The following is a 144,179-nucleotide window of genomic DNA, read 5'->3' as shown; positions in this document are numbered from 1 at the left end:
TTTAGTAAAAGTTAGAATATTTATTTCCCTATATTAACAATGCTAAGGTCATGTAGATTAATCTAAAAATCAAATGAAACACATACAGAAACAATACTGGCTGTCCTAAGCAGCAGAAGAAACGTAATCTAATCAAAGCTTGAGCTACAACACCTTCTAAGATTATAGTACACATTAATAACAAAGTCAGCTGCGTCAAAGTGATTACATACATTCAAATTCAGCAGAGAAATTCATCGAGCTTAATTCCCTATTAGCATCATGTCATTAGTGAGGATCCTTAACTAGCATCAGATTAGCATCAGCACGTTGGGCTTCATGCAAAACAATTTAGTAACACCAATTTGGAAAAACATCTAACTATGGCTCTCTCAAAACAGTGCAGTTGGTACCTAGAAAGGAAAAACAAATAAGCATAATAATCAACAGTCTAATTCATAATACCTATCCTCAGTGTGGATCAGCAAGCAGAGTCAGTCTTTGTCCTCAGGACATCAGTCGATCAGCAAGGCATCAGGATTCAGCATAAAGTTTAGAAAATGCAAAGGTGGTCATTCCGACCCTGGTGGTAAAAACCGCCAGGGCCGGGGACCACGGAAGCACCGCCAACAGGCTGGCGGTGCTTCCAGGGCCATACCGCCGCGGTCAGAAAAGGGGATCCGGCGGTTTCCCGCCGGATTTCCCCTGGCCCGGAGAATCAGCGCCGCCATGGGGATTCCGACCCCCTTTCCGCAATCCTGTTCCTGGTGGTAAAACCCGCCAGGAACAGGATGGCGGGAACGGGTGTCGTGGGGCCCCCTAACAGGGCCCCACAAAGATTTTCACTGTCTGCTTTGCAGACAGTGAAAATCGCGACGGGTGCTACTGCACCCGTCGCACCCCTGCAACTCCGCCGGCTCCATTCGGAGCCGGCTTCATTGTTGCAGGGGCTTGTCCGCTGGGCCGGCGGGCGATCTGGCGGTCGCCCGCCGGCCCAGCGGGAAAGTCAAAATGACCCCCGCGGTCTTATGACCGCGGTGTGGTCTTTTGGTGGTTTCCGACCGGCAGGCAGCGCCCGCCGCCCGCCGAAGTCGGAATCAGGGCCAAAGTCATAAGCAGTAAAGTTAAGCATGTCTCTTGTCGGGACGCACAAAAAAATATTGACCTTTCGGTCTGCAAGAAAATGGGCAATGACGATCACTTCTCTGCAGTGTCATTAAATCAAAACTAGTAAACTATTTCCCAAATCCCCATTGGTCAATTAATCGCATGCTCACACTTTGTCCAATAAAACTAAAACTCCAAATCTATGAATTCTACTATTACTGAGTTCACATGTCGTTAATTGTTGTCCTGCAATGTCCTCATCATCTGACTTGTCAGGTAACAATATTGTTGCAGCTTCTACTCCAGTCAGTATCTCCATTGTTGTCCTCCTGAGATAAGTCAGTCTCACACGCATCACACACAAAATGTTACATTAGCAAGAACAGCATCTTCTAGCAGTAGGTTCTCATGAGAAACGTCCAGTTACCAGCACATTTAAACAATGCAAATGGAAAATCACAGTTTAAATCTCTAGGACAACCATTTATTAAGCGTCAAGAAATACAGCTTTGACATGAGGCCTGGCAAGGTGCATACCAATGACCGGGGCTGGGGACTGGAGCATGAGCGGGAGAGCACTGACCTGTTACTTCACACGGCTGCCATCTTGACCCCAGATGACTTTAAAGAAAAAGCTTTCATGGCCTTTAAAGTCATCTGCGATAATTACTTTTCAAATACACAATGTTTGCCCACCGGCGGGGGAGCAGCAGGACAATCCAATCTGAGCTCCTCTGAGCAGCATATCAGAACCATCATTGATGTCACCAACGTAGAGAGAATAGAAGGTGGAGCAATAGCTGGGGGAGTTGAGGAACATGGCAAGTATCTTACATAGACTTCTTATACATATCTGAATGCTTCCTATACATACCTCCCTCATTTATCTCACCCTGCTACTATGATCTCCCTAACCCCTTCCCCAGACTCTTCCCTCCTCCATCCTCCCTTTACTCATCTCAAGCCTAAATCGCATTACCATGAACTCCCAATTACCACTTCTGGATTCTTCCCTCCTGCACCCCTCCATTACTCCAGTCAATCTAACTAACAAACTCTCATAGCTGCGGCCAAATTAACTCATAATAATACTAAAACTGTACTCACATTTCCCTATACTAATCCACCACTACTTTTTTGGGGGTTCTGGAGTAGCATGCTACTCGCCGGAAAGCACTTTGATGCCTCGTCAGGAGTAGAAACGCTATATAAATACTGTTACAATACAATACCGTTGTTCAACATGTGCCTAGACTAAAGAGAAAATAAAGTGATATATGTTTACTGATCTTAAGCAAGTGTAACATAAATCAGCATATTTCATGTATGTAAATTTGACAACCTTAGATAGGAAATTAGTTGTTATTCCACATGTATAAACATCTTGGAAAATGATACTGATTTCTGAAATCTATATAGCCTATTCCCAAAACAGGAAAACCTATTATGTTAGAAGTTCCATAACTTAAAATAAGGATGTAAAAGAAGGTAACTGTAAACATTTTTCAATAAAATGACCCAAAATTATTAAAACAATATGCAAAGGTACATGCACGATATATGTTCTTGGATGTTCCCCTCTATGTTATGTATACCTCTTTTAAATAATTCTTAATGTTATTACTCATAGACGACTCATGTACTTACAGGTGGTGACACACCGCAAGAGGACACGGACCACCTCTTGATGAAAAAATAAAGGGCAGAGCATCCATACAGACTCCTGATACCTGTTTGCCTAAAGATAGCTTCAGTTGACACCACTGCCATTGCAAAAACCGCTTCGTCTATGTCCCAAGTAGTCTGTCCTGAAAGTAAAACGCCTAGCACTGTTACTACGGCCCTTACATCACCGCTTGCCTCAAGTCCCCTTCCACAATCAATCACACCGGTACTCATGCAAGAAGGGTATGTAGAGGAAGCACAGATGCCTGACATAAGGCCTGTGTTTCCTCCCGGAAGACCTCCTGCATTGCAGACTCTTAACCACCGACCACAGTACTGCGTACAACAGAGGATAGAAGAAGTACCACTGTGACCCAAACTCTGGAAGTAAGGCCCCATAGAGTCAACAGAGGCCATAGTGGGCGTGTGCAAATATTTATTCTGATCTCAGTCCTACCATAAGTCTTGACATCAGGATGTGCTGTCATATGCCTGTAGCAAAACGCAGTGCATGATGGACTTGGTGGAACAAGGAGGTGAAAAACAGCCATGACCCATGCTACAAGAGAATTTGATAGGTAGCAGATGGTCATATGGCAATATTAAATTCACTAGAGTCGCATGCTTGTGGTCTCCAACAGGAACAATTGTGTCATCTGCTTATCTTTCAGCCAGCAGTCATCAGTAGCGGCAGCCATTCTCAACCCCTTCACCTTTTTACCATCACAAACTTCCTAACAAGTGTGCGCCATAAGGCCTCGAAGGAGGGCTGATCGTACAGTGCGGATCCATGATTCAGCACTTACCCCAGCCAAAAAGAACACACACTTGAGCCCTCCTTACTCCACACACATCCTTGACCCCTTAAATCTTTTCAAACATTGTACGTATGCAGTGCAGTCTAGCACAAAGAGGTTGAACATTTTAGAGAAATAGAATCATTTCTCTAACTTAACACCAGTCTCAAGAATGTGATATTTTTTGGTCTACAAATGTTAGTAGGTAGGGCTTGCCATCAAAACCCCTGGATGGATGCATTAAAATGCCCATGTAACACCCATGGTATCCCACCTTGATGCAAAGTAACGCAAAATAGCACGTTGTCTCACTCTGCGTTACTGTACGGCTACTTTCCACAACAAAACAGGTTTTATGCTGGATAGTAAATTCCAATGTTCCACTTTGCACCAGTTTGTTTTACTTTTCTGATTGAAACCAGGTTCAAAGTGTTAGTACATCTACTCTGAAGCATCTACAATCTGCATTCCACACCAGGAGTGGCGTCACTGTGGCACATGCTCTCCAATAGAATATACCCCAGGTGCAAATGAATATAGAGCAGGCACTGAGGCCCTTGGGGGTCTCTCATTTGCATGAAAGCACCCTCGTGCCAATGAGGAAACAACCATCAGTGACTTGGGCTGTTTTAGCCCTTTCATAGTCTCAACCTGCAGTGGATGTCAAGCAAACTTTATCAGAGGCCCCATATCTAACTCGCTACTAGTTAAACTCATCCATTTGGCTGTCGGGTTGGCCTCTCACTCCTGGTTATTAGAGTTAAACCTTACCACCCAGATGAGGCACTCATATGGCCTTACACATCTTCAGGCAGGAGACAAGGGTGCAGGAGGACCACCCAGCCACAAGAGGCGCTGTCCGGCAACCCCCAGCAGAGTTCTCCTTCACTACATTGGATGATACGTTTTGGACTGCTGTTGAAATTATTCCTTTAGTTTAGACGGTTTATAGTATCCCTTTTACATTTACTTAGAGTTGTCATCGTTGCCTTGATGTCACTTCCTGGTTTGTCACTGATGTCCAAGCTTGTGTGACATCACTTCCTGGGACACCATCACATGCTAATTAGACTTCACTCCTACGAATTCGGAAACTTGACTATTCTGATTTTATAGCATTAGATCCTCTTTGTATCTACTTGCAGAACAAATTCCAGCAGGCTCAGAGTCCCCTTGTTCAGCATTTCTGTTCCACTTCCGGAATTATGCGAATCTTTTCACATAACCTTAGTGTTACTGATGCTGTTATTGACTTGCGCGGACAAGGGCAAAAGCAAACTCTTTGATAGAAAAACCTTCCATACACACAGCTAGCCAAGAGCTCATCTAAACTGGCCTTGTTTCCTGCCTCTATTTCCGAGAGGAATAATATTTAATTTTGACAACTTCAAAGGCAGTGATCTGAAAGAAAGGATATAAGAAGTGTTTAAAATGAAAATAATGTCCACGGTCACAAGGCATTACTAAGAGGAAGAAGCCTGGGCTTTAATTGTTTTCCCTGACAGTGGGGGTTGGGCAGGGAAAGCCTCAGGAATGTAATTTAGCTGATGTGAGGGGGTTTATGTGCCAAATGTATTTGTTTTTATAAATTGCATGCTTCCTGCTGCAGTATGACAAAATGCTCTCTGGATGCCACTGTTAGAGAGAACCAAGGCCCATATTTATACTATTTTAGCGCCGCATTTGCACTGCTTTTTGACGCAAAAGCGGTGCAAACTTACAAAATACAATAGGGCCATATTTATACTTTTTGACGAAAAACTGCGCCTGCGCAGTTTTGCGTCAAAAATAATACCGCCGGTTAACGCCATCTTGGTGCGCCGTGCGGGCGTAAAATTTATACTTTGACGCATGGCGGCGCAAACCACAGGTGTGAGTCATTTTTTTTTACGCACACCGCAGCGTCAAGTCGTAAAGCAAAACGACGTTAACGCGGCGGAAATTACTGTGGGTTGATTTACGACCCCGCAAACCGGATATGCAGCGTTTTTTGACGCAATAGCGTCAAAAATCCCAGCGAACACAGCCATTTCAGCAGAGGAGAGCCAAAATGGATCCCAGATGCCACTCCAGACCCCAGGAAGATGACAACAGACCAGGAACCAGCCAGGAGGACCCACACAAGAACCAGAACACTTTTAAGAAGAAAAGAAAGTGTAGCTTTAGTGCAGAGGAACAGGAAATTCTGGTTAAAGAGGTGATGGAACACCAGCACCAACTGTTTGTCACCTCAAAATTGCCAATTAGTAGGAAAGAGGCTATATGGCAACAAATTGTCAACAAGATCAACAGTGTGGCAGAAGTACGCAGAACAGTCATCGAGTGCAAGAAACGCTGGCATGACTGCAAGCGCAGGACCAAGGAAAAGATGGCCAGGAACAGGAAGGCAGCACTGCAGACTGGAGGTGGGAGTCAAGCACACCAGGAGGCCCTGGACCACATGGAGGAGATGGTCGCAGCCGTCATCCCTGAGGAGATCGTCACAGGGATTCAAGGACAGGACAGCGCAGACTACCAGGATACAACGCACATGCAGGGTAACTCACATGGGGAATTAAAATGCACTAATGTTAACTGCAAGCGGGGGGGATACTGACCACAAAATGCATGGAAGTCATCATATACATGGAGTGGCACGGGTAAAGGGGTATGGCATGGGGGCATGGCCTGCACAGACATAAGCTGGGGCACACCATAACACTACACCAACAACAGTCCCATGGGGGCATGCTGCCATGCCAACGATGGAAGCCACGCCAGGAGGGAAGGGCACACTGTCAAACTGACATCCCGGCACACGTCAGCCACCATACCCCCTACATTAACTAGGGCCCTATTAACAACCTCTGGCCATACCGACAACTGGAATGTAACTGCGACAACAGTTGCCACTACCACCTCCGCTCTGTGTGCAGCTCAAGTAGCCAATGGCAGTAACTTCCCCATGGATCATACACACCTAAATTGGAGGGTTGAGGATGACAACTCCAGTAATCCCCTGAAACAAGACAAAGGCCCCAGTACTGTCAAATGTCAATGCCCATAGTTGTCGCAAACATCAGCCAATGTCATCAACAATAGGAGCTACACAGCACTAAGGACATACCCATGCTGCATATGTCAGGGTCCATCCTGTGCCTGGGTCACAATGTAACATCCCAAATGTCATACTGCTCAGAAAACAGCATTGAGGGGGAGGACACATGTAACTGGTCACTGAAATACACCTGCACAGTCAGAGGAGGAAATAGGACACTGATACGATTATCAGGGCAATCCAATGGACCACACATTCCCAACATCAGCTGTACACATTACCAATGCCAACATCCATATCGTGCCATAACAATGCTATGCATAGGATACGCTACATGTCAACTACATTTAAGTAGATGTGAAAGATCAGAGACTGGGGCAGGTCCAGATTGTCAAGTGTGCTGCCAGTGCCATCAGAGCACCCACAGCCAGAGAAAGGCCTCACCATAAGAATGGATGTAGACGGAGGCTAGAGTAGGACAAGAAGGTGGCAATCCACTATTTGGCCTAAAACAGTACTAGAGGAGATGGTGCTGAGAAGTCCAATAACTTAATACTATACATGTGACATGCAGGTGGGCCATAGGCCTGGGAGAATGCCCATCTGAAAGACTCGAGCAATGAACACGAAACAAGATCACAATGTGAATTCATCACAAGGCAGGCATGTCACATCACTAATGCCACAACACACACACACTAATTGTACCCCGTTTCATTGCAGAGGAAGATGGATCTCCTGGGAATATGCCTGTCCCAGAATACCCTGATGACATGGATGACGTGCTGACAAACATTCCCCAGGACACCATCCAAGAGGTCCTTGGAACCCTCCAGACCCCACCTTCAGTCACAAGGAGGAGCACAGAAAAAGCAGCCATCACAGAGGACCCACCCACCACCCCAATTGTAAGACCTGCCAGCTCCAATATTGCTGAGGACTCAGACGACACAGGCATCAGCTTTGAGCGAACTGTAGTTGGGGTACAGCGTGAGCTGGCCAATGAAGTGCGGGTAGGGATGCAAACTATGGCAGCCAGCCTTGAGGGGGTGCGTTTGTGCATGATGTCATCTGCAGATCAGGCAGCAGCTATGCAAGGGCTAACATCTATCTTGCAGGAACAGCAAAAAAGCCTGAAGGAACTCAGCACAGCTGTAATACAGTTGACACAACACCTACAACAGCAATCCTGTCAACGCGTGCACGAATGCAACATTGAACCCCTCAGGGCCGACCTGGCTGCCTACCATCCTGATGTGGCTGCTATTCTTAAGAATCAGCAGATCCTCCTTGCTGCAGTACTGCCCTTAAGACCTTCACAGGTAGCAGAGACCGGGATGTCTGACTCCACGTCTTCTAACACTGAGGTGTGTGCTGCCCCTTCACAACCACCACCAACAAGGACAGAGGAGGCAACACACACATCAGAAGAAGAAGACATGGAACAGATCACATTCACACGGAAAAGTACCCGGAAGCACTAGTCCCTGCCACATGGCCAACTATTACCAAGGTCCTGCGTTTTGTAACATGCCAGTCTTACAACAACTCTACTCAATGACTGTTCTGCTAACCACTGTATATCTTGTCAGCCTGCCCAGTGATTGTCTCTCTCCTACTCATTGGCAAATCCTGTCCCTCTGCACTGTCTGAAACATCACCCCAGCATGTCAAAAGCATTTCCTTAACCCCAGTTGTGTAGGATCACAATGTAAGATGTCACTATAATGGACTCACAATCATGGACAATGTACATATAGCACTACAGCACTTTTCAATAAATAGCACTTACACAACAAATCTGTCTCTGGGTAATGTGACATATCAACTGTGCAGTAGATAACTGAAATGTGCCTACTGTCAAATAACGTAGCTTGTCAATACAACTGTCCTGATATTATGTAGTCAGATAAATCTGCACAGTGGCCAGGATTGCATCATACTCTGCCCTTCCTGAGGGTAATATCTGATGAAGTGAGAAACCATACACCATCATGCTGTGCTGGACAGAATAATGCTTCCTCAAGGGATATCTAAGTCATCAAATAGTGGCAGCAACATTTTGTCACCATGCAATACTAACACATATAACAGTGCACACAAATCTAAGCAAACACTAAAAAAACTGCATGAATGAAGGTGTCTGAGTTTACATCCAAATAGGTAATCATGCTGAACAGTGTCACAAATGATCTATGTGAGTCATGAAGACAAGACTACAAGAGTGCTTACGACAACTCATTTTATAAGGGTGTCCTTGAACATCACACTGCAGTCAGACCTAAAACTGTTCCCCCAATACCAAGTCTGGAAGCACTGTTTGTGACGTAGAAAACATACTTATTGACAAAAACACGTTGGGATCCATATTAACTGTGATTGGTGGTTGCAACGAAGGGTGGAATCTTTGCAAGGTAGCTCTGGGGTAGCTGCCAATCTTACAGCTCAGTTGGGATTTGTTCGTAGCATAGGACACAAATGTAATAGAACAAACTTCATGTACACTAATGCCAAGGCCATGATCAACAAGCATTTAACACATACTGTAAAGGGTTAAATATATATTTATTAAATGGTAATCACAGAAGAGGAAACTGAGGGAAAAGTCTTACCTACCCTAATCTACCCTGACTACTCATTACCCACAACTGTCCCTAACTAACCTAAGCTAAACTTACTTATCACATGTAACGAAACGTTCTAAACATCAACCCCCTTATGAGACGGGACACATGGAGGACAACACATACTAACCTAAACACATACTATACTATCCTAAACAAATATATATATTTTTTTATTTTTTTATTTTATTATTATTATTTTTTTCTTTCTTTATTTTTTATTAAACACACAAGAACCCCAACATAGCCCCCACCCACCCACCCACACACTTAATAAGTAAAAATAGAAAGAATCAGGACCCCCCACCCACTAACACTAACTAAACTAACAGACTATACTAACCTAACACTAAGCCCCCTAAGCCCACTAAGTATGAGAACAAGGAAAGAGGAGGGAGGGGAGGGAATCATGTCCATTGTCATCAAAGTCTAGAGGTTGGTCGTCCGGAGGGTCCGCTTAATGGACTTCACACGCCTGTTAATATGGCGAACATCCCGGCTCAGATTACTGATCTTCCTCAAGACACGGTCCATCTTACGTTCCATTTCGTGGAATGCTGCAGGGTCAACTGTTGGAGCTCAGGCAGTCTGGGTACCGGCGGAGGAGGTTTGTGGGTGTGTGGAGCCAAGGCCAGTGGGCTGTCCTGAAGCTGTTGCAATGCTGGGGCCTGGAACTACAGCATACGTAGGGTCAACAGTCCCAGCTGTGGGTGGGGCCACCTGGGTAGAACTGGTGGTTGTGCTGGTGGTGGCTGTGGTGGGCAAACCAAGGCCACCCTGTGGGAAAGCCCTCCATGCCCCGGAGGCCCGTTCACGGTGGTATCAACGGGCCATCCTCCTGAGCCCCGACTCTACCAGCAGGATATGCTGATATCTCATGGCCCGCCACTGGAACTCACGAACCTGGATGGGAGTCATGTTTGCAGCTGTGAAGACAAAGGCAAATAATGTACATTAGGAACTGCATTGTGTGAAATGGCACAAGAAGTCAATCAGACAATACATCTACTGTACTTGTAACAGCTCATATCACCATACAGATCATTGAATGTCCCTGAGGAAGTACATGGCAGGCCAGCCTACAAAGGTCAAATCACACATAGCACATCCAAAACCTACGAGATGGGTAACAACTGGCATTGACTTGCCCTCTGAGTTCTGCCAGTTATCAGCTAACAATCATGCTGCGTATCCTCCGCCAATACCTGGGCTACAAATGTCAGTGTACGGAATGTAAAACTAAAGCCACATGGTCTGCAAGTTGTAACTGGACTTGCTAGTATAGTACCCATGTGCCATACCTGAGTGTGTATACTAGGTTCCGACCAAACAGTCACTTATTCACATGTATGTGTAACATACTGGTAGCATCAGTCCTAGGTACCCTATTCACAAACCCATGCCTGTGTTTGAGGGGGGGGGGGTGGAGAAACAACTAACAATTCCAAACAACATGGACACCGAGGAGTGTATAGAAAACTCCACACGTGTTTGGCTCTACACACACAGGTAAGGTCTTTCAACAATTAGGAGTCTGCAAACCCTTGACCAATCATAGTGCCACACATGTCAGGACATGCAGAGCTTTGTACACAACATATACTTCCAGTAAGGCATGACTTACACCAGACACAGAGTTGCAAGTCACCCATGATCATGATTAGCATGCACACCTAGGCCATTGCACTCAAGTTCCACATACCTGTAGCACTACATGTGGAAGTACATGCTGCTAGGAAGTTCTACCTACAGTTTAATAAGTACTTTGGTGAATAGGGAAGCAGAAGTCTGTTGGAAAGCGATTTGTAGTACCAATCTGGGAGAATGTGGGTCTGACAGGCAGACTAAGGCCCTCATGCTGACCCTGGCGGTCCTAAACCGCCAGGGTCACGGGCAACGGAAGCACCGCCAACAGGCTGGCGGTGCTTCAGTGCCCATTCTGACCGCGGCGGTAAAGCTGCGGTCAGAAAAGGGGATCCAGCGGTTTCCCGCCGGTTTCCCGCCGGATTTCCCCTGGGCCAGAGAATCCTCCATGGCGGCGCTGCTTGCAGCGCCGCCATGGGGATTCTGACCCCCTTCCCGCCATCCTGTTCCTGGCGGTAAAACCCGCCAGGAACAGGATGGCGGGAAGGGGTGTCATGGGGCCCCTGGGGGCCCCTGCACTGCCCATGCCAGTGGTATGGGCAGTGCAGGGGCCCCCTAACAGGGCCCCACAAAGATTTTCACTGTCTGCTATGCAGACAGTGAAAATCGCGACAGGTGCTACTGCACCCGTCGCACCCCTGCAACTCCGCCGGCTCCATTCGGAGCCGGCTTCCTCGTTGCAGGGGCTTTCCCGCTGGGCCGGCGGGCGATCTTCTGGCAATCGCCCACCGGCCCAGCGGGAAAGTCAAAATGACCCCCGCTGTCTATTGACCGCGGTGCGGTCTTTCGGCGGTTTCCGCCCGGCGGGCGGCGCCCGCCGCCCGCCGGGCTCAGAATGAGCCCCTAAATCTGAGCTGACTTCCAGTGCGACTCTTGTTGATACAAGTGTCATCCACATGACTCACCCCAGTACTCACTGTGGGGCCTACAGGAATGACCTACAATCCCTAGATAATACAATAGGATAAGCATTGGCCAACTCAAAACTTTTGAGAAACTGAAATCCCACTCATGGAACAAGACAAATGATTGGCCAGCGCATCACACCTTGCTATGTGTTCAACACACAGGAGTCCATCACACATCACCAGCAAACGCAACACATAACAGACATATCAACACTTACTGGAGTGGTCGGGGTCCTCAAATGTAGCCACCTCTCCCACAGTGTAGGGTGCTGGTCCACCTGTAAGGCATGGAAGGAAGAAATGTGCTCAAAATCTGTGCATTGACCAACAATTTCAAAGACATATACAATGTGTAAGCTGAAAAACGAAATGACAGCCATTCAGGCATGATGATACTGCATCTGATATATCACAACCAGCATGTACATAGCATGGGTCTCCTGTGACAGTTACACACATATCTGCACACATGCATTGGCCCTAACTATCATGTGGTGGCAAACATGCCCCGTCATTAGTGATCAGAAATAATAATGGAGTGTAATCGTCTCATCATGTGCATCCAAGAGAGACATGCAAAGCCTGGTTACTTGAGGACTGCATTACCAGTCAAAAAGCCCATGTGGCCATGACACATTTCTTACACATAGGTACAATGTACAGAGGGGCAGGGACTTTTGTAAGCCCTCCTGTTGTTACAGTTTCTTCATTTGATGTGGCCCTGCAATGGTGATTTGCACCAACCATGGAGATGTGAAGCCATGTGCATACCTTTGGACTGCCATCCCTAATTGGAATGTGGCACAACTAACTCCAAATACCAGTCTAAGATGTTAGCTGAGGGCACCTTTCACCTTTTCACGATGTTTCAAATCCTGATCTGACATGTATCCAAAAAGATGAAGGACCACAATAATCTCTAACATTCATAGAACTTCCGTGAACGCTTTCCTTCCAAACTCACCAGACTCACATGAGACATATGTCTGGGCCACTTTGATATCATCAATTGACGTGAAGCCAGCACTCATTTTCTGCATCATGTAGTGTTTCTAAAGTCAATCTAGCTATTGCGTCAACAAAGTTAGTCAATATTTTAGTACATCTTTACTTCTCTGGTAAATGTGGCCTATATAGACATGATTGGCTCCTATTTTGTTTGGTTGTCTGACACAAAGGCAGCACCAATTTACTTAACGGAAAAGTATCCTGTACATTTGCAGAGCACGTGCTTCCTGACAGCTAGCAATTGTGATCCTTCACATAGTGCATCAAGTACCCTGTATGTTTCCACAGCATTACACACAGTCAGCAAGTTAGCTGGCAGATATTGTACAAATCATCTGATGTCACTACAGAGCATTTAATCGTGCACATTTACATGATTAGTACTCATCAACAGGGCCAACAATCACGATTCCCAGGTGGTCCAAGAGATCCTGCTCCCTGGTGATGAGGTCAGCCCACCGGTGCTTCAGCTGGGGTCACTCCTCTGGCTGGCATACACGCGCTGCAGGTGATGCAGCACCTTTCCCCACCGGATTCTGCGCGCCTCAGTGTGATACCCCTGTATCACCCTGCCTCGATCATCAGTGGTAGGAAATGGCACACAAGCCATATAAAGCCCTCCAACTCCTCTTCACCCAGTTACTCCGCTAGCAACGTCAACATTTCAGTGCATAAACTGGTTTTGGGCCTTTTTGTTCTGTTTTTATGTTATGTTACATTTGGGACTCATCAGAGATAGGCTGATGGCACCCAGTATGGTGTTGATGGTGTATGTTCACATGTGAGACATCATACTGCAGCGGACCATGACCCGCTACTTCCTTAACAGGATTTTGACGGTTGGCTGACGCACTAGATGGCCATATGTGTGGCCTACATATATGTATTGCACAATTTGGGCATGTTTGACATCAGGAGAGGATAGCAATGTGACGCACATATGGACAATACCTCAATGCCTATGGCTCAATGTGTGTGCAGTGGCAACTAATGTAGTTGTTGACCGAATGTGTGTGCATCACATGATGCATTATTGAACATATGCTTGTATGAATGTGAAGTCAATGTGTCCAAACCTTAGATGCAAGTCATTGTGGAAATGAGAGAGGACATGTGTTAGTCATACATGTAGCAACATCCGTTATGTGCACTTCCAAGATTCTGGGTAACATAGACACCACAAATGACAAAGCATGCACCAGATAGATGGCAGATGCTTGTTCATGTCAATGGTCCACAATTTCACCATCCTATGTCCTAGATTTTTGGTAACAGCTTCCTAGGCACTTGTTGCTGAATCCCACAGTCAGACACATGCATTGAGGAAGTGGGTACCATGTAGTTGGCCCAGAAAGCCAAAGGTGAACCACAAATGTATGATGACGCCACAGTTGAGGTCATATAACTGAGCCACAACTCTCCAGTGGCTGTGGTGGACCAGCAGACGAGGCAGCACGTGTCCACATATTTCCAGTGATCAATTGCACAGAGGTGTCTTGTTCATGTGTGTGGTCCAATGTTGATCCTGTATATTTTTAGGGGTGTAATTTGTCACAGTTAGGTCCAGGTCTCATCATGAGTCAGTGGCAGCTATTCCTGTATCTACTGAGTATCCTTTGTTGATCAATGTGAGTAAAGTATATGAGGACATGAGAACCTACATGGGGATGGTCCCACCCTGTCACTGAAGACGTGTAATGAGACTTTCAACAGGGCAACCTTGGTGTGCTGAGTGAGATAATGTCTCAGGTGTCATGTTCCGGCAGGTGTCATTACAACATTTGTACACAGGTTAGCCTCTGCAATTCCCACTGCATCTGCGAACATCATAGCCTCTGTGCTGATTATTCTCGCAGCTATTCACCACACACGGCCCATCAAAATGTTGTGAGCAATGTAATTCTGTGTGTGAACTGTCAGGGTCCTGACATGTGTGGATTTTTCATGGACATTATCAGAGGTTGCTGGTTCTGCTGAAGGCCCCGTACCCAATCCCTGCATATGGCCCTGGGACACTGTCACACTTTGTCGTTCATGCATAAATGAGACCCAGACAAGGGATGGGCCATGAATTTTGGTATTCACAGAAGATTTAAATCATATGGTACAATTAAAAGGCAGATGATGCTATACAATGTATTTGGGTATGCATTGATGAAGCCGATGCCCAAATACCCTCTGAGGAATGAGAGGTTTGCTAGCTCAAGTGTGGTACATACGTAGCCATAGGGAAACTTTAGGGTGACAGATGCCAGTCAGGCTGACAGGATGCAGGGTGAATCAGGATCCAGCAATTTCACAAGTTACATTATCAATGGTCTGACTAAGACTGTTTGGAGGACGGACTAGACAGTTGACATGTAAAAGTGTGTATGTCCTGTGTTTTTGAAGGTGACAAATGAACCCAAGGGCTGTGTTACACGGCTTAATTAGTAGCAATGCTTAACAGTGTATTTGACAAAATGGCAACTCCTATGCTGTTCCAGGCATCAGCAGGGGCAGTGCTTGTTGAAATGGGTGGTGTGCATGGAGGTGATCACAGGTGTGGGCTGCATCAGTTTCTCACAAGTCCTGTAGGTGAGACTTGCATTCTAATGGCCAACAGACATTTTCACACGGGAAGCAATCTACAGGTGCTAACAGGGCTTGGAAACTAGAAGCCAGTGTATTAATTGACCTGACGTCCATGCAGTCAGATGTTCTATGACAATGGTATACCATAAGAAAGGGTGTAGCACACTGGATTGCTATTGACAAGGTGTGTGTGTAGAGGAGGGAATATTGGGGTACACATCTTACTATTCCAGGGATCTCTTCAGACAGGTGGGTTGTGACCAGGTGCATGGGTGTGTCAGGAGTTAGGAAATGGGCTGACATGTACATGGGATGTCATGTGCGCAATGCTGCTCATATGTGTGGCACTTGTGCTGTCTATGTTCTGCTTATATGGAACTCTAGTCACAGATAGTCCTTGCAAAGATTGGATGCAGTTGGACTTACTACTGTCAAGGGTCTGGTCATACATTCCTGTTACTGATGCAAAAGCACATCAACTGCCTCATTTATGAGGCTTGTTTTCCCCTTATTGAGTGATGGTGTCTTACTTGTGTGCCATATTCTACGATGTATGTCATTTACAGTGTGTGTGTATGTGACCGTTGTATCATACGCATCAGATTTGCTCTGGGATTTTCAGTGTCCTAATCGGTATATCAGCAATGCTCCCTGAGGCAACACTCTTAATCTGATAGTTAGAGATAAAGGTGTGCAAAAATGAATCGCCAAACCATGATATGGTGATTATTATTGGTGTTTATTTAAATTAGTTCATAAAGTGGTGATGGTGATTATATTTAAAAGAAATTGTTCACAATATGTTGCCGCCTATGTAAACCAGCGGCCGTGTTTTGTTGTTGTAGGCATGCTCTGCTGCAGTACTCGGGTTGCCAATAGGTGTCATTATCCATGGCTGGATGCCATACCCCTGATCAGCTGCAAGAGAAAATGAATGGATCATGTTGATGTAGCTAGCCCCATTGAAATCACCTTGCATGGCAGTAGTTGTCTTGTGTTGTCTGTGACTCTTTTGTGTTATTATGTCGCATCTTAGGCTTATAGGATGTACCATCTACATTGTGTTGTTTCCTTGACTGAACAAGTGTTTGGCTGCTAACCAGTTGTCAGCAGTATGTTTTGGGATTTTCAGTACAGTGTGCCCTCCCTAGCATTGTGACCTGTGATACAGGTGTCCCTGTGTCTTTACTGGGGGTGAGATGATAGTTCCATATACAGGTTAAAATTGACTGTGTTGTTAACACGTTCATATCAATGTACCCTGGACATCCCATACCTTTAGACTTATGTAATGGATTAATGTAAACATAATTGAGACGCTTACAATTTGCAAAGTGACATTTAGGCAACCCACTCCAAACGTTGTGATCATTGACGTCTTAACATTAGGTTGTACAGTAATTTCAGATGTGTGACAGGTTCAATGGTGACCTAAGAAACATGGCTAGCGGTGTCATAACCTCAGTGTGTTCCTGTCGACATGTTGCTGTGGTGGTGTATGTGTTGTGTGTCCTAGAGGGTTGCTGTGCAGTGTGTATATAAGTAGGTTTTTGTACTTACCAACAAGTAGTCCATTCCATTCCATGAAGTCTTTATTCGATATTTCATCATAAAAGACATGCTACACGTCATAATACTTATAAAATTATCAGTGCTAACGATTTAAACAATAAATACAATATTTCATAAAAGCTACTAAGAACGTATTAAATCTATCTAATGCTTCATTTGTTAAATATTTTAACATATTAAAAAAAGAAGTACATTACTTTAAAAACTTAGTTCTAAAGTTCAGGATAATTTACTTATCTAAAACATGTAGCTGTTTTAGTAGTTCAGAGCGAATTATCCATGCCCACCCCAGGAATTTGGCCACCCCTATTGCTATAGTAGGTGAAAGATCAGTTTTAAGGATCCTACAAGCAGTCTCGGCCGATTGTGTGCCCAGACTTTTGCATAGGGGTACCAACCACTTCTTCCTTGGGGCAGCATATAATGGACAAACAAAGAACAAGTGGCTCACATTTTCCCGCATTTCAGTACACAATGGGCATTTATCTGGGCCTCCAATGCCCCAGGTTGAGGTTAAACACCTTAATGGTATTGAGCCCACTCTAACTTGGTGATATAATTTGCGGTCCATAGGTTTTGTAATAACATCCCAATACTTTTCAATTGCAGAGACATCTTTCACGTGTACAAATGTTGTTGTAAGAGAACTACCTATAAGGGATGAGTGTCTTGTGCCTACCACCCATTCCCAATATAGTTGTTTCAACTCTTTTTTTGAAGGAAAAGTAGCTGAGTCTGGGTTGTGCCAAAGGGCACCTAGACCCATGGCACAAAGGGTGGTTCTAACACCCTTAAACCAACCAATCTTATCGGATCCTAGGGTGTCCCTTACCTCGAGGCATGCTTTCGCATATAATAACAGCTCTGGGGTAGACCACATCCTCCGCCAGAAGGCCAAGGGCCGGAATCTGGCCTGATCTTCCACCGGTTGGAGCCCAAGGTCATAAAGGAGCGGAATGCGTGGGGATGACCTCGGAAGACCAACCGCCCCTCTTGTAAATCTACTTTGGGCCAGCATCAGTCGGTCCAGGTTGCTATAACCCCAAAGCTCTGCCCCATACAAGACTGAGGGAAGAATTTTTGACCCATAGATTTCCATAAGTGGGGACATCGGGCGGGTAAATGATCTTTTATATTCCTTAAGAAGGGCACCGCCTAATTGAACATGTTTAAGTGCTTGGATATCAATCTGGGGTTTCCAACTAAAATTATCACTGAAATGCACACCCAAATATGTAAATTCATTAGTTTGCTCAAGAATAGCACCACCCATTTTAACCCTTGCCACAGTTTGTGTTCGACCTCTTAGTACCATGAATTTTGTTTTAAAAACATTTACTTCTAGCTCGTGCTCGTCACAAAATAACTCAAATCTGAGTAGGGCCTGCTGGAGCCCTTGATTTGTCTTTGATAATAACAAGGTATCATCCGCGAACATGAGCAATGGTACTTTCATTCCCGCTATCTGGGGAGCATCCGTGGGATGTGTTGCAAAATATTTGGAAACCCCGTTAATAAACAGGGAAAACAAAGTGGGAGCCAGGACACATCCTTGTCTAACACCTTTCAAAACATGGAACCTGTCCGTAACCTCGCCAGGCTTACCCCAGCGGACTTGGGCATAAGTGTATGCATGAAGATTCATTAAGAGTCGCACTAGAGCCCTGGGCATTCCCTGTTCCAGTATGCAATCCCATAATTTAGTCCTAGGGACCAAGTCGAATGCAGATCTTAGATCCACAAAAGCTGCATACAACTTGCCCTTACCCAAAAAGACTGTTTTCCAATATAAAAGGGCAAAACGAAAGGCTTGATCAAGGGTGCTTACATGAGGTCTAAAACCCGCCTGCAACGGAGTCAAAATATCTGAGTCTGTTATCCATTCCTGTATCCTCCCTAAAATGAGGCGTGCTATGATTTTTTGGATCGCATCAATAAGGCTGATAGGCCGGTAATTTGAGGGTACTGAGCGATCGCCTTTCTTGTATATAGGAAGGATTTCTGCCCCATACCATGAGTCAGGAATTTTAGCGCCTGCTGCAACTGCATTCACCAGGTGGAGTATATAAGGTACCCACAGGTCCTGGTCTTCCAAAAAAATGTCAGCTGGAATACCATCTGGGCCAGGGGCCCTCCCTTTGGGAATGTTTTGCAGGCAATTGATAACTTCAGTAACTGAGAATATTAGCGGCTCGACGGGCTCAAGACAGTAGGGTATAGTCACTTCTACTGTATGACACTTAAACTGGTCCTCAACATTTTTTACCCACTGATGATTAGAGACAGATGCTGGACTATAGTGGGCGTCCTGCGAGATACCCCATTTTATAAGGTACCAAAACTGTTGCATATTGCGTTTACCACAGGCTTCTGACAGCATAAGCCAGCGTTCCTCGTCCCACTTTTGTTTTGCTTTGTGTTTTGCCTCATTATAGAGTTTTCTACAAGATCTAATCTGGCTATGATTTTTGTTTTTAATAGCCTCAAAGAGAACTCTTTTTGTCTTGCTACACTCTTTATCAAACCAGGTAGTGAATGAGTATTTCTTGGTCCTAGGTTGTTTAGGGATAAATTTGATGAACAACTTTTTAAGTTCCTGAAACAAGTCAGAATGGGTACGTATAAGTTCGCTGTTAATCTCGTCCTGTGAGCCACAATTGTTTAAAAGCTCCACAGAACTAGACACTAATGATCTTATCGCCCTGCGGGCCCCAACGTCCACAGCTATTTTAGGCCAGCGTACCCTGCGCGTATCATTGCTCACAATGACCTCTTTTTCTGTTGAATTAGGACCACTGCCCTCAGACCTCTGAAAGCTGGAATCCCTTAAGGTCAAAACCAGCGGGTCATGATCACTCTCTGGGCGTTCCGTAACTAGCATATCAACAACTGCAAACCACTGCCTCACATCGACCAAAATATAGTCGATACGACTACTGTGTCTGCCGTTGTTGAACGTATGCCTGCTCTTCCTATCTGACTTGACCCTTCCATTAACAGCTCTTAGACCCATATCCAGGCATAGCCCCTTGATATAGGTGGCTGAGCTCGACCACTTAGCAATCGGAGGTATCTTGAGTTGGGGAATACCCCAAGATAGATCCTCATCCTCGGTGAGCGGGCCGTCCTCAATATCCAAAGGCTCAAAACAAGTATTAAAATCCCCCATCACAATCTTGTGGCCATCGGTCGTTATTCCTGATAGTATGTCATCCAACAGGAGGAGGGTCGGAGAAACCCTTCCTCCCTGGAGGCCCCTGACATAAATATTAACCAACAGGATGTTTGTACCTTGGTTAGACTTTATCTTTAAGGCAATTATGTCTGGACTATCAATTGTCACTTCTTCAACTCTTACACCCGCACTTTGGCGGACCCAAATTGTAAGACCTCCAACAGGACGCCCTTTCTGGCCTCTAATTGCTGGCTTGCTAAAGTTCAGATACCCCACCCGAAATATCGGTGTGATAGCCCATGTTTCCTGGAATGCAATTATGTCGCCCTGATCTATGAAGTCCCTCCAGTCAGGAATACACTGGCTGGACTCCAGACCGGCTATATTCCAGGATATATACCTTGATAACATATCAACAGGCTCAGCTAAAGCAGAGGGTGAGTCCGTACTAAAATTGGGTAATGCAGACAATGTACCAACAGGGGTAGTGTCAGGATTATTACTTTGATCTGTGGCAATAGCCTTCCAACTTATATCTTCTATGTGGGGGGATTTCAATAAAGTTAAATTAACTATTTCTTCTCTACCGATGAGTCAATCATTCTCATCTAGGCAGGATAACGGCCCATATCTCCCGGCAGTAATCAAGGGTTCAATGCTTTCTGGTGCGAACCAACCCCTAGGAGGGTTAATGACATTTTTGTTAATCTGGGAAGGCACGTTCACCTCGGGATACACCGTAGGATAAAAATCTGGTAGTTCCCACGTGACTATTGGTCCATCTGCAAGTTGCGGGCACCAGCCTCTCAAAAATGGGACCACATTAGTACTCCTGAAATTAACTATTACCAGATCACCTGGGATATCTTTAATCATGTGGCCAAGCCAACCCACCCTTCTCACATTTAAGATTTTACCATCAATGGTAGGGGGGAGGGGTCTATTCTTAGTAAGCCAGAAGGCTACTTTGTTTTTTAGGTCATTGTAACCTTCTTTTTTACCTGAACTAAATTCTGGGACTCCTGACAATATACATACAAATGGAGCGGCCTCCGGTGGGAGATCAATCCTAACATTATAATTATTGTTGTGCTCTCTTGCTTCCTTATGGACTCGAGTTGGTTGAGGCCTACCCTCTAGGGACCCTCGAATCACTTCGGGTTCCCTAGGTATAGTGGGCTCCGCCTCCAAACTTGTTTCGTTACATGGGGCTTTATGTCTTAAACTGCTGCCCGCGAGTATTGCCTGCTCAACACAATTTCCAGATGGTAAATCTAGAGGTACCGTTAGTACATCTGCTGATGTCGATGTTGCTTGTACCCTCAGACTATGAACCTCTTGGGTAAGTACTTCAATTTTCAGCAATAATGTGCTAAAAATTTCAGCCATTTTTGTCGCTAACTTATCCTCTACTGTTGCCAGTATATTTTCTATATACTGCCTGTTATGACAGCAACCCACTGGCTTATCAGATCCCCCGTCTAATCCTTTTGTTTTAATAGTATGGGTTTTTGCTTCGAGGGGCTTTCGAGAATTGCTGACCTTCCCCACTCCTCTTTTGCCCAACGACTTTCTACAAGCCCTAACTGCTCTTGCTGGTTGGGGGGGAGTCACTGCCATAACCACGGGGCTAAATGGGCTCACGTCAATTATACCCGTTGAGTCTAAGGGATTAGAATGTATCTGTGCCTCAGTTAGTATCATATCCTTATCAGTGTTGGCGCCCAGATCCTCAAAAGTAGACACAATATGTGGGGAGGAACTAGGGTGTGTCTGAACGGGGGAACCTCCTTTCCCTAGGGAGACTCTGCGATCGCTATTAATCTTTTTAACCACCTTAACCAGGTAGTTATCAAGCATAGTAGCCCCTAGGTTTTTGGCGGAGTTATTACAGTTAGCCATCATAGGTTGGTTGCAGTGAGTACCACTAGCTATAATTCAGCAATACAAAACCGCGTAATCAAGGTGTAATACAGCTAATTTACAGTTTAGGCAGAGTCCCGTGCCCAGTCCAGTCTCTTCAGGCTCCCTCTCCCTCAAAGGGCCACAAAGGGCCCGCCCTTTGCCCGGACTTAGCCCGGCCCTGCCCGCACGCGTCCCGCGGTGCGGTGTACCTTGTTGCAATTTAAGGGCCCGGGGGGCGTAACAGCACTTTCACGCCACTTGGTGCACAGGAAACCCAGAGGATTCTGGGTATTGTAGTCCTCCCAGCGTAATTTAGCAGGCAGCCTACAACGGCGGCGGCCGCGAAGTTGTGGTGGTCCGAGCCGGCAGCCCTGTGTCCATGTAGCAAGGTAAGCAAAAAAATGACCAGAGTTGCGAGTCCTTCTCAGGCAGGGGCTCACGCTCTAAGAAGATGGGCAAGGTAAGTGATTCCAGCTGCTTCCGTCAATGCATTCGGTGGAGCAAGACCAGCAAGAAATGAGACAATTCAGTCAAACTGCTGCACCATCTGTATCACTGAAGAGAAAATATTCATGTGATTTGGTGGATTCCGAAAAGAGAGGCAGAGTTTAGCTTTAAGCTACGAACCATCAGCAGACAGTTAACTGAACAGCAGAAGCAGCCGATTCAAACAACAGAGTTTGTCCAGTACCAAAAGTGCAGCCTGATGTTGCTGACAATTGGCAACGTGCTGCAGTTTGTTGTTGCTGGTTGCGATGGTATGGTTGCGTCTTGTGACTGTCTTCCAGGCAGGCAGGAAGACAGCAGAGCCAGCAGAGCCAGCAGAGCCAGCAGAGCCAGCAGAGCCAGTGAACAAGAGCTCCACCTCCTAGGCCAACAGCCTCTACCCCAATACGAACTCCATTCCAATCACGGGTGGCTCCGTGTATTTCTTAATCCTGGATCCTGGAAGCTGGTTCCACGAACTGAAGTACGAGCCGTATCGGTGCAGAAGACCCGCTCTCACCGAGGTGCGCGTCCCTCTCGATTATATGGCGGCTGAGGTGCTCCTTGGTAGCTCGTCGGGACGGGCTCCCTTGTGGAGAAGCCTGTCTGGAAGATTTCCACTCGGATGGGGCACCCCTGTTTCTGATCCGCTAGACCCTTTGCACCCCCTTACTTGTCATCCGTGCAGCCGGACCTCTCGTCCAGCGGCACCCTAACGTCTGCCGCTCGCTGCCTTCCTCCTCTCGTTGCCGGCGGCGGTTGGCGGGGAACGCTCTCGGAATTCCCTCCTCCCCGTGCAGGAGTTTGAACGTTCCCCGTGCGCAGCCCTGGCGAAAACAAAGTCCGCGCTCAAACTCCCTCCTCCGGACAGAACTTCCACTCCCTCCTCCGGACAGAACTTCCGCTCCCTTGGACAGAACTTCGGTAATCCTCAGAACTTCCTCCGTAATCCCAAGTAGTCCATTACCATACCGTCCATACTGGAAGTGTTGATTGATGGTGCTGTGACGGAAGATAAATGAGTCATGGACACTCCCAGGATATTTGGCCACGATGTTGGTGATCAATCCTTGGTGATAGACAATGGCCTGCACATTGATGGAATGTGTGTGCTTCCTGTTGCGGTAGAGGTGTTCAGTTGCAGCAGGTGGCACAAGGCGTACATGTGTGCAGTCGATTGCACCAAGGACGTGTGGGAAGCCACTAATGGGGTAGACCCCCTGTTTTGTTTCCTGCTGCTTCTGCAGTGTGTTAGGGAAGCAGATGTGACGGGGTGTGAGTCCAATGATGGCATCCCATACTTTGGGCAAAAAGGTAGAGAATGACGGCTGTGGTATTCCGGCAACCAGGGCACCAAGAGCCACTTGCCAGCATGTGTAGTACGGCAAGCAGCTTGGTTTCTGTTGGGATGGTGGGGGGTGTCAGCAAGGTGGGTGCCAACTGTGGCTCAATGTTGCGCAGCAGCTGCTGAGTGGCCTGCCAGTTCAACATGTACCTCTGGATGATGTCATGTTCCCTGAGGCCATGAAGGGTTGTTCTGGGGCGGAATATCCTCTCCTGCCTTCTGCGCTGCCTTTGGGGTCTCTGCTGGTGTTGTGGTCGCTGCTTTTGTTGTTGCTGGGCTCTGCGTCTGCGTGCACGCTGGATGAGAAGCACCTCCATGTCTCCCTTTTGCTGCTCTGCTGCTCTGCTGTTGCTTATGTGTGTTCTGATTAAATACAGGTGTGTTTGCCCCATTTTAACGCCTGCCCTGACCCAGGTGTTAAATTTTGACGCAAATTGGGCTGTGCGCCATTTTCCAGCTCCGCCTCCCGGCCGTGCGTCATTTTTGCCCAAAAGCATAAATACGCTGCACGGGCGTTTACATCTTTTTTTGGACGGGAACGCCTACCTTGCATATAATTAACGCAAGGCGGGTTGGCGCATACAAAAAATGATGCACACAGCGGAATTTTGTCATCCGCGGGCTCGGGCATCAAAGTTTAAATATGGGGCAAAGTTTGCGCTGAATGTGCGTCAAAATTTTTGACCCACATTCGGCGCAGATGGAGTATAAATATGCCCCATAGTATTTGGTAAGTTTGCGCCGCTTTTGCGTGAAAAAATAAATGACGCAAATGCGCGCTAAAAAAGTATAAATATGGGCCCAAGTACGTCTCTTTACACAAGAGAGATGTTAAATGGGCCATTCAGTCTAGAGAAAGGAACTGTTCTCTTTACATAGCCCTGCATCTCTAACAATCACTACCAATCACCAACAATTAGCATTCTTACTTTGTTTGGTGACGTCAGCTTTAATGGGTGTGTCCTTCATTATATTTCACTTTTTAAAAATGTTTACCGCTTTACATTCTTTTCCACTTTCTCTTCATTTTATGACTTTACAAGTTTGTGACCCATGCCCCAAGTACAACCCACTCTTAGGCCAGTAACACACTTAATCACAATGTACATCTTTCCATTGGTCTACTTACCGGCAGTTACTTACATTTATGTATTTCTCAGCCCATTAAAAAAAAAAATTATCTGTAGAGATATAGCCACGTTAGAGCACTTTTCTATACAAAAAAATGTGCATAAATCAATACTCCTCTAGCTCCTCTGGAAAACCCTGCGTGTGCCAGGGTGGTAAATGCCCCCCTACCCAGGAATCTGCCCTGCGTCCCAGTAGGGGCATTTCCTGGAGGAAAAACTATGTCAGGTTGCAGTCTTTTAAGATATTGTGCCACCATCCCTTTTATCTTATTACCTAGGCCATTGACATTCCAGGTCAACAGCGTGAGTGGGGGGTCCTCCGTTGGGTCATGTGGTGCCATTGTGTATTAATCAGTTTGTGTGGTCCCCTATGTCTTTGTGTGCCTGTCTCAGAGTATGGCCATGACCGTTTACTTTTAACAATGTTCAAACAAGCTACATGAAAAAAGAACCCCCCCCCCATAACCAAACATAACTTTCAATTCAGAGTTTGCATGGAGAGAGTATGAGAGGTCTGTAGCTCCCAACCCAACTTTCACCCTCAACTATCCAATCCTAAGAGTAACAACAGTCAACTTGCAACCATTAAAGATAGAGAGAGAAGAAAGAGAAAGGAGAAGAGAAAGAGCATGAGTGTAGGAAAGAACAGAGAATGAAGAGGAAGAGAAAGGCAAAAGTTCTAACACTGTATTTGAAGGTGCTAGAGGCCTTTCCAGAGCTAGGCAGCGGGGATCTGAACATCCCCTTTAAGGCCAGGTATGAGTCAGCATCCAGGGTCAGTCGTCTGACCCGGCTCTGTCTACCGTGCCATCTGCCACTGAATAGGCGGCACCCAGGCAAGTTTGTTCCATGCTTGTGATATCCTTAATCAGTGGGTGTGTATCCTCTGATTCTGAGGACAGGTCCCCATCATTGAGGTCAGGGGTCTGCTCACTCCTCAGCTGGGTGGGTTGTTGTCGTTTGTCCGTTAGGTGTGTGTCCCACTCGGGATCCAAGGGTAGTCTGGGTCCCCTCTCTCTCCCCCTTTCGCTTTACGGGGTCCACTGCGGGAGAGTTCTGTCATCTCATCCGCATCTCGTGCAGTGAGGTTGGGGTGTCTTGGCTCTTGCATCTCCCTGCGAGGGGGGCCACTCCACTCAGCTGGTCTCCCCCCAGCGGTCTCGGAGGTGGACACTCCCGCAGCCATTCCCTTCCTCTTCTGGGATTTGAAAAAAGAAGGCCTTGCCCTCAAATGGTACCTTCAGCTTTGCTGGGAGCAACAAAATGTAGTCTAGACGGAGTGCTCTTAATTCAGTTTTAACTGAGTCAAAATTACGGCACTGTTTCTGCACCTTGCGCGAGTAGTCTAGAAAGACCATGATTTTGAAGTTCAAGGAGCGTGCTATGAAAGGCCGCGGGGGGAAGGCATCCGGAGGAGGCTTAGTGTTCGTGCTCTCTGGGCATGTTCAATGATAATACAGGAGGAGAATTGATCCATCAGATGCGGTGCTGAGTACCCCCGGCCAGGCTTTGAAGCAGTCAGGCTTTACTCTGCAGTCATCTCCATGCCCACATATCAGGCCTACCTCCGTTTGGACCTATGGAGGTCCAGCACCAACCATCTAATGCGTGGCAGCCAGTTGCGTCTCCCCACCACCTGGAGCTCTCACCGTCCAATCGCTTCCGCACTATAGGGGTATCGGAAGCTGTGGGCTGTCATGTTGCTCCCTCACCTCTAGCTGTATGCCGGTCCACCATAGCCGCCAAGGGTTGTCCACGGCGCGACCTGTATCTCGGGTCCCCGATGCCGCTGTAGGGTTATGAAATGCCATGTTCTCTGCACTCGGGTCCTCAAAGCTCTTTTTCCGTACTTCGCTAGACCGGTGACTGCCGATGCAGCAGGATTTTGCAGGATTACAAGGGAATTATTGCGGAGCTCGTTCAAAGAGAGCCCGTTATGTTGGTTCCCACCCAAACTATGGCTGCGTTTCTTAAACTTAAGAGAAGGTCTTGCTGCTGGTTCTGCATTTATCTGTCAATGTGTTTTTGGTAGATATGATTAGATCACATAGTAATAATCTACTCTTGTTGCGACCAGGGGCCTGGCCTGCTCTACTTGATAGTTTGTCTGAGCATTGGCAGTGTTCGGCAAACCTGTTAATTGGTACAAGTTGCTTCCTCTAACTACTAAATTTACATAATCAATCAAGAAAATGTTTATGTATGGGGGCTTCTCCCACACATGTGCCATTCAAATGGAATTATTGCATCTTTTGTGCCCTAATAGCTTCAATCATGGATCTTGTTTTCACAAATATAGACATTTTAGGACCGGGTGTTTCATTTAAATTTACAGGTTACACCTCTAAATCTACTCAAATCAATTTTAAGTGATGGTCATATCTATCTATCTATCTATCTATCTATCTATCTATCTATCTATCTATCTATCTATCTATCTATCTATCTATCTATCTCTATCTATATACATATATGTTCTCACATGTAGTTCTTTCACCAACCTGCATCGCTGCGGCATAGAACACAAATCCAGGGCAGACAGCAGTATTCCACTGTAGTGTCTTTTTTTGCAAGTCAATAATTCATTAACCAAAAGGTTAACCCAGCCGACGCTTTAAATAAATATCAATCAATCAATCAATAATTTGTTAAGCGTGCTACTCACCCGGTAGGGTCTTAAGGCGCTGGGGGTGGTGGGGTGGGAGGGTGCTACTGCTCAAAGAGCCATGTTTTGAGGTGCTTTCTGAAGGCTAGGAGGTCCTGGGTCTTGCGTAGGTTGGTGGAGAGGGAGTTCCAGGTTTTGGCGGTGAGGTGGGAGAAGGATCTGCCGCTGGAGGTGGTGCGTTGGATGCAGGGGACTGTTGCGGGGGCGAGGTCAGCGGAGCGGAGCTGGTGGGTCGGATGTGGAAGTTAAGTCGTTCGTTGAGGTAGGCCGGTCCGGTGTTGTGGAGGGCTTTGTGAGCGTGGATTAGGTTTTTTAAGACGATTCTTTTGTTGATGGGCAGCCAGTGTAGGGATCTGAGGTGGGCGGACATGTGCTCGTGGCAAGGGAGGTTGAGGATGAGACGTGCGGTGGCGTTCTGGATGCGCTGGAGTTTTCTCTGAAGCTTGGTTGTGGTCCCCGCGTAGAGGGCATTACCGTAGTCCAGTCTGCTGCTGACGAGGGCATGGGTGACCATTCTTCTGATTTCTATTGGAATCCACTTGAAGGTCTTGCGTAGCATACGGAGGGTGTTGAAGCAAGAGGATGAAATGTCGTTGACTTGCTGAGTCATGGAAAGAGACGAGTCTACACGTAGAAATACACTGAAAAAAACAAAGGTTACATGGACGTTATAGTTAGGCTCTGAATTTACTCATACAAAACCGCAGAAATTCAGCAGTTATAGTTATATGAGCTAACTATAACTTGCACTCATGTAATGCACTGCTTATGACCTCACATATTACATCACTCATGACATGGTCACTGGATTTCGAAGTTTTTTTTAAATTGTATTTCCTATACCTAATGTCCCTGTAGCCTTTGTTTTTTTCAGTGGATTTCTATGGTTGTTTTAACGTAATTTTGATTACTATACGTTAATCCAACCACGCCACGCATGGCCTTTGACCGTGTGGGGCGGCAGCTGGCCTAGCCAGGCCCTGAAGCCAACCCCCTCTAAGCACTCAACCTTGCACTGTGCACTGCCTTCTCCCGTGCACAGTAGGGATTGGCCACAAGGGCTGGCCTGCAGCCAGTGCCTGTGGCCAGCCCCCCTAACCACCCAACCTGATGTGCACGGCCCTTTGCACATGCACGGCGGAAGTTAGCCGTGGCCTCTGTGGGTGTGAAAATAGGTGTGAAAGGCTGTATCTGGGGTAAGAGGAGCTGTTAGTGTCTAGGTGTAAGAGTGCATACATTAGTGTTTTAGTGGTTGCGTCAGTATGTGTGCGGGTCTGTCAGTGGGTGATTCACGGTGTCAGTGCGTGTGTGACGGTCTGAGTGGGTGTGTGAGTGAGTGCGTAACTGTCTGAGTGGGTCTGTGTGTGTGCATTAGGGTCTGACTGGGGCTGTGAGCTAGTGCGTGAGTGTCTGCGTGGGTCTGTGAGTGGGTGCGTAAGTGTCTGAGTGGGTGTGTCAGTGGGAGAATTGACTGAAAGAGAGAGAAAGAAAGAAAGTGAGAGGGAGAGAGATAGATTTTTTAAGGTTTTATGTCTGATATACTTAGAATGAGTTATTTGTCTCCATTTTAAAATAAAAAAATGTATTCGTTTTTTTCGAAAATATAATAATTCTTTTAATTAAAAAAAAATATTGAAACGAGGCCAGCTGGACTCGAGCCCCCACAGCTCAGTGTGAAGGTCTGTGACCTTCATACTTAGCTATTAGATATTTTTAAATCGTTTTTTCTGGCCCTTTATGGGTGTTCATATTATATTTGGAAAATGAAAAAAAAAAAAATCAAAAGCCCTTTAAGGTCTATCTAGCACCACGGGGGAAGCCTTAAGGGCTTCCCCGCGGTCCCTATATATATATATGTATATATATATATATTTTTTTTTTAACAAAACACCCTTTACGGGCTATGTAGGACCGCAAAGGAGCCCTCAAGGGCTCACCCTGCGTCCCTATTTAAAAAAAATTAATATTTTTATTAAAAAGCCCTTTGGGCTACTTGGCACTGAGGCTTCCCCCACACTGCCAATGCTTCAGCAAGCACAGAGCTGCTTTGACAGCAGCTCCCTGCTTGCTGAAGTATTTAATCTCTGTCCTCTGCACTCCTGCATCTCCTCTTTATTGTATTTTTATTAAAATATGATGCACATAATATATAATTGACATATTCGAACTTTTCTGGTGATGTGCTTAAAATCACAGATTTTCTAATAAGTAGGAGAATAATGGTAATTTGGCAGAGGGACGTCTGTATGGAGAAACCATGAAAGAAATTTGCCAAGGTTACTGGATTCCGCATACAGTTAATGATTGATAAATATGTACACATTTATACAGTTCCTAAACAAAGTGAATGCTATCAACCCAGGCGCCATCTGAACAGTGTTGCTTCAAACTATCCGAACTATTATGTGTATAGCCTATTATTGTTCGAGAACATTTCTCTCCATTCTGCATATTACCTAGAGATAATTCTGAGTAGGTGCTCTCTCTTTCTCTCTCTATATATATACATATATATATATATATATATATATATATATATGTATATTAACTACTGGCGGTCGCTACTAGGTAGTTATAGTTAGGACCTAGTTTCCATATGAAAAGTGATTTTTGACTTGCCTGTATCTTTGGCACCTTTTGAGGAATGTTAAAGAAATTTTCCAAAGAAAGTGTCACGATGATTCTTGTTGTGCATGGAAGACTCGGGGTGATCTGTCAAGCGGGGGCCGAGAAAAAGGGGGCTGAAAAAAGGTTGCGTTTGCCATGAAAATTTCCATAGGATTTTATAGACACAACTACAGGCCGAACCACTGGATGGAATTACACCAAATGTGGCAGAAAGCTTGCTGTCACTATGCAGACCATGAGTTTGGTTATTTGAAGTAAATCGGTTCAGTAGATTTTGAGAAATTTGGGGAAATTCAAATTTGTATATCTCTGGCCATGAAGTATTTGTGAATAAAGACAAGCTTGAGCAGGAAAATGCACAGCTCTGATTGTCTACCAACACTTCAAACCAGGATGTGTTGTCAGCCATCTTGGTACTCTGCTTGAGGCAAGTTCCAGAAAAAGTAAAAATAAAATAAAAGGGGCCAGGGTAGAGACACCCTGACCCCTTGTACTGGTGGGGGGGGGGGTCCTAAAGGGAACCCCCAGAGCAAAAAAACATTTTTTGAATTTATTTTTTTGTTGCAAGTTCGTGAGATTCGTAAATTTGCGGCAATAAAATGAAAAACATTTAGGGGGTCATTCCAAGCTTGGTGGGCGGCGGGAGCCGCCCGCCAAGCGGGAACCGCCAGAAGACCGTACCGCGGTCAAAAGACCGCGGCGGTCATTCTGGGTTTCCCACTGGGCTGGCGGGCGACCGCCAAAAGGCCACCCGCCAGCCCAGCGGGAAACACCCTTCCACGAGGATGCCGGCTCCGAATGGAGCCGGCGGAGTGGAAGAGGTGCGACGGGTGCAGTAGCACCCGTCGCGAATTTCAGTGTCTGCTAAGCAGACACTGAAATTCAAAGTGGGGCCCTCTTACGGGGGCCCCTGCAGTGCCCATGCCATTGGCATGGGCACTGCAGGGGCCCCCAGGGGCCCCACGACACCCCATACCGCCATCCTGTTCCTGGCGGCCGAAACCGCCAGGAACAGGATGGCGGTATGGGGTCGGAATCCCCATGGCGGCGCAGCTGGATTCCCCTGGGCAGCGGAAAGTCGGCGGTACACCGCCGACTTTCCGTTTCTGGCCGCGGCAGTACCGCCGCGGTCAGAATGCCCAAAGGAGCACCGCCAGCCTGTTGGTGGTGCTCCGCGGACCACGGCCCTGGCGGTTTTTACCGCCAGGGTCAGAATCAGGCCCTTAGTGTGGAACAGCTCCGGTGGACCACCACCTCCCCAGAGCTTTTCTTTTTTTTATATGTGGGGGGCCCACGGCCTCCTCACTGCCATGGGACCTGCCACCTCCCAAAGACTTACAATTTAATAAATACGGGGGGTGTGGCCTCCCCGCACCCCAGGGACCACTATCCCAGGGGGCAAAGCATTAAAAAAAAGAAAGGGGGTCTCTATGGGACTGCGTGTCCCAGGGACTACCACCTCCCTGGGGATATGTCCTGTTGAAAAAACCAAGGACAAGGAGCCTCTGATGGCTCTGGGGACCACCAAGGCCTAGGGCCGGCTCCTGCTATGTCCCCTGGGGTGCCCACCCCCGGGACATAGCTGTTTACTGTGGCTTGGTTGCAGCGCTGTAACCAAGCCACAGCATAGACTACGGGTTTTCAGAACGGACCTTTAAAGCAGGTACCACGGTCAAAATCCAAAGTTTCATCTCTTCATCCTACTTATTAGAAAATCTGTGATTTTAAGCACATCACCAGAAAAGTTCGAATATGTCAATTATATATTATGTGCATCATATTTTAATAAAAATACAATAAAGAGGAGATGCAGGAGTGCAGAGGACAGAGATTAAATATACTTCAGCAAGCAGGGAGCTGCTGTCAAAGCAGCTCTGTGCTTGCTGAAGCATTGGCAGTGTGGGGGAAGCCTCAGTGCCAAGTAGCCCAAAGGGCTTTTTAATAAAAATATTTTTTTTTTTAAATAGGGACGCAGGGTGAGCAAATAAAAATAATAAAAATACAATAAAATGTGAAACCATTACCAAACAACTATTAAGCCGTTGTAGGTGCAAATCACCGCCTTCCGTCAACTACCTAAACATTTTGTATGATAAAGTAAAAAAGAACCTGAGCAGAGTTTGAAAGCTAAAATAAATCTCTATATCACCTTCATCCATGACAGTCACACATGGACAGGATCTACCTGTAATGCCAATTCATCATCATAAAACATTCGGGATGTCCATCGTGTGTCAGGAATTTTCACCACCATTGTGTGAGAGAAAGCGAAAATGATGACAAGAAGAGTAACAGGAAATCAAGAACAGGTTCTGTTGTGCCACGATTTCACAATTAATTGCCACAATTATGTCAATGCTCCCTCAGTATGTCAGTGGTAAGTCACTAAGATGTCAGGATTAACCAGTTTGTTGTCAAGAATGGCCACAATACATATACAAAAATGAGCAAGTGTTGTGTCCAGAATAGCCAGGATGTTGCTAACCTAGCCAAAAATAAAAACAATGACCCATTATTATTCGAGATATAGCTAGAGGAAGACCAATTTGTTTTTGGGTGCTGCAGTACGCCACCGAGAATGCCCACATAATCTTATGGATGGACCACTATTAGTAGGGCTAACCTGAATGCTTACAAGAATGCCCGCAGTATGTCAAGGATCAGTAACAATTGCAAGGAATAGACACAATGTGGTCAAAAGTATCTACAACATTTTATACTTAGCATGGGCATCCAGGATCGTATCAACACAACCACTATATGTGAAGTATGTGCATCTAATTTTCCTTACGATATTCTGAAATTCACAAAAAATACCCACTTTATGATAAGGATCGGTCACTATTATGCCACCAAGATTGCCCGCAGTAATTCTTTCTTGGAAGACCTAGACCATGATTGAGATCTTGGTGGACGAGTTATTCTGTCAGAAGGGTGAAAGATATCCTGTCCGCCGAAATATAAATCCCATAGGATATCATGTGATTTATAATTGGACGAACGTGATATCCGTCACCGTTGTGACAGAATAACTCGACCACCAAGATCTCAATGAGGCCCATAGTCATAATTTCAGCAATAAAGCAAAACGTGTCAGCGGTGGGCTTTTTATTTCGCTTGGAATAGATAGAATGTGACCATGAAGGCCACCTATTTGTCAAGGATCTGATTATGTTATGTTAGGGTCAGCAAGACAGTCGCCCACTTTATGTCAAGAATGGGCTCTTATTGTGTAAGAATATCACCAAGAATACCCACTAAATGTCAAGGATGAGAATCTACTATGCCAAGAAAAGCTAAAATGTCCCCGAGAACTACCACAGTGTCTCAAGGATGGGCCATGTGTATTGCAGTGAAAGACTGAATGTCACCATGATTGCCCGGAATGTTTCATATTTTTTAGACAGAATATCATCAAAAAAGCTGACTGTGAGTCAACCATGTGTCTGTTGCTTTCTCTGAATTAACCGTAGTATCACCATGAATGCCCCCGCTAGCTGAAAGATGGATTTCTGTTATATCAGGGTTATCGAACGTCACCATGGGCATGGCAACCATGCCAACCATGGGCATGTCAGGGAGTGCCAAAATGTCCACAATATGTCAAGGTAGAATGTTCCCAATATTATCAGGCCTGAGCAGTCTTTAATTACATGTGCAAAATTTGCAAAATGTGTGAATTGTGCAAAATTTGCAAAATTCACAGAATTTCACATTTTACTCTTTTGCATTATATCTTGCTCGAAGTTGACTGTTTCAAGATTAAAAATTTTCACCGAAAGACATTTGCTTCTCAAACAATTCCCCTGCTGGTAGCCTGTATAACATGTTTACCCAAAGTACGTCCTCATGTATATTTCAACTTTCTTCAAGTTACCTGCAAACTACAATTTGCAACATTCATGCAGTTTTTTTGCATAATGTTCACAAAATTACACACAAAAATGTACATGGGTTTGCACACTTTAAATTACAACTGCAGAGATAGCCAGAAAGGCCCCAAGAAGGCCAACTGCATATTAGGAATTGGCTGCTTACATGCTAGGGATAGGCAGAATATCTCTACGAATGACGAATGTGTGCCAAGAATGGAAATATATCATATCAATAATAGGCAGAAGGTTGATGTGAATGCTCAGTATATATCCACAATGGACTTCTGCTGTGTCAGGAATAGCAGAATAGGCCTAGGTAAGACAAGCTTCACCTGTGATCTTCAACTCCAGCCCCCCACAAGCATGTGCACGCATTCACATTGATTCACATGCTAATACACTTTCACACAGACACAACAAACATGCACACATGTACGCATACATGCTCGCACATACTATTTAACAATCTTCTAACTCCCAATTTACCTGCAGGCAACCCCTGGTCCTCTGGTCCTTCTCCTGCTATGCCCTGAGAAACGATAACGGCAAAAAGCAAGGTAATAGAAGAAATGCTTGAATTAATCTCAGCCACTGCTAATCTTTCCGGGTCACATTCCAGGTCATCATTTTTTGCCCAATATGACACTCTTGATAGAGATTAGCTGCATTATATTGTATCCGATTAGCAGTACGCAAATCAGTCATGGTCCTGCTCCTGTAGCAACAGTCATGCAAAAACTCCCAGACCAGGTTCCCTCAAGATGGCAACACGAGCAGTCACAGACTGGTTTCAGCTTCAGCTCATCAGTGAGGTATAGCTTGAGTACTGTTACTGATGGCCTAATCCAAAAACTTGGGTGGTGTGGTGAGCACAAAACAATGAGTTAAACCCAGATCTGTGACTGGGGGAAATGTTTGCATTTTTCAGCATTCCGCCCATATCTGTTCATTTTGCTTTTGTCGCCCTAAGTGAGAGCGGTATGCCCAGGCATGGGTCCCATGCTCACTGTGCCACTGGAATCAAGCTAGCCTGGATGATGAGGGGTGATACCCCAAACCTGGTCTCAGAATGCATATTTCCAGTCCAGGGAGGACCAAGGCTGGAAGTTCAGGCTGGACTGTTCCCATGGGAAGCAGGGTCAAGACAGATTTGCATATGGCTGGTTCCAAACTGGGATGGCGTGGTGAGTAAAAAAACAATAGATTAAACCCAGATCTTTGACTGGGGTGAATGTTTGCATTGTTCAGTGTTCCATCCATCATCTGTTGTTTTTGCTAACCCACATCAGGGCATACACATTGTTTGTAGGACATATGCTTAAAAAACAACATGGTGATGAAGTGAAAGTTTGAATTAATCTCAGTGACTGGCACTCACTTGGGGCTGTATTTCAGACTGATATTTTTCACCAACCATCCCACTCTAGACAGAGACCAGCCATAGGCAAATCCATCTTGTTTCTGTTTCGTAAGGAACAGTCCAGGACAAATCCCCAAGCTACATCCCATTCACAAGCAACCCCAGACCAGTTTCAGTATACATAAGCTTCATCAGAGAGGCACTGCTTTGGTCTTGTGCACAGTGAGCACAACACCAATATCTGGGCACACCTTTTACACTTGGGTATCTATGGCAACAAACAATGGGGTGAACGAAAGTGTTCTTGAATTAATCTCCGCCAGTGGCAAGATCTCGCTCCACATTTTACTCCACCCAGTCTGAGGTTGCTTATGTACACATCTGTAGGGCGAGGGCATCTGGTCTGTCAATTCCAGCTGGACAGATTTATTTGGTGCAATGATTTGGCTATGGCTAGTATCGGTCAGGAGTGGCACAGTGGGAACAAAACGTCTTGACTGTGATCAGTCTTTTCTGCAAGTAGTTCAAGCATTCTATCCATCACCTTTTTGTTTTCCTCACTGAGCTACAGCAAGAATAGTTCAGCAGCAAGAACAAGCAGAGACTGCCAAGAAAGACAGTTCCTGCTTGTTCTACTCTGGTCCCAGAACCCTTTGCCAATCAGAAGAGGAGGGATTCATTAGAGTATGCCTTTGCCCAAGTAAGGGTTGTTGCTTACACCACTCTTTGCTCAGGCAAATCTGCACACTTTTTATTGGAAAACGCCCTGCGTACAGTAGGGCTGCAGCTCATCTGCCCTTCATGGCTGAACTGGCCATTTGGTAACTGACATTTCCATGGTGGGCTCCAGGCTAGGGGGCTGGTTTCAGAGCAGGATGGGCTACCATGATCCAACAATGCCCAAACAGCCCATCCTGATCCTGAACTCCCATAGTGTTTGCTGGTTTAATTTTTTTTTTTTTAACCATAAATGACTTTGGTTTCTAGTCTAGCCATGTCGCCTGCCTACATGCAGGGGATTGGGAACTATTAGCTAAGCCAACAGCCCAAATCCAGGCTTGTGGGTTAGTTAATGATTCACTTAAAGGTGACAGGTAAGCGGCTGGGCTTTGCCCACAGCAACCTAAGTGGCTAGCTGGGACTCAACCTGATACAGTGTGTTGAATGGAGTTTCTCTTGGAGAGTGTTGGAATGTGCATTTCCATACACTGTAGACAAATCAGTGCTAGCTTGCTAAAGCAGCGAGAGTGTGCACAGACTGTAAATTTTCCTGGACCAGATATATTTGCAGTGTGTGAGTACAGGTGACAATATTCTATGCTTTATGTTTACTCTGTGCAAACATTGCAAGCTACAATGCACCACTTCTTTGCAGATTCACATAGCTAACCAGTTTCCACCCTCATTTAACTCACATTAGCATTAGAAGTGCACTACGGTTTATTCTAAATATGCTTGCTGGTGTCAGAAAATGGTATAGTCAGCAATGTCGACCCAACCAAACATGCTCTGTCAGTAGGACAACATCTCTGGGGTCTTGAGTTTTACTTTAATAAATCAGTGAATGTTGGGTCTAGTAGTTTTGTTTCTTGCCATTTACCCAATGTAATTAACTGAATATTTAATTATGCCTGGGAAAAGGAAAATGCATGATTGTAAACAATACTGACAAAGCTGGCAACTGTCATACTAAAGTAACAATCAACAAGGTACTCAGCACGTCCTTTGCATCATTTATTCTGTTGCCACTAGAGAGAAGATCCACCTGAATCATTGGTGCACACACTACTTTAATTCAGTAACAGGTGAAATTGACAACAGCAACATTAAAATACTGCAGGTCGCTGTGAAATAGCAATCATTGTGGAATTTGTTGACGCCATACTTTTAGTAAAATGGGAAAAGTAAAATTAAAAGTCCCATCAGTGCTTAAGTTGTATCTGTGTTTTCCAGTACTTATTTGATATGTATTGCCACATATTTATGAGAAACTACCACATGGTGGTGCAGTGTGTCTATGTTTAAGCAACCTTCATTAGTGAAGCATTAAAGATATTTATTATATGCCAAAAAAAGACTAAGGGGGTCATTCCGACCCCGGCGGGCGGCAGGCGCCGCCCTCCGGGCGGAGACCGCCAGAAGACCGCACCGCGGTCAAATGACCGCGGCGGTCATTCTGACTTTCCCGCTGGGCCGGCGGGCGACCGCCAAAAGGCCGCCCGCCGGCCCAGCGGGAAAGACCCAGCAACGATGAAGCCGGCTCCGAATGAAGCCGGCGGAGTTGCTGGGGTGCGACGGGTGCAGTGGCACCCGTCGCGATTTTCAGTGTCTGCCAAGCAGACACTGAAAATCTTGCTGGGCCCTGTTAGGGGGCCCCTGAACTGCCCATGCCAGTGGCATGGGCAGTGCAGGGGCCCCCACGGGCCCCACGACACCCGTTCCCGCCAGCCTCTTCCTGGCGGTGTAAACCGCCAGGAACAGGATGGCGGGAAGGGGGTCGGAATCCCCATGGCGGCGCTGCTTGCAGCGCCGCCATGGAGGATTCCTTTGGCCAGGGGAAAACCGGCGGGAAACCGCCGGTTTCCCTTTTCTGACCGCGGCTTTACCGCCGCGGTCAGAATTGGCCAGGAAGCACCGCCAGCCTGTTGGCGGTGCTTCCGTGGTCGTTGGCCCTGGCGGTCAATGATTGACCGCCAGGGGTCAGAATGACCCCCTAAAACTTGAATTTAAACTTGCAGTTTAAAGTGGTGTGGGTTATGCCAATTGCAGTGGACTTGTTACTAATACCTTGAGCCCTGGCTCTTAATTTTTTACAAATTAAACACTGAGTCCCAAAATAACAGCAAGTTAACAACTACTCGCTTTCAACCATGACATTGCCTGATTAAAGACTGCCTCACCCTTCCAAATCTGTAATCCCAGGGCCTATCTAAGGCTAAACCCAACCAAGAGATACTCTTCCTGAATGCTAATGTCAGCCAGCAGCACCAAGTCCAGGAATGGCTCTCTTAACACACCCAGTGGGACCTTATAGCACGCTCCTGGTAAGCAGGGTTACAGTAATTATGCGATTCTGCAGCCGCAGAGTTTTCTGAACAATTATGAATTTGCCACATTTGTCACATAATCCATCATATGAGGTATAATCTGCAGATTTTAGTCAAAACATGATTCTAGCCCAAACTAGTAAAAAGTTACTAAAACTGTGGCAACCAGTGTCCCTGTGCAGTGGAAAGCCCTTCACAGAGGTTCACTGTTCATCTCCCAAATACTTATTGTGGAACGCAGAGTTAAACTGGTACTAAGAAAGTGACATATTTTCCCAGACAGTGATACCTTGTGTAAAAAAACAAAAACAAAATAATTAAGTAATGCTATCACAAAATGTTGCTCCTTATGCCACATAATTTGCCTTTTCTTGTCACATAATTTAGTCAATCCTTCGGCATAATTTGGTGCTCTCCTGCCCATATAATGCGAGTGGTCCTGCTCATCAACAACAAATTACCCAGTTTGTATGGGTGTCACCCAGATCGATAGTACCAAAAATACAATGTGAGTTCGCCATATTAAAATGATGTTGCCAGTCATATATATGGAAAACACACCCTTGCCCAAGTAACGAGAAGTTCAAACCAAAAGTACAGGAATGTTCTCTAAAATCCCTTTTTTCAGTTTATGCGGCTACGACGTCGGAGGGGCCCTGTGGTCTATTTGCTAGGAAAAACCCTCTCTGGAAAAAAGTAAACAAACACAACTCTAAAGGTTGTCTCTATAAAAGTGTGAAAGCGAGCATTCAGGCCTCGGACACATACGATGCAGAAAAAGCTGCTTCCCATAACCTGAACGCACACAGACAGTTTTGAAGCACAGAAAAAAACTATTCGTGACTCCCTGCCAAGAATTTCACCTCGTGAATTCCTGCATGAGGTATATTCCGTGGGAAAGGCAGCCCAGATCTGCTGTGTGCACAATGTGTCATTTGACACTATGGGACTGAAAGATATGTTATACAGACAAAATTATCTCCATAAATTTTGCTGCACACTGGCAACCTTTTTTCATTTACCGATGAACTGTTTTGTTGGACACATTTCAGGTCCACAGATCTACGTTTTTTTATGTACGTTGGTTTCCAGCATCAGCTTAAGGGGTGCTCCTTTAAGGCCACTGTATTAAACATCCACTTGCCACTACCACAAGGGGGCATCATATTGCAAAAAAATGGCCTAAAAAAATCATTGTTACTAGGGAAATAGGTGCACCCGAGCCACAAATAGTGATTTATGCTGGCCCTGAAAATCACAGTTGAGTTCATGGTTGACCATGAAAAAAGATAACTGAGATTAGATATGAGAAGATGGAAATTGACACCCTACCTCATCAAAATGGACAAGAATAATAAAGAAAAAACATTATCAGCAAAACAATTCACATAAGTAAATTAGGAGTGTGCAAAGTTGCAAAGGTCGATACTTTGCAATGTTGAGAACTAATATAGCTTTGTGGAAGTGCCCCCCCAGGCTATCGGTGGCTCACTGGCTCAGTTACAGGAACAGTGACATCATCTTGCAGAAGGTGAGAACAAGTGGGCAGCTTTTGATTGATAGCAGCAAAGTCTTGATCTTTCCCGCCTAAACCATCACTGTTCAAAACAAACAGAACTTATTTCTAGCTATGAAGTCAAGATCTCAAATATATGCTGCTGTACCCAGACAAGTGGAAGATTATTGATCAGGACACAACTAGATATTTCACTAAAGCTAAAGATGTCTGGCTGTGATTGGAAAAAACGGATGGCCAGCAACCGGAAGGTGATCCCTGCAGAACAGTCTTCAGAACCACAGACGAGGCACTTGGGGGCACACTCCCAATGAATCAGAGGTGTCAAGAAGGAACTGCCATGAAATTAAAGGGTGACAGCTCACGCAGCTGTCAAATTCAACCTCGAAAAGAGATCAGATCATGGGAGGTTCTGCGCCCTACTCTGTGTACAACCCCAGCGTGTTTGTCCATTAGTAATCTGTTTCCTGTTTGTTCACACAAGGGTTGCTCTGCTTTTACTTTCCTGTGCCTGTCCATAGCTGTCCTTCCCGTGTATGCCTTTAGCTGCTCCTCTGCCCCAGTACACTACCTCTTTGGGATATTCTGTGACCTTAAGGGGTGCCCCAACCAGAGTCCTGATCAGACCCACCCGAAACCGTGAAAGTTTGTTGTGTCTGTGAGAAAGATCGTTGGTTTGGGGTCATGTCTAATTTCACCTAACCGCATAATATGACTCACCTGAAGGGGGGATGGGCATCTTTTAGCAAATTTTAGATCATGAGAGTGTGTCTGTCCTAGATGTGGGTAGTGTGCCAGACATGACCGCACGATGGAGAAACAACTAAACCTCCACCCCATCACCTCACTGAGCTATATGCACATGGTGAGAGTGAGTACAATACCTCACTACAAAGTTATAAAGTGGAGCACGAGGGGGATAGTAGACTCTGGCAAACACAATAAGATTCACTTCTACCTAAAGGGAAGTGGAACTCGTAGCGTTCTTATAAGAAACGTACTAGGACAAGATGGATGATCAAAGCTTGAAAAGAAGATGGGGAGGGGGCAGCTGTATTGCATCTCATTCTCTATCTTTTCCAGGGGTGTGGCTCTAGGGTAAATTAGGGGTCATATTTATGGCAACATCTGAACATATTGATTGGATGTGGTGATGTGGTGGTGGAAGGGACATTAGAAGAGGAGCAGGCTGTTCTGATTTGCTCAATGCACCAAACTCTTTACAAATAGACTTCTGCACTCATTGTCAACAAACATGACTCCTTTACAGCAAACTTAGATGCTGTGGGGAAGCATCTGTAACTGCACTAGGGGTGGGCTTGGGCCAATTACACCCCCTGGTTTACTGGAAACCCCATGCAGAAATTAGACAAAGACTTTAAAGTAAAAACTCATAAAGGGCTGTTAGATTTCTGAAGTGAGAAACACTAGGCAGAGCATGAGTACTCATTCTACTCACCTATGTATAGCTTGCATGCCCGAAAAACTTGTACTCCATGTAGGATCCATAACACTGAATACTCATGCAAGACCTTTTCAGATCACAACCCACTGCTCATAATGATGGAATAGGGGTAGAACCTGGTCCTACATCTCCCCTTGGTGACATCTATCTGCTTCCCTCCATGTCTGCCTTGAGACCTACTATTAGGGATGCAATAGTTGATTACTTCAGCAATATTAAGGGCCTAATCAGGGATTTTGATGTGGTGCGGGAAGCCTTTAAAGTAGTCGTAAGGGGAATCACTTATGGGGAAAACTGCTTAACAAGGAGACAAACAGGCTGATGGATAAACTCTGTGAATGTGAATTACTTGATTGTAAAGCTAAATACACCAACCTCACAGAGAGCAAGAGGAAGCTGAATTGTAGGAACAGCTATCAAAACATATGACAAAAGGGACAAAGCTGGAAGTTTATTGATGTGGCTTGCTATACTAATTGTCCAGAGGTCTCCCATACTGTCCATGTACCATGAAGGTTCAATAATGCATTCACAGAAAGAAATGAACTGTATTACTGTGTCACCCTATACAAAACAAACTTTAGGGTGACACCTGAAGAGAGCAGAACCTTCTTGCATGAGGTCACAGGGCATACGCTTACTATGCCATAAAAAGAGGACTTGGAGATCGCATTATTGGCCACTAAGATTAGGGCTGCCACGATTGACCTGGCAAAGGGAAAAATGTCTGGATCGAACATCCTACTCAAGGGCTTCTGGAGTTGTATAAATTAGTACGCCAATCAGGATGCTTTCTGCCTTCCTCTCGAGAAGTAATACTTGTGCCCCTATCCTTACATAAGGAGCACCCGCTCAAAAAGGGACTTCTAAGCATCCTGAACTCAGACTGTAAAATATGGAGTACACTTTTAGAAAATTGACTAGAACTACTCCTGCCAACCCTAATACACACATATGTGAGTGGGTTTGTGACAGGATGCAACATGTCACCAAACCTGTGAAGGCTTTTTAATGTGGTCACAGGAATCCCTGGCAGAAATGCGTCAGCCACTTTGGCCTCTTATCTTGAGGAGTGAGGGTTCAAAACTCTGAGTTGGGAATACATTTTGAAGTACTCAACAGCATAGTTTTCATCACCGAGATATTGAAATGGATTCATCAGTTATAGTCAGCACCACAGAGTGTGCACAGGCTGGGTGATATCTAACCAGTAGATCACCTGGATGGAGTCACTGGCCGCAAGCATCAGGAGGATAGGGCCTAGGAGGGGGGTAGGACTAAGTGACATCAAGCACATCATATCCCTTTATGCATATAGCATATTATTCCATATACGAAGTTTACCTGTGGATCTGGAACTACTTAGGGTATAAATGAAGAGTCTGACCAGAACTCAGGGCTGACACTAACCAGGGAAGTCACACTTGTCCTGCTGACAACTGGTATCTTCTTGAATCCAAAATGGCAAACAACAGTATTTGAATATTTAGAAGTTCATATTTACCACAGTGATGAGGACACAGTCTCCGGCAACATAAACAAGACCATGGCAGCACTGGTAGCCTGATCACCTTTTGGAATCAGGTATTGCTGCAGGAAGGATTGTCCAAGATGAGTATTGTAGTAATTTAGAGGAAATCTGCCTTGTATGAATTGTCAACCCTGATTTTTCACCTATTTCTTGACACCATTGCTGCTGGTATTAGGACTCTGTGCCCTGTGACACTGCTATTCAGTGCTACAGTGTATGTGTTCCTGGCACTAATATGTTTTGGTAAAATTGGTTTCACCCAATTGGTCTATTTACTTTTCATGTAAGGTCATGGTAGATGGTGCAGAAATTGAAGTAGTGGTGTGAAAGTTAAATATCACATGTGATTGCAGCATTTATTTGCAAGACCCAGAATCAAGAAAGGGATGGCGTAAAACCTTGGATTCAAACAACCCTTGTCTAGTTGACTAATTTACACTCCATGCAGTCTGGGGTGATAGATAGAGACCAAACGGACACAATCTGGGAGACAGTATTGATTCACGATAGAGGAATGCTTGCTTTAAATACACTTAGTACAACTACACACACCAAACATATATAACAGCTAACAAATTGTACAGAATATTCCCACACTTATGGGATGATTGCAACAAATGTAAGGCTACCGAAACAGAGTTTTTTCACATGGTATGGTATAGTGGGAAGAACCTTTGGAAGGGAGTGACGGCAACAATAACATCACTAATAGGCAGGGGTGGGATCCATGCACTAGGAATATGCCTGTTGAGTCTAGTTCTAGTTCTTAGACCTAGGAAGAAGAAAGACAAGAACACATTCATTGACCTGCCATATAGGCTTGTCAAGCGATATATTGCAATGGTCTTGAGTCTCTGTTATCGAAATTCTCAAATGTAGCAACACAAATGTTACTCCAGCTGCATTAAGTGTGAGTTTTACAAAAGGGCAATCAAGCTGATCTCTTTGCATCCTGGAAAAATCCCCTTTACGGCGGCTCAGAGATACTAGCTGCCCCACAGCAGCTCTGCCATTACTCACCTTTTTCCTTCTGTGTAAGCTGGTGGACTGCTGCATTCCCAGCTGTAAGAAATTGGGTTACTGGTTGAGGGCGGTGAAACCCTTCTCAAGCATCAACCACAATTCTTATCAGAGTAAAGTCACAAACAGCCCTAAATTAACCTGTGCTCAGCCCTTGGACAGCTTGGCACAGAGCAGTCAGACTTAATTCAGAGACAGAGTGTAAAGTATTTGTGCAACACTTCAAACAATAACACAGTGAAAACACACCACAAAAGAAGAACACAACAGAGTCAGAAATATAATTTCTAATGAGTAAAAGAAGACCAAAATGGCAAAAATCCAATCAGTTGAAACAGACATTCAGTTTTCAAGATTTGCATTGCGAGGATCCGTGATGAAGATTTGTCAAGATGTGGCAAGGCTGCGGTGCGAGGTCTTGTCACGTCATTGTCAAAGATTCCATCAATGAGGGCTTTCAACGCAAAGTCCGGAGTCAGGAATGCATCGCACAGTCGGGTCAATGTGTCAGTCTGATGAGCTGAGAGGCTGTGATGCGGAGTCTGTCATCGAGACTCCTGTCAATGAGAGAATTGGGGGTCTGAGTGAAGATGCGCAGTACAGTGGCGGTTCCAAACGTGATGCGGTCTACAGAGGTCATGCAGGTCTTTGTGACAGGTTTAATACATACAGCAGCAGAGACGCGTTGGTTCTGCTCGGGGTTACAATACACAGCAGAGGAGATGTATCGGTTCTGCTGGCTCCACAGAGGATGGCAAAGCATCTAATGCCCACTTACAAGCGTACAGGCCTGGAATGGCACCACTTGCTTGGATAGACTCACAGAGGGCAGAGTCCAGGTGCAGGAGCAAGGCTGTTGGAAGCCTGTTTTGTCCCTTAGGCTTCGGATCAGGAGGCCAGTCCACTTGCCCTTGGAGTCACTCTGAGTCCTGGGGTCAAGGGATTAGGTCCAGTTCTTCTCACCCAGCAGAAGAGCAGCAGGCAGCAGCTCAGCACAGCAAAGCAGCAGCACAGCAAGGCAGTAGTCCAGCAGTGTGGCAGTTCTTCGGCAGCACAGCAGTCCTTCTTCCTGAAGAGTATCCACAGGCCTAGAAGTGTTCTGAAGTGATGGTATCTGAGGTCCAGTATTTATACCCAGTTGTGCCATTGAAGTGGGGGAGAAGCTTCTAGAGGGTTTCCTTTGAAGTCCCCAGGCATCCTGCCTCCCTAACTTCAGAGGGTATGCAGCCCTTTCTGTGGAGGCAGGACACAGCCTATTCAGGTGCAAATGAGGCTGTGCCTAGCTCCTTCCTCCCATCCTGCCAGTGATGCCCTATCTGGACACACCAAATCTCCCTAATGTGTGCAGCTGTCTAAGAGGAATACACAAAACCCAACTGTCGGCTACACCTATACATGTGACCATAAACAGGTTACAAGCATTAAGGGCCATATGTACGAACACTTTTTCCCATAGACACTGAATGGGTAAAAACCTTTGCTACGTCTGGCCCTAAATGGCTTAGGGAAGAAAATGCTAACTTTCTAAAAGTGGCATTCTCTGAATTGTAATCTAAAATCTGACTTCACCATAATTTAGGATTTTAGATTAGGATTCTAGAAACACCAAACATGAACAGGTTAGGTATTCCCATTTGGAAATTACAGTTATAAAATGTAATAATGTAACCCCAATGCTATCCTATGGGAGACGTAGACTTTGCAGTAGTGAAAAACAACTTTAGGAGTTTTTCACTTCCAGGACACGTAGAACTTAAAAGTGCATGTCATTCGTTTTAAACGCACTGCAGCCTGCCTTCTGAGTAGGGTCCTAAAAGTAAACTAAATATGCCAATTGGGGATGAGCCATTGCAACCATGTTTAGAATACAGACCACAAGCACTTTAGCACTTGTTAGTGGCGGTAAAGGAAGCAGAGTCCTAAGGCAAGCAAAAATAAGATCAGCAAAAATGGAGAAGGAAGGGAAAAGACCACCCTAAGACCGACAGGTCTAACACCAGCCCAGGGAAAGTTCTGCTCCATAGGCCAGGACGTGCTGTGAGCAGGAAAAAGAGAGCACTGCCTCGTTTTTCCACTGCCACAACAGGTTTGAAAGAGCAGGGAAAACTGTGAACCAATCCCTTGTATCCTGAAACTGCTCTGTTCTCTGGTGGATCATTTGGCTACAGGGGAAAAAAGTTAAGCTTCACCTTGGTGCAGTCAGGAAGGTTTGGCAGCTTTGCCAAGGATAGAGTTTCTATAATACACTCTTGAATGTCTATGCTAGGCTGTAACACAATGAACAGCATCCAGCATCTAGGCCTCACGTTAATGGCCCTCTGCCCCTCCAATGCCCCCACAAGGGTGGGAGTTTTTAGGTGCTTCTTCACCTTGCCTAATGGTGAGGCCATATGTGTGCCCTCCCCCCCCCACACCCAGGCTTGTGGTGTATATTTTGAATGCCCACCACCTTCACCAAGGTGTGGCTGATCCCTGTCCCTGTTTCTGTCTAAAGGCAAGAAGTGTCATAACTATTACTATTGTTATTATTAGTTTCCCCCTTGCCCTGCCCAAGGACGAGGGGTATTAAATAGCCCCCTGCCATGATATTCACAGACCCTCGTGAACAGGGTTGGCACCAAAATAGGGTGGAAGGATGTAGGCGTTTCTCATGCATGGGGGGAAGAAGCATGTGGCCACACTGGCAGCAGTAGCTATAGGTTGGTCACTAGTGCCAAACTCTGGGTAAAACATACAGAAGCAAGAGATGCCAAGAGGAGAGCGAGGACTCAGGCAAACCAAGATTACTAAGCTGAGATAGGAACCAATGAACTTGCTGGAATACAATCCATTAATATACCTAGAATAAGACACATTGGTATGTCTGAGACAAAATTGCTGTGGTATAGCTGGCACTGGCACCCAGTGACTTAGTACAAATAGGGCCACTTTTACATGGTTCCACTAGGAGCCCATTTAACTAGCATGGATAGGAATCCACAATGATCCCTGTGGACTTGTAAAGCACTGATATACAGCGCTAAAAGAAGTCTCTTAGCGCAGTTTATCTTGCTTAATCAGAACAACAGAATATGCAGTCGACCGCTATATCGCAGTCAAAAAGAAAGTATTTTTACTCAAATTTTCTTCATCTCTGAGTAGTTTTTTGCATTTCTGAATTGACTTTCACGTATCATTGGCTAGATTCTATTCATCTCCCTCTGCACTGATCCTCCCTGCAACCTAGAACAGACAGCTCAACCTTAAATGCTTAAGGGGGCTTTAGAGACAAGACCCTATTTGCTTATAGATACTCAATTTTCTGTTGATTCCTTTGGGTACTCAGGTCCATATTTATCGGAAAATGCCGAGCGCAACGCTGCGCCAAAATTAGAAGCACCGCGCTCTGTCATTTTCACAACGCAGGGATGCGCCGTATTTAAGTGAATACGGTGCACCCTTGTATTGTCCCCTGCGCTGGCGCTAAATTTATCTGCCAGCGCCAACGCAGGCATCCTTGTACCATTGTGCAAGGATGTCTGCTTTGAGGGGTGTGATTGTTTATGTGCAGGAAGGTGTTCATTCCCGCACATAAACAATCACAAATGGTGCTTTGGCACTTCTGTGTGTGCTGCAGGATGCAGCACACACAGAAGTGCCAATGTGTCATTTTCAAATGATTGTTTATGTGCAGGAAGGACACCTTCCCGCACATAAACAACAATTTCTGGCATTTTGCTCTTTCTATGCGTGCTGCAGAATGCATAGAAAAAGCAAAAAACGCATTCCTCCTCGTTGTGCCTTGCTAACGCCACCCAGATTTTGGCGCTGCCTCAGGTTTACAAAATCTTGTAAATCTGAGGCAGCGTCAAAATGCAATGGGTGTTGCTGTGGGACCCATCGTAAAGTGACGCTTCAGTCGCGCTAGGGGCTCATAAATATGCCCCTCAGTTTCTTGATGAATCAGATGTGTCTGACTGACCTGTCTGTTTTTTAGAATCTGCAAGTGCCTCCGAAGTTTACTGTACGTCATTCTGGACAGCATAAAAAATGGAACTTTCCTCCCATAAAGCAGAAGAAATCTAAAATCAACAGGCAATCTCGCTAGAATAACACTGAGTTCGTCATCCTTTTATTTTCACAGGCTTTCTTCCAAGTGTCTATCTTTTGGAGGTGAGAAAATATATTTTCAAGGATGTTTTGTCTTTATCCTTGTGAGATGTTTTTTTGACAGCTGGTGAAAGTACGAAAGAACCTTCTCTTAGCCTCAGGAATCGAGTCAAAATGTCCTGAAAGAGATGCAAGGAATCCCAGGAATGGAGGCAATGAGATATACTCTTAAAGTGACTCCATTTATTTTTCTTTCATTTTAAGTTTCAGATTGGGTCTATTATGTTGATAAGACGGCTTCCTGAATCATAGAAAGTAAAATCGTTTTTTATCAGTTTTCAAGGGTTTTATCATTGTGAATTTGGGGTGACATCCAACGTAATTAAGGATGTTTCTTCTTTCAAGACTGCTAAATTCCATAACAAAATCCATTGGGAATTCCAGCTGATCAGTTGCCAATGGTTTCTGCTGGACCCCGTTGCTTGCCTATAGAGGCTTGAACATCTGATGCGATTGCAGTTGTATCTTGACACTGGCTATTGCTATGCTATAGTGTCGAAAGGTTGCAGTTGAAACTTCCTTTGAATCATTATAATTTTCCGTGCTTTTCTTTTGCACTAAAGATATAGCCCAGTTTCCAAAAATTGTAAATGCCGCCTTGGGCAGCTCTTTCGCTATGACGAAGGAGCGTCGTCCCCCTGGCCAAGAGCCAGGAGATGAAAAATAAAACAATAGTTGCACTGGCGTTTTATTTTTTATTTTTAATCTGCTGGCTCAGCCAGCAATACAGGGAGGGGTGGGGCAGGGCAACAGGAGGTGGGAGGGGGGAGGAGAGGAGAGTGCACCTAAGTGCGGATGTGTGTTTAGCCAGACTTCTCCGGCAGGCAAAACAAACATGCGCACTTAGGTTTCTCCAGCCTGGCTGGAGAAACTGCACTGACCCCTGCGCGGTGTCTGAGCGCAGACCAATCCTGACGCCGCTTTCATGCTATGTTTAGCATGAAAGCAGCGCCAGGATTTCTGGTGAGCCTGTGCTGATGTCCCAGCGAATGCTGGGAAACCACATGGAGGGAAGAGGAGCGAGGCGGCAGGAGACGGAGATGGCGATAAGGTACGTTTATTTATTTTGTTTTATTCGCCCACCCCTCCCCCGTATCCATCCCCTCGCCCCCACCACTCCCCTTGAGATTTGTGGCGGCTGCCACTGTATGCCGCCACTAAGTCCTTTGGAATCACTTACTTCTTACTACCTTGAAATTTCACCAGGCAACCCTTTCCCGATACAATGGGTGTCCACTTTCCACAAAAGTATTGTTTCTCCATGAAGGACCCATTAGTGAATGATGTCAGAAAAGGAGTAGAACCCAAGAGTTACTCACCACGTTCTGGAATCCTCATTTGTGGTGATTGTTGGCGATGCAGGGTTGGATAAGCAGGGCTGGAGTTGTTCATTTTACTGTGTGGCCTCTCATGTCTTGTACAACCTTCCATTATACCGCCATTTCCAGCATCAACTCTCCTTATATAGTTCTCAACAGACGCGATCCTTCCATCTTCATTGCCTCTCACAGCATGGCAGCTTGAATAGTCTACTGGTCAAGGGCATAGGGGTTTGACATAACTCACTAGTCATTGGTTAAAAGTCTGGCTCAGCCCTTAGACATAGTGCATGATTTATGTTAAACCACTGCATGCTTCATGCCCAGGTTGGCCAACAGCCAAGTGATACCATCTAAAAGGGAAGGAACGAAGGGATGGAGTGCAACCAGAGTAGGTACCAGTGGTTCAGATCAATTCAACCATTTCCATCCATCTCTCTTTTTGATGCTTAAGATGCACTCTGTCATGACACATTTGGTGTCAGTTCCTTTGTGTCCTGCATCTGTGCGACTGTGTGGTACACTGTCTGGGGAGGGGAACCAAGAGATACATGAAGATACGGTGCAAGGGTCCATGGCATGAGATGTAAATGAATGCAGTCCTGAGGGCCATGAACTGAAGGGAGCTTAGAGGGATGATTGCAGATCAGATAATATAAATGGAACAGAGAGGAGAGCTACAGCGCAACATGGAACATGGCTATGAAAACAGGTAGCGAGGTTGCAAAATGACTGTAGGACATCAAAGAACACAAAAGAACTGGTGGTTCATTTTCCGCTCAGTACAGTCTTTCCAGCATGTTGGACTCCCTGGTGTCTGCCATAGCAAATAAGAGCTGGAAGTGGGACTCTTTTATGGAACACCAAGCGTCTTCTATTACGAGATGGATCATGCAGCCTTTTAGCTGCCTGTGGATCCAGATGCAAGATGGTGACTCTAAGAAGGGAGTGCTTCCGGTTGTGCAGAGAGAAACAGTAAAATAGCACTCAAATTAGACTTTGCAGGTTGTGCAGATTCCCTTTCCCCCTGTCAGTTCACACCACTACCACCACTCATTCTGCCATATCTCTTGTTTTTATCTCTTTTTCCACTTAGATTTGCTGCGTTTTCTCCGTCTTGTGCTGATCAGTGTCCTTCTATGTGTCCCGAGCGATGGCTTTGCTCATTGTCAAAGCCGTCCTATAAATGCCTGTTCTCCTAGTGTTGATAAGGTTGTACTTACTATGGTTATGTTCTGTCTTGAATGACTGTCCATGGTGGTATTGATAGTCATTCTCTCTCAAAGCTGACCGAGGCTGTTCGAGTGTTCCCCATCATATCACTTTTGGTCCATCAAGGGCTCAATGACTCATTGAGGTAATGGCATAGGGCAGGGTTCTGCAAAGTCGATCCTAGACAGCCGGGTCCATGCCAGATTTCTAGCATAACATCTTATTTCTAAATGTGGATATGCTAAAAATCTGGCATGGACCCGGCTCTCCAGGACCGACTTTGCAGAACCCTGGCATAGGGAGGCATGGGATCTTCATCTCTATCCAAACTGACGTCCTCCATCACTAGGCATGTGATGGGCAGTCAAATACATCACAAGGGAGACATTTGACACAATGTGCCACTTCTACTCTGTAGTGTTGATGCAGTAGATATCACATGTATAGGAGAATATGGGGAACAGCCTTTTCACCATGATCGGTTCCTCTTGCCTTATGTATTTAATACCATGTGACTGTAATAACCATTAAGCCTGAAGGCAGTCAACCAACATAAATAAATAAGAAGCTGAGAAACAGCCCACCTATCAGGATCTGTCAGTCTTATGTCATGTGTTTGACATTACATGATCTAGTCACTCTTCTTATGTAAAAGACTGAGGTCCTCATCCTCAGCAGTGTGCCCAGACCTCTTGCTTTATTGCACCTGTAAGATGCCATCATGTTCCTAAACCTCCTTTAAATCCACACAGATCCCACTGGCACATACTAGTACCCCACCTGCATGATGAATAAAAGCACTGCAGCCTCCAATAACCTTATAGAAGTCCCAACATCACCACTCACAACTAGTGAGCTGAGCAGCCAAGACCTTGCACCTAGGGTTTAATATTTATGCATCCACCTGGTGGTCTGTGATTCAGCCCATGATCAGAGTTTTGAATTCTGTCTGGTTCACTCATCCTTTCATCCTCCTGAGGATGGTAAAATGCATACCACTGATTTTTGGGACAATAAAATACTACTTATATTAGTGCCAGAGTACTTGAGATGTCGTGGCCAAAGCCAGGAGCAGTTCCAGTGGCAGCTCTGGTCTCCGTAGTTCTGCCCTGGCTTTATCTTGGCATGGGAATAGATATTATAGACCTCATTATGACTTTGGCGTTCTGAAACCTAGACCGCCGAAGTCCCGCCAGCCACTAGACCACCATATTATGACTGCTGGCAGCTCTCCGGCAGAATTTGGCGGAGAGCCACCAGCAGTCATACTGGCGGTCGGTGGTGCAGTGGCAGCTGCTCCGCTTGCACCGCCACATCATCACAACACCACCACGCCTATTACGAGTTGGTAGTAGGCGTGGCGGTGTTGTGGCAACAGGGCAGTGCCAGCAGAACAGGCCCCAAGGATCCCATCCCCTCCCGGACATCCACCGTGTAAAGGTAAAGTGCCTGTCCGATAGGAGAGGGGGGTGATGAGTGGTGTGTGCGTGCATTGGGGTGTGCGTATGTGTGATTGGAGGGGAGTGGGGTTTGTGTGTGTAAAATGTGTGTGATTGTGAGTGTGTGAGTGCATGAATGGATGCAGGGATGGTGGGGTGTGTGCGAGTGTATGTGTGTATATGAGTGCATGAATGCATGATTGCATGTGTGTTTGTGTGTGTGTTGTGCGTGCATGTTTGGATGGGGTGAGGGTGGGAGGTGTGCCTAGGGGCTGAGGCGGGACTGTGGCTGTGTGGGGAGAGAGTTGGGGAGAGTCACATACTGGCAAGAGGAATGTAGATTCCTGTTTCCAGTATCCTTTCCGCCAGGGATTTCCTGACGGTGTCCACCTTCGCCCTGGCTGTCCAACCGCCCTGGCCGTATAGGCGGTGAACTGGCTGCCTTGCAGCCTGTTCACCGCGTGGTCATAATCTGGCAGTCCAGCACCGCCACACAGTTGGAAGTTTTACCGCCACCGCCAGCGTGGCAGAGCTGGACGGCCAATGTTGTAATGAGGGCCTATATCTCTTCTCTTGGAAGGTTGTTCCCTAAGAGCAAGATGGGGGTGCCCTGGGTGAGTGAGGAGAAATCTACCCACTTTCGCAGGAGCAGGGCCTTCCTGCTCGCACCTGCTGCAGTCTGTGCAGTGCATAGTGGAGAAGAGCTAAGAGTGACCACAACCAGAAACAGGAACAATTGAAACCTGAATATATTGAGCACACTTTAGCTTACCCTTTCCTGAAACTCTTAGGCATCTTCTGTCTCTTTTCTTAACTTGACATCTATCTACCTTGATGATAGATATTTCAGCATATCTTCATCATATTGCAACCTGCCCAACTTGGACCCTAACCCCCATCAGGAACTTGTTCCTATGTCACAAGATACCCTGCCCTAAGATGAATCCTGAGACACTAGACGTATTCTTGTCCATGCCCCGTGTTCAGTGTTTAATTTGAGCCGGTGGTTGCCGGTGGGGGGCTCCAGCTCTTATGTTTGAGGGCTGGCACTTATTTTTCTGCATTAGGCAATTACTGCAAGCAAAAGGCACATATTAGAAAGACAGAGCAAAGAAAGATGAAAAAGCGTCACAAGAGGAGAATGCAGAAAGCTGCCAGAGTGAGCTGAAAGGGCAGAGAGTGGCTGTACATGGATTAGATAGGCCCGAAATGGCTTTAGGATTACACTGCCTCAGTATTGTGTGCTTGCACATTTAAATGAAGCAACCGCGTGTTGCAGAGGAGAGCTATGGACGCCGGCAGATTTTTATTTACAACAGTGTCCATGTTCCCTAATTATGTATCCCCTGATGCCTAGTATTTTATAATAGCTCCCGATTTGCAAGCAATACCTATTTTTCCTAATGTATCTAGTTTATTTTAGACCATGACTATTTCTGGTTAGGCTGAATCTTGGAAGACATTTTGAGAGTGGTTTACTCTTTAAACCACACCCAAAACAGCTGAAAGCCACTTGGTTTTAGTTACCCAGAGGAGGAAAAAGGCTGTGTCAAGCACTTACCTGGTGTGCAACCATTCCCTTGCCCAAATCCCTTTTTAGCAACCTCATGTTTCTCTCATCCCAGCATACTGTGGGGCATATTTATCAATCTTTCATGAAGCAAGCCAACCTTGCTGCACTGTGCTGTGCTGCAGCATTTTCATCCTTCGCAGGATTCAATGCTCGAGGTCAGGTGATCTTTAGGCCCTGCATAGGATGTGGTAGAACCATTAACACAATTTCAATACAAACCAATTAGGTTATATAGTATGATCAATGTACAAGGAAAACTCCATCAGGAATAACAGTAAGGGTTTATTACAAAGTTTGGCTCAAAGTCATATAAGCAATTTGTGAGGCAAAATTAAAAAGATACAGGATCACCAAGGGCTGGCCAAGGCAACGAAATAGGTTCAGACGAACTAACAGAACTAAACATTCCACAAGGACAATTCAAAACATCAACATTATCAGAGATACAGAAAATTAACGTTGCTCAGCTTTAATAACCATCAAGCCAATTTCAAATCTGCAGAGTAGCTGGGCTCTGGGAAACCCTATGGTTACTCAATTTAGGGAAAAATGAGTGTAAGGCAAAACACATGCGGGCAAAAAACAAAAATAAAATAAGGGCAAAAAGAACTTGGAAAAATATAATCTTGCGTCACAAGCTACTTACTAAGGTGGGCAAAAGATTGGTAAAAAGGGAAAACATCATTATGTCAGAAACTCAGTCAAGAGTCATCTGCAAACGTCAGGAAGAAAATCTCTAAGTTTCAGCAAGGCATTTCAAAGGGGCAAAAACAGAGAGGAAAATACTTCCCCAAGGGGCTCAGCATGTGGGGTTCTTCATCTGAAACGGTTCTGATCAAAGGAAAAATCTGATTCTGAAGTCTGCCGTGGTCAGAACAAGGGGATGTTCTCCTCCAAGTCCAACAAGAGGTCAATGACATATCAAAGTTCATATGACAATCTGATTCATTCTGGGCAATAGTTAATTTAACATTAAAGGAGCATCATCCAATAGAAATCAATCACACAACTCCAAGTTGTAACATACTTGTTTATTCCCAGGTCTGTCATAACAAAAACATCCATCATTGTAGCTTCACATGAGATTGAAACAAATGTCTAAATTGCTAGTCCACAGTCCAAGATGTTCCTCGCTCAAGGTCAACATTGTACAACTCTCTATGTTAAAGCAATAGAGGTCCATTACCAAAACTAGTTTTCCCGTGGGAACAAGATCGGAAAGAGAGTTCATATTATGAAAATGACTTGGTATTTTCTGCACAATGATGAAAAACAGGGCCTATCAGGCCTAACTTAAGCTAATGCAAGTGAATTAATATAGCACATTAATACATCAAAGAAATCACATTTTAATATGTAAACTGTTAATTCTTCATGAATAATTCTTTATTAGCGTTCAAATCACAATAACTTTAAATGAAATAACTCTGTTAATACATTTCAATCAATATAACATGGAACTAACTGCATTTCTCTATTTTTGCACACACGTTTAAACCATTAATCATTAGAGATTCAATATTGTATCAATACATTCTATTAGCCTAGAGTCAAAATTTAATCATAATATCAGTTTAATCCTTCAAAGATTTAATTAAACTTTGATACCACCAGGGTTTCTAACATTAGTCCAAATGAACACACATTTGAAATGACTTCCCAGTGCATCATTCTACAATCATTAGTACTTTGGTTAGCATATTGCATAAACTGTCACATATAGATGTCTTCTGTGGCATGAGAACAGCACTAAAGTTTCTGCTACATCAGTCCCCCCTTTGATGGCGAACGAAGCCATCACAGAATACTCCAATTCTCACTTTCAATGAGACAACTCAAAATTTCAGAGACTTATTCAGGTAAGGACTTCTGAAGTCCTCTCATTGCTCAATGTTACTGTAGTAAATACTCCTTCTAGTCTCCATTTCAATCTCCTCCTTTCTCTGTTTATTCTTGGCTGTCCTTCAACTTCTTGAATACTTTGTAAAGACCAACTGCAACTAGGGTGCTGGAAATTGCCCTTTTTGCAGGGTTATCCCCAAATTTTTGCTTTCTTCCTCCTATATTTTCTGATTTGTTTTTGCTGGTTTATTGTGTCGGCGCACTTTACCCCTGCAGATCAGTACTAAAGTGCAAATGCTCACTGTGTAAATTGTATTGGTGATTGGTGTTTCCATGGTTGGCATATCTGATTTACTTGTAAGTCCATAATAAAGTGCACTATGTGTGCCCAGGGCCTCTAAATCAAATGCTACAAGTGAGCCTGCAGCAATGATGTACCACCCCGTGAGTAGCCTGTGAACATGTCTCAGAACTGCCACTGAAGTTTCTGTGTGTGCAGTTTTAAACTGCCTATTCAACCTGGCATAGGACCACTGCCTGCTCTGAAAAAACATTTTTTTCGGCATTCACAAAGGGGAAGGGGTCCCATGGGGACCTCTTCCCTTTTGCGAAGGAGTTACCACCCACTTCAAGTGGGTGGTAACTGCGAGTTGGTTTGCGACCGCATTCGCGGTCACAAAGCAACTCAGCATGGCGATGCAGTCGCAAATAGGAAGGGAACACCCCTTCCTATTTGCGAGTCGCTTCCCCAAATTGCGAGTCGGTACCAACTCGCAATTTAGGGATAGGCATCCCGTTAGGCTGTTTGCATGTCTCAAACTGCGTTTTTCACAGTTTGCGACATGCAAACAGCTACCTACATCTGGCCCTTAATTTCTAAATTCTGAATCTTGGTGACCCAGGCCATAGTCAACTCAGGCCGCACTGGACCCAGGTGCAAAAGGAGGAGGGGGTGTGAGACCAGATAAGGCCAGGGCAAGAAGCTGCAGTAAGTCTAGACAAAACCAGGGTAAGAAACCTGGCCATGTGCAAGCTGGTGTTGTTGAAGAAAAGTCCATTAGCCCATTTATTTAAAAATCCAACTCCTTACCAGCAACCAGCAGAGTGCTAAGTCAAAATGAGGTCTGGGAGGTCGAGAAATTGTCCACAGCAGAGCAGCAAGTGGAAGAAGCCCAACTTCAGTGCATTACCTCTGGTGGATGTTCACACTCCAGGCATTCCAGAGGCCTTAGCTGGGCAGCCAAAAATCACTGCGTAATTTCAATTGTTAAAGGATGCAGGGTCCGCTATTTGTTCTGCAATCTCTCAATCGCTGGCCTGCCTGTTCCACTCACACTAACTGTAATCATCATACCAAAGGGCAAACTTCCAGGCCAGCCTCCATGCATAGACGCCAGCACACTACAACCTCTCATGCTTGACGTAACAGCGAAGAAGGCCAGCTATCCCCTGTACAGCTAGTAAACTAAACTGAGCAGCCCAGAAGGGATAGCGAAGCAAAATCTTCAAAGGATGGCAAGCCAGATAAATGAAATAACTGATGACAACGCGTCAGCAGCAACTGCAACGGGAACTGATCTAACTTATGACATTGCCAATGGTACTGTCGATGAGCCCTATAATGGTGGCACTTAATTTGAAACATCCATCTCAAGTCCCCACCAAACATCGGAAGGTCCGTCATGTTTGGAGGTGCTAGTGAGTCCTGCACGGGCCTTAGTAAATTCCACAAGCACCTCAATCCTGCAGAGATCTGGAGCTGGTCTATATAGCAAACTAAACAAATTCAATAAGACTACCCCGCAGATAAGTTTCAGAACTGCCCATTGCCAGATAAGCTGCAGACTGATGAAGATGCAGAAGCTGCGGCAGTTGGAAAAGGACAATGAAAATTACAGTACAATAATTCCTCTAACTGCAGCAAGCATGAGCAGAGCTGACCTACAAAACACTCCTAGGCGCCCCTCTCCCAGCATCATCAACACATCCCCAGATCAGTCTGAAAGTGGCCCATGGCCAGCAAAGCTGAAAACCATCCAGTTGATGACCAATGCCCTAATATATCATTCTGTAAAAATAGATGTTCAAATTAAGGTGGTGAACACTGCAGCAGCCCACGTGGATGGAATTGACCGGAGAATTGCAGAATTAAATAATCGAATTAAAAGAATTTAAGAGGACACTATGGAACTCATCCCAAGATGCACCTGTTCACCAGTCCTGGAAAAACTAAGCTCTCTACCCAATGTACTGGGGGGGATGCTTGAGGACTTGAAAGCCAATAATACACCGCTTGCAAAAAAGGAACCTAATCAGGGAGAAGAAAATGGAGCTCCTTATGTCAAGCCCACGGGTAGCGAGCAAAGAGACATTATCTTGGGTATATATGATGCAAAAAATAACCAAATCAGGGAGAAGGAAACGGTGCTCCGCACGACAAGCCCATGGGAATTGAGCAAGGTGGTATTACCTCGGGTGGCTTTGATCAACCTTCCACTACCAGTCAGTCTATCCTGGAGAGATGCTTCCCCTCCAGTAAGGAAAACCCCAGTAGGCTCGCGGCTGATACCCAAAATACAACTTACACAAGGGTCGTCTGCAAATGGTCAACTGCCAAAAAAGGGGAATGACAGCTTTACTGCCATAACAGGGAATAAAATTAAATCTAAAAGGAGTCAAAAATGGAAATTACGTAATAAAAACTATCCAAAAACAATGTGGTTGCAGTCACATGCCTCCTTTGACCAGCTTGGTTCAGGAGCACGCAATCCCTGCAGGGTGCCACACTTCATAGAAACGCCAGCACAGCCCTTGGATCAGTCCGCGGACCATGCTCTGACAATTCACTCAACCAACCTCCCGGAAGCTGGCTCACCTATAAACGAGAGTTGCCTTCCAGACCCAAACTGCAATCAAGGGAGGAAAGTGGCTACCGTAAGCCAGAATCAAGGCGCTTCCATCACAGTTTCTAGGGAGCAGGGAATCTCCGAGCCCATCGTCGGCAGCCAATGCTGAAAGCACCACTGCATCCCGAGCGACACCAGATAACTTCATTCTGGGAGTGCCACAATTATCTGGTCCTCAGCCAAAGGAGCCCTATTAGTTTTGTAGCACAGACAATCTGCTAGGGAGCCCGCCTCTAGACAGAGTAACATCGACCTCCATAAGACAGACTTCGCTCTCACCCTTCTCAGAGAGGTAACGGCAAGCAGTCCAACCAAGCCTGTCAAAGGGCCTCCTGATGACAACATTAAACAGCACAACCCTAACATACTTGATGGCATCATCTATAACAGGCAGGTCGACAGCACTGCTATGAACAACTTAAAAAATGGTCTGGCACAAGAAACCATGTTTCCCCGAAATACTGCTCGCTTGGGAATGAAGACATCCTAAACCATGGGAAAATACTTAGATTGCTAAGGTACATCCCTGCCTAACTGAAGTTATTCAGCCGAGATCGAGTCAGTGGAATTCATCGACCCAGCATCTGGGCACGGCAGCAAATCAACCAGAGTCACCTGGAGATCTTCTAAAATAGTGCATGCAGTTCTTAATGAAAGTAATCAATTTAAGGCCTGGGGATCATCTTAGAGGCCTACCCGGGCCCAGGCTACCCTTACCCCCTGAAGTCATACAAGGGCACTCAGGTTGAGAAACCACAGCCACCATCTAAACCCTACTTAGGGGCTCTAGAGGGGTTTCTCCAACTGATCCACCTAATGCCTAAGTCAGAATCCATTTTCAGCTTCTACAATCCAGCAGGGGGATGACCACCTGAGAGGCAAATGGGGGTGAATCGGCAAAACAATCAACCCAGAGAACTTCTGGCTTGGAAAGAGAATCACCTCAGAAGCTGTTGAATTTAAGGCTCTGTTCATGGAATATACACAGACTGAAAGGCATGCTTGATGACCCTGATGCATTAAACTATCTTCAAAGCTTCACAGAGATCGTGCTGCATGAAACCTGGGCTCTCAAACCAGTTCCTATCCCGGGTTATTCACATTCCCTGTTACCCGCTGTCAAGGGACGGAAATTCAGTCAAGGTAAAGGTGGCTTAGGTATTTACCTGTCAACTGCCTTAAAGGTTAGTTGCAAGGTGCTAACAACTGAACATGACAAGTTCCTAACACTGCACATAATCTTTGCAATCAGGGGAAAGGAGGTGGGAATCATTCTAACCAACATCTACGTGCCTCCTAGGCACAAGGAACAGAAATTGTCAAACAAATTAGTGGAACACATCCTACAACTGGGAAGAGCATACCCAGGCTTGCCATTCATAATAACAGGGGACTTCAACATGAACCTACTTGGTCAATCTGATAGTAATGAAGTCATCGAGGCCCGGGAACAAAAGTGGTCTATCCCCAAACAATGTCAAATCAATTCAGAGAAGAAGCACTCTGTGAGCCTAACCCTGCTGGGGATGACAGAGAAGTTAGGACTAAGGGTTCTAAATGGCCACATCAGCAGGGTCATTCCACCCTCACTTTTGTTCCATTCAACAAACAGAGACTCATTAATTGATTACACACTAGTCTTCTTACCTTTCCTACCGATGAACCCCTTCTTTAAAATGGGGCTCAGATCTGAAAGAGACCGCCTCCGATAGCGGAATTCAATATTGTACCCACCGTGAATAAGCATGCAGTCGAACCAGCCATATCCATATACACATGCTATCTAAAAAAGATCAAATGGACTTCTGACACTACCATTATCCTGGGCCAGGAGGCCGATCACCACCTGCGAAACTCGCTCCAAACCATAGGCTCAGCCAGAGATCAATGGCAAGCTTTCATTAAAACTTCTGAGGATCAGTACGCTGACACCATCCCCGGCTTAACCAAAAATTGTTCATCATGGAGGCTCTAAGACAGCTAAAGAAGGTCAATCAAGCGCTTCAACTAGCACGCTGCTTTCCAACCAATGAAAGGTATGTCACCAATATGAGGTCAACAAAAAAGGCTTTCATGCAAGCAATGTGGGCAATCAGGAGGCAAACCCACAATTCATTCTGGGCAAAACTGATCTGGGGCATATAAGAACGCGAGCATGTTCTGGAAAACAGTAAATGCTCTTAAAAACCTGTCAGCATCAAGCAAGAATCATGCATATTAGAGGAAGATTGGGTCACCTTCCTAAAAGCCCATTTTAACTCACATGACCGTGCAATACTAACTGCCCACAATCAAAGCCCAGTTGGGCTAGAACACAACTTTGAGTTGGTCCACCAAGTGAAGTCTGAGGCGTGTAGTATTTGCAATGTCATCACCACTGCTGTTTTTCGACATGTAAAAAAGGGGAGAAACACAGGGGCTCCAGGCCCAAATGGCATCCAACAGGCCATCTACAGGACTGACCGGTCAAAATGGGCTGAAGCTATGGTGCCACTTTTTAACTACATTTTTACAGGTGGTCCATATATGGACTCCTGGAAAGAATCGATAATCACCCCTACCCATAAAGGAGAAAATAAATCTTACCCAGAAAACTACCTGCTGATAGCACTGATACACAATGAGGCTAAGTACTATTCCAGGGTCCTTCTTGAATGGGACTGCCATTGGGCCACCAATAACTCTAAAATCCCCCTAAACCTAACTGGGTTCACAAGCAAGTCAGGCACCGATACAAAAATTGACCTTATCATTAATACCTAACTCTTCAAAGTTCTCCAAACTCCCACGTTACCTCTGCTCTATCAACTTTAAAACTGCATTTGACTGTGTCAACCAAAGTAAGCTTTGGGAAAAACTCAAGAACTATCATATCCCACTGCAGATTCTGAAAGCCATAAAAAACGTACATTCCAGACCTTGAGCAAAGATAAAACTAGGGAATCGATCTAACCTCTCAAGGGAGATTCCAACAAGAAGAGACCTCAAACAAGGATGCGTCTTGGTACCAACCTTATTTAACCTCTTTCTGGCCAATCTTCCATTAGCTCTGTCCTCCATCAACCCGCATGCTCCTAAGCTGGGGTCGACTCAACTGTAAAATCTTCTGTACGCAAACAATGTTGTACTCCTTAGCCGAACCAGAGTTGGCATGCAACGACTACTAGATGCGACCCAAGCCTAGTCCGTGATGAATGATCTCCAAATAAATTACAAAAAGTCTAAAATAATGCTCCTTGGTGGGACATCGCTTAAAGGAAAAGCCACCCGGAGCTTAGCTGGGAGCAAACTAGAAGAAACAGCAAGCTACAAGTACTTTGGCCTTACGTTTGACACTAATGGCTCCTTTCGATTAGACAAGGATGAAATCAGGAAGAAATGGATTGCTTTGACCACAGGGCTTCAAGTTTTATCGGAGAAATTGAACAAGTACTTGCTTAGCCGGCTGCTAGAAATAGCCAGTGCAAAGGTCATTTGAACCCTAGCCTATAGCAGTGTGTCTCTCTGTGGAAAAGACTCCAGGGTACTGGACGCAACCATATTAGGCAAGTACATCCTCTCGCTCCCCTGATCCACCTCATCTGCTCAGATCATGTTGGAGTTTGGGTTAACTAAGCAGACTCAGGCCAGGCAAGCAGCATACGTTAACTTTTGCCACAAACTGAAAAACGCGGCTGACAATACCATAAACCACCATATATGGGAGGATGTCACGAACAAGTCACGTTCACCAGCTCGAGACTATCTTGATGACTCAATTGATCAGTTAGGCCTGGGAGACTTATGGTTGTCAGCAGTAAATCACAACACTTTGAAATTAAGTAAAAAAAGTCATAAAACTAACCTCCTCCCTAGAAGATAAGACATCTCTCGAGAAACACTCTCATGCTTGGCTAACATTAAATAGCTATAAGACCCTGCATCCACAACCATACTTGGGAGAGGTCTGAAATCACAGAGTAACAGAGGAAACACTTCACTTACCGCTTGGGGTCTCTATCACTAATGATGCACAAAAGCCCCTGGCTGAGGTCTGAAAAGGCCGGCCCCTGCCTCTTATGTGGGCTTGCTTCTAAAACTGTAATCTACACGTTTGCATTTGCAAAGCTACCCTGGTCCTGCAAAGAAAATGGTTGCACCCACTCTGGAACCAACTGGGGGTGGGTTCCTGCAGGCAAGCTATCCTGTGTTGCCTTAGCTCAGTAGGACAGAGAATGATCTCACAGACTGTGAAGTACCTATCAGTTGTTCAGCGGGCCCTGACATTCATTATTGGCACAAAATCCCCCCTTGGTATAAACGCAGGCCAATTTGTTTACGGTCTTCAGCCAATTTTGTAGCACTAATCTTTTTAACAAGTAAAGTGTTTTAAATGTGTATATCTCCCCCACATTTTAACTTGTATTGTTGTTATTTTACAAGAAGACCCTTTCGCATTTTGGATCAAAATTCTACAGCAGCATAAAATTTCCCTGGATTCAAATGCTGGTCCATCCACCCATGGACTAAAGCCAAAACTGTTGTACACCATTATTTATTAAGTCACGTGTTTTAAATGTGTATGTCCTCTTCACACTTTACCCTGACATTTTATGAGCAGTTTTTCTTGTTTTTTATGGGATTTTTTAATGATTTTATGTAATCGAAGAATAAAGTTTACTACTACTACTACCACCACTGTCCCTTTGACTTGACTCTTCAGTTTCTTCAGCAAATAGTCAGAGATACTTGTACAGCTGGCATAGTTTGCTCTCTAGGCCAATTATCTCCTAGTACAGCTCTTTTACCTACAGCAACTGGTCCTTCGTCAGTATCCAACCTTGCTTGAGTCCGCTGATTCTATATCAACTGTTCTGTACCATCCACTGTTGTTGACTCGCTCAGGCCACTTTTCCAGCCCTAACAACTTCACTAACCTGAGCTCTCTTGCTCACTGTACCTTCTGGAACAAGTGCTATTTCATCTAGGTGACCTGGAACTATGTGAGCATCGATCGCATGTTAGGGAGACCAGCACACTTCACAGCTGTAGTGGTCACCAAAACCACATGGTGAGGATCTCTCTAAAGTGGTTCCGAACAGGTTTTCCTACATGCTTCTTGATCATGATCCAGTCACCTGGACATAGCTCATGACAACATTCCTGCTGCAGCAGTGCTGAAGCCTCCCCAACCTGATGAGACAAATAACAAACCACATCAGCTAGTCCTTTGCAATAATCCAGCACCAAGTCATCTGTAATATTCACAAGCACATTTGCAGGCACTGCTAGCAATATCATGGCCCTTCCCATGATAATTTTATGAGGGGACCACACAGTCTTTTTGTAAGGTGTACTGTGCATACTCATCATGACAAGAGGTAATATATCTGGTCATTTCAAAGTGGTGGATGCACATACTTTAGCTAATCTGATTTTAAGGGTTCCATTAATCTCTTTTAAAAGTCTTGAAGCCTCAGGTCTATAGATGCAATCTTTGCTAAACTTGCAATGCTGCACATAGCTTTTTTAGGATCTCACTACTGAAATGAGTTACGTGGTCTGACTCTAGAGAAGTTGGAAATCTGAATCATTGAATCAGTTCCCTATGTAACAGCTTTGCTACTGTGAGACTATAATTTCTCCTAGCCGGGTAGGCTTCTACCCAGTGTGAAAAATGCATACAATGGTTTACACACATCTCTTTCCATTGCACATAGGCAGTTCTATGAAATAGAGCTGCATCCTGTTGAATGGTCGTCCTGATCTACCCATATGACTCAGTGTGACAACTGTGTGTTTCCCTACATTTATCTGCTGGCATGTGACACATCTGTGGCACATGGCTTCTGCGATCACTCTGAGCCTGGGGTTAAACCATGTTTGTCTAAAGGTTCTGATCATTGCATCCCTTCCTATATGTGCCTATCCACAGTAGTATCTAGCCATATGTGACATCAAGCTATTTGGCAACACTGTTCTTGTAACACTTGATACCCAAACATCATCTTCATTTCTCTTGACACATCCTGCTCTAAACCCAACTTTGCTGCTTTTCTTCTGTGACATCTTACTGCAATCTCTTAACTTCCTCCCATGTATTAACAGCAGTTTACAGGAAATTTCCACTTGTCTCATCATTTGCCTCATTGTTCAACTCTCCTTGAAAGGAGGTACAACTGAAGACCCAGTATCTCTCAACTTCATCCGCGTATGTATTGCCTAAGTTTACATGAGTAGATTTCTTATGTGCTGTACACTTGACAACAGCAATTTTTTGCAGGCAGCTGTAATGCATTCAACAGATTGTAAATCTTATCACTGTTTTGGATAGGTGACCTAAAGGAGGTCATAAACCCTCTCTGGGACCACAGTTCTCCGAAATCATGCACAACACCACAGCCATATTGACAGTAAGTAAGAATTTCACTTTAAGCTGTTCAGAAACACAGCATGCTCTGGTGAGAGCGACCAATTTGGCTATTTGGGAAGAAAAGACTCTTCGAAGCCAGGAGACTTCTATCACTCCTGAGACCGTGCAGACTGCATAACCAGCTCTCAGGTTACCTTCTTTATCTCTTAAACAGGAGCCATCAACGAACAAGACATTGTCATTTTCATTTAAGGGGTCATCTTGAATGTCAGGTCTTGGTTTGGTGCACAATTCAGTCACATTGAGACACTCATGCTCAACCTCATTGTCATTTACATTTTCAACAGGATTTGGCAACAACGTAGCAAGTTATTCTTCCATCTTCCAGGGGTAACACTGGAAGATGGAAGAATAACTTGCTAATATTGGTGGGAGCCCGCCCGTCTGCCAAATGCCCAAGATGCCCGTATGAACCAGCAGATTTCTTTCACATGGTATGGACCTGTCAAAAACTACAAAAATACTGGGAAGGGGTGACCCGGGACATAGGAAGGGCTCTGGGCCAAGAAATATAAAAATCAGCTAAGCTAATCCTATTGGGGGTAATGGAAGAAATGGGAGGATCAAGTGCTAAACGAGCACTGGCACCTACGGCATTGTTGGTCGCTAAGCGAGATATTGCCGCAGCGTGGACGTCCCCAGAAGGCCAGTCGATCCAAAAATGGAGAAAGGGGGTGGACTTGTATGCCAATCAAGAGAGACTGGTATTTGAGTCTAGAGGGTGCCCCCACAAATTCGGAAAGATATGGGGACGATGGCTAGATTCAATGACATAAACCAGATAAGTAATGGGATACATAAGGTTTCACAGGAACACTGTGGGGACAAGAGCTGCTGAGATTGCCACAACCCAGTACTGTTGTTCTCGAACAATGATGCCACAGTAATGATAAGATGTACAAATTTCATGCGTCCTTGTCTTGTACTTGAACCTGTTTTTTTCTCCTTTTCTGTATATGTTCGGAAAACAATAAAAATTTGTTTATCAAAAAAAAACTTGCTCATATTGGGTCAAACGGGCACTGGTTAAATACTGTGTTTTTGTTCAGGTTAACAAAATTTCCACATAGTGGGGAATAAAAAACATACATGGAATGACCCATAACAATGCCTTCACACTGTTCTATGCTGACACTTAGAGCAGTGACTGCCTTCAAACAACCAGGCAGTGCTGAAGCCACAGGATCAAGTGTGGCAGAAAAACAAGCCACAGGCTTGTATACGCTCTCATGCAGCTGTGTCAAGAGAGAGCGCATCCATCCCTCTCATTACAGAACAAGAAAAGACATTTGTTAAAATCAGGCATTCCCAGAGCTGGAGCTCGGCATAACCTTTCTCTCAGCTTTGTGGAGGCACATATGTAGTTGTCACCCAGTGGTACCAGAATAGACACATCCTTGTGTGTCAGCCACTGGCAACAGTAGCCAACCATTCCCAGAAACATTCGGACTTCTTTCTGTGTGGCAGGGGGATTCATAAGAGATTCTCTCATGTGACACTTTCCACACCCCTTTCTCAATGTGGTGACCTAAATACAGGACTTCTATCTTGCAATACTCTAATTTTGTTTACCCTCTCCTAAATGATTCAAGAGAGCAATTGTGTCTCTCCTGCATGCTTCATGGGTATTTGATGCAACAAGCAAGTCATCTATACATTACAACTGAGTGATAGGGCATTTTAAGGTACTCCAGATTCTTTTTCAAGATTTGGTTGAAAATGGATGTTGACTCAGAATACCCTTTTTTATGATCCTTTTTTCAGTTTCCTTTCTTGAATTCAAGACTATCATACAACATTACACTGTTGTTGGTAACCGTAAAACATAAAAAGAAAACAATCACTGTCATTCTGATACAACTGCATTGCAAAGTCATCATTTTCATGCTCGTATTAGAAGTGACATCATATTCAGTGAGGCAATGTATTGCTTTCTATATTCTACAGCAGTATTATTCCTTTACGTATCCCAAATGGCATCCAACAGGCCATCTACAGGACTGACCGGTCAAAATGGGCTGAAGCTATGGTGCCACTTTTTAACTACATTTTTACAGGTGGTCCATATCTGGACTCCTGGAAAGAATCGATAATCACCCCTACCCATAAAGGAGAGAATAAATCTTACCCAGAAAACTACCTGCTGATAGCACTGATACACAATGAGGCTAAGTACTATTCCAGGGTCCTTCTTGAATGGGACTGCCATTGGGCCACCAATAACTCTAAAATCCCCCTAAACCTAACTGGGTTCACAAGCAAGTCAGGCACCGATACAAAAATTGACCTTATCATTAATACCTAACTCTTCAAAGTTCTCCAAACTCCCACGTTACCTCTGCTCTATCAACTTTAAAACTGCATTTGACTGTGTCAACCAAAGTAAGCTTTGGGAAAAACTCAAGAACTATCATATCCCACTGCAGATTCTGAAAGCCATAAAAAACGTACATTCCAGACCTTGAGCAAAGATAAAACTAGGGAATCGATCTAACCTCTCAAGGGAGATTCCAACAAGAAGAGACCTCAAACAAGGATGCGTCTTGGCACCAACCTTATTTAACCTCTTTCTGGCCAACCTTCCATTAGCTCTGTCCTCCATCAACCCGCATGCTCCTAAGCTGGGGTCGACTCAACTGTAAAATCTTCTGTACGCAAACAATGTTGTACTCCTTAGCCGAACCAGAGTTGGCATGCAACGACTACTAGATGCGACCCAAGCCTAGTCTGTGATGAATGATCTCCAAATAAATTACAAAAAGTCTAAAATAATGCTCCTTGGTGGGACATCGCTTAAAGGAAAAGCCACCCGGAGCTTAGCTGGGAGCAAACTAGAAGAAACAGCAAGCTACAAGTACTTTGGCCTTACGTTTGACACTAATGGCTCCTTTCGATTAGACAAGGATGAAATCAGGAAGAAATGGATTGCTTTGACCACAGGGCTTCAAGTTTTATCGGAGAAATTGAACAAGTACTTGCTTAACCGGCTGCTAGAAATAGCCAGCGCAAAGGTCATTTGAACCCTAGCCTATAGCAGTGTGTCTCTCTGTGGAAAAGACTCCAGGGTACTGGACGCAACCATATTAGGCAAGTACATCCTCTCGCTCCCCTGATCCACCTCATCTGCTCAGATCATGTTGGAGTTTGGGTTAACTAAGCAGACTCAGGCCAGGCAAGCAGCATACGTTAACTTTTGCCACAAACTGAAAAACGTGGCTGACAATACCATAAACCACCATATATGGGAAGATGTCACGAACAAGTCACGTTCACCAGCTCGAGACTATCTTGATGACTCAATTGATCAGTTAGGCCTGGGAGACTTATGGTTGTCAGCAGTAAATCACAACACTTTGAAATTAATTAAAAAAAGTCATAAAACTAACCTCCTCCCTAGAAGATAAGACATCTCTCGAGAAACACTCTCATGCTTGGCTAACATTAAATAGCTATAAGACCCTGCATCCACAACCATACTTGGGAGAGGTCTGAAATCACAGAGTAACAGAGGAAACACTTGACTTACCGCTTGGGGTCTCTATCACTAATGATGCACGAAAGCCCCTGGCTGAGGTCTGAAAAGGCCGGCCCCTGCCTCTTATGTGGGCTTGCTTCTAAAACTGTAATCTACACGTTTGCATTTGCAAAGCTACCCTGGTCCTGCAAAGAAAATGGTTGCACCCACTCTGGAACCAACTGGGGGTGGGTTCCTGCAGGCAAGCTATCCTGTGTTGCCTTAGCTCAGTAGGACAGAGAATGATCTCACAGACTGTGAAGTACCTATCAGTTGTTCAGCGGGCCCTGACATTCATTATTGGCACAAAATCCCCCCTTGGTATAAACGCAGGCCAATTTGTTTACGGTCTTCAGCCAATTTTGGAGCACTAATCTTTTTAACAAGTAAAGTGTTTTAAATGTGTATATCTCCCCCACATTTTAACTTGTATTGTTGTTATTTTACAAGAAGACCCTTTCGCATTTTGGATCAAAATTCTACAGCAGCATAAAATTTCCCTGGATTCAAATGCTGGTCCATCCACCCATGGACTAAAGCCAAAACTGTTGTACACCATTATTTATTAAGTCACGTGTTTTAAATGTGTATGTCCTCTTCACACTTTACCCTGACATTTTATGAGCAGTTTTTCTTGTTTTTTATGGGATTTTTTTATGATTTTATGTAATCGAAGAATAAAGTTTACTACTACTATTACCACCACTGTCCCTTTGACTTGACTCTTCAGTTTCTTCAGCAAATAGTCAGAGATACTTGTACAGCTGGCATAGTTTGCTCTCTAGGCCAATTATCTCCTAGTACAGCTCTTTTACCTACAGCAACTGGTCCTTCGTCAGTATCCAACCTTGCTTGAGTCCGCTGATTCTATATCAACTGTTCTGTACCATCCACTGTTGTTGACTCGCTCAGGCCACTTTTCCAGCCCTATCAACTTCACTAACCTGAGCTCTCTTGCTCACTGTACCTTCTGGAACAAGTGCTGTTTCATCTAGGTGACCTGGAACTATGTGAGCATCGATTGAATGTTAGGGAGACCAGCACACTTCACAGCTGTAGTGGTCACCAAAATCACATGGTGAGGATCTCTCTAAAGTGGTTCCGAACAGGTTTTCCTACATGCTTCTTGATCATGATCCAGTCACCTGGACATAGCTCATGACAACATTCCTGCTGCAGCAGTGCTGAAGCCTCCCCAACCTGATGAGACAAATAACAAACCACATCAGCTAGTCCTTTGCAATAATCCAGCACCAAGTCATCTGTAATATTCACAAGCACACTTGCAGGCACTGCTAGCAATATCATGGCCCTTTCCATGATAATTTTATGAGGGGACCACACAGTCTTTTTGTAAGGTGTACTGTGCATACTCATCATGACAAGAGGTAATATATCTGGTCATTTCAAAGTGGTGGATGCACATACTTTAGCTAATCTGATTTTAAGGGTTCCATTAATCTCTTTTAAAAGTCTTGAAGCCTCAGGTCTATAGATGCAATCTTTGCTAAACTTGCAATGCTGCACATAGCTTTTTTAGGATCTCACTACTGAAATGAGTTACGTGGTCTGACTCTAGAGAAGTTGGAAATCTGAATCATTGAATCAGTTCCCTATGTAACAGCTTTGCTACTGTGAGACTATAATTTCTCCTAGCCGGGTAGGCTTCTACCCAGTGTGAAAAATGCATACAATGGTTTACACACATCTCTTTCCATTGCACATAGGCAGTTCTATGAAATAGAGCTGCATCCTGTTGAATGGTCGTCCTGATCTACCCATATGACTCAGTGTGACAACTGTGTGTTTCCCTACATTTATCTGCTGGCATGTGACACATCTGTGGCACATGGCTTCTGCGATCACTCTGAGCCTGGGGTTAAACCATGTTTGTCTAAAGGTTCTGATCATTGCATCCCTTCCTATATGTGCCTATCCACAGTAGTATCTAGCCATATGTGACATCAAGCTATTTGGCAACACTGTTCTTGTAACACTTGATACCCAAACATCATCTTCATTTCTCTTGACACATCCTGCTCTAAACCCAACTTTGCTGCTTTTCTTCTGTGACATCTTACTGCAATCTCTTAACTTCCTCCCATGTATTAACAGCAGTTTACAGGAAATTTCCACTTGTCTCATCATTTGCCTCATTGTTCAACTCTCCTTGAAAGGAGGTACAACTGAAGACCCAGTATCTCTCAACTTCATCCGCGTATGTATTGCCTAAGTTTACATGAGTAGATTTCTTATGTGCTGTACACTTGACAACAGCAATTTTTTGCAGGCAGCTGTAATGCATTCAACAGATTGTAAATCTTATCACTGTTTTGGATAGGTGACCTAAAGGAGGTCATAAACCCTCTCTGGGACCACAGTTCTCCGAAATCATGCACAACACCACAGCCATATTGACAGTAAGTAAGAATTTCACTTTAAGCTGTTCAGAAACACAGCATGCTCTGGTGAGAGCGACCAATTTGGCTATTTGGGAAGAAAAGACTCTTCGAAGCCAGGAGACTTCTATCACTCCTGAGACCGTGCAGACTGCATAACCAGCTCTCAGGTTACCTTCTTTATCTCTTAAACAGGAGCCATCAACGAACAAGACATTGTCATTTTCATTTAAGGGGTCATCTTGAATGTCAGGTCTTGGTTTGGTGCACAATTCAGTCACATTGAGACACTCATGCTCAACCTCATTGTCATTTACATTTTCAACAGGATTTGGCAACAACGTAGCAAGTTATTCTTCCATCTTCCAGGGGTAACACTGGAAGATGGAAGAATAACTTGCTAATATTGGTGGGAGCCCGCCCGTCTGCCAAATGCCCAAGATGCCCGTATGAACCAGCAGATTTCTTTCACATGGTATGGACCTGTCAAAAACTACAAAAATACTGGGAAGGGGTGACCCGGGACATAGGAAGGGCTCTGGGCCAAGAAATATAAAAATCAGCTAAGCTAATCCTATTGGGGGTAATGGAAGAAATGGGAGGATCAAGTGCTAAACGAGCACTGGCACCTACGGCATTGTTGGTCGCTAAGCGAGATATTGCCGCAGCGTGGACGTCCCCAGAAGGCCAGTCGATCCAAAAATGGAGAAAGGGGGTGGACTTGTATGCCAATCAAGAGAGACTGGTATTTGAGTCTAGAGGGTGCCCCCACAAATTCGGAAAGATATGGGGACGATGGCTAGATTCAATGACATAAACCAGATAAGTAATGGGATACATAAGGTTTCACAGGAACACTGTGGGGACAAGAGCTGCTGAGATTGCCACAACCCAGTACTGTTGTTCTCGAACAATGATGCCACAGTAATGATAAGATGTACAAATTTCATGCGTCCTTGTCTTGTACTTGAACCTGTTTTTTTCTCCTTTTCTGTATATGTTCGGAAAACAATAAAAATTTGTTTATCAAAAAAAAACTTGCTCATATTGGGTCAAACGGGCACTGGTTAAATACTGTGTTTTTGTTCAGGTTAACAAAATTTCCACATAGTGGGGAATAAAAAACATACATGGAATGACCCATAACAATGCCTTCACACTGTTCTATGCTGACACTTAGAGCAGTGACTGCCTTCAAACAACCAGGCAGTGCTGAAGCCACAGGATCAAGTGTGGCAGAAAAACAAGCCACAGGCTTGTATACGCTCTCATGCAGCTGTGTCAAGAGAGAGCGCATCCATCCCTCTCATTACAGAACAAGAAAAGACATTTGTTAAAATCAGGCATTCCCAGAGCTGGAGCTCGGTATAACCTTTCTCTCAGCTTTGTGGAGGCACATACAGGGAGTGCAGAATTATTAGGCAAATGAGTATTTTGACCACATCATCCTCTTTATGCATGTTGTCTTACTCCAAGCTGTATAGGCTCGAAAGCCTACTACCAATTAAGCATATTAGGTGATGTGCATCTCTGTAATGAGAAGGGGTGTGGTCTAATGACATCAACACCCTATATCAGGTGTGCATAATTATTAGGCAACTTCCTTTCCTTTGGCAAAATGGGTCAAAAGAAGGACTTGACAGGCTCAGAAAAGTCAAAAATAGTGAGATATCTTGCAGAGGGATGCAGCACTCTTAAAATTGCAAAGCTTCTGAAGCGTGATCATCGAACAATCAAGCGTTTCATTCAAAATAGTCAACAGGGTCGCAAGAAGCGTGTGGAAAAACCAAGGCGCAAAATAACTGCCCATGAACTGAGAAAAGTCAAGCGTGCAGCTGCCACGATGCCACTTGCCACCAGTTTGGCCATATTTCAGAGCTGCAACATCACTGGAGTGCCCAAAAGCACAAGGTGTGCAATACTCAGAGACATGGCCAAGGTAAGAAAGGCTGAAAGACGACCACCACTGAACAAGACACACAAGCTGAAACGTCAAGACTGGGCCAAGAAATATCTCAAGACTGATTTTTCTAAGTTTTTATGGACTGATGAAATGAGAGTGAGTCTTGATGGGCCAGATGGATGGGCCCGTGGCTGGATTGGTAAAGGGCAGAGAGCTCCAGTCCGACTCAGACGCCAGCAAGGTGGAGGTGGAGTACTGGTTTGGGCTGGTATCATCAAAGATGAGCTTGTGGGGCCTTTTCGGGTTGAGGATGGAGTCAAGCTCAACTCCCAGTCCTACTGCCAGTTCCTGGAAGACACCTTCTTCAAGCAGTGGTACAGGAAGAAGTCTGCATCCTTCAAGAAAAACATGATTTTCATGCAGGACAATGCTCCATCACACGCGTCCAAGTACTCCACAGCGTGGCTGGCAAGAAAGGGTATAAAAGAAGGAAATCTAATGACATGTCCTCCTTGTTCACCTGATCTGAACCCCATTGAGAACCTGTGGTCCATCATCAAATGTGAGATTTACAAGGAGGGAAAACAGTACACCTCTCTGAACAGTGTCTGGGAGGCTGTGGTTGCTGCTGCACGCAATGTTGATGGTGAACAGATCAAAACACTGACAGAATCCATGGATGGCAGGCTTTTGAGTGTCCTTGCAAAGAAAGGTGGCTATATTGGTCACTGATTTGTTTTTGTTTTGTTTTTGAATGTCAGAAATGTATATTTGTGAATGTTGAGATGTTATATTGGTTTCACTGGTAATGAAAAATAATTGAAATGGTTATATTTTTTTTTTTGTTAAGTTGCCTAATAATTATGCACAGTGATAGTCACCTGCACACACAGATATCCCCCTAACATAGCTAAAACTAAAAACAAACTAAAAACTACTTCCAAAAATATTCAGTTTTGATATTAATGAGTTTTTTGGGTTCATTGAGAACATGGTTGTTGTTCAATAATAAAATTAATCCTCAAAAATACAACTTGCCTAATAATTCTGCACTCCCTGTATGTAGTTGTCACCCAGTGGTACCAGAATAGACACATCCTTGTGTGTCAGCCACTGGCAACAGTAGCCAACCATTCCCAGAAACATTCGGACTTCTTTCTGTGTGGCAGGGGGATTCATAAGAGATTCTCTCATGTGACACTTTCCACACCCCTTTCTCAATGTGGTGACCTAAATACAGGACTTCTATCTTGCAATACTCTAATTTTGTTTACCCTCTCCTAAATGATTCAAGAGAGCAATTGTGTCTCTCCTGCATGCTTCATGGGTATTTGATGCAACAAGCAAGTCATCTATACATTACAACTGAGTGATAGAGCATTTTAAGGTACTCCAGATTCTTTTTCAAGATTTGGTTGAAAATGGATGTTGACTCAGAATACCCTTTTTTATGATCCTTTTTTCAGTTTCCTTTCTTGAATTCAAGACTATCATACAACATTACACTGTTGTTGGTAACCGTAAAACATAAAAAGAAAACAATCACTGTCATTCTGATACAACTGCATTGCAAAGTCATCATTTTCATGCTCGTATTAGAAGTGACATCATATTCAGTGAGGCAATGTATTGCTTTCTATATTCTACAGCAGTATTATTCCTTTACGTATCCCAAATGGCATCCAACAGGCCATCTACAGGACTGACCGGTCAAAATGGGCTGAAGCTATGGTGCCACTTTTTAACTACATTTTTACAGGTGGTCCATATCTGGACTCCTGGAAAGAATCGATAATCACCCCTACCCATAAAGGAGAGAATAAATCTTACCCAGAAAACTACCTGCTGATAGCACTGATACACAATGAGGCTAAGTACTATTCCAGGGTCCTTCTTGAATGGGACTGCCATTGGGCCACCAATAACTCTAAAATCCCCCTAAACCTAACTGGGTTCACAAGCAAGTCAGGCACCGATACAAAAATTGACCTTATCATTAATACCTAACTCTTCAAAGTTCTCCAAACTCCCACGTTACCTCTGCTCTATCAACTTTAAAACTGCATTTGACTGTGTCAACCAAAGTAAGCTTTGGGAAAAACTCAAGAACTATCATATCCCACTGCAGATTCTGAAAGCCATAAAAAACGTACATTCCAGACCTTGAGCAAAGATAAAACTAGGGAATCGATCTAACCTCTCAAGGGAGATTCCAACAAGAAGAGACCTCAAACAAGGATGCGTCTTGGCACCAACCTTATTTAACCTCTTTCTGGCCAACCTTCCATTAGCTCTGTCCTCCATCAACCCGCATGCTCCTAAGCTGGGGTCGACTCAACTGTAAAATCTTCTGTACGCAAACAATGTTGTACTCCTTAGCCGAACCAGAGTTGGCATGCAACGACTACTAGATGCGACCCAAGCCTAGTCTGTGATGAATGATCTCCAAATAAATTACAAAAAGTCTAAAATAATGCTCCTTGGTGGGACATCGCTTAAAGGAAAAGCCACCCGGAGCTTACCTGGGAGCAAACTAGAAGAAACAGCAAGCTACAAGTACTTTGGCCTTACGTTTGACACTAATGGCTCCTTTCGATTAGACAAGGATGAAATCAGGAAGAAATGGATTGCTTTGACCACAGGGCTTCAAGTTTTATCGGAGAAATTGAACAAGTACTTGCTTAACCGGCTGCTAGAAATAGCCAGCGCAAAGGTCATTTGAACCCTAGCCTATAGCAGTGTGTCTCTCTGTGGAAAAGACTCCAGGGTACTGGACGCAACCATATTAGGCAAGTACATCCTCTCGCTCCCCTGATCCACCTCATCTGCTCAGATCATGTTGGAGTTTGGGTTAACTAAGCAGACTCAGGCCAGGCAAGCAGCATACGTTAACTTTTGCCACAAACTGAAAAACGTGGCTGACAATACCATAAACCACCATATATGGGAAGATGTCACGAACAAGTCACGTTCACCAGCTCGAGACTATCTTGATGACTCAATTGATCAGTTAGGCCTGGGAGACTTATGGTTGTCAGCAGTAAATCACAACACTTTGAAATTAATTAAAAAAAGTCATAAAACTAACCTCCTCCCTAGAAGATAAGACATCTCTCGAGAAACACTCTCATGCTTGGCTAACATTAAATAGCTATAAGACCCTGCATCCACAACCATACTTGGGAGAGGTCTGAAATCACAGAGTAACAGAGGAAACACTTGACTTACCGCTTGGGGTCTCTATCACTAATGATGCACGAAAGCCCCTGGCTGAGATCTGAAAAGGCCGGCCCCTGCCTCTTATGTGGGCTTGCTTCTAAAACTGTAATCTACACGTTTGCATTTGCAAAGCTACCCTGGTCCTGCAAAGAAAATGGTTGCACCCACTCTGGAACCAACTGGGGGTGGGTTCCTGCAGGCAAGCTATCCTGTGTTGCCTTAGCTCAGTAGGACAGAGAATGATCTCACAGACTGTGAAGTACCTATCAGTTGTTCAGCGGGCCCTGACATTCATTATTGGCACAAAATCCCCCCTTGGTATAAACGCAGGCCAATTTGTTTACGGTCTTCAGCCAATTTTGGAGCACTAATCTTTTTAACAAGTAAAGTGTTTTAAATGTGTATATCTCCCCCACATTTTAACTTGTATTGTTGTTATTTTACAAGAAGACCCTTTCGCATTTTGGATCAAAATTCTACAGCAGCATAAAATTTCCCTGGATTCAAATGCTGGTCCATCCACCCATGGACTAAAGCCAAAACTGTTGTACACCATTATTTATTAAGTCACGTGTTTTAAATGTGTATGTCCTCTTCACACTTTACCCTGACATTTTATGAGCAGTTTTTCTTGTTTTTTATGGGATTTTTTTATGATTTTATGTAATCGAAGAATAAAGTTTACTACTACTATTACCACCACTGTCCCTTTGACTTGACTCTTCAGTTTCTTCAGCAAATAGTCAGAGATACTTGTACAGCTGGCATAGTTTGCTCTCTAGGCCAATTATCTCCTAGTACAGCTCTTTTACCTACAGCAACTGGTCCTTCGTCAGTATCCAACCTTGCTTGAGTCCGCTGATTCTATATCAACTGTTCTGTACCATCCACTGTTGTTGACTCGCTCAGGCCACTTTTCCAGCCCTATCAACTTCACTAACCTGAGCTCTCTTGCTCACTGTACCTTCTGGAACAAGTGCTGTTTCATCTAGGTGACCTGGAACTATGTGAGCATCGATTGAATGTTAGGGAGACCAGCACACTTCACAGCTGTAGTGGTCACCAAAATCACATGGTGAGGATCTCTCTAAAGTGGTTCCGAACAGGTTTTCCTACATGCTTCTTGATCATGATCCAGTCACCTGGACATAGCTCATGACAACATTCCTGCTGCAGCAGTGCTGAAGCCTCCCCAACCTGATGAGACAAATAACAAACCACATCAGCTAGTCCTTTGCAATAATCCAGCACCAAGTCATCTGTAATATTCACAAGCACACTTGCAGGCACTGCTAGCAATATCATGGCCCTTTCCATGATAATTTTATGAGGGGACCACACAGTCTTTTTGTAAGGTGTACTGTGCATACTCATCATGACAAGAGGTAATATATCTGGTCATTTCAAAGTGGTGGATGCACATACTTTAGCTAATCTGATTTTAAGGGTTCCATTAATCTCTTTTAAAAGTCTTGAAGCCTCAGGTCTATAGATGCAATCTTTGCTAAACTTGCAATGCTGCACATAGCTTTTTTAGGATCTCACTACTGAAATGAGTTACGTGGTCTGACTCTAGAGAAGTTGGAAATCTGAATCATTGAATCAGTTCCCTATGTAACAGCTTTGCTACTGTGAGACTATAATTTCTCCTAGCCGGGTAGGCTTCTACCCAGTGTGAAAAATGCATACAATGGTTTACACACATCTCTTTCCATTGCACATAGGCAGTTCTATGAAATAGAGCTGCATCCTGTTGAATGGTCGTCCTGATCTACCCATAAGACTCAGTGTGACAACTATGTGTTTCCCTACATTTATCTGCTGGCATGTGACACATCTGTGGCACATGGCTTCTGCGATCACTCTGAGCCTGGGGTTAAACCATGTTTGTCTAAAGGTTCTGATCATTGCATCCCTTCCTATATGTGCCTATCCACAGTAGTATCTAGCCATATGTGACATCAAGCTATTTGGCAACACTGTTCTTGTAACACTTGATACCCAAACATCATCTTCATTTCTCTTGACACATCCTGCTCTAAACCCAACTTTGCTGCTTTTCTTCTGTGACATCTTACTGCAATCTCTTAACTTCCTCCCATGTATTAACAGCAGTTTACAGGAAATTTCCACTTGTCTCATCATTTGCCTCATTGTTCAACTCTCCTTGAAAGGAGGTACAACTGAAGACCCAGTATCTCTCAACTTCATCCGCGTATGTATTGCCTAAGTTTACATGAGTAGATTTCTTATGTGCTGTACACTTGACAACAGCAATTTTTTGCAGGCAGCTGTAATGCATTCAACAGATTGTAAATCTTATCACTGTTTTGGATAGGTGACCTAAAGGAGGTCATAAACCCTCTCTGGGACCACAGTTATCCGAAATCATGCACAACACCACAGCCATATTGACAGTAAGTAAGAATTTCACTTTAAGCTGTTCAGAAACACAGCATGCTCTGGTAAGAGCGACCAATTTGGCTATTTGGGAAGAAAAGACTCTTCGAAGCCAGGAGACTTCTATCACTCCTGAGACCGTGCAGACTGCATAACCAGCTCTCAGGTTACCTTCTTTATCTCTTAAACAGGAGCCATCAACGAACAAGACATTGTCATTTTCATTTAAGGGGTCATCTTGAATGTCAGGTCTTGGTTTGGTGCACAATTCAGTCACATTGAGACACTCATGCTCAACCTCATTGTCATTTACATTTTCAACAGGATTTGGCAACAACGTAGCAAGTTATTCTTCCATCTTCCAGGGGTAACACTGGAAGATGAAAGAATAACTTGCTAATATTGGTGGGAGCCCGCCCGTCTGCCAAATGCCCAAGATGCCCGTATGAACCAGCAGATTTCTTTCACATGGTATGGACCTGTCAAAAACTACAAAAATACTGGGAAGGGGTGACCCGGGACATAGGAAGGGCTCTGGGCCAAGAAATATAAAAATCAGCTAAGCTAATCCTATTGGGGGTAATGGAAGAAATGGGAGGATCAAGTGCTAAACGAGCACTGGCACCTACGGCATTGTTGGTCGCTAAGCGAGATATTGCCGCAGCGTGGACGTCCTCAGAAGGCCAGTCGATCCAAAAATGGAGAAAGGGGGTGGACTTGTATGCCAATCAAGAGAGACTGGTATTTGAGTCTAGAGGGTGCCCCCACAAATTCGGAAAGATATGGGGACGATGGCTAGATTCAATGACATAAACCAGATAAGTAATGGGATACATAAGGTTTCACAGGAACACTGTGGGGACAAGAGCTGCTGAGATTGCCACAACCCAGTACTGTTGTTCTCGAACAATGATGCCACAGTAATGATAAGATGTACAAATTTCATGCGTCCTTGTCTTGTACTTGAACCTGTTTTTTTCTCCTTTTCTGTATATGTTCGGAAAACAATAAAAAAAATTTATCAAAAAAAAACTTGCTCATATTGGGTCAAACGGGCACTGGTTAAATACTGTGTTTTTGTTCAGGTTAACAAAATTTCCACATAGTGGGGAATAAAAAACATACATGGAATGACCCATAACAATGCCTTCACACTGTTCTATGCTGACACTTAGAGCAGTGACTGCCTTCAAACAACCAGGCAGTGCTGAAGCCACAGGATCAAGTGTGGCAGAAAAACAAGCCACAGGCTTGTATACGCTCTCATGCAGCTGTGTCAAGAGAGAGCGCATCCATCCCTCTCATTACAGAACAAGAAAAGACATTTGTTAAAATCAGGCATTCCCAGAGCTGGAGCTCGGCATAACCTTTCTCTCAGCTTTGTGGAGGCACATATGTAGTTGTCACCCAGTGGTACCAGAATAGACACATCCTTGTGTGTCAGCCACTGGCAACAGTAGCCAACCATTCCCAGAAACATTCGGACTTCTTTCTGTGTGGCAGGGGGATTCATAAGAGATTCTCTCATGTGACACTTTCCACACCCCTTTCTCAATGTGGTGACCTAAATACAGGACTTCTATCTTGCAATACTCTAATTTTGTTTACCCTCTCCTAAATGATTCAAGAGAGCAATTGTGTCTCTCCTGCATGCTTCATGGGTATTTGATGCAACAAGCAAGTCATCTATACATTACAACTGAGTGATAGGGCATTTTAAGGTACTCCAGATTCTTTTTCAAGATTTGGTTGAAAATGGATGTTGACTCAGAATACCCTTTTTTATGATCCTTTTTTCAGTTTCCTTTCTTGAATTCAAGACTATCATACAACATTACACTGTTGTTGGTAACCGTAAAACATAAAAAGAAAACAATCACTGTCATTCTGATACAACTGCATTGCAAAGTCATCATTTTCATGCTCGTATTAGAAGTGACATCATATTCAGTGAGGCAATGTATTGCTTTCTATATTCTACAGCAGTATTATTCCTTTACGTATCCCAAATGGCATCCAACAGGCCATCTACAGGACTGACCGGTCAAAATGGGCTGAAGCTATGGTGCCACTTTTTAACTACATTTTTACAGGTGGTCCATATCTGGACTCCTGGAAAGAATCGATAATCACCCCTACCCATAAAGGAGAGAATAAATCTTACCCAGAAAACTACCTGCTGATAGCACTGATACACAATGAGGCTAAGTACTATTCCAGGGTCCTTCTTGAATGGGACTGCCATTGGGCCACCAATATCTCTAAAATCCCCCTAAACCTAACTGGGTTCACAAGCAAGTCAGGCACCGATACAAAAATTGACCTTATCATTAATACCTAACTCTTCAAAGTTCTCCAAACTCCCACGTTACCTCTGCTCTATCAACTTTAAAACTGCATTTGACTGTGTCAACCAAAGTAAGCTTTGGGAAAAACTCAAGAACTATCATATCCCACTGCAGATTCTGAAAGCCATAAAAAACGTACATTCCAGACCTTGAGCAAAGATAAAACTTGGGAATCGATCTAACCTCTCAAGGGAGATTCCAACAAGAAGAGACCTCAAACAAGGATGCGTCTTGGCACCAACCTTATTTAACCTCTTTCTGGCCAACCTTCCATTAGCTCTGTCCTCCATCAACCCGCATGCTCCTAAGCTGGGGTCGACTCAACTGTAAAATCTTCTGTACGCAAACAATGTTGTACTCCTTAGCCGAACCAGAGTTGGCATGCAACGACTACTAGATGCGACCCAAGCCTAGTCCGTGATGAATGATCTTCAAATAAATTACAAAAAGTCTAAAATAATGCTCCTTGGTGGGACATCGCTTAAAGGAAAAGCCACCCGGAGCTTAGCTGGGAGCAAACTAGAAGAAACAGCAAGCTACAAGTACTTTGGCCTTACGTTTGACACTAATGGCTCCTTTCGATTAGACAAGGATGAAATCAGGAAGAAATGGATTGCTTTGACCACAGGGCTTCAAGTTTTATCGGAGAAATTGAACAAGTACTTGCTTAACCGGCTGCTAGAAATAGCCAGCGCAAAGGTCATTTGAACCCTAGCCTATAGCAGTGTGTCTCTCTGTGGAAAAGACTCCAGGGTACTGGACGCAACCATATTAGGCAAGTACATCCTCTCGCTCCCCTGATCCACCTCATCTGCTCAGATCATGTTGGAGTTTGGGTTAACTAAGCAGACTCAGGCCAGGCAAGCAGCATACGTTAACTTTTGCCACAAACTGAAAAACGTGGCTGACAATACCATAAACCACCATATATGGGAGGATGTCACGAACAAGTCACGTTCACCAGCTCGAGACTATCTTGATGACTCAATTGATCAGTTAGGCCTGGGAGACTTATGGTTGTCAGCAGTAAATCACAACACTTTGAAATTAAGTAAAAAAAGTCATAAAACTAACCTCCTCCCTAGAAGATAAGACATCTCTCGAGAAACACTGTCATGCTTGGCTAACATTAAATAGCTATAAGACCCTGCATCCACAACCATACTTGGGAGAGGTCTGAAATCACAGAGTAACAGAGGAAACACTTGACTTACCGCTTGGGGTCTCTATCACTAATGATGCACGAAAGCCCCTGGCTGAGGTCTGAAAAGGCCGGCCCCTGCCTCTTATGTGGGCTTGCTTCTAAAACTGTAATCTACACGTTTGCATTTGCAAAGCTACCCTGGTCCTGCAAAGAAAATGGTTGCACCCACTCTGGAACCAACTGGGGGTGGGTTCCTGCAGGCAAGCTATCCTGTGTTGCCTTAGCTCAGTAGGACAGAGAATGATCTCACAGACTGTGAAGTACCTATCAGTTGTTCAGCGGGCCCTGACATTCATTATTGGCACAAAATCCCCCCTTGGTATAAACGCAGGCCAATTTGTTTACAGTCTTCAGCCAATTTTGGAGCACTAATCTTTTTAACAAGTAAAGTGTTTTAAATGTGTATATCTCCCCCACATTTTAACTTGTATTGTTGTTATTTTACAAGAAGACCCTTTCGCATTTTGGATCAAAATTCTACAGCAGCATAAAATTTCCCTGGATTCAAATGCTGGTCCATCCACCCATGGACTAAAGCCAAAACTGTTGTACACCATTATTTATTAAGTCACGTGTTTTAAATGTGTATGTCCTCTTCACACTTTACCCTGACATTTTATGAGCAGTTTTTCTTGTTTTTTATGGGATTTTTTAATGATTTTATGTAATCGAAGAATAAAGTTTACTACTACTACTACCACCACTGTCCCTTTGACTTGACTCTTCAGTTTCTTCAGCAAATAGTCAGAGATACTTGTACAGCTGGCATAGTTTGCTCTCTAGGCCAATTATCTCCTAGTACAGCTCTTTTACCTACAGCAACTAGTCCTTCGTCAGTATCCAACCTTGCTTGAGTCCGCTGATTCTATATCAACTGTTCTGTACCATCCACTGTTGTTGACTCGCTCAGGCCACTTTTCCAGCCCTAACAACTTCACTAACCTGAGCTCTCTTGCTCACTGTACCTTCTGGAACAAGTGCTGTTTCATCTAGGTGACCTGGAACTATGTGAGCATCGATCGCATGTTAGGGAGACCAGCACACTTCACAGCTGTAGTGGTCACCAAAACCACATGGTGAGGATCTCTCTAAAGTGGTTCCGAACAGGTTTTCCTACATGCTTCTTGATCATGATCCAGTCACCTGGACATAGCTCATGACAACATTCCTGCTGCAGCAGTGCTGAAGCCTCCCCAACCTGATGAGACAAATAACAAACCACATCAGCTAGTCCTTTGCAATAATCCAGCACCAAGTCATCTGTAATATTCACAAGCACACTTGCAGGCACTGCTAGCAATATCATGGCCCTTCCCATGATAATTTTATGAGGGGACCACACAGTCTTTTTGTAAGGTGTACTGTGCATACTCATCATGACAAGAGGTAATATATCTGGTCATTTCAAAGTGGTGGATGCACATACTTTAGCTAATCTGATTTTAAGGGTTCCATTAATCTCTTTTAAAAGTCTTGAAGCCTCAGGTCTATAGATGCAATCTTTGCTAAACTTGCAATGCTGCACATAGCTTTTTTAGGATCTCACTACTGAAATGAGTTACGTGGTCTGACTCTAGAGAAGTTGGAAATCTGAATCATTGAATCAGTTCCCTATGTAACAGCTTTGCTACTGTGAGACTATAATTTCTCCTAGCCGGGTAGGCTTCTACCCAGTGTGAAAAATGCATACAATGGTTTACACACATCTCTTTCCATTGCACATAGGCAGTTCTATGAAATAGAGCTGCATCCTGTTGAATGGTCGTCCTGATCTACCCATAAGACTCAGTGTGACAACTGTGTGTTTCCCTACATTTATCTGCTGGCATGTGACACATCTGTGGCACATGGCTTCTGCGATCACTCTGAGCCTGGGGTTAAACCATGTTTGTCTAAAGGTTCTGATCATTGCATCCCTTCCTACATGTGCCTATCCACAGTAGTATCTAGCCATATGTGACATCAAGCTATTTGGCAACACTGTTCTTGTAACACTTGATACCCAAACATCATCTTCATTTCTCTTGACACATCCTGCTCTAAACCCAACTTTGCTGCTTTTCTTCTGTGACATCTTACTGCAATCTCTTAACTTCCTCCCATGTATTAACAGCAGTTTACAGGAAATTTCCACTTGTCTCATCATTTGCCTCATTGTTCAACTCTCCTTGAAAGGAGGTACAACTGAAGACCCAGTATCTCTCAACTTCATCCGCGTATGTATTGCCTAAGTTTACATGAGTAGATTTCTTATGTGCTGTACACTTGACAACAGCAATTTTTTGCAGGCAGCTGTAATGCATTCAACAGATTGTAAATCTTATCACTGTTTTGGATAGGTGACCTAAAGGAGGTCATAAACCCTCTCTGGGACCACAGTTATCCGAAATCATGCACAACACCACAGCCATATTGACAGTAAGTAAGAATTTCACTTTAAGCTGTTCAGAAACACAGCATGCTCTGGTAAGAGCGACCAATTTGGCTATTTGGGAAGAAAAGACTCTTCGAAGCCAGGAGACTTCTATCACTCCTGAGACCGTGCAGACTGCATAACCAGCTCTCAGGTTACCTTCTTTATCTCTTAAACAGGAGCCATCAACGAACAAGACATTGTCATTTTCATTTAAGGGGTCATCTTGAATGTCAGGTCTTGGTTTGGTGCACAATTCAGTCACATTGAGACACTCATGCTCAACCTCATTGTCATTTACATTTTCAACAGGATTTGGCAACAACGTAGCAAGTTATTCTTCCATCTTCCAGGGGTAACACTGGAAGATGAAAGAATAACTTGCTAATATTGGTGGGAGCCCGCCCGTCTGCCAAATGCCCAAGATGCCCGTATGAACCAGCAGATTTCTTTCACATGGTATGGACCTGTCAAAAACTACAAAAATACTGGGAAGGGGTGACCCGGGACATAGGAAGGGCTCTGGGCCAAGAAATATAAAAATCAGCTAAGCTAATCCTATTGGGGGTAATGGAAGAAATGGGAGGATCAAGTGCTAAACGAGCACTGGCACCTACGGCATTGTTGGTCGCTAAGCGAGATATTGCCGCAGCGTGGACGTCCCCAGAAGGCCAGTCGATCCAAAAATGGAGAAAGGGGGTGGACTTGTATGCCAATCAAGAGAGACTGGTATTTGAGTCTAGAGGGTGCCCCCACAAATTCGGAAAGATATGGGGACGATGGCTAGATTCAATGACATAAACCAGATAAGTAATGGGATACATAAGGTTTCACAGGAACACTGTGGGGACAAGAGCTGCTGAGATTGCCACAACCCAGTACTGTTGTTCTCGAACAATGATGCCACAGTAATGATAAGATGTACAAATTTCATGCGTCCTTGTCTTGTACTTGAACCTGTTTTTTTCTCCTTTTCTGTATATGTTCGGAAAACAATAAAAATTTGTTTATAAAAAAAAAACTTGCTCATATTGGGTCAAACGGGCACTGGTTAAATACTGTGTTTTTGTTCAGGTTAACAAAATTTCCACATAGTGGGGAATAAAAAACATACATGGAATGACCCATAACAATGCCTTCACACTGTTCTATGCTGACACTTAGAGCAGTGACTGCCTTCAAACAACCAGGCAGTGCTGAAGCCACAGGATCAAGTGTGGCAGAAAAACAAGCCACAGGCTTGTATACGCTCTCATGCAGCTGTGTCAAGAGAGAGCGCATCCATCCCTCTCATTACAGAACAAGAAAAGACATTTGTTAAAATCAGGCATTCCCAGAGCTGGAGCTCGGTATAACCTTTCTCTCAGCTTTGTGGAGGCACATATGTAGTTGTCACCCAGTGGTACCAGAATAGACACATCCTTGTGTGTCAGCCACTGGCAACAGTAGCCAACCATTCCCAGAAACATTCGGACTTCTTTCTGTGTGGCAGGGGGATTCATAAGAGATTCTCTCATGTGACACTTTCCACACCCCTTTCTCAATGTGGTGACCTAAATACAGGACTTCTATCTTGCAATACTCTAATTTTGTTTACCCTCTCCTAAATGATTCAAGAGAGCAATTGTGTCTCTCCTGCATGCTTCATGGGTATTTGATGCAACAAGCAAGTCATCTATACATTACAACTGAGTGATAGAGCATTTTAAGGTACTCCAGATTCTTTTTCAAGATTTGGTTGAAAATGGATGTTGACTCAGAATACCCTTTTTTATGATCCTTTTTTCAGTTTCCTTTCTTGAATTCAAGACTATCATACAACATTACACTGTTGTTGGTAACCGTAAAACATAAAAAGAAAACAATCACTGTCATTCTGATACAACTGCATTGCAAAGTCATCATTTTCATGCTCGTATTAGAAGTGACATCATATTCAGTGAGGCAATGTATTGCTTTCTATTGTATATTCTACAGCAGTATTATTCCTTTACGTATCCATCCTGACAAACCATCATCAACCTTTTCCTCCTTAGTGTTACTCTCCCTCATCCCTCTCACTCCAAATCCACCCCGCCCTTGTCCTCAAATTTTGGTAGCAAAGCCACCCATTTTAAAGATCCTCACCTGCTTTATTATTCCGTCTATATTTTCTCAAACAAATTTCTTCCACCACTATCCAGTCTCCGGTAGGAGACTTGTGCGCATCAGCAAGCACGATCTCTTCCATTGGGGATCCCCTAGGGGCACTCCAAGTTCTACCTCCCATGCAGCCCTCGCCGGGAATTGTGCTTTCGGCTTTTTCTCCAGAATAGCTATGTATAATTGGGAGGTCAGGTGTCTTGTACCCCCCCAGTTCCAGGAGGGACTTAAGTAAGAACGAAGACGGAGGGATGGTCGGATATGTAGGCCAGAGATCGCGGGCTATGGCCACAATACTGGCACACGTTAGGAATTGTCCCTCTCCCACTGCAAACATCTCCCATGCTGAGAAACGTCTCATTGGGGTATAGGTCACCTAGTGTTGCACACCCTCCCTCATTCCATACTGCTACATTTACAGTGTCTGCCAGATGTCAGAATGCAGGTAGATCCCAGAAGTCAAGCTCCCGAGCAAATGGTGCTCTCCTTAATACCACCTTTATTGCCCTTTCCCAGAGTGATGCAGTGTGTTTGATAATATATGGGACTCTGTCCAAGTCCCGGCCGCCCGAGCGTAGGAGTCGTGGTAGGAAAATCCAAAATTGTACTGTTATTATTCTGTCAATATTGCATTGATTCTGTTTCTGTGGAGTGGGCAGCCACGAACACACCTGAATTGTTCAGTCTCCCATTTTAAGGATAATGGCGGCAGTGCGGTAATATCCCCCCCTGCTAGTCCTCCCAACGGAAACAGAAGTGATTTCCTTGGATTGACCTTCAGTCCTGTAAGTTCTCCAAATGTGTTGAGGTTAACACTACTGAATTGGCAGAGAGTGTCTTGGGGCCCTAAGGTAGAATAATGTATCATCTTCGTAAAGCAACAATATGTGTATCGTATGTGTATCGTATACTCCACTCTGCCATGTTATGGTGAATCTGAATTGCTAGGGGTTCTAGTGCTATGGCAAACAACAGGGGGGACAGAAGGTGCCCCTGTTGCATATCCCTTACCCATCACCATGGGGTCAAGCGTATTCGACTGACACAGATTTTGGCTGTGGGCACATTGTACAGTAACTTTATCAATGCCCTAAATTGCTGCACAAATCCCATCACCTGCAGTACAGTCATTAAATATTGCCAGTCCACGGTGTCAAAGGCCTAAGCAATACCAACCAATATGACTGCCAATTCCTCTTCCCTCCCCTCAACTTCATGCACCACATGCATTAACCTCCAGCAGTTCATGGTTGTGTTTCACCCCGGAATAAAGCCGCACTGATCAGGGTGTATTAATTGAGAGCTCACTGGACTCAGTCGGAGTGCGAGAACTTTGCAGAGTACTTTAATGCCTGTGTTTATCATTGTGGGTGGACGTTATGAAGATTGGTCTGATGTGTCAGATCCTGGCTTTAGTATCATAGTGATACATCCCTCTCTCATTGTGGGGGGAAGCACTCCCTGTTCTTTCGCTTCGAGGTATACCTCTAAAAGGCGTTGTGTGATGTCTGAGGTGTAAGTCTGGTACAATTCCACTGGAATTCTATCATTACCTGGTGATTTGTTTCCAAGCTCTTGTGTTATAAATTCCTCCACCCGTGGTAGTGGTAGGCCTGCCAGATAAGTCAAGATCTAATTCCCCTTCGGATCACATGAGGCAGTGTAGACCATCTCAAGATGGTCTCTAAGTGTGTTCATGATATCACATTGTGTGTAAACATCAACGCCCGCTGGTGTCTTAAGATGTAGTATTGGGAAGTGAGGTGTTTCGTGACGAAGTATCCAAGTTAAAAGCCGCCCAGAGCTGCGCAGCAATTGCCGATATGATCTCAGGGTGTACTGTTCAAGTCTATCTCACACAGACTGCATCTGACGTTGTAAGGTAGCCTCCTCGCCCTGTACTTGCTCAGTTCTGGGGTGAGAGTTTTGCATTTGTGCCAGAGATCCCTACTTAATAAGAAGCTCTACCTGAAGAGTTTTTCATACTCCACGTGTGAGTCCAATACATCGGCCCCTCAGAGAGGTTTTCATTGCCTCCCACTCTGTAGCTCGGTCCCTGTGGACATCCAGTTAGACTCAAAGTATTCTTTTAAAACTTCTCAAAGCGTTTCTCTACCCACACTATCCTGCAGGATTTCTGCCGGTAGCCTCCATGCACAAGCCATTAGTCGACCCCTCATCCCCATTTGAGTGTACATGTAACTGCAGCATGATCCGAAAGATAGCGGGATAAGTGTACCACCTCTGTGACCTGTGTAGCCCATTGTGTAGTCATTAGGATACAATCTAGTCTTCTGAATGTGCCGTGTGTAGGGGAGTTTATTCAGGTTCGTCTCTCTCCAAATATCACAGAGCCCCAAGTGTGTCATAGCCATCTATAACTGCGCTGTCATTTTTGGCTTGGTGTTTCGTCATGCTGGGCAACGATCCAAGTCACAATCAATTATGCAGTTGAAATCACCCATCCACGGTATACCTATGTCAGCTGCTGTGGACACCGCATCTCTAATCCCCTCATAGAAGGAGACAGTATCACTGTTTGGGCCATATGAGTTTACAAAAATCACATCCACACCATCCAGTCTGCTCTGTAGGACTATATATATTGCCCTTCTATATCTGCCACCATATATGTTAGTGCAAAGGGGACAACCGGGGTAAACCATACCAAGAACCCTCTGGCGTAGGAGAAGTAGTTTGTACAATATGTCTGTCCCCTTAATTTTTTGCCAATTTACCCGCTTCTTCGTCAGTGAGGAGTGTTTCCTGAATACAGGCAATATGGACTCCATGTCATTTAAGCAGTGATAATAGTCTATGGCCCTCATTACAACCCTGGCGGTAAATGTCATCTACCACCGTGCGGACGGCCGGCAAGATACCGTGACCGTGGCGGTAATCCGCCACGAGTATTATGACCCACACATAGAAATCCGCCACAATACAGACACCCACACAAGTCTGCCACACCAAAGGTCAGTGATAAACTGGCGATAGCAAAACCCACACCGTTACGCCAACAGGAATACGCCCACAGTCTCACGACCCACGAATCAACGCAGCGGTCTTTCAACCGCAGTAATCCATTGGCGGTACTCACCACCCGCTCAAAATACACACACACTTACAAAACCACACCACATTGGACAATTCAAAATACACACACCTGACACACATACACACACCACACCCTCATACTTATACCACTTTAAAACACACACCCACATTACCCACAAACCCTTACAATGCAAAAACAGAGACAAGCACAGAGAGACAAGCAAAGAGCACACACTCACTCAGAGGCACAGAACACCATCACCCATACATCATCCACGTACATCACAGTATACACCCCAACACATCACCCCACACATCACCTAACACATCCTCACACATATCACTCACACCACATCCATGGCACCCCAAAGACACCCCAGGTTTTCTGAGGAGGAGCTAAGGGTCATGGTGGAGGAAATCATCCGGGTAGAGCCACAGCTATTCGGATCACAGGTGCAGCAGGCATCCAGTGCAAGGAAGATGGAGCTATGGCGGAGAATCGTGGACAGGGTCAACTCCGTGGGACAGCACCCAAGAACAAGGGATGACATCAGGAAGAGGTGGAACAACCTACGGGGGAAGGTACGTTCTGTGGTTTCAAGACACCAGATTGCTGTACAGAGGACTGGCAGTGGCCACCACCTCCTCCCCCTCAACTAACAACATGGGATGAGCAAGTCTTGGTGATCATGCATCCTGAGGGCCTCGCAGGAGTAGCAGGAGGGCTGGACTCTGGTAAGTCATATCTTTACTACTATATCCCACACCCTACACAAGGCCAAGCCGACAGGGAAAGCACAATCATACAGGGAACCACACCCATTGCACAAGATAGCACACACAAATACATTAACAATGCATTTGCATCCCAACATGACTCCTACCCAACGTCACCGGAGAGGAGGTGCCAGCTACATCCAGCCCCACCCCCCCAGAAGAGGCCCACAGTGATGACAGCAGCTCTGCATGCCTGGATCACAATGACCAACCTGGCTCATCAGGGACCTCTGGACAGTCGGTTTCCCAGCCACAGTCCCAACCCCCCACAGAGCCTTCCCCCTCAGGAAACACCAGCACAGCATCCACCCAGCAGGCCACTGTCCCCAGGACACGTCAATCAGCAGTGTGTCCACCACTACAGGGACCCCAGGCAACCCCACAAACCCAGGACGATCAGGGACCTGGGGTCAGTGGCAGTGGGCACACAGTTCAGGGGACAGAGGCACAGGACAACAGGGAGGCTGGGAGGACTGCTGTGCGACAGGGGGAGAACAGGCCCAGGGAATCGACCCTCCACAAGGCACTCTCAAACATCATGGGAGCATACCACAGTTCCCAGGAGATCATGGCCCAGGTACTGGCCAAGTTACAGGAGACCCAGTGGCTGCAGGATGGACAGTACCTGGGGATCAGGTAGGACCTAACTAAAATATACACCATCCTGATCACTATTGCAGGGGTGCTTGCTGTCATGGGCAAGACCATGAGGGACGCAGTGGCACAACAAAGGGCTCCTGACACTAGCCAAACCGAGGAACTGCCTTCCACCTCCGCCGGCGTTAGTGGACAGGAGGCCCCGCCACAGGACCAACAGGCCACCAACACCCCACCCCCTGCAGAAGGAGAACCCCCCCGCAAATGGTCCCTGCGATCCAGGCAGAAGACAGCGAACATTGCCAAGACCCCTGCCAGGAAATAAGACTCTCCTGATTGTCACCCTTCTGTCCCACTATGTCACCCTGTCCACCTTGAACTGCCATTGCTCCCCTTCCAGTGCCCCATTGGACAATGCACCTGTGATACCAATAGACTGGACTCTAACTGGACAGTCCTCCACCATCACCCCAGCCCCTTGCACTTACCCCCATACTATTTTGCACAAAAAATAAACACCCTTGAAACAGAAACCATACTGGAGTCAGTGTAATGATTTGAAAGATGTATTATTACAACATTATCAAAGCATTGCAACATCTATGTTCAGTGAAATATACCACAGGATGACCTTTGTTGGGTAGCAGTACATATAGCAGTAGCCAGAATGGGGTACACAGATCGGAAAATAGAGATTCCAAAGGGAACAGTCAGTGTCCATAGACAGAGGTTAAGAGGCTGCCATGTACAATGTCCAAAAGTTTACTGTAATGTAAATTTGAGTTACAATCTCTTACCTGTGTGTCATTGGAAGTACTGCTGTATAATGTCTGTACTGTTGTCCATATCTTCATCTGCCTCCTCTTCCTCACTGTCCACAGGCTCCACCACTGCCACAAGACCATCTCCAGGCTCATCCTCCTGCAGAAACGGCACCTGACGTCTCAAGGCCAGGTTGTGCAACATACAGCATGCCACAATGATCTGGCACACCTTCTTTGGTGAGTAGTACAGGGATCCACCAGTCAGATGGAGGCACCGGAACCTGGTCTTCAGGAGGCCGAAGGATCTCTCTATAATCCTCCTTGTACGCCCATGTGCCTCATTGTAACGTTCCTCTGCCCTTGTCCTGGGATTCCTCACTGGGGTCAGTAGCCATGAGAGGTTGGGGTAACCAGAGTCACCTGTAAATATCAACTGTTAGACACACACTAACCCTTAGGGACAACCCCATACCCAGACACCTTCTTATAGTGGGTGGGAACCTTGGGGACCTTGGGCTCACCTATTAGGCACACCCAGTGCCTCTGGAGTTGGCCCATCACATAAGGCATGCTGCTATTCCTCAAGATATAGGCGTCATTCACAGAGCCAGGATATTTGGCATTCACATGCGAGATGTACTGGTCCGCCAAACACACCATCTGCACATTCATCGAGTGATAGCTTTTTCTATTCCTGTAAACCTGTTCATTTCTCCAGGGGGGAACAAATGCCACATGTGTACCATCAATGGCACCAATGATGTTGGGATATGTCCCATGGCATTGAAGTCAGCTTTCACTGTGGCCTAATCCTCCACCTGTGGGAATACGATGTAGCTGGGCATGTGTTTCACCAGGGCAGACAACACTCTGGTCAACATGTTGGAGAACATTGGCTGAGACATTCCTGACGCCATGGTCACTGTAGTTTGAAATGAACCACTTGCAAGGAAATGAAGCACTGACAGAATCTGCACTAGAGGGGGGATTCCTGTGGGCTGGCCGATAGCTGACATCAGGTCTGGCTCCAATTGGGCACACAGCTCTTGAACTGTGGCATGATCAAGTCTGTATGTGATGATACTGTGTCTGTCCTCCATTGTCGACAGATCCACCAGGGGTCTGTACACCGGAGGATACTGCCATCTCATCATCTGCCTCAGCGGTTGTAGCCTATGGAGGAGAAAGGTGAGCAGAAGGTCATATTTCCACATAGAATGCACAACGGTTGCTGAAGTTAGGTCACAGAAGCAGTATGGGCCATATGTACGAACACATTTTCCCATAGACACAGAATGGGCAAAACTGCTTGCTACATCTGGCCCTATGTGAAGTCGAGAGTCAGTTGATGGGCCAATGTCTGCTGTGATGCAGTTAGGTGCCATACCATCTGCCCGCCTGAAATGGCGGCTGCCTGACCTGTGAGGAAGGACAAGTGGAAATGAGGTAAGTGCACTGGCGTTGTGCACCGTCGCGGTAGGCGGTCGATGACCGCCGCGCAACTTCGCGTTGGTTATCATTGGGCCCTTTGGGTTCCAGGAGTCAATGGCGATGTACGGCGGCGGTGACGGTACGCACCGCCTCAGACATGGCCGCCATTTTCTAACTACTCACTCACTTGCTACCTGACCGTCAACAGGAGAGGACATACACTGCAAGTGCTGCTGTGACCTGAGTCTGGAAGCGACAATGGCTACAGTGTCTGGGGAAGGGGCCCCTGCCTGTACTGCAGAGGAGTTGGAGAAACTGGTGGATGGGGTCCTACCTCAGTACACATCACTCTACACTCCTCCAGACAAACAGGTGAATACACTGAGACCATGACTTGTGGGCAATGCATGTTTTGAGTGGTGTGGATGTAAGCCACATGTTGGGGGGTGCTGACGTGTCCTGGCCTGAGTGCTGCATGAGAGGTGGTCGGTGTATGTGCGTCAGGGCATGGGTGGGAACTGGGGGCCAATGAGTATGCCGGTCCGGACGGGTGAGTAATTTCCTTTCCTCCTGTCTTTTCCCTCTAGGTCAGCGCCCACCAGAAAAAGGGTATTTGGAGTGCCATCGCCAAGGAGGTGCAGACCCTGGGCGTCTATCACAGGTGGAGCACCCACTGCCGCAAGAGATGTGAGGAGCTGTGCCGCTGGACGAAGAAAACGGCAGAGGCTCAGCTGGGGCTGGCGTCCTAGTGTGGAAGGGGTGCCCGTCGCACCATGACCCCCCTGATATTCCGCATCCTGGAGGTGGCCTATCCAGAGTTGGATGGGCGCTTGAGGGCATCATAGCAGCCACAAGAGGGTGAGTACAGATTCTGATTCCTGACTTTGCGTGCTTTAGGAGGTAGCTGGATGGAGTATGTGGGCTTTGGGTGACCCTAGGCCAGGGCGATCATGGCAGGGTAGGTCCCTTGTGTGCAGGCTCTGAAGCATTCCAAACCCAATGGTGTAAGTGGGCATACTACTGGGCAGGGATCTGTGGGTGTCAGGTGCTGGCATTAGCCATTGTACCCCATGGGCTTGTGACTACCTTAGTGACTGGTTGGGCATGGCCTAGTGCATAGGGCTGATCCCTGTGTGTTGTGTACGGCAACGGTAGTGGTGTTGCTGGCATTGGCCAAGTGTATCCTCTCTCTCTCTCCCCTTTTTGTTTTGTCATCCTGTCCTTGTGTGCATTAGCATCATCTGGCGGAGGAGCAGAGGCACCGGGGATGGAGGGAGCTGCATCCCACATGACCCATGAAGGTGAATCCACTGAGGGTGAAGGCACCAGAAGGACGGAGGGCGAGGGGAGCACCACGACGGGGACAGGAAGGGAGACCAGTGACAGCGACTCCCCCTCCGATGGAAGCTCCCTGGCAGTGGCGGACACCTCTGTGCCCACCCCAACAATAAGTACAGCCACCCCCCCCCTACCAGCACCGCCCTCCCAGCAGCCCCTCAGAGTGTTTCCCGTGCCCGCTCCTCAGGAGGGTGGGCATCTCCTTCACCCCAGGCACTTCAGGCCCTGCCCCAGTCAGCCATGCTGCCCTCAGTGAGGAGGCTATTGACCTCCTAAGATCCCTCACTGTTGGGCAGTCAACCATACTGAATGCCATCCAGGGTGTCAGGAGGCATTTGCAACAAACAAATGCATACCTGGAGGGCATTCACTCTGGCGTGGCAGCCCAACAGAGAGCATTTCAGGCTCTGGCCTCGGCACTGATGGCAGCCATTGTCCCTGTGTCTAGCCTCCCCCCTCCAACTTCCTCTACCCAGTCCCCTCAACCTACCCCAAGCACACCTTCAGACCAGCATTCACCCAAATCAACACACAAAAGTAGCTCAGGCAACCATAAGCACCACACCTTATCTCACAGGCACTCACACAAGCACCATGCCAATGCAGACACAGCAACATCCACTGCCTCCACCATGTCCCCCTCCTCCTCTTCGTACACCCCCCTCCCAGTCTCATCTCCACTCACACCTGCATGCACCACATCCTCATCCACTACCTCCATCACCAGCATGCCCATCACTACACACCCCTCACGAGCAGTCACCACCCCCACAACCATGCACAGTCCCCTGTGTCCTCCCCCAGTGTGTCTGAGACCTCTCCTCCCAAAGTACACAAACGCAAGCACCCACCCACCCAACAGCGACACAAAGGGGGCTGGGGTGTAGCCTGAATATCTTGATTAGCCATCTGTGCTGGAGGGGAGGGGAGGAGTGGTCACTCACACCTGAAAGGACTGTGCCTGCCCTCACACAATACTGTCTCCGACCCCCTGGTGAGTGTCTGGGGCCTGGCCTGGACAAGGAAGGATCTTGTAAACACTTGAGACTCTGCTTTGAAGTTTGGAAACTTCAAAGGGAGAACTGGGTATAAGAAGCAGACCCAAAATCCTAGACTTTTAGAATCTTTCGGGAATCAAGAGGAACCTCTGCCCAGGAGAAGAGCTGAAGAGCTGAAGGAGGAGTACTGTCTCTTTGCTATCTTGCTTTGCTGAACTGGCCTGCAGTTGCTGCTTCTACCTGAAAAGAGTGCAAAGGGTGAACTTTGCTGGGTGTCCTGCTTGAGAGAGTTCTCCAAGGGCTTGGAGTAGAGCTTGCCTCCTGTTCGAAGTCTCAGGGACACCAAAGACTTCAACTTCCTCGACCTGCAGCACTGGGAACTGTGCTGTTCAAGAGGAGAAACCACTGCGACGCCGCCAACGACACCGCTGGCCTGCACCGTGACCTGCCGACGCCGCACGGAGTAGCATTGCCCCACTTCGCCGCGACCCTGGTCTCTCCAACGCCGTCATCGGATGACTTCACCGAGCCGCTGCTCGCACCGCGACCTGTGGGCCCCGCACTCCGGCGTCACCTGCTCACACCGCAGCCTGGGCATCCCCGACGACGTCGCTCCTGCTGACAAGGGCGCCGCTGCCTGCGCCGTGGCCTGTGGACACCGCTCGTGAGAAGCACAAAGCACGTCCCGTCCTGCGCCGCAGCCCCGGACCACCGACGCCAGCACCATCGGCTCCAGTGTCGTCACCAGGCATCCTTGCCTGCACCGTGGCCTGTGGACACCGCTCGTGAGGGTCACGAAGCACCGTCCCGTAACACACCGCTGGCTTGGGCCTACCAACGACTGCGCTTCCGCAACGCCGCCGCCGCTACCTGTGCCGTGACCTGTGGACACCGCACATTGCACCGCCACGCTTCACCTCGCAGCCCTGGTCTCACCGACACCGTTGGATGCCGTCACCGAGCCACTGCCTGCACCGTGACCTGTGGGCACCGCACGTCGCATCGTTCCGCTTCACAACGCAGGCCCGACGCCATCCACGCCAGCGCACCTGATTTCATCAGCCCGGAGTTCGATTCCCAAGGTGCGTGACTTCAAGTGCCCGACGACTCCTGCACCGACTCCGGAACTGACGCCGGCGATGCCGCTCTCTGGAGCTCACCGCGAGGATCACGACGCCCTGCAAATCCAAGGTACTGTTTGTGGGTCTTCCCGACACCGCAGCTGGCCCGCGACGCTGAGGCCAGCCTGAACTTTTGGTTTTGTTGTTCACGACGCCGTGATAGCCCCAGGTGGAGTTCTCGACTTCAAGGAACTGTATTGTTAAGTACATCGTGTAGCATTCATATTTGTATTACTGTATGTTGGATTTTTATCGTATTTGGTCTTGTTTTATATAGATAAATATTGCCTATTTTTCCAAAACTGGTGTGGTGTCCTTTTGTAGTGTTTTCACTTATTACTGTGTGTCATGTGCAAATGCTTTACAAATTGCTTCTGAGATAAGCCTAACTGCTCGTGCCAAGCTACCAAGGGGGTGAGCAGGGGTTATCTGAGCGGGTATCTCCCTTATCCTGACTAGAGTGAGGGTCCCTACTTGGACAAGGTGCAAACCAACTGCCATCTAGAGACCCCATTTCTAACAGTTCCGCTTTGCCCTCTTCTGTTTTCTTGCATATGGAATGCGTCCGTTTCTGTAAGCGGTCGTCAATGGGTAGCCTCCATCAATTCTAGCCAGGACCACACATCTGAGGGATTATCAAAAAAAGTGTTTTCCCCGCACAAATTACTTTGAGCTTAGCAGAGAACATGGATCCCATGGATCGTAGATGTTGTTTGACTTCTGTGAACGTTTTACGACGTTCCTGTACTCTGCATGTATAATCAGGGTATATAGAAATATTATGTCCCTCGTACTGCAACATTGTTATTTCACTGGCTGCCCTAATATTTCACCTCTGTCTTTATAATTCATTAATTGAGCAATTATTGGCCGTGGCGGGGCTCCCAGTGTAGGCATGGGCATTGGCACCCTATGGGCACGTTCAATGACAAAGTGGTTGGATAGGCCCTTTGGTTTCAATTCATCAGTCACCCTTTGTTCCAGGAATCGCTCCATGGATCTACCTTCCTGGGCACACATCTATGTTTGTTTCAAGAATATGCAGTCTGGCCCTGTTTTATTGTTGTTCATTTATTGTCTGTGATGCTCCCTAAGGTGCCCTTGCCCATAATTTGGTAGCAGAGCACTCCACTTTCCAGTCCCTGCTGCCCCAGGGACTTAGATGTATTTGGAGGCCGCACTCGCTGCTTCCTAACTCCTGTGCGGGTTCTTACTCTTCTTCTGTGGCACCGCACCCAATTCAGTGCCCGACAGAGGCAGCACTCCTGTGTCAAATCTCCTGCTGCTGGAAGTTTTGAGCCAGATTAATACAGGATAGCTCCGGCAATAAGGGACCACATGCACCACACAGTCCTGTTTAGCAGTCGAGGAGCGCCTCTACTTTCAGCGTGGCCTGTGCCCACCAGACACCATGCCATTCATATTTGGCATGGGGGAGAGTTGATGCACCCCTGCGCTCATCAATCAGGGCCTGGACGCACAGCATGGACTGTCCTCCTCGATGTAGTGCAGCTCAGCACGCGTCTGCACCAGATTCAGTTTGTCACTGTGATTGTAGTAAAAGCCCCTCCAGTAGGCTGCTGGGGCAGCGTCCACTTCTTGCCACCAGGTATTATTAAGACAATTTGTGTGCACTCACCCACTCGTTTTCCATGCTTCTCATTTTCAGGGAGCATGAGAGTGGGGTTCCTAGTGAGCGTGTCACATACCTGCAGGCTCCGGCGCTGCCTTCCCCAAGTCCACGCTGCTCACGGATCTCTGCCATTTGTGCGATCTCTGCACTTCTGATAGGCCACAGTAGGCCGCGAGTCACAAGTTTTTCTGCCCAACATGTGTCGGACGTCAAGCAAGGACAGAGGATTACCACTAGCTGGGCTTTTACAGCGTAGAGAAAGTCAGGATCATGCAGGATTAGGCAGTAGAGGGTAGGTGCTCCTCAGCAATGTCTCCTGTCGGTCATGTTGTTGGCCATCTAGTCAGAATACCCTTGTGGGAATCGGCACCATGCCAAAACATGTCTGCCAAACTGGAACTCAAAGAGGAATTGACTTTCCTCATACAATGGTATGGAAAAGAATGGCTGACACAAGTCAATCACTGTAAGCCATTCTGCTTTACTTGGAATTTGGAATAAAATCAGAGAGACATTATACAGGGGTGTTTTGGATACACTGCATTTGGTTTCACTGTTATTTTAATGGGCTCAACTCCTTTGATGAGTCCTATCTATTTCCCTAAAAATATCTCAAACTTCAGGTGTCACTGTGTCTTTTAAATCTTTCATTACATGTCAGCATTGGGTACAATGTGACAGTTGGATACTACTCCACAATTTTACAGGAGCACATCTTCCTCATTTGTTTGGATGGCTATGCCTTGGGCTGTGCATCTAACAGAACAGTTTAGCTTACACAATAGTTTGCGTCCAAGTAAACTCACAGGACTTGAATCACAAACCACAAATTGCTGCTCATCTTCAAATTATCCCATTTTCACAGTGACATACTCTGTTACACGGTTGGTCAATTGCTTATTTGCGACTCCTACAACCTGGAATCTCTTTCCTGAAAGGGGCCAGTTTGGCACTTCAGCTGTTCTGACAGTGGAACATGTAGCTCCAGTGTCAACAAGGAGTAACACATCATGGCCCATAACGTTTGCATTTACATAGGGACCACATTGATATACTTCTAAGGATACATCTAGCATGCGATCCTCATCATCAGAGCTTATCAGCTTGAGGAATTTCTGAAAATTCCTCATCACTCAGCTGCACTAGGGGGAATTGTGATGCTATCTAATTCACACTTGAATTTGCAATCTGATTCAAATTCTGTTGGGGAACAACCATTTGCTGTTGTGGGGCGTGGCCTGATGCCTAGGAAGATGGCGGTGATCTAAATCGAACTCAGCCGTGAACTCCGTAATCATCCCCATCCATCTGCCATCTGTTCACGAACTGAACAACACCTGCCCCCCTTGAATTCCAGAGGGGCCGGAGACTGCCTGTGATGCCCGGGAGGGAGGGAGCATGGGAGGAGAAAGAACAAAGACTTTTCAGGCCTGAGGCAAGTGTGATGCACTGGGGTCAGACAGAAGAAGGGCAGCTGTCGAACTGGCCCGATTAGCCCAGGAAGACTGCATCACATTTCAGTGGACAGACCCATCCTGGGCAGGGAAACTCCTCTGAGTGCTGCCAAATGATGCTGATCCTCTGGCGAGCTTCCTCCGCCCTGCGGGGCCCCACCTCCTCTCAGCAGAAGCAGAACACAGAGGCCTAAGAACCAGACACCCGGCAGTGAGTGAATCGATGAAGTGGTACGCAGAGGCCTAAGAATCCGGCACTCAGCCCCGGTGGTGAGCTAACTGATCACCTCCCCCTCCCAAATAGGAATAATGGTTCACCATTGAGGCAAGAGGCCATGAGGAGAGAGATGTGGGGGGCATGAACACACATGGAACTGAAAAGTAGCAGAGACCGCGAAACTGCCAACTGGGTTGGGGGGGGGGCTCTGTGCACACAGCTACATTGTGGCCCCAAGCATGGGGAGATCTATCAATTACAGATCCTGTATGAACAGTGTGCAAGTAAGAAACTCTTGCATTGAGGGGGTGGAGAGACTGAGAACGAGTACCTGCTGGGGACAAGGCCCCATTCCACTATCACCTCGACTTCTCTAGACCCCCTCTGTGGCAGGGGCTTTAGCACGTCTAACTGAAAACAGGTAGAATACCTAGTGTATATCTGCTCCTGAAATGGTGGGAGGCCACAGAGAGTTCCCGACGAAACTAAACAATATAGATATGTACACAGTGGTGCTCCTGGCCCCCGTGGCGGAGGAGGGCGAAGGAGCCGACTGTGGCGTCGCTGGAGAAGGAAGAAGCACCCAACGATGAACCCTCCCTTAAAGAGATAATAGCAGTGATAAAAGACTTGAACGGATCACTTTAACCAAAACTGGATGCATTTACGGTAGATGTCGTCCTCCTTCGAGCAGACTACTAGAAAATGTCAGAGAAAGTCCAAAACACTGAAAATATTGTTACTGCCTTGTAGCTATCTGCAAAATAGCTTGAGGAGTGGGTCCAGAGATGTGTAAAGGAACATAATCTGATGGCAGCTAAGTAAGAGGATCAGGAGAGGGGGTACAGCTCAACAACATCTAGATGGTCGAAGTACCAGAGAAAGCGGAAGGTCCCAGTGTCAAGCTGTTCCTGGAAGAGTTCATTACCAAACACCTCAAATGAAAGAGACTTTACCACTACTTCACTACTAAAAGGGCTCGTAGGGCTCCGGTCCCACCCTCCTAGACCAGGAGCACCACCCAGGACCATTACTTCAAGGGTGTTCAATTCCAGGGATCATGAAGCCATTCTTCAAGTTGCTCAAGGGATAGGAGTTATTTCATTTGACAATTCAACAATTCAACTCTTCTCTGACTTCACACTTCAGGTGCAGCGTCTCAGCTTCTTGAAAGTTAAAAGAGCTCTACGCAAAGCAAATTTGAAATATTTGATGCTGTTCCCAGCAAAGTTCAGAGTTATTGCTGAGGGTAAGATCTGGCACTTTGGATCACCTGAGGAGGCCTTGGACTGGTTAGAGGGCTGGTGAGTTGGGAGGAAAAGACACAAAATGGTAAGAAAAAAGACCAACTCTTAAATGGCCACCGCCCCTTGGAAGACGATGCTGGGAGTCCGCAATGAATACCCACCCATAGACCTGGAATAATAACCACAATTGAGGGCTACCAGATGACACTATATTAGTATGACGAGGTATTATTCATATTGGGATGCAGAGTTTAATAACTGACTTCTGATTGGTGTAGAGGCAATGCTTTGATCTTTTGTTGTTTCATTGGGGTGACAGGCACTCTGCATGTTGGGGTGGTGGGCAGTTCTGCGTTCGCTTTGCAGGGGAGCGGGGTGGAGTGTGTTGGGTTATGGTTTGCTTCATTTTATGTTTGAATTAACATTCCTTTGTACACAGTTGGGACAATGCGGGATATAACACTGACAATGACAGGGACACGGCCAAGAGACATAGTTAAGATAACTCCATATAGACTAACTGGATATGTCACACAGGGTTGGGGTGGGGGTGCCCCATAGTCAGGAAGATGACTCCACAGTGGGGAACAAGCTAAAAAATTATGGCCTGGAATGTTAACGGACTTGGGAGCAAGATAAAGAGAACAATGGTATTGCATTACTTGAAATGTCACTCCCCTGACATTGTATTTTTACGGGAAACCCATCTGATGGGAAACAAGTACCAAGCCCTTGACAGGTTTGGGTACCACCTGGCAGCACATGTGGGTTTTACATCAGACTACAGTGTGGCTGGAATTCTGATAAAAAAGCAACTTCCCTATATCCCACAGTCTACATGGCATGACTGCTCTGGGAGATTTGTGGCACAATCCAGCGTCTGGTAGAGATGTACTTTAAACGTATGCTCAGTATGCATTCCACCAAAAATGCACGCACAAACACTGGCCGACCTCAGCTATACTATACTGGGAATGCCCCAAAGGGTCTTGGTTATGGCAGGGGCCTGGAATGTAGTAATGGATCCCAAAACGGACAGGTCCAGAGCAAGGGTAGGTACAGCTAGATCCTCCCAGCTGACTTTAGGGGATGCCTTTGGTTTGGTGGACCTGTAGAGGGCATGTAACCCCCTTGAGCGCCAATAAACACTTTTATGCAACCATTCCCGGGGTTCTTGCCTTGATTACTTCCTGACGCACCTAGCTCACGCGCACATATTCACGGCTACTCGACATAAGGCCAGAGACATATCTAACCATGCCCCTGTAGAGGTGACCCTGCAGGGGAGGGCCTGCAGACAAGAGGCGATATACCACTTTTGCGTTACCCCGGGATCTTAGGCCACGACGAACCTGTCAACAACAAAAAACACATACATTTTGTAGCAAAAGTGCTACAGTCAAAAGAGTATGATCACTCCGCAAAAGACATCACAACATCACACTTTACCGCAACCTTCCGGCCAAAGCAGTGCAAATGCACAACCCTATTAATACTCACAAATCTAGTAGGCACATCACTAGAACTTCATCAGTCTTTGGAATGGACCATGGGGCAGAATTCAGGGTGAGTAATTTTGGGCTGAATATTTGGGCTGGGCAATCACATGAGACCAATCCTATCTCCCTAACACTAAACTTAAATGGTTCTCCCTCATTATGGGACAAACCATTCCTCTTCTACCAGATCTGCTGGAGCATTTTCGTCCTTCACAGGAATCAATGCTCATTGAGATCAACAGATCTTTGAACCCTGAATAGGTTGTGGTAGATCCATTAACACAATTTCAGTTCAAACCAATTAAGGTACACAGTATGACCAATGTGGCCATTCAAGGAAAATTCCAATAAAGAATAAAGTTAAGGGGTTTATTACAAAATTAGACAAAATTATAAAGATACAGGATCACAAAGGGTTGGCCAAGGTAAGAAAATATGTTCAGGTGAACTAACATTAACAGAACTAAACATCTGACAAGGACAATACAAAACATCAACAAGATTATCAGAGATATAGAAAATGACCATTGCTCAGCTTTAATAACCATCAAGACAATTTCAAATCTGCAGAGTTCACTTTAGCTGGTCACAGGGAAACCATACGGGTAACCTAATCAGGGAAAAACATGTGTGGGGCGGAACACAGGCGGACAAAAAAAAGAACAAAAAGGGCAAAAAGAATTTGGAAAAATGTAATCTCGGACAACAAGCTACTAACTAAGATGCAAAAAAAGATAAGTAAAAAGAGAAAGCATCAGCATGTCAGAAGCTTGGTCAAGAGTATTCTGCAAAGGTCAAGAAGAAAACCTCTAAGTCTCAGCAAGCAAAGACCAACTACATTAGGGATTTCCAATGGACCTGGGATGGACAACCAGACTCCAGCTAACACCAGGGTCCTAATCTGTGGGCCTGTTGTATAATTGACCATTTTCTCCTGCAAATCTTAATTGGTTAGTTGACACAAAACACATACAATTGGATACTCTGGGCCTTTCAGAACTCACCTCTTGCCAAAGGTCTCTGGCAGCTAATAATTCCTGTTGAATAATAATATTTCTGACTATGTGGTCACCTACACAGTACTCAGTCTACTCTCCAGTGGGAGCAGACAGGTGTCTTACAAAAGGACCCCAGAAACTTGAAATGTTACACTTACATGATGTGGTTTCTTTACTAATATGTTGTCCCTCCTCCTATCAATCCACCATCTTGGTTTTGTGTGTTCAATCATACCAATGTCAATACATTTCCCGATACTTGACAACTTTGTCCACCTTTTCTTCCACAGACCATCCTACGTTGTTTTTCATCTTCAACCAAGAGGGATTAAATTTAGAACAAGGTAAATAACTCTTCAGACATTTGAAAGGCATTCCAAAAATAAATACTCCTGATGGCATCAGGAGTAGAATGATGGGCAGAAAATGTTTCCCTATGTACAGTATTCAATGATGATCTAAGGACTACTGTCCTTTGTACAAATGTTTTCACCACACCATTCATTATTTCGGACAACTGTTAGCCAGTGGCTTATATAATGCAGTTCTGTGATGCTTAGCTTGCTTAAAAACTTCCCCACCTGATAGGATGTGAACTGCACTCTATTATTGGTGACAATAAGCTCGGGCACACAAGTTATCTGAATGATGAACACAGTCTTGCACCAACTTCTCCAGTCCTGGCCACCATGATCTCCCTTTCACACTAATGCATTTTTCAACGCAAACATTTCAAATATTCCTCTTGGTCATGTCTGGTTAATCAAGATCCAGCCAACAATACACCACTCAGCTCCTGATCTTGCTTAGTACATAATGTAATCATTGGCTTCATGCTAATCATCCAGCCCAACCAGCTCCTAGACCCCACACATTTCAGATTTAGAAGTGGCCATGGACACGGAAACTGCCTGACCGCAGCTCCCGAAGAGATTAGTGCAACCCTCAACAAGTGGGGAAAAGCAGCACTCATCCTGCTTGACCAATCGGCTGCATTCCACACAGTCAATAACGATTTATTGATTGACCGTCTCTCCAAGAACGGATTCAAAGGCACCGTGTTAGCCCTCCTAAGTTCCTTTCTTAGTGAGAAAGAACAGTGTCATCTGGGGATTTTGATTTGGCTCCTTTTCCACTACCCTGCGGAGTACCTCAGGGGTGTTCACTGAGCCCTACGTTGTTCAACGTGTATGCAACACCACTGGTGAGTCTGATCAAATCCTTTGGGTTCACCCTCACATCTCACGCAGATGATACCCAGATTGTGGTCTCCATAGCCAGCAAGTACGACAACACCAACATCAGATTTAGGCCCTCATTCTGACCCTGGCGGTCTTTGACCGCCAGGGCGGAGGACCGCGGGAGCACCGCCGACAAGCCGGCGGTGCTCCAATGGGGATTCCGACCGCGGCGGTAAAGCCGCGGTCGGACCGGCACCACTGGCGGGGTCCCGCCAGTGTACCGCGGCCCCATTGAATCCTCCGCGGCGGCGCAGCTTGCTGCACCGCCGCGGGGATTCCGACCCCCCCTACCGCCATCCAGATCCCGGCGGTCGGACCGCCGAGATCCGGATGGCGGTAGGGGGGGGTCGCGGGGCCCCTGGGGGCCCCTGCAGTGCCCATGCCACTGGCATGGGCATTGCAGGGGCCCCCGTAAGAGGGCCCCTACATGTATTTCACTGTCTGCTGCGCAGACAGTGAAATACGCGACGGGTGCAACTGCACCCGTCGCACAGCTTCCACTCCGCCGGCTCGATTCCGAGCCGGCTTCATCGTGGAAGCCTCTTTCCCGCTGGGCTGGCTGGCGGTCTGAAGGAGACCGCCCGCCAGCCCAGCGGGAAAGTCAGAATTACCGCCGCGGTCTTTCGACCGCGGAACGGTAACCTGACGGTGGGACTTTGGCGGGCGGCCTCCGCCGCCCGCCAAGGTCAGAATGAGGGCCTTAGTCTTTGCATGCTGGCAATCAGTGAATGGATGAGCATGAACTGCCTTAAACTAAACTCAGGAAAAACAGAGGTCATCCTTTCCGCCAAAGAAATCACCTTTTGGTCTCCTGCCTGGTGGCCTCAAGAGCTAGGAAATCTGCCAACACCGGCTAAGAAAGTTAAAAGGTCAGGAGTACTTATAGACAGTAAACTTGCATATGGCAATCAAGTTAATGCTACCATCTCCTCCTTCTATACAATCGAAATAGTGAAGAAAATCCTCCCCTACTTACCAGAGACATTACAGAAAACTGTTGTGACGGCTTTAGTTGCACCCAAACTTAACTACTGTAATGATCTTTACTTGGATAAGCAGCAGAAATTTCTAAATAAACTTCAGGTCCTCCAAAATGCAGCAGCACGAATACTCCTCGGTATCCCTAAATACCAATCTGTTAGACAGGTACTGCATAAGCTCCATTGGCTGCCCGTCAAATAGAGAATTACCTTCAGGGCTTTGTTTATTACTTTTAAAGCACTTCACAACATAGGCCTGGAATATTTGAAAAAAAGCCTTAAATGGTACTGTCCTACCAGACAGATGTGCTCTCTCAGTGATAAAAATGTTGTCGGCTCCAACATTAGACGCTCTTCATGGGGCAGAAGAAGCTTTGTAGTAAATGCCTCCAAATTATGGAATTCTCTCCCTCTGCACATTAAATCCATATCTGATCTCCTTTCCTTTAGGAAGGCACTGAAAAGTTGGCTTTTCAACAACTAAGCACTAAAGGCCACATGTATGTAGCATTTTGCATGTCGCAAACGGCAAATTGGGCCATTTGCGACATGCAAAATGCACTTTGGGATGTACAGATCCATTTTTGCGATTCAATAAACTATTTACCAAATCGCAAAAAGGAATTGCGAGTCGCAATTAGGAAAGGGTGTTCCCTTCCTAATTGCGAGTCGCAGTCCCATGTATGATTGTTTTGTCACCGCGAATGCGGTCGCAAAACAATCGCAATTAACACCTGTGTCACACTGGTGCTAACCCATTCGTAAACAGGAAGGGGTCCCCATGGGACCCCTTCCCCTTTGTGAATGGCAGTGAAAAAAAAATTCAGAGCAGGAAGTGGTCCTATGGACCACTTCCTGCTCTGAATAAATGAAACGAAAACGTTTCATTTTTTGTTTTTGAAATGCATCTCGTTTTCCTTTAAGGAAAACGGGCTGCTTTAAAAAAAAAAACAGCTTTATTTAAAAACAGTCACAGACATGGCGGTCTGCTGTCTCCAGCAGACCACCATCCCTGTGAGGGCGGCCATTCCCAAGGGGGTTGCAAATTGCGACCTACATCATGAATATTAATGAAGTAGGGCATTTGTGACCCCATTGTGAATCGCAAACAGTGTCATTGACTCTGTTCAACATAAAGTTTTGCAACTCAAATATGACATTGTTTAGGTCAAATGTGTCTTTAATTTGAGAGAATGGTATGGGTTTTGAGGGGGTGCTGATATCTCTCACCAGGAGAATATATTTTTCTGCTGGTTTCTCTATATACATTGTTCTCCCTTCTATTTTTAAGTTGTCATTGTGCGAAAGTGGGGCTAGACATGAGTGTTTAATTTTGTTGGGTAGTTTGTTGTTAATTTTTCGGAGTGTCTGTGCTGTGCTGGATAGAATGTTTATAGAATGGTGTGTTTTCATTTTTTGGACGGTTACAAATGAAGTGAGGGATAAGGGTTTAGTGAGGATGATTTCTATAGCGAGCCATGGCGGCGAGGGGTTGGTGGTGGTTAGGAGCCAGCGGCTCTCCTGTTTCGCTAGGAAGGCATATTTGTATCTCCGGTAGTCAGGTACGTTTAGGCCACTGAGGCCATATTTATGCTTTTTGATGCAAAACTGCACATACACAGTTTGCGTCAAAACGTAGAGGGCCGCCTTGTGTCATTCCAGAGTGCCAGCCGGGTGGCAAATTTATAGAACCCTGCAAGCCAGCGTTAACGGTGGGCCAGTGTCTGGGAAAGTTACATTAGCCGGGTGCGGTGGCAGTTCGGGGGAAGGGGGTTTTGCTTCAAAAAATGACGCTAGGCTGGTTTGAGGCAGAAAAATGCTGTTAATCACCCTAGCGTCATTTCCTGACATAAAACCATCCATACCACATGACTCCTGTCTTATAAAAGACAGGAGTCATGCCTACCACCCCAATGGCCAGCACAGGGGACAAGGGTCCCCTGGGCATGGCCAATTCATCCAGTGCCATGTTGAGGGGCCCATTTCAGGGCCCCCAATGCTACATTAAAAATATTTTTTTAATATTTACCTGTGTCCCTCTCATGTGGGTGGGAGTGTGCCTGGGGCTTGGGGTGGGCACCTGTGGGCTCTTTCCATGGTGTTTGACCATGGAAATGAGTCCACAGGTCCCCTAAGGCCTGCTCTGACCCAAGGGTTAAATAATGGCGCTAAGCAGGTTTAGCACCACTATTTAGGCGCGCCTCCCCCGTGCACCATTTTTGCACAGGAGGATAAAGAAGGTTTTAGGGGCTTTGAGTCATTTTTTGGACGGGAAATCCTACCTTGCATCTCATTGATGCAAGGTGGTTTCTCGCATCCAAAAAATGACTTTAACTCCAATATTTTGATGCTAGATGGATCTAGCGTCAAAATATAAATATTGAGTTTGTGCTGTACTTGTGTAAAAAAATTAAGCTAATTCAGCGCAAACAGGGTATAAATATGCCCCTAAGTTTTTTAGGAAGTCTCAGTTTATTTAGGGCAATTCTGGGCTTTTGAGACTTCCAGAGGAATTGGGTAAGTAACGTGTCTATTTTAGTAAAAAAAAGGAGTCTGAGAGGTCTATGAGGGGCATGCAGATTAAAAAGTTGATGAGGGGAATAATCATAATTTTGATCGAAGCAAGGTAACTATAAATTGCACCCCTGCCATGCACTGCTTATGACCTCAAATATTACATTAATCGTGACAGGTTCAATGACATCTTTGATGACATCACTGATGACATTTCAAATTACATTATTGATCACACACAAGCCCTTTTACAGGCACAAGCTTCTAATGCAGACATCTATCACACTGTACATTACTGGTCATGGAGACTTCACTCCATCTGGACAACCTAGCCCCATTAGCTGGGAAAACTTCTGTTATGTAAAATGTTCACCTTGCGCACAACTGTTCACAGAGAATCCACACCATCCAGAACACCAAGCCCCATCACGTGGTCAAGCTCCTACTGCCTACAGCCTTTGCCCTCCCCACAAATCTTCACTAACACCTCACTCCCTCCAGACAGCCAAATCACATTACGTGGCCACACTCCCTCTAGACACCAAAAAGCTTCTTTAGGGGGCCAAGCATGTTGCAAAAACACACACTAATTAGCAATACAATTGGTACATAAAATGTGCTCTACATGTAACTTACTAAACACCTTTCAGTATGATAGCTGTATGGCAAGCTGTCACACTCATTGAATGATGTCCCTCACCAAAGACCCAGCCACCGCCAAAACCAACCTACAGGAAGGAATGAAAGACGTCGTGGAATGGATGAAGCTCAGCCACCTAAAACTGATCTCAGACAAGAATGAGGTCCTCATCCTCGGACAATCCCCATCCGCCTGGGACGACTCCTGGTGGCCCACGGCGCTGGGCACCGCACCAACCCCCTTGGATCACGCAAGCAACCTCGGATTCATCCTGGACCCCCTCCTCACAATGACCAAGCAAGTCAACGCCGTCTCGTCATCATGCTTCAACACCCTACGCATGCTCCGAAAAATCTTCCGATGGATCCCCGCCGAAATCAGAGACAGTTACCCATGCCCTCGTCACAAGCCGTCTGGACTACGGAAACACCCTATACGCAGGTACCACCGCAAAGCTTCAGAAACGTCTACAGCGCATACAGAACACCTCCGCACGCCTCATCCTCGACATCCCTCGCCACAGCCACATATCCGCCCACCTGAAACACCTGCACTGGCTCCCCGTCAACAAGAGGATCACCTTCAGGCTCCTCACCCACACAAACAAAGCACTCCACAACATGGGCCCCGAGTACCTCAACAGCTGCCTCTTGTTCTACACGCCCACCCGTCAGCTCCGCTCATCCAGCCTCGCCCTCGCCACCATCCCACGAATCCGCAGAACCACCGCCGGAGGAAGATCATTCACCTACCTGGCAGCCAAAGCATGGAACTCCCTCCCCGCACACCTAAGAACTACCCAGGACCATCTCGCCTTCAGGAAACTCCTCAAGACATGGCTTTTCGAGCAGCAGTAACTCCCCCCCCCCTCTCCCCCCCTCCAGCACCTTGAGACCCTCTCGGGTGAGTAGCACGCTCTATAAATGCATTGATTGATTGATTGATCAGTGAGTTTTCTGTGTTTTTTTGCATAAACTAAGATCTTATTAGCATACTTAAGTATAACTTCACTTTGACATTTGGTTGTTTCAGTGAATTTCTGGGGTATCGTACTAATATTCAACCTTGAGCATATGCACAACCCCCTCTGGCAACCCCCAGCCAGGCCCTGCACCCAACCTCACCATAGACATCCAAACACCTGTTACACATAGCCTTCAGCCATGTGCAGTGGAGGATTGGATGCAGGCTAGGACTTACACCCAACTGCGTAGGAGGCCGACTGTTTACTTCAGTAGGTTTTTGGTACTGTGATACCAGGGTACTACACGGGGTACCCCGCTGGGTACTGTGATACTGGTACCAGAACCTCTGTACAACAGAGGGTGCCATGCTTGATGTCACATTACTGGGTGATGAACTTTGTATGTATTTAGCATCATGGGCAGTCCTTTTACCCACACCTCTTCCTCCCTCATGGCCCTAGGGGCCACGGTGTGTGCACCCTGCCCATTTTGGACAAGTATAGAAACTATTTTTTTGCAACGTTTCATGCATTTTGGTCAAGTGGCGCCAAAGTTATTAGCAAAACTAAAAACGTTCATCCTATGGCAACTCTGATCTAACCAGAGACGTTTTAAGGAATGGGCAAAGTGGGCTCTGGACCAGGGCCCCAGCCTTTCAGGGGACCCCTAATAGAGTCAGCTCTGTTATGCAGAGTCTTGCCCTGGTGTCCTTGAATAATTCTTAAACAGATTATTTTAAATACCTTTTTCCTTTAATTTATTTTTAATGTGGGTGATTTATTAGATTCAATTACAGACATTTTGCAGAGAAATGTGTTTATGTTTAATGTAACATCCATAAAAAAGTTTCTTTTAGATCACAACAGGACCATACAAATGAGAAATGGGAGGGTGTCACAGAGATTATTTGCAGTAATATTAGTAAACTGCTGCTGTGTTGCAATATTGAAATCACAGTCACTCCCCCTGAATATTAGATGTAAACATAGTTAGAATTTGGACATGGTGCCTGTGAACTGTCAGCGACCTGGCCAAAGGGGGTATGAAAGAGCTGAAATTGGACCATAAATTCAAAGCTGTTCCAAACAGGAACCCCATAATACGTTTGACCCAGGGCCCCTAAAATCCTTAAGATGTCCCTGGACCTAACTATATCTACACAGTGGGAACCTTCACTGTGAAATCTAGCTGTGCATTCTTGTAGGTGGCCTTATCAGCTTGATATCCGTGGCCAAATGTGTGCCCCCCTATAATTTACTTCTAGAGGTGCCACTGAGAATCTGTGGTCTGTGCCACCTGTGTAGGAGGATATGTGTGTTTTTGGCTGATCGTTTGACTTGATACAATGTTGTGTGCATGCGGCGGTGGTAAATTTAAGTTAACCTCTAGATGTTTTGTTTGTGTATTCAGAAATCGCTTGACAACCAGGAAACCAGCGCATACATCAGCTATGGCAATGCACTGCAGGAAATGGAATGCACGTTTTAGTAGAAAAAAAATGTCAAAGTTCAATATCACCCACCGTGGTTTTGTTGCTTTCAACTATAATGATACATTTGCAAAACTCTGCTGTGAGCAATGAGATCACAACTTTCCTGTATGTAGCTGCGAATGATAACTTTCCCTTAAACGCAAACAGGACTGTTACCGAATCCTTCCTGGGAACTCTCCACTCCAAAAAGCAAATCAATAATGCACGCCACGAAGTTACACTATTTGTGTGATAAACTGCACAGTCATCAAAATCTATATTCAACTAATCCAAAAATATGTGCGGGCTAATATGTCTCCGCAGCTGGACAGGTCCAGACACAGCGGGTGTTAGAGTCCGGCAGCTGCTGCTTTTGAAGAATGCGCGCGGCCACACCCCGTAGCCACCAAACCCATATGGTTTACTGTCGTACGTATGTGAAATGTGTCTTTTTTTACTTGTTCTTAAAGCAATATGAAAAGTATGATCGGCATGTGCGAGGCCACAGTTTATGTGACCCCCGACAGACTTGTTTTGACCAAACTTTCGGGAAGCTCCCTGGACGTGGGCTATTCCACCGGACTGCGCTGGGGTCAGGATGTTTGCTGTAGCATGCGAAGGGCTTTCGGGAAGCTCTCTGGACGTGGGCTATTCCACCGAACTGCAGTGGGGTCAAAAAGCTTGCCGTGCCATGCGAAGGGCGGGGGCGCGCTCTTGGCGCCCTGAGAGCCATGCGAAGGGCGGGGGCGCGCTCTTGGCGCCCTGAGAGCCATGCGAAAGAAGCTGTTGGCCGAATGGCTGACTGCTGGAAGCCGTAGACGCTCCCCGCCCCAGTATCACTGCCGCCATGTTGTCTTAGACAGCATCCCAGGCTCCCTTCTGTTCTAACCTGGGTCTCAGAAATCGTAGGCCTGCATAGGCCCAGATCTCAGAGTTCAGGCAGGGTCAGGCACCTTGGATTCCAAAGGCCCATGTCAAAGAAGGATCTGGAACACGTGTGTTTTGAATCCCAGTTCTTGCAAAATGTGTGTTTTGCAGACAATAGATTGTCCCACCGTCGTGAACTGTACAGCAGGCATCACAGAAGCCCCTGCGCGGTGGGCTGGAGACAAGAGAAAGAGTGATGGGCTGTGCACTACGTGTACCAAATGCCTCCATTCAGCAGGAAATTCTTTCAGTGAGTGATGGTGCTTAGGGGAGAAGAAGATTCGGGCTACTTCATTTGTTTTCTGGACTATTCTACAGCTGCAGCCAAAAGGCATAGTTATTAGTCAAAGCGCTACTTAAGAATGTACATGCATTGGAATGTCTGGTCCTAATTGCAAAATGCTATAGCGACCTACCGAGTAATACACTCTAGGCTCAGATTGCTCTGAATAAAAAGCATTGGCGGTTTTTATGAACTCTGCAAATTATGTGACAGATCGTATGTTAAATGTAGTAAATTCATAATTGTGTGGTAAATGCTACGCCGCAGAATCACGAATATTAGCCCTCACCGTGTTCTGTTTTATCAGCAATTTACTTATGAAAGGTAAACATTCTAATTCCAACCAGTTCTCTTTGTTAGCTGCACTTTGATTAAAACAACTTTTTTTTCAAGCTATCTACCCCAGGATAAACACGTAATAAAAACAATACACAATGAGTTATATGTATAATATTGTCCACTGTTGCCATCTCGGGGTGACATTTACAAACCCTTCAGTCTTCATAATCCACAATAATGACATAGCATTTTTGCTTACAAATTAGTACCGAAAACACAGAAATCTGCCATTTATGCTAAGCTCTGCAAACCAAACCACAACTCACATACTAAATGCAGTGCTCATGACCTCACCTTAATGTGACAGACGCAATTATAAATCTCATAAATAATCTTACACACGAGATTAAGCACCACATTACTGTTAACATGATGAATGCTGTCTATGGATATGGATATAGGCCCTCACTACAACCCTGGCGGTTGGCGGAGAAGCAGCGATCTTACCACCAACAGGCTGGCGGTAAAAAATTTGGAATTATGACCATGGCGGTTACCACCATGGTCATCCGCCACTTCTCCGATCCGACCGCTGGGCTGGAGACCTGGGTCACAATACCGCCGGCGGTATCATGACCCGGCTGACCGCCATGGATTTCATGGGGTTTGGAACCGCCATGATATCCATGGCGGTGAGCACTATCAGTGCCAGGGAATTGCTTCCCTGGCACTGATAGGGGTCTCTCCCCAACCCCCCACCCCCACCCGAGCCCTTCCCCCACACCCCCCACCACCCCTGCCACCCCCAAAGGTAGCAGGACCCCCCTCCCCACCCCTACCCCCAACATTACATTACACATTCACACCCGACACGCACGCAGGCACCACCAACACACATACCCGCACACACACCAACATACATGCCAACAGCCACAAACACAGTCATACGCACACACCCACATTCAGACATACATGCACACATCCATACAGACATACATACAGACAGAAACACACTCATTTCTAAACACACAACACCCCTGCATGCATACACGCACTCACACACCCCCTCTACATACACACACGCACACCCCCATGCACGCACACAACACACAACACCCCCTACCCCCTTCCCTAACGGACGATCAACTTACCTGGTCCGTTGATCCTCCAGGAGGGGACGGGATCCATGGGGGCTGCTCCGCTGCCACCACACCGTCAACAGAACACCGCCACGCCGAATCACAGAACGTGATTCGGTGGGCGGTGTTCTGTTGACGTCGCCGTGGAGGTGGAGCAACCTCCACTTCCCCGCCGCCCGCCAGAATGGCTGCTGGCGGCACTCCGTCCGAAAAAGGATGGAGGGCTGCCAGCAGTCATAACACGCAGAGCAGAAAACCGCCACCACTGGTGGTCTTCAGCACGGCGGTCCCTCGGCGGTCTTTTCAAAAGACCGCCGAGGTCAAAATGACCCCCATAGTATTATTTATTTAAGTATGTGTTGTTAGTAAATGACGACCTGCGTTTAGGTGTTGCTATTTATTGGAATATATATTGTGATGTCATAAGCATTGCAGTGGGTGTACTAGTTATGGTTCGTGTTACTATCAAGCAAGTGATGGAGCGGAGAACTCCGCATTTTAACTAGTAGGACTGGCCTATATAATAGGGGTTTGGATATAGTTTTGGGAAGTGTAATGTAGAGTGGGTGTATGGTGAGGAGAGATTAGTACCCATTCAGTGTTCGTATAGTGTCATATCTGGGGCATACCATGTCTGGAGACGGGTTTAGCCTGAAGTTTCACTTAGTGGAATCTATTGAAAAGGCGCAGAAGCCAATGGATAATGATTAGGAGGGTCATTATTATGGCTTGTAGCCTGCAATTCTAAATTTATTTATGATTTTGCCAGCATAGTGCACCGCTTGCGAACAGTGATGAGAAAAGAGGAGAGATTTGTTTGATGCTCACAGGAAGAAAATCCTAACCATAGATGCAAATTTAAGCGTTGGGTTTTTAAGAAAACTGACCATGGTGAGGAATCTGTTGTCGCATTTGCGTTCAGTTCGCTTAAGGGTTCAGAAGTCAGCTACTTGGGTATACAGCATGGCGCCGTGGCGTGTGCCTGGGCCATTGTTTATTTTTCATGTGGGGACTACTTTTTAAAGTGACAACAGACCATTTGTCTTTACTACAAGTGTTTACCTGTAATGGTAAGGATAGGGCAACCCCCTGGGATTAATAGATGGGTAGATGAATTGATATTTTTGTGGTGGAATTTTTACCAGGGGTACAGAATAAGGCAGCAGATTGCTTGCGAACGTTGTTGGTAGAGTATGAAGACATGGAAGTAGAGTAGAAATAGACAGCATAGGTGAAAGGATGGTTATGTTATGTTAGAATAAAGCGCACCTGTACCCGGAGGTGTCTTGGCGCTGCTTCTGTTTCAGTGGTCTGAACAGCTCTGAGATTAAGTCATATGGGGCTACATGTATGAAAGATTGGATTTATAAAATCACTTATAGACAAACATAAAACCCCATCCCCAATGACCTTTGTGGTCAATTAGCTTCCAAACTGTACTCCCTCCTATCCTCCACAGAAACCTCACTGAATAAACCAACAAAAGAAAAGTGGAAAACTCTACTATCAGACTCCAGCAACACTCGAAAGGTCTCACAGGACTGACCATCTACCTGGAGTAACCTCACTTCCAGCATAATAACGCCATCACTAACACAAAGCAGATACTGGAATGCCAACATGGCCCACTAGATTCCGGCCAAACTTTATAAACTAGGCCTCCGATCCTCCGACACATGCTGGAGCTGTGAGAAGGAAACAGGAGACTTAAAACAAATGCTAATGGAGTGCACCTCCACCGAACATGTCTGACAGGACATCAGTAATATAATAACTTAAATACTTCATCCAAAATTGACTCCTACGTTAGCCTCTATTACACTGTGCACCCTCCCCACTGACATTAAACAGGCATTAAACAAAGAGGACCATCTCATATGGGACATTTGAGTCACAACTGGATGAATGAATGGAAAGATTCATCCAAACTAACACATAGTGGAAATGGCTCCAATTTACCAGAACTGCATGTAACTCACTAAACATACTTAAAGACAACACCAATGAAGAACAGTAAACTCTGATGCAAACTAGACAACTTTATGTCTCACTCGTCTATGTAACCACGATCATCTAATCACTCGATCATTCATGCAGTCACTCACTCCTTCTCCCACCCCTGCCCTCCTCTCCCCACTCTCCCGCCCACTCCTCTCCCTCCCAGCCCCCCCTCTCCATGTACTCCCTACTTTTCACCCCCTATCACCTTCTTCTTCTCCTCTTTCGTCTCCGCTCTTTTACTCTGTCTCATTCATCTACAACTGAGGTACCTTAATCATTCACCACAATATCAAAAACCGCTCCATCACAATACATACACTGATTAACCTCACCTCATCATTGCAAATAAGTAAATTTATCTCTACCCTCTACTTTTATAAATGTGGACTGACTCATCTTGCTATATCCTAAACCACTGTTCCCACTTTATTTGATGGTACCATACAATGTATTGTTTCTTTTCATTTTTGTTATTTAATTTTCCTATTGTGTAAAAACCCAAATAAAACACTCTTGAAATAAAAACAAAGTTATAGTTACAGTGCTTTTTGGGGTTTAAAACCTCATGATAAGATTGACATTTTCATCTAAGTATACCGTCCCTGTAAGTTTTGTTTGTTTCAGTTAACTTCTAGGGTTTTTAACACAAGTTAATGTATTTTTCTATATTTAACGATGATGTCACCTTAACATTTGTTTTGTCAGTGAATTTCAGTAATTTTTTTAATGTAAAGTAAAATATTATCACTGTACCTAACTATAATGTCACTTTAACCTTTGTTTTATTCAGTGAATTTCTACAGTTGTTTTTTTAATGTTAGGCAACATGGTATTATAGTAGTTAGGTATAATGTCAATGTTATCTTCAGTTTTTCTTTTGAAATTTAAGTAATGTGATTTCATTTTTATTACTTTGATCTTACTTTTCACCGGTCCTGCAGTACTCCCTTGGTACTGCCCAATCAATGGAAGTTCCCGCAGGAGTTCTGAATAGGTTTTACTTGCTGTACCTGTTCCCGTAGGAGTCTCTCAAGATCGCTGAAAATGTACTACAAAAGAGTGCGCTTTTTATTTAAGTTTGAGTCTAAAGGTTTTCTAGTAAAATCAGTGAATGAGGATCCCTTGAGTCTTACTGTGTAAAATTGCCCCATTTTTACATTTTGTTGGCCTGCAGAAGTACAGCTGGAGTACCAAAAGAACTATTACAAACACATGAAAGACATCTGATTGAAATCAATATCTTGTTCATTTATAGGAAGTTCCTACCATTTAATCCTTATTTGGGGTTTGCATTGCAATGTGAAATGTGAGAAGATCATGCATTGGCCTCTACAACTTCTCCAGTATTTCTGAGTTTTTTTTTAATCAGGTTCAGGAGGAGGATGTATAGAGGGAGGAGCAGACCTCTTGCCAGCCCACCAAAGAGTCTTTGGTGTGGCAAATTTTCATCATTCCTGAAGGCCACAAGACGTTTTCATTAAGATTTGTAACTTGCAACATGTGCAAGAAATAATTTTCAAGAGAGTCAGATATGAAGTACAGCCATGGCACTACCAGAATGTGGAGGCACATGTGGTCTATGTATCCAGTCTGTCTTGCTTGGGCAGAGCAGCAGCAACACGAGGGAGAGGTGTCCACTTCTAGTTCTAGACCAACCCTTGGACTGTAAGATCCAGTGCCTCAACAACTCATCGAAGCCCATTCTGACCTTGACATGGCATACGCCAACATTATGACTAACTTCAAGAGGTGTATTTAGTGGTGAACAAAGCACCACTATCTAGAACAAGGCAGTGAGGGAGCACATATTTAAAGAAGAACAATTTTTTCTCATTCCAAGTTTAGATGCCCTGTTTTTCTTTTGTTACGCTGAACTCGATAAAAAACAAAAATACAAAAAAGTTTAAAAATAAAACAATTATCTTTTCCAAATCACCTTCACTGTTCTGAAAATAGAAATATGTAAAGTTGTTTGTGATGTATATGTTGGGATATCATAATAGAAGGCCTGGGTGGAGCTCACAGAGTTCCACTCCGCGGAATTCCGCTGAGTTGGTTTGAAACTCTGTGGAATACCGCGGATGCGAAGTTCCGTGAGCGGTGGAGTGCCACTGCCACCTGCTCTCCAGTGCCCTAGTGGCACCCTGTCCTCAATGCGCCTGATCTCGGAAGCGCTAAGCAGGGTCGGGCCTGGTTAGCAAGGCCCCATCCTGCTTATCGGTTCAGAGATTGGGCAAATTTAGGACAGGGCCGCAGGCAGCGAAAGCTGCAGTTTCAGGCCTCTTGGGCATCAGCCTGCTAAGGCCATGTGCACACATAAGAAAAAGAGAAACAAGGGTCTTACCAGGGTCTCCATTGCTACTTGCCAGTGACCGGGCTCTCTGCCTCCCTTTGTCCCCTGCTCCCAGTCCGGGGATGCTGGCGGAGGGAGGACTGGAGGATCTGGAGCCTGGTGCCAGCAGCAGCTCCATGCCGCCATGCTGATATCGGGCCGAGAGTGCACACTGCAGCCCAGTTATGGGCCACACCACGCAAGCGCAGCCGGTCTGCGCTTGCGCTGTATGACCCATAACTGGGCTGTAGTGCACAAGTGGTGAGCTCTGCTCCACTGGCATGGGTAGCAGCATTTTTGGTCGAACTCCAGAGCATGGAGTGTCAAAAACTCTGTTAGCTCCACCCACCTCTACATAACAGTCTACTACATCAATCTTTACATATTAAAAAAAAAGGTAAGCATCTTCGTGATCAGTTGTTTCCAGGGTTATGGATGTGCATAGTAAAGGCTCAGCCACCTTATCAGGCTTGGTTGTTTGGAGGGAGTGCTCTTTCTGTGAAGACTTCTGTACATGTGAAGGGTGTGCGTAGTAGGGGTGAGATCACCTAATTGGTTTTGGGATGTTTGAGGTTCTCCATCAAGACGTCTGCGTGTTGTAGGGGGATGACCACCTAAAGGGTCTGAATGGGTGGAGAGATCTCTCCATGAAGAATTCTGTACAAGGCGAAGAGTGTTTGAAGTGACTGGTGTCTGCATGAGGGGCTCAATAAAGGGTGAAGGCTATGTGTAGTAAGAGGTGACCCATGTAATGGGGCTTGGGCATTTGGAGGGAGTGGGCTGCCTGTGAAGAAGCCTGTACAAGGCAAAATGCTGTGAGCAGTAGGAGAATGGCCATTTAATGGCGCTTGGGGTCTGCAAGGAGTGGGCTCTCAATGAAGACTTCTGTAGAAGGTGAACGTTGTGTGTAGTAGAAGCTTAGCTACCAAATGCGGATTGTTTTTTTTTTTCTTAATCTCTCACAGTACTCCTGATGGACCACATGGGTGACAGTACCCTAGAACTGGTGCACCAATTATTTTTTAAAATGTTGGCCCAAGGGGGTGTTACTCTGTGACCTCTTCCCCCCACAAAGGACAGGTTGTCAGAGTACCCCGACGCTACCTCCTTATACTGTTAATAAGTTTATTTTTCAGGGCACAATGGCAGCCCCAACATTTGTCTTCCGGCTGTGGCCAACAAATCACATCCTGTTGGAACCTCTTGGCAACCCGCTGCTTTATTTTTGAATTCTGCTAACACTGAACTCCTGCAAGAGTATAACAGAACTATCTCCTTTCTTTAACATTAATTTCTCAAAAATGGCTTTACACCAAATCACATAAAGCACACTTTCTGGGTAAAGATCAAGCTTTCTGCCAAATTTGATGTAGTTCTGTTCAACTGTTTTTTTGTATTGATGCGTAATTTTCCCGCTGGAAATTAAATGGAGAAAAAGCATTTTGGGACACATTTTTTTCTCAGCCTCCTCTCTCTCTCGCTCTCTCTCTCTCTCTCTCTCTCTATATATATATATATATATATATATATATATACAAACAAGAAAAGCTTAGGCACCAATGTTTGATAAAATCCAAGTGTTTATTCACACTCTGAGCAACCAGTTTTGTAAATCCAAACACGTTTCTGCACCCAATGCCTTGATCACAGGAAGTAGGAGCAGGTGTTTCAATGCCAGTGCTTTTAAATCATTTCTCACGTGACTTGATAATCTGGAATACAATTCCGATAATTTACTATTCAATATTTTTATCTTTTGCTGAGGCGCTTAATCTCCATACGCTAAACTAGCGTCAAAGGCAGCCCAGTTCCAGTGTGTGCACTTGGTTTATATTAGTCAATTATCCCCATGCTACACATAAGTGCCGCTCAACATATTAACAGCGACTGCAAGAAATTTGTGAAAGGCTAGAAAAGAGGTAAAATACCTCCTTCTCTTCTCTTGCTCACTTCCATGACAAATATTTCCAGACAAATACCTAATCTGGCATAAAAGTGAATGGGTCAGGCCCCTTCATCGTCACAATCCTTCTCTAGATATATATATATATAGCGGTGGGCTGAGGAAAAGGGGGGTCCCAAAACACAAAATCCCCATGCATTTTACATAGACATCTTTAAGATAGGCTACAGCAAAAAATGTTGAATGGAATGACACCAAATTCAACAGGAAGCTGGAACTTGGTCCACAGATTGTGCTTTTTGTGATTTGGTGTTAATCCGTTCAGTAGTTTTTGAGACATTAAGGGTCACAAATAATTGTAGATGTGAAAGATTGGGCTTGCAAGAGTCTTGCCAATTTAAAAATAGAGCGTTCTGATTGGACCAGGGAGCTTTATTTCCCTTGGGCCATCCCACCAGCAACATGAGAAAAATGTTGCAGGAAGCCATAACAGGATTCAAGGACTTAGGGCCTGACTTAGAGTTTGGCAGAGGGGTTATTCCATCACAAACGTGGTGGATATACCGTCCGAAATATTACAAGTTCCCTAAGCTATAATGGAATCGTAATACGGCGGATGGGATATCCGTTAGGTTTGTGATGGGGGTATCCTCCTCTGCCAAACTCTAAATCATACCCTTAGTCCCTTGTCCTGAAGTTAGAAAAAAAACTAAAGATATATGGGGGCATGGTAGTGATACTCTGACCCCTATGCCCGATGAGGGGGACCCAGAGGGACACTCCGACCAGAAAAGAAGAAAAAATCAGCACAAAATGCCACAAAATGCACAATCATGCAAGACTCGCACATGATCGTAAAAATAAACAGAATGGAGGCAGGGCCGCATTCCTTAGTTATAGGCCATGGGGAGCCCACCCTCGGGGACAAAATCATCAAAAAGGGGGAGGGAGCTGCAGGTCTCCCCTCCCGACCACCACTAAAGGCACCAGGAGACCACCACTAGGGCTGAAATGTTTTAAAAAGTGGAGGGGTCTGCATGGCCCCTCTCTCGAGCCTCTAAAGGCCCGTGGGACCCCAGCCCCTGGGGCTGCTAAACTGAAGTAAAAGGAAAACACCCCCCGCCTTGAGCCATTAATGGCCCCAGGGACCCCATCTCCCAGGTCTGGGTTAGTAGCTTTGTCCCAGGGAGCCCATCCCCGTGACACAGCAGTTTCCCTGCCGCACTGGCGTGGGCAGGGAAACCTGTGTTTGCTCTTGCATGGTAAGAACATTTTTTGAATCACCTGACAAATGGGAGCAAACACCAAGTCCACGCCTAGTGGGTGGGAGCTTTGAAAACGCTTCCACCCGCTGGGAGTGAACATTTGATCTGTTTCTCTGCCAGCAATGAAGCGGCCGGGAAAACAGATCAAAATATTGTTTCTGTCAAGAAGGAGCAGCATCAGGAGCTGCTCTCTGTGGGTGGGAGCAATGTTGGCTCTGGCTGTATGCTGGGAGCTCACTGGGGTCACGGGGCCTTGGGCCTCCCACTGCAGCCCTCAACTGGAGTATCGTGGGTGCCCTGGGTGTGCACTAGGCACCCACTTTTAACATTCTTGGGGCTGAAATCTGCCTGGGGAGGGGGCTACATACCCCCTCCCCCTAAATATTACACTGGACCTCAGAGGATGGGGTCCCTGGGGCCAAAATCAGCCCGCGGAGGGGGGCTGCATGCCCCCTCGTCCCGAAAACTACACTGGGCCCCTCGAAGATGGGTCCCGGGGACCAAAATTGGCACCGCTTATATCTAAAAGAGTGGGGGTCCAAAGGGGCTTAACAAGGCTTGTGGTGGGGGACCCTGCCCTTTATTAGATATATGTATATCACAGGGGGATGGGATCCCCAAGGCCTAACAAGGCCCGGGGAGGTGGGCTGCTCGGCCCCCTTTATTTAAATAAGTGTCCGCAGGGGATGGGGTCCTCGAGGCCAATACCGGCTCAGGGAGTGGGCCCTTTACTTATAGAAAGTACCCTAGGGGATGGGGTTCCCAGGTCCTAACAATGCTCTGGGAGGGGGGGCTGCAGGGCTCTCCTCCCCTTTTTTTAAAGGAGTGGCCTGAGGGGATTGGGTCCCCAGGGCCTAACAAGGTTTGCAGAGGAGGGTCTCACAACCCCAATTCCCTTTAACTAAAAAAAACAGCCATTGGGGATGAGGTCCCCAGGGCCTAATAAGGTTTGGAGGTCCCTCCCACGTTAATAAAGAAAAAACAGCCCTGGGGTATGGGAAGGTCTTGGGGATGGGGTCCTGAGGTCCTTATCAGGCTTGGGGGAAGCGCTGTGTGGCCCCTCTTTCTTTTAATAAAATAAAGGGCCCTGGGGGATGGGGTACCCAGGGGCTTGGAAAAGGGGGCTGCATGTCCCCCTTCCCATTTAAAAATAAAAAGGTCCTGGGGATGGGGTCCCAGGTACCTAAGAAGACTCGGGGAGGAAGGCCACACGAGCCCCCTTCCCTTTAATGAAAAAAGGTCCAATGGAATGGTGTCACCAGGGCCTAATGGGGCTTGGGGAGGGGGCCGCATGGCCCTCCTCCCTGTCAATAAAAGAGGCCATTATTTATGGTGATAAAATATTACCGTATGTTTAAAAAAACAAACTAGAAATTCACTAAAAAAACAAAGGTTATGTTATAGTTAAGTTTTATAAAAAGATCTGTTTTTGTTTAAAAAAACATCCAGGCTTATTTTGTACACATTTGTCTATAAACGGATATACCATTAGAGCTATCAAAGTAAGTTTGAAATAGCTCAGAAGAATATGAAGCCTCTTTACTGCTCTCATACAGTCAACCACCAGGTAAAACAAACTTGTGTTATTTGAAATATGAACCTTGTACCAATGCAATTCATGGGTAGCGAGTTCATGTTGACTAATAACCGCAGATGAAAGGGTAATCTGTCCTGCACATGTTGTTCATTCTACATACAACTGTTCAGGGAAAACCAAGTTTCTCGAGATACTCAAGGCCTGTTACATAACTAATGCTTTAGTACGGACAGTCTTTACCTATATCAAAACCATTGAACCTACGTTGAGAAATGAAGTGGATATGAGTAGAGAAGTCAGTACTGTTAACACTTTACTCTATGGAGAGAGTTTACTCTGTACCACACTGTTTGCAGACAGCAAAATTCTCATAAGAAATACACCACAGAGTTTTGAAAAGTATCTACTAAGCACAGTGTACACTCTATGCAAAACTTGTGCAGAGAGTGACTATTCCCTTAAAATAACCAAGGCCAGAAGGTGCTAAATATTATACTACCTGCAGCACTCAACCTTGGTGAAAACTTTACAGATACCCCACTTTCTCAAGCAAAAAAAACACATGGAGATATGTTACTACCTGGTGCACACAGTCTTCTGTCTTAAGTAGAAATTGTCTTCCTGAGACAATTCTGTCTAATAATTCAAGGCTGCTTACAATAGCTGGTATGTAGTACATAGAATCTTTGCCCTGCTTGAAGCTTTTCTGCAGTACCAAAAAACATATATAGAACAAAATCTACACAGGTTGTCAACTGTCATCTGCACACATATCTATTACTCAATACAAAGATTTGCAATGTGTTCAGTAACCTCTACGCAACTGTAATGCTTTAGGAGCATGTGTGTTTTATGAACACACCTATCAGCTGGATCCAGGCTGTACAAAATTAGGTAATATGGTAGTTTCCCGCCACTATGTAAACTATAAAACAAACTATTCATTGGATGATGTCATTTGAGATGTCATCAGTGTTGTTCATAAATGATGTCATAGAACATTTATGAGTGATGTCATATGTGAGGTCCTAAGTAGTGCTCTGCTACCTATAACTGGTGAATTTCTGTGGTTTTCTGTACTTCAGAACACTAATGTTGTCGCTGACAAATTCACCTAACTATAATTTTATTTGAACCTTTGTTTTTTTTCAGTGAATGCATTTATATAGATATATATATATATATATATATATATATATATATATATATATATATATATGATTTAGTCAGTGCAGTCACCATTGGGTAGTTATTGTCAGGGCTGCAGTTTCATACGAAAATCAATGGGATGACTATAACTTTTGTGCCATTTGATGAATATTTACAAAACAAAGTATCATCTACCTCAGCTCCTTCCTGGTAGAAATTTGTGGGTTATTCCATCAAGTGGGGGCTCATAAAAATTGGGGGAGCCCAAAATGCATTTTCTCCATTAATTTTTCCATAGGAAAATTGAACAGCAATGCCACAAAAGTTGCTGAAAAGAATTACATCATATTTGGCATAAAGCTATATCTTGGTCCAGTCCAAAAAGCATGCATTTTGTGGCTTTTTGTAAATCTATTCAGTGTTTTTCTCAGAAATGAAGGCTTAAAAACTTTGTAAATTTCATGTCCTGGAGGGTCCATGCAGCTGACAGAAGATAAGATCTCATTAGTTGCCAGTACATCAATAAGGATGTGGGAGCAGCACTTTATCACTTGGCGACTGAGTCCCCTGCCCTGGAAATAGGTTTTAAAACATGTAAGCATCATTGCTGGGATACCCTTCCCCCTAAGCCACCTCTCTGAGCCTTCTCGAGGTCCTAGGGCCCTATCTCCCAGGTCCATTGTTTTATAAATCCTTTATGAGTCCCTGAGGACCCTTTCTTCTGGGTTGTTTTTTATTTTTTTTAAAAGAGGGGGGAAGAATGCACAGCCCTCCTCCCTGAGCCTCCATGAGGCCCCGGAGATCCCACCCCCTGGGACTGTTTTTTTATAATTAAGGGAGGGGAGTGTGGCACTCCACTCCCTGTGCCTCTACGAGGCCTGCAGAACCCCATGCACCAAGGCTGTTTGCATAATTAGAGGAGGGGGCGTATAGCCCTGCCTGAGCCAGAAGTTTCCATGGGATTCAATCCCCCTGGCCTGCTTCAAGCAGTGTCCCGGTAACCCCATTCTCCGGAATGCTGCTGTTTTCTGCCAAGGAGAGTGTGAGCATACACTGCCAGCACGCTCCCAGACAGAAAACACAATTTTGCTGCTGACCGGGTAGGAGCACAGAAAACAGCTGCTCCTGCCCATGAAGCACCACAATGGGTGATAGCTGGGAAGCAAACAGGGGTCCACTGGGGCATTTGGGCTCCCCACAGCACATAAGGATTAGCTTCATGTGGATGCCGTAGGTGGCCACTTTTGAAAATTAAGAAAAAAATGTCTGGCTCCCTTCCCTTCACAATGGTGCACAGCCCCTCTCCCTGATCCTAAAGTGGCCCTGGGGACCCCATCTCTTGGGGCCAAAAGATATTTGTAAAGTGGAGAAGAGCAAGAAGCCTGTATTCCCTGAGTCGCAAGGGGCCCCTATCCACTAGGACCTTTAAGCAGAGGGGGGCATTCGGGACTCCTCCCCAAGTTAATATTGGCCCCAGGGAGCCCATCACCTGTGGCAAAACATGTATTTTAAGAGGAGGGGGATGCACGACCCACTTCCCAGAGTCAGTATTGGCTCTGGGGACCCCATCCATTGGCGAACTTCTTTATTTACAAAGGGGGCTGGTGGGCACGGCCCCCCTCCCTGAGTCAATGTAGGCCACAGAGACCCTATCCCTTGGCCCACCCGTCCTATCTTGAAGTTGCTCGAGTCTGGGGCAGAGGCCAGCCTGCTTCACACACACACTGGGGAATTACCGGCTCTAGGAGAAGAGCCCTCTTTAGCAGATGAGTTAATGGCTGCAGCCCCAGGCAGCGGATCTAAGCACAGCATGGCAACATTGTAGCTGGGACTCAGGAGTCTTTGGCTCTGTCACACTGTAGCAATCTTCAGCTTGGTGCATCTGAAGCCTTTCCCTCTGCCTCTTGGAGCCCTTCAGAGTCATTGGTAGAAATCTTTGGTGCTGCTACTATTCGACTATCAGTGAGTTCTTCGGGGACTATCTCACACGTTGACATAGTGGAGGGCTGTGGGGTGATCAAGGACTGTAACTTGGGAGATAAAAACAATTGCTCAATAGGGCAAGGAGGGCCAAAAGCGGCTGGCATCCATTTTAATGCAGGAGATTGCAGATGGGGAACTAGATCCCCTCACATCTTTCCAATATAGCCTCACCCCTCTGTCTAGTTAGCCTACTCAAACATGTGAAACTGAAGGCGCTGACAATGCTATTATTGACAATCCAGCTACAAATTTGGAGGCTACAGAACTTGCTACCATCTCACTGCCAATATCCCCAGCAAAGAAAGACAAGCGGACAGTGCTGCATGGTCGGGCAATGGTCGGGGAAATACTACGAAATCTGAGTCAGTTCAAAAGAGCCCCCCATCTGGTAAGTCTACACCCTTATGGACAAGAAGAAGGGTTACAAGTAGTGGCACCACAGGCAGCCTGCTGGGGGATTTGGTTATGTCAAAGGGAGAGGTGAACGCACGTCAGCAGAATACATAGCTGGAGATCATGCATGCTCACACAATAGCAACTGGTGGAGCAGAAGAGCAGTCTTTATATCTTAAGTTGGTCGAAAAATGGCCTCTACTAGGGCGGACTCTAAGAGAGAAGATTGCAGCCAGCTCTGGTACAGATCGGGCCCTTCAATTTGAATATGAGGAAAAGCTGGGACGAGTACTCACTCACCAAATTACCAACAGAAAATCTAGAGGTGTAATTCATTCTATTAAATGCAGTGATGGGTGTACACTTACCCTAAGGCTATTGCAGAACAATTCTCAATTTTTTATCAAGAACTTTACAGTCAGCCTCAAGAATTTAACACTCTAGTATTTGGACAATAGGTTCAGGACAGCAGACTGCCCATTTTGAGGGAACCCCAACTTAGTATACTTCAGCGAGATATTACTAATAGTAATGATATTGAGGTAGCTCTTTTCGCTTTACCATCAGGCAAGGTGGCAGGAGAAGATACAGTTCCACTGGAACTTTACAAAACATTTAAAGATTTAAAGATATTATTAGCCCGGTTTTTCTTGGAGTTATTAGGCATATCGATGCTGGTGGTGAAGTACCCACTACCTGGAATGACTAAGATTACAGTCTTCTTATAGAAAGGCAAACCAACAGATGAATGAAGAGAGGCAAGCCATCAGATAAACAAATACTTTTGCTTCAGCATTAGTAAGGGATATGGGAAAGCAGGTCCCATATCCCTTATTAATGCAGATGAAAAAGTATTTGCAAAGATTCTCGCCATTTGAATGGCTCCTCTTATGTCGAATTTAGGGCCTGATTTATACTTTTTTTGCCCCGCATTTGCGTAATTTTTTGATGCAAAAGCGGCGCAAACTTACAAAATTCAATTATATTTTGTAAGATTGCACCGCTTTTGAGTCAAAAAATGATGCAAATGCGACGCTAAAAAAGTATAAACCAAGCCCTTAGTATTACAACAACAGCACTGCTTTATATCTGGTAGGGACACTATGGGCCTCATTTCAACCTCTGCGGTCTTCTACCAAGACCGCCGAGGTACAGCCGTGCTGAAGACCGCTAGTGCAGGCGGTTTTCCGCAGAGCGTATCATGACTGCTGGCAGCCCTTCGCCCTTTACCGGACGGAGAGCCGCCAGCAGCCATACTGGCGGTCGGCGGTGAAGTGGAGGCTGCTCCACCTCCACCGCCACGTCATCAGAACACCGCCCACCGAATCACAACCCATGATACGGTGTGGCGGTGTTCTGGTGAGGGGGAGCTGGTGGCAGAGCAGCCCCCATGGATCCCGTTCCCTCCGGGAGGTTCACCGGACCAGGTAAGGTATCGTCCGTTAGGGGAGGAGAGTGACGAGGTGTTGTGTGTTGTGTGCGTACATGGAGGTGTGCATGTGAGTGTGTAGAGGGGGTGTGTGAGTGCGTGTATGCATGCGGGGGGTGTTGTGTGTAGGGAAAATGTCTGCGTGAATGTCTGTGTGTATGTCTGTGTATATGTCTGTGTATGTGTGTGAGTATGTGTGCGTGTATGTGTGCGTGTATGTGTAATTGTGTGAGTGTGTGTGTAGGGGGTATGTGTATCAATGTTGGGGGGTGTGGGACGGGGGGTCCTACCACCTTTGGGGGAGATGGTAGGGGGGTCGTGGGTTTGGGGGGAGGACTCTGAGGAAGGGGGTGGGGGAGACCCCTATCAGTGGCAGGGAATGTATTCCCTGGCACTGATAGTGCCTACCGCCATGGATTTTGTGGTGGCACAGAACCCCACAAAATCCATGGCGGTATGCGGGGTTGTGATACCGCCGGCGGTGTAGTGACGGCCGCCGGGCTGGAGACTGAAGTCTCCAGCCCAGCGGTCTTTACCACCCTGGCGGTCGGAGTGGAGATGTGGCGGTTTTGCATGGCGATCACCACCATGCTTGTAATTCCAATTTTTTTTACCGCCACCCTGTTTGCGGTATTACCGCCACTTCTCCACCGCCCGCTAGGGTTGTAATGAGGGCCTATGTGTCATGTTAATACGGCTATTGCTGCATTTGATGTAGCGGAGAAACAGGGTCAAAGAGTTGGGATGATACTTCTAGACGCCGAAAAGGAACTTGACCATGTTGTCTGGGATGCACTCTGGGTGGCAATGGCAACTTTAGCAATAGGGGACAGCTCCTATAAGTAGGTAAAGTTGTTAAATAGGACACCTAGCACACAGTTAGTTTATGACGGGATAGCTTTAACACCATTTCAGATCTATTGTGGCACTCGGCAGAGGTGTCCTCTATCAACCCTTTTGTTTGCTCTTTATTTGGAGCCAATTCTGTGATCTCTGTTTTCGAAGGAGCAAATTCAGCCTGTGATTTCAGGGGATGTTGAACTCAAAGTTACTGCATATGCTGATGATGTGGCCATCTATTCATCTAATCTGTCAGTCGCACTGGCAAACATTATTAAGGATTCCAATAGATTTGATCTATTTTCTGGTTATAAACTTAATATATCTAAGACTCTAGTTCCCCTTAACTTTAAACCGGAAACTCTGATCACTAGGTTCTGTTCATCACCAACATATTGCGGGGTTCCTTTAAACTCACAGGTTAGGAAAGTTGCCAAATTGAACTCTGAACCCCTACTACTTTCAGTCACTAGCAAATAGTGGTTTTGGATTAAGTTCCCGGTATCATAGGTCGATGTAACATCATCAAAATTAATGTTTTGCCAACATTTTTAGACCTATTTCGAGCAATCCCTTTCTGGGTCCCTAATCCTTTTTTTGAATGTTTATAAGGTGCTATAGGTAGCTTTATTTGAGGAATAGGCAGACTAGATGTGCCATAAGGCTTTTAAAATGTCCTTATGAGCAGGGTGGGCTGCAGCTTCCTAATTTCAAACTTTACTTTAGGGGTGCATTTGAGGGTCGTCTGCATAATCTACTAATACGAGGTGACCCAGATCCTTCAGTTTTCAGTTATCGACTAGCATTAGGGCCAGACTATAGGCTATTTCCATATAGATGTGGAGACCCTAAGGCCCAGATTTCACGCAAAACAGGGTTAACGCAGTTTTGTGTGAAAAAGTAGACCGCCGGCTAGCGCCATTCCAAGACCGGCCGGGCGTCATTTTTAAGGAATGAGGGTAGCTGGTGGTAAGGCCCGGCTAGCGTCATGAAAAAGGATGCTAGCCGGGTGGGGGAGGCGTAGGGGGAACAGGAGGTTGTGCATCAAAGGATGACACTAGTCTGATTAGAGGCATAAAAATGACTCTAACCAGACTAGTGTCATTTTTTGACGTACAACCGCCATGGACATGACTGCTGTCTTAGTAAAGACAGGAGTCATGCCCACTACCCCAATGGCCATGCACAGGGGACATATGTCCCCTGGGCATGGCCATTAGGCCCAATGCCATGTAGGGGGGGCCAAGTTAGGCCCCCATATGGCACTTTTGAAATAAAATACTTACCTGTACTTACCTTACTTACCTGGGCTGGGGTCCCCCCCATCCTGTGGTGTCCCTCTGGTGTGGGTGGGGGTGTCCCTTGGGCTAGGAAGGGCACCTGTGGGCCCGTTCCATGGTCTCTGACCATGGAAATAGGCCTACTGGTCCCCTAATGCCTGCCCAGACCGAGGCATTAAATAATGGCGCTAAGCAAGCTTAGCACCATTATTTAAGGCCCCCTTCACCCCGAGCATGATTTTAGCACAGGGGGATAAATATGGCGCTAAAGCCATATTGTCATTTTTTGCACAGGAACGCCTACCTTACATCTCATTTACGCAAGGTAGTTTTCCGCAAGCAAAAAATGACACTAACTCCAAATCTTTGGCGCTAGATGGGTCTAGCGCCAAAGTATAAATATGGAGTTAGGTTTGCGCCGAATTTGTGTAAACAAAATGGCGCAAATTCGGGCCATATTGTTTTTAAAGTGTTAGGTTTAAGATAATTATGGACACTTTCAGTATATGGCGGTAAATATCTACTAAATACTCTCTGCTACTGATTCACCCAGGTACGCCTCTGTGCAATAATCCAGAGTTCCAAGTCATATTTCACAATGCAGTGGGTAAAGCTTGGTGGCGTTACGGGGTGGAGACTGTTGGCCTACTCTATGACCTTAATGGATTTCATACATTTGCTGGGCTCCAGGACTCTTTCGATCTCCCTCATAATTTATTTTTTAAATATCCATGAATAAGTGATTTCTTTATGTCTGAATGTAGGTTAATTTTTTAATTGGGCAGTTCTGACCTGCTCTTTTGTTTGTGTAATTTGCCTAGGAAATCATTAATTAGTATGATTTATCAAGAGCTTTGTCAATACAGGGTCGAAGACAGTCTCACCCTCATGGCTAAAAGGAGCAAGGTGCTTTCTGAAGAAATTCTTGCCTCAGAAATTTTAAGCACTTTAGAGACCATTGATGGCTTGATTCATTCTATTAATCTAAAGCTGCTCCGTTTAAGGCAATCTGCATGTTGTATTATAGACCGGTCAGAATTATCAAGTGGGGCGGGAACCCTGGGTGTGAGAAGACTAGGAACCTGATTTAGATCTTGGCAGAGGGGTTAGTCCATCACAATGGTAATGGATATCCCATCCACCGAAATCTAAATACCATTGTTTTCTATGGCATTTAGATTTTGGAGGAAGGGATATCAGTCATTGCTGCAACAGAGTAACCCCTCTGCCGAAACCTAAATCAGGACCTAAGTGTCCCAAATGTGGGTGCTATGCAGCAGATATCTTACACATGTTTGTCACCTGTCCTAATCTGCAAGACTTCTGAGCAGGCGTGAGCCAACGCTGACCTGTGTGTCTTGGATATGATGTCTAACTTTCCATTAAGGAGTTTACACTGGGCTTCTAAATGGAATATATCTGTCTGAGATAGATGCTGGCCATGGCAATTGCCTCGGCCAGGCTTTGCATTGCTAGAGCATGGGTTTCTCCTATACTCCCCAGGGTGGTTGAGTGGTGGGCTGTTATTCGACAAATATCTGAGCCAGAATTAGCCCTGGCTATAGCAAGGGGCATCCGCACTATAAAAAGATTAGAACATATCTGGTCACAATTTAATTGCGATCCATAGACCAGTGTTTGTATATGTATATGAAAATTAGTTGGCAATGGATTGAATCATAACACCTTTGGGTCTGATAAATAATCATGTATAATTCAACTGAGAGGTGTTCCAGCATCTCCTATGCTATGTTATACTGTGCTATTTGTAATTTAATTTGTCACATTCATTTTGGTTTCAGGTGTATCCCTGTGTTTCTTATGCATCTTCCATTTACTTTTACTTCAACATTTTTCATTACAATTGCTTGTTCTAAGTTTGTGCCCTTTTTGGGCTTTTATATTTAAAATTCTGTTTTGTGCTCGCTGATCTTCTGATTAAGAAAACAATAAAAAAGGTTTTAAAAATGTTGCAGCTAATCAGAGCGTGTCTCCCATAGGAGCCAATTGGCCAAAGGGAAAAAAGCCACTTGGTCAATTAGAATGCTCTATAAAAATTTTTAGCCCAGTATCTGAAAACTACTTAACAGATTTACACCAAATCTCAAAAAGTACGTTTTCTGAACTAAGATCTAGCTTCCTGCCAAAATTGGTGTAAAAAGGTTTATGGAAAACGCATAGGGATTTTGCATTTTGGGACCCCCTTTATCTCTCATTTCACCGCTTGACGGATCACTCCAAACCTTTCAAGAAAAAGGTGAGGTGGATGAACATATTTTGCAAAGGTATTCGCAAACCACAAAACGCTCTTTTGGTGGCAACACAGACATATCTACTAATGTATATTTATAAACAGATATATACACACACATACATGAAAAGTCAGATTTAAACACTTTAAGCAAACAGCACTGCTTTGATTGAAAGGTGTTTGGACAAGTTGTTGTGTGTGGCAAGGTGCAGTGTCTCTGTGGGCGTGGGGACTCCCTAAAATTTTACACCCCAAAATAATATGTTAAATGCACACCCAAGGGTTGATGAATCACAGGCAGTATTAAACCTCAGTTTCATGAGACAATGTGTTCCCGAGATAAGGCACCTCTCAGCACATCAAAAATACAGCCAATTAATACAGGTCAGACTCAAATACCTGAGACTTAGTTCAGAAATAAAATACATTTGATTTATTATAACAAATTCAAAAGGTGCGGTACAGAGAGCATAAGTATAACTTGTAAAACTTAATGCCATGAAGGCTGTCATTAAACAGGACATATAGAGTGCACAATTAGCAATATGCTAAGTTCCAAATGAGCAGCAAAATCAATAGAGAAAACTAGCAGCATCAGAAAGTCTCCAGGAGAGGTCTGTCTCACCCCCCAAATCAGGGTTTTATATACTCTTTCTCTGCATAGAAGATCATCAAGTTCAGCAAACTAATCATTGTGTGATCCAAAGAAATACATTCTTGGCAAATCAAAGGAAAACTTTATAAAATGTCGAATTACCTTAGCATCTAAGCACTAACCCACTGCATGAATATTGATTCTGCCCATGCTATGGTAATAGTCATCAGAGGATAGAAAGTCAAACTAGTTACATGAACAATAGCAAACATTTAGGAATTAGTACAGTACAGTAAACTAGTAGAAAGTCTTCACAGAATGATGCATTGCTATGTCACCATCAATGCAGATAAAGAAACATGACTCTGCTTGACTGTGTGCTGCAGAAATAATGAGCGGCGAAATTAGCAGGGGGAGGCGTCCATTTTGGACGAGGTGGTGCCAGGGCCTAAAATGAGGCCTGGTTAACATAAGCCTGAAAAACAAACTTCTACAAGTCATAGCAAAACCGTTTAAAATGCATTCATATTATAGCAGTGTGTACATTTCAACTTGAGAGTAAATCCACATTGTGCACGTTGTTAAATATGCACAGAAATGGGGGCAAAGCCTAGCCGTACTACAAGATGGCTGCTCCTTAGGACAGCTCTGCCGGCTCAAAGTGCAATCTGTCATATATCCTGCACACAGTGCATTCATGGGACTCATGGCGCCTGCGGTGTACCCCAGGCACTAGTGTGGGGGTTTTCACCTTGGGGTGGGAGGGCATAGCTGGACTGAAAACTGGGGAGCAGCCCGTGGCTGGGTACAGGCCTGTGCGATGTGGAGAAGATGAGAGCCTCCCACTAGATGTGGCATTGATGATGGGGGTGCCGCCACCACCAGTAACACCACTAGTTGACACACCACTAACATTTGTCCGTGTCCACCTACCAGGGATTCACCCTTTTTGCTAACCAGCCACATTGGTCTGGGGTGTCCGTACGGATTTTCGCCTATCACTTGGGATGACTTCCAATTGAACTTTTGATCTGCATATGGGATGGTTGGGAGGGGGGCTAGGTTGCTATGTTCTCAACCAAGTTCACAGCTTAGAGTGGGTAGAGGGAGGAATGTGGATTTTTCTTATATTGGTTTGTTGTTACTGTTTTCTTTCCTTTCTTTATGGGCGTCGTGGCACCCTATCTCACCTCACCGGATATTTCAACATTGTCACACTAAACATATGTACATTGTCTGCCTCTCTAACACTTCTGACAAGATGACCTCCATAATATTTCTCACCTGTAACATCCAGGGGATAAATGACTGCAGACCCAAAATAGACGTCTGCTTTCTGCAGGAGCTGCACCTCTAAAATGGAAACACCTCGAGATTGCACGCCCGCTGGTGCAGCGAGTCATATGTTTCATCATACTCCAACTATGCCAGAGGGGATGACATTTTGATATGCAGAGGGCTCCCATGGCAGCTGGTGTGCACAGTTGCTGACTTGGGGGTACATTTTTGATAGTGGAGGACATACTCCATGGACAACCAGTGACTCTGGTAGCTGTTTATGGTCCAAACTCAGTCAATCCCGCCTTCTTCTCCAAGATATGGAGGCTGATCGAGTGGCTGGGTCTTGTGGAGGTGATCTGGGAGGAGGGGAGCAACATCAACGTAACATTGGATAATGCACTTGGTATATCAGGAACATCCAGTAGGCCCCACCTGGGCGCAGCGCAAACACTAGTTATGATAATACTTAATAACCGCTTCCTAGATGTTTGGAGACATACACATATCACCACACGTGAGGACACATGTCTCACAACACATCAGAACTCCTGGTCTAGGATAGACTATTGGTTAGTTTCTTGTCTTGTGATGGTTACACATGGACTGAGGAAGTGTCACACCTACCCCACACTCTCTCTGACAATGCACCGTTGAAATTAGAACTGTCCATCCCCCGTCCACCTCTCGGCATTCTGCTGGCGATTGCTGCTGGAGGTTCTCCGTGATGCAGCATTCCGTGAAGACATCCATAAGGATATAGTTGACTACTTTGACTATAATTTGGGCTCTACACTGTCCACCACCCGAGACAAAAACTCAGAGTTTACTGAGGAAGCTAGTAGAGGGAGTCTCTTATCTACGATGTGATGCACAGGCCACACGCTATGGTGAGGGGCACCACCCAGGCAGGACATTTGCGGGGCTGCTCTGCTCTCTGCGGGTGTCCTCTTACCTTCTGGATGCAAACCCCGTGTGGTTGTCCACCCCCTAGGGGCCACGCAATGTGATGTCCTCTTTTTATTGTGCTCTATATTCCACCACCATGACCCCTGAGGTGCCCAAACTGTCCGAACACCTGGACACCATTCAACTAATTTGGCTAGATAGGGTGCATTGTTACTACCTCGACTCACCCATCACAACAGACAAAATAATCCAAACCATCCAGAGCTTTCCTGGTGGGAAGGCACCGGGCCAAGACAGCCTCATCACCACCTTCTATAAAGAATTTCCCCCCTTGGTGGTGCCACACTTCTTAGCAATGTATGAGGACTGTTGTCACCCCACTGGACTCCACAAAAGCGTTTGACATGCTTGAATATCCCTACCTATTCTCTTTATTATCGCATATTGACAAATACAGCTGCTTTACACTCTCCCCACAGCGTGGGTCAGGTTGAACGGCATGTTATCCGACCCATTCTGGATCTCCGGAGGAACTCGGCAGAGATGACCCATGTTGCCAATTTTGTTCACGATTTCTATGGAGCCTTTGGCTATGCACCTCAGGCAACACCACACACACTGCAGAATTGACTTTACCTCAGGGGGGTGGTGGTTTCGATGTACGTGGATCATATCACCCTGTATGTCTGGGGTCTATGCGAAAACCTGAGCCCCATCACATGCAAATTATACACTTTGGTAGTATATCGGGTATCCAGATAAAATGGTTGAAACCTATGTTGTTCCCACTTACTGACAGCAAACTCTTTTTTCAAACAAATTGCCGATCACTTGGGGCGACAGGCCCTGTACATTATCTGGGCATCCGGATCAGTCGCAATCCAAATGAACTTTGGTTTGCGAACTTCGGCCGCACCATTACCTGGCTGGAGGATAGACTGCCACTGTGGTCTAGACTCCCCCTCTCACTGGCGGTATGAATAGCCATTGCTAAGATTGTGGTCCTATCAAAATTCCTATATTTGTTTCTCAAGGTGCCATTCCTTTGATCGCCTCCTTCTTCCAACGTCCGAGGTCTGCTATGATAACCTTAATATAAATATCTGCCATATAACCACAGTTAATTGGGAATTTCTTACACTCCTGCTGACTGGGAGGGCTCGGGCACCTGATATGCAACTATACAGCTTGTGTGGTAGTGCCCTATATCGACACTACTGGGTTCTAACCTCATGTTCTAACCTCAGGTTGCCATAGAGAAGGATCGTGCAGCCCCGTGGCCCCTTTCCACTGCACCTTTATGCACCGCACAAGGCTCCAATGGCAGACATCAGCACTATAGAGTTAGATGGACATGGGAAGGTCTGAGTAAGCGTGCCCAACTGCTGCGTCTCTATGCCCTCTCCATCTCACTTTGCAACAATCTGCATGTAACACTGTTACAGGACAAAGGCGCTGGGGTTAAGGCTCATACCACAATATGGTCACTCTTTCGGATCTTTACCTCGATAATTAATTCCTTTCACCTCCTGACCCTGACCATGCTTAACACACTACTCTAATATCAAATTAGAGTCACCGGCTGATCTATACACTACACATTCCTGGCCCCTCATGCTCCTTGACCTGGAGCATTTCCTTACCGCCCCTTTGCCGCACAAACTTATAACCTGCCTCTACACCAGAATGCAGACATCATCACCCCACACTGTGCCCTCCTCTTACAGACCAGCAGTGGACGTACTGCTGCAGCAAGCCCCTTGCATTTTCTCCTATTGACTGCATTTCATTCATTTTGAATTCCTTCATCGACCGTATCGCTCCCACACTCAGTTGTTTCGTATGGGTCTTGCCACTGACTCTCGCTGCCTTCGATGTGCAGCGCTTCAGACCACTTTCATACACCTAGCTTGGCTATGCCCAAAGATCGCAACGTATTGGGAGAAGGTGCACTCGATAATTCATGCAATCACAGGGCTTGAACCCCTTTGGGCACCGCTCGTGGGATTGTTGGGTTATGTCAGGGACATTCCATCCATTGTTCGACGGCTCGCCACCATGCTGCTCTTGCTTGCCAAACGGAGGGTGGCCATTCACTGGAGCCAACAGCATGTCCTCACCACTCAGGAGTGGCTCTGTGACGTCATCTTTTGTCAGAAGCAACTCTATCACTTCTGGGACTTGATGCTCACACCAGAGAGACATATGGGAACCATTCGTAACATACCTCCATCAGCAAGAACCCCCGGCCCTATGTTGTACAATTGTTGATTTGTTTTCTGTTTCTGTCATAAATGCCAATAAAGAGATTTTTTTTTTAAATGCACAGAAATATGAAATGCAAAAAAGGTCTTACAAGCTCCCTCTCTGACTATTCTGTAATCACTAAACGCCACAATCAATCTAGCAGTCTGCATCACTTCCTGCTTCTTGTGATTCGATTCCTCCATCCTCTTCAGTTAATTATAAACCTGATCTCTGCCATCTGCCATCTTCATTTCATGTCTTTTCCTCTTAGACACACATATTTTTTTCTTACACCCAAAGTTTATAAACATCATTCCAGAGAGTTTGAACAAGCGAAATAGGACAATTGCATAAAAGAACACAATAATTACAGGGGTTAGTAGCATCCTAAACAGATCACCTCCCAACCTACTGATTTTTTCACCAACTTTGCTAAACCACTTCCCTATCACACTAACCCAAGGACCTACTGCTTCCCACAAGCCATGCTCTTCTAAAGCTTGGATTTCACAAGAAACGTTAGTTATATTACTAACATAGGCATTAATAGCCCTACTGTTATAGGGTGCAATACTCTCTCACCTTCAAAACTCTGCAAACTCCACCTTCCTTTGAAAGAAGGATATCTAATGCTAAACAGTTTTACATTATTATTGCATGCATTGATAGTAGCTCAAACCTCATATGGGTTAGGGCTCTGGCTGTGTTAAAAGTAAGCCAGTCCACAAGCATAGATATCTCCTAAATTTAACATCATTCATAGCCACATCTATAGATGGAATTATATCTCCCAATCTATCTAATACTATCCATCCACACCCACTCTTCACTATGTTCAAACCAATAGCATCATTCATTTTATCCACTTGATTGACTCTAGGAAATATTACAGCTAGAAAACAAGAGCCAAGTTTAATTATGCAGGTTGAAATAAGTAGTCTTGCCACACACATAATAAATTCCTTTCACACTTGGCTCTACACCAACCAGGAAATCACCTCTAACAACATAAATTATTTCACTCTTCCTCAGCCTTTATCTGCCCTCTGATATGCTTCTCAAGTTTTCAATCCCTCAAAATATTTTCTCTCTCCTCGCATTATAATCCTTAACAAATTCATGCTCTTCTTTATTCGAACTACACACTACTTCAGTTTAGTCATTTTAGTGTTATGGTTAGTTTGTGCAACTGTATTCAGAAACTTGCCATACGTTAATTTACCCCCACTTTTATTAGCATCAGGAAGCATCTTCAGTGAAACATTGAAATCTAACAAATATGGAGATAGAAACTGTTATTAAAGAACAAAATCATTGTATTGCCTTCACTTACCTTGTTGAACATTTATAACCACATTGTGTATTGAACAATGCAATGAAAAATGTCCAGAACAGTGAAAAATACAGTATCAAAATATAATGTGGGATTTTCACTTGGATATTGTTTGGAGAAGTTTGTATGTGGTTGAGAAGTGAGCAAGGCTAACATCGAGACAAAACACATTTTCCGTAGTATACAAGGGGCTGCCCTGGCTTACTTTCTTTGATTGTAGCATCTAGAAGAAAAGAACGATTGAGAATCTGAACGCATATGAAGCTAAACTATTTAGTAGCAGTTCAAGCATTGTTTATTTTTTAGTTTCCAACTCATTTCAAGTAGTTAATGCCACCCTAGCATATGCTGTGTTTCTCAGTCACCACTGACTGTTGAGGTGGGGGTATTCACAGGTGGTCAGATTCAATCTCACCTCTGTCCATATGGTGGTTCTTTACCATCACCTCAGGTGGCTATACACTTAGATTCAACAAATCTATGGGTTGTCTGGAATTGTTTCAAAACAGCATTACATGAACAAATCTGTGATTTCTGAGTTTTAAGCATAAACAGTCATTGGCTCACCTTCAAGGTTAGGTTGACAGGGCCCACTGCACTACACCACTGAGTGTTTAGCATATAGGGAATATAGTGAAAAAAACTATTTTGTGGGTTTCTCATTGTACACGAAGCACCCATGCGCAGAGAGCAATTATACTGGGAAGTTATTGACATGGTAATAAACAAGCATAAGCAAAGTCAATAGGTCACACCTTTTTGACTTGTTGGGCTTGCCAATGCTTTTTGCCGATGCTGTGGAGTATTGCTGTAAACCAAAACATTGATGTCGGTATTGTCAATGTTAAACACAACTGGTAATATTCAGCAAAAGGTGCAATGAACATCTGTTCACATTTATTATCATGCATGCATGTGCTTGCATCATGAAGCTACCATTGTCCCAACATCACTACAAGTGGGCACGCCTGTGTAATGACGAGGCAATCATTTTGTTTTTGGTTTTACCTTAATGTTAAAAGATGGTGGATTCCCATCTTAGAGGAGTGAATTGGAAAACATGAAAACTATACTAAATCACCCTTTTTTAGAGGGAAGCCATCTGGCAATATGTTGTAGTTAAAGGGTCCTCTAAAAAAGGTTAAAAACTACATTTAAAAAAAATGAGACCAGGGAAACATGGGAGCAACAGTGGCGTAGGGGGACGCGGCATAATAGCCAATGAGAGGCAAGAGAGCAAAGGAAACCACAGAGGAGCTACTTAGTGAAGAAGCTTTGTTAAAAAAAAAACTGAAAGAAAATAAAGCAGGATGTGGCAGGTGGGGGAAGCAATGGACGAGCTGAGTTGGGAGGTTGGAGCAACATAGAGAGTGCGGTGTGAGGGATTTCAGACTGCAGGGCGCATACAAGAAACAGAGCAAGAAAACATACATGGAGTCACATGGATGTCCTCAAGAAAAAGAAGAAATGTATATCTCTGATGTGGATTTGTGGGAGGTTCCAAGTCATCTAGATGAAAGGATGATAAAAAACAATGCTCCATGGGCGGGACAAGCAGAAGAAGGGGGATTAAAAACAATGAGAAGCAAGCAAATGAGACTGACAAAAGAGGCAACCAGTGGTGAGTAATGGACTGACCAAATGCCCATTGCAAGTACTGGTATTGTCCGCAATCAGTACTCAACAAGAGAAAGCTAAAATTGCCTGTAGGTGAGACATAAAAAAAAACCTTACAACCTATCTCATTATTATGTAATATTCTCATTTAACTGTTCCATATAGAGTTAATACCCAACAGGGCATTAGGACAATTTTAACAATTGTAAAAAAATGTAAACAACATATAAATAGTATATGTAAGCAATACATAAAATGAAGACTTAAGGGGCGGGACAGATTTCACAGAACAAAATTCATGTCAATGATCTATGCACTGCACATTTTGGAAAGACATAGACAATTTATTTTTAGACTTTTTTCCAAAGTTTATTAAAAAAAATCTACTCTCTGGATAGTGGTGTATTTCAGCCTTTCGAAGTAAAGTCGCTTTGACATCTTCGCTTTTCAAGCTGGTGTGATGGTTACCCATTATATTTTGTATTGCAGGCATATCCTACAGGAAAAAAACATGCCACTTAACGTGGAGGCCACATGTGTGCAATACAAATTTTAAATTAAAAAAATAATATTTGTATATAATGTTAATAGAATAATAAGGCCCTAATCGAGAGATGGACAGATGAGTAGGAGCTATTTATTGCACTTGATTACGTGATATTCAAGAGTCCAAATTTATTGGGTTATATAAATAGCACCTATTCTGAGTTTTTGGGGAATAACGTGAATTTTGGTGCTAAATGGACCAAAATCAGCATGTTAGGTACATAGTTCACTGCTTTCAGCTGTTAAATGCTGTCAGGCTTTACCTGGTGAAATTTAACAAATGGTGAGTTACATAATGCACCTGATAATTACTGAGTGCAGTAAATACCACTCAACTCAGAACGTCAACCCCTGCGTAAACAGAGGTTTTCACAAGGGTCAGAAAACACCACCAACACACAATCAGTGGCCTAAGGGACCTATTTAAGAGTTTGTAATACGGGTCCTCATGCCAGCTCCCCCAGGACAGGACTCCTGCCCAGCTTGCTGCAGTCCGCTACCCTCTCACCGCTTGTCACGTGCTACCCTGCCTTTGCTTCTTTCTGCTCTTTTCTTGCCTTTTGCCTCTTTCTGCTCGTTTTCTGCACTCATGAATCTTTCTGCTCGCTCTTGCATTTTGCCTCTTTCTGCCCATTTTCTGCGCTCTTGCATCTTTCTGCTCGCTCTTGCATTTTGCCTCTTTCTGCCCATTTTCTGCAGTCTTGCATCTTTCTGCTCGCTCTTGCCTTTTGCCTCATTCTGGCCATTTTCTGCACTCTAGCATCTTTCTGCTCGCTCTTGCATTTTGCCTCCCTCTGCTCGTTTTCTGCACTCTTGCATCTTTCTGCTCGCTCTTGCATTTTGCCTCCCTCTGCTCGTTTTCTGCACTCATGCATCTTTCTGCTCGCTCTTGCATTTTGCTTCCCTCTGCTCGTTTTCTGCACTCATGCATCTTTCTGCTCGCTCTTGCCTTTTGTCCCTCTTCTGTTTTCTGCACTTTTGCATCTTTTTGTTCGCTCTTGCCTTTTGTCCCTCTTCTGTTTTCTGCACTTTTGCATCTTTCTACTCGCTCTTGCCTTTTGCCTCTTTCTGCCCATTTTCTGCACTCTTGCATCTTTCTGCTCGCTCTTGCATTTTGCCTCTTTCTGCTTATTTTCTGCATGTTTGCCTCTTTCTGCTCCTTTTCTGCACTTTTGCCTCCTTCTCATCGTTCTTCTCCCTTGTACCAATTCTGCTCCTTCGCCACGTCACTCGTGCCAGCTCCCCCTGCAACAGGTCTCCTGTTCAACTTGCTGCAATCTGCTACCCTCTCACCACTTGTCGCGTGCCACCCTGTCTTTGCCTCTTTCTGCTCTTTTCTTGACTTTTGCCTCTTTCTGCCCATTTTCTGCATTCTTGCATCTTTCTGCTCACTCTTGCCTTTTGCCTCTTTCTGTCTGTTTTCTGCCCTTTTGCATCTTTCTGTTCGTTCTTGCCTTTTGCCTCTTTCTGTACTTTTGCATCTTTCTGCTTGCTAGTGCCTTTTTCCGATCTCTGCTCTTTTTCTGCATTTCTGTCTCTTTCTGCTCATTCTTGCCTTTTGCCTGTTCAGCTTGTTTACTGCATTTTTGCCTCTTTCTGCTCCTTTTCTGCACGTTTGACTCTTTTTGATCTTTCATCTCCCTCGTTCCAATTCTGCTCCCTCGCCATCTCGCTTCCTGCTCACTTCCCGTCCGCTTCCAACCCGTTCCCTTCTCTCGCCTCCTCCCCACAGGACCTACTTAATGGAGGCCGCAGTGCAACCCCATTGAGCAGGACCTCTTGCCAGCACCCCCTGCAACAGGACTCTTGCCCAGATTGCTGCAGTCTCCTACCCTCTCAACGCTTGTCGCGTGCTACCCTTTCTTTGTATCTTTATGCTCTTTTCCTGCGTTTCTGTCCATTTTCGGCACTCGTGCATCTTTCTGCTTACTCTTGCCTTTTGTCCCTCTCCTGTTTTCTGCACTTTTGCATCTTTCTGCTCGCTATTGCCTTTTGCCCCTCTGTGCTCTTTTTCTGTATTTTTGCCTCTTTCTGCTTGTTCTTGCCTTTTGCCTCTCTATTTGTTTTCTGCACTGTTGCATGTTTCTGCTTGCTTGTGCCTTTTGCCTCTCTCTCTGCTCGTTTTCTGCATTTTTGCCTTTTTCCTGCTCGTTTCCTGAACTTTTGCTCTTTGTGATTGTTTTTCTCCCTCGTTCCAATTCTGCTTCCTCGCTGCCTTGCTTCCCGCCGATCATTTCCCTCCTCCCACCACCCAGCCCCCTTCATTCCCTCCAGGACCTACTTAATGGAGGCCCCAAAGGCCAAAGGCAAGCCCATCTGTAGCCATACACACCTGGACTGTGCCCAGCATCAGGAACCCTGGCCCTCCCACTATTCACTGCTACACCGCCAGGAGCTTCTGGCCCACGACCCTGGGTGCCACTACAGCAACTGCTGTACTTCCTCCCCCCCCCAAACCACTGAAGGAGCCTTCACCTGCTACCACTGCCACTTTTCCTGAAATGCAGGCACGCCATTCCACGCAGGATCCCACACCATACCCACCCGGAAGACCTCAAACTATTCAGAGGCACTCCAGTGCATCCTGCTTAATGCCCGATCCCTCTGCAAACTCGCCATGGAAATCTTGGAAACCATAACTTCCCTCTCTCCTGACATAGCCTTCATCACCAAAACCTGGCTCAACCTCTCCTCAAACCTCAACGTGGCCACGGCAATACCCAATGGCTAGAAGATGATACACCAAGACCGCACCGACAAACATGACGGAGGCATCAGCATCATCTTCAAGGAAACCATTCGATGAATCGCCACTGACGATAACGCCACACCTCTCATGGAACACCTTGACTTCCAACTACAAATCAACACCAAGATAACAGTAAAAGGACTACTCGTATGCAGACCCCCAGGAATTGACTGGCCTTCTGCGACACCATTCCCAACCTCATTGGCCCTCTAGCCATCAACTCCAACCACTACATCCTACTCAGTGACTTCAATTTCCACGTAGGCGACCCCAATGATGCCAACCCCACCACTCTCCTGGAGAACATGAGCAACATTGGCTTTTCCCAACTGGTTACAGGACCCTCGAACAAAGCCAGACACACGCTCGACCCCATCTTCACATCCAGCAACATAGTCAAATTTAGTCACATCACAGAACTCACCTGGTCCGACCACACCATAGTTTACCTCATGTCCGGCGCATATAACACCATCACCAGGCACCAGAGCTCCTCCCATCCCCAGCTGGGGCAA

The sequence above is a fragment of the Pleurodeles waltl genome, chromosome 3_1 (assembly GCF_031143425.1).
Source record: "Pleurodeles waltl isolate 20211129_DDA chromosome 3_1, aPleWal1.hap1.20221129, whole genome shotgun sequence".
Taxonomy (NCBI): Eukaryota; Metazoa; Chordata; class Amphibia; order Caudata; family Salamandridae; genus Pleurodeles; species Pleurodeles waltl.
This window is presented reverse-complemented; position numbering follows the sequence as displayed.